This window comes from Coturnix japonica, chromosome 5, assembly GCF_054131305.1.
Source record: "Coturnix japonica strain WE chromosome 5, WE-NBRP24, whole genome shotgun sequence".
Classification (NCBI taxonomy): Eukaryota; Metazoa; Chordata; class Aves; order Galliformes; family Phasianidae; genus Coturnix; species Coturnix japonica.
Window position 1 is genome coordinate 49,543,282 of NC_140667.1, and position 143,522 is coordinate 49,686,803.

A 143,522-nucleotide genomic window follows, 5' to 3' on the forward strand; every position below is an offset into this window, starting at 1 on the left:
CATTGTCTCCGTGTGTAACTTTATACATAAATAAGAATTCTTTCTCCCTCACCCCACCCATGTATTTTTAATATTGTCTCTGGAAAGGCTTTGCTTAAACACTTTAAGGAAGTTTCTTCTCTTCCAAAGATTTTTTTTACTGCCTCTCCTCTTATTCAAGAACTTGGGTGGCCTCTTTTCTGATAAAAGGGTGTCAGCCCTGTGAGCGTTGGGGCTTCGGCTCTATCCCAAAGCATCTGTCCTGGCTTACGTCTGCACACGTAGTGAATGGAGCAGGTGCTCTAGAAAGACTCCAGGAGAAAATGTTATGCCAGCAATGTTCCTGTAGCAGTAACTGCAGTGAGCAGAGATGTAAAACTACCTTGGCAGCAAAATTCATGAGCATGTTTGATTCAGAGACAGCTGCATTTTGAAAACTGCAGCTTTAAGAAGGTTTTGGATCCTGGATAGCCCTGACGCTACCCCAGCAACCTCTGTGCTATCCATTATAATATGGCAGGAATGGATCACAGTGCTTCCCAGTTGTACTGACCTGTTCCTGATCAAAAATTCTGTGAGGAGGGAGAGTTTAGCAGATAGGATAGGTATGGGTCTGGAGCACATCATATACAGAGAGACTGGGGATATTAGTCTTGTACAGCCTTAAAACAAGAAGGCTGAGTGGTTTGTACCAGTGTCTTCAAGTACTGTATAGGAGAGTATTGGAAGACTAGCAACTCTTCCTAGTGCTCATGTAGCTCTTCATGAGTACATAATATAGCAGGCTGTACACTACAACTTTTATCAGGTTGAAAACCTGTGGCTTGTGTAGATCTGTAGACCAAATTTTCAGCTTTCCTGCAGCCCTATTAGCTCAGGAATTGATGGAAGTGTCTCACTATCACGTACAAATCCACCAGCATTGGTACTAGGTCCTTGGGCTCCTCATGCAAGGGTTAGGCCCTCAACAATTAATCAAAGATCACCAGGTTGCTGGGGAAAGAACAGAAAGAATTGTACATACAGAAGCCCATATTTCTACATATGGAAGTGATGAGTTTGCAGTGTTTCTGCTACTCTTCACCCTTGATAAAGCACTGACAAATGGTCTCATTTTTTAATTTCATTTCAGTATTTACACTCGATGGTGAATAACAGGGATACCAGCTAAGAGCACAGACTATGACCCACACAAACATCATTAATATATCTGCTTATGAAGTCTTCAATGGCAGACAGTATCTCCCTCATGGGTAGAAAGGTATCTTCTGACAAAACCAGTGCAAATCCTTTCCAACTAAGTGCCATCTATTTGATCTTCATCACTTTGGTTGGGGTTTGCTAGGTAGTATTTTTGTACTTGTGGTTCTACCTCTGCAGCCTTGTTCTACTCTCTGCTGAGCTCTTGGGTCATTGGAGCCTTGGTCAAGTACATCTCTGGAGCACAGTTGCAGCTGGGAACAGCCAAGTCTGAAAATCACTGAAACTGTCTTGTAAGCAACATGGAGGGTAATTAATGACCCCATTATAAAGACACAGATATTGAAACAATTTGAGATTTACTTTTGGCAGGCTTTTCTGTCAGAGTGGATCTGAAATAGCAGAGGGAATCTCGTGGGATCCGGATCTGTTTGCTGCACATGAGGTTTGCATTCATCAGCTCCTGAGGATCTGACCCACAAAGATGTGTGGCTTGGAGCTGACCACTTATTTACTCATCCTCCTCCAAAGGTATTAAAATTCTTGGCATCTCATGAGGAGCATGATCCTTAAACTACTCTTATCTCTTCTATGGGCAAAACTTGAGACACTGACCTACAAATGAGCACTTGTACAGACTTCTATTACCAGGCTGCAGGGATCTGCACCATGTTCGCATCACTGTTGGATCAGGTCTTAGGCTTGGTTTCTTTGGACAAGTGAATAATGGCAGACTATTCATTAATGTTTTCAAGAATACAGGAGGAAAAGGATGGTACTCATTTCAGTAGTTACATTCATGTCTTTACCAATCTGTACTTTAATGTCTGAATCCAGAAGACCCATTAAAGGAATGCAGATCTTTCAATCTTTTCCTTGTTGGTACTTTTGATCATGCTATGCCATTTGCACTGCACATTTGGTCCCAAACCATCTGCTATCACAAATAGTAATAATAATAATAGCAAAAATAAATAAATAAAGGGGAAAATGAAGCCTTATTTGTCCACATGAGGAAATGACACACATCCACTTCCTTTCTCAGGCACGGAAACAGACTGAGTTTGCTTGAGTCACAGCTGCTTGAAGATGATTACGAGCTCTGGGCTTGCTAAACTAGGACACAGGGAGATGCTGTCCCTTGTCAAAAATAGCGAGCAGAGCTGAATCAACCACCACTGTCAATTTGGCCCCAGGAAGATACACATCAGCCTGTCACTTCATTCTGCACGAGTCCATTTTCAAATAAATATACACAAAAGTCACTACAGCCATAGCAACAGCTTGTAAAACAAACTGCCCCTCGGCATCGTTTTTATAGGTTGATGTAAGCACATAAGTACTTAAATATGCATATTTACATATGTAATATAATTCTGTGTGTGTATGGGTGGATTTGTGTGTGAACAATCCTTAACATACAATGTTGATGTAAGGCACAGAGCTCTCTGGATATGCTCAGTGGCTCAAAGCATTGCCCACCAACTTGCAGATTAACATGTGGCAATTCAGCCACCAGCCTCGCAGCAGGTGAATCCAGAACTGTGATCTGCAGTGCTAGAGCTGACTGGGATGATGAGAAGCCCAGTGAATAGCAAAACTGGCTACAGGAGCCAAAAGGGCTGGAGGAAGGGATGCTGCTCTTCCAGCATCTTTTCATGAAATCACTTCAGCAAATTCAGAGCCCCAGTTTTCTCCTAAATAAACCCTAGGACTGTAGAAAAAAACTAGGGAAAAGAATCTTCCTTGTATTGGCCTTGCTAAATATCCCTCCTAGTGCATACACTAGGATTTACAACCGCTTAACCAAACAGATCACAGAGCTGATTAAAGTAAACCCATGGAATTCAAGTCTCATGAATTTCCACAGTTTAACCACAGCTGTTAGTTTTAACTTCTTGTCTTTTCTATTCCACTTCTGCAACATGACTACGGCAGCATCATATGGCTCTGAAGATTAGTGGGTTTTTTGAGCTGTTTCTGTTATTTGAAGACTACTTGTAATGGGAGGATTTCTGTGGACAGCGATGGAACAGCTCAAAAGGAGCATTAACATACTTCAAAGTGGTATTATGTAGCACTGACATCTAGAACAGCTTGGACATTTCACCTCGTGCCTCTTGCACGTCAAAAGATAAGAACACAATCTCCCTAAGGCAAAATACTGTTGTATTTCTTACTTAACATTATGTATATATGAAAAATGCCATCCCAAATCACTCAAATAAAGGAAGAATAAGCAGTAAGTGTTCATTAAACATATGTTTTCCTCAAGATGAGTATTTTGCAACTTTATATATACACTGTGAATCATTTAATGTGATTATTTAAGTTGCTGCACATACATCTACTCTTTTAGTGCTATGAATCCACTTAAGAAACATAGAATTCTGGATGCATTCATTCAAAAGTTCAGGCTGCAAGTCTGTCAAATGACCCAGCTCATTTTTATACTACGGAAAAACTGTTGTTCTTAATTGAAAAAAGCTGTTGGATCACTTGGAGCAACCAAAGCATGGCACAAATTTTATCACATCATATAACCATTTCATATATGAAATTAGGATAAACTGATAGCTAAGAAAAGAGAAGAATCTTTTAGTATGGGCTTCACTTAGCAACAAACATGTATGGGGTGAGCAGGGAGGTCTCAGCTGATGGGATTTTGTTCCTTAGAGAATGAAGGTCTCCTTCCTCATGGGAGAGATCTAAGAAATCTGGTGCTTTGCAGTGTGATGCACTGATGGCTGGAAATGCCTTGAATTGCAATTGCAGCAACCAGTTACACCTCTGAGCATCAGGAACATTGGGGTGCAGTCAGCAAAACTGTCACCAGAAAGCAGAGTTCTAAAATTCAGACTCCATATTTTATTGAAAACGTCTCTTCAGCTCCTGCAAAAAGCACAGAGATGGAAATGATGCTGCAGCCAATCTGCATCTCAGTACACACACCAGTTCTGCTAGATTTAATTGTTTCAAGATCTATCCGCGCTATAGATTAGACATTTGAAACTGGTAATTTGGTTTGGCTGGTTGAGTGTTGAAATAGTTGCAGTTACTGAAGCCAAATTAGCAAAGGCTTTGCAGATATTTATTTATTTATTGAGATGCAGCATAAGAAATGAGTAAAAATAGCAACAGAACTGAGATGGGACAGACAGCTCTTCCTGAGAGTGCTGTGAATTGCAGACTGCTGTCATGGCTGTCTGGGGGATGAGGTGTAAATCATGCATTTTATCCCTTGGCTGAACCATTGCTCCATGGGTAGCTGAGCATCGGAAGGAGAACAAGTAACAGGCAATCGTATTTTTTTCCTCCTGCTCATGAGTGAGAAAGGGAAGAACTTCAGCAGTGCCGCCCATAGTGTTGCAGCACAAGGGATACAGCGCATACCTGAGGTATGTAGCATCCTTGCACATGACTTGGTGGCATGACATAACTGGGGGCAGACTGCAGCCCTGTGCACAAGGGGTGATCAGCCAGTGGCCACAAGCTGTTTCCAAGCAGATGAAGCCCAGCTCCTCTCTAGGCTCATGGCTCATGTCTGGCATTAGCCAGATCCCAGCGTGGGGATAAGTCAGTGAGGCTGCCCAGCTACCACACCAAACCTTGGTCTGTCTATTAGTAGGAACACTGGGTCTGAAGATGATTTTCAACCTGTAGAATCCCTTCAGATGCTTTTGCCCATGTTACAGGTGCTGCTTTTCCACTTCTCTCTTGCCACTTCACTAACAGCCTTGTAAATAATCCTGAAATAAGATTTTCTAGCCCCATTAAAAAACTGCCTGAAAAACTGCAGCCTGAATAGGACCATGGCTTGGAAGAGTCCCTAGCAGCACCCACTGTCTTGGTGCACTGAGCTCAGTGTGCTGACCACATGCATTTACCATCTGGTGTCAGTGACTTCTGTAGTGACTCCATTTGGAACATTCTTCAGGAAGGTGCTTTGTGCTGTTACAATCCTTTGTAAACATGCTGCCAAATGCTCTCACAACCCTTATTTATTTAGTGGAGACTCCAGCAATAGGCAATAAATTTAGCTTTATATTTCTATGTTGAAAGACACTGTGTAGAAATACAAAATTAAAAAAGAACAAGATCTGAAATACTGAATTTCCCCCCACTGTATTCCTTCAGGCATTTCTTCATTTGGAGTATTTTTGCTTGCTGTGAATTTATTTAAATAGAGAAACCTTGGTTTCATTATTGCAAAGGAGGGAACTCAGGCTTTTTCCAGGTGGTGGCTGATGGCCCCATCTCACCTGTAGGGAGAATCACATCCTGCTGTGAGCAATCAGTTAAAATTGTGAGGCTTCAGAAGCTTTCAAGTCACTTTATTCGGCAAGTTCCTGCTCTTAAAGAGGATGTACAACACGAATATCTGGTGAGTAGAAAGCAGGTGGTGAATATCTGGGGGCTTGTCTGTGGTGAAGTATTTTATAAAAGTTAGTAGCTCAGTAAATGTGTTTTTAAGTAGAGTTTTAGTTAGCAAAATGACTTTTCCTGGCATGTTTGTATCCATATAACTCGTGTATTTCCCTGACCTGTTGATATCAATATAAATCATGTCTGTATGCAAGCTAGTAATAAATTAGTGCCCTTTTATAAACTATCCCAAAATGGAAAATCAATATCAAGTGTGGCCAGTCTTCTAAAACAACAGCTTTTTCAAAAGTGAATTATTGGTGTGTCTATGCATTCAAAGCTTACACTTTGCTGTATTATTAATTTACACCAACTGCAGGCTTTGATGTTGCTGGAATGTAACACTGGGCTTTTACTACAACTGTTTTCTTTAATGTAAAATGTCTGTGGAATAATTCTCACTGCTAATTGCAACCTTATGATGGTGCTCTGTAAAGCGCTGCTAACCTCATTCACAATAGCAAAGAAGCCTGGGACTGCTGCTAACGCATGCTAAGCCTTTTTAGTCTTCTTTTCTTTTTTTATTCTTTTAACCATAAATAGAGATTATCACAATCTTAAGTACTTGGGCATCTGGGGAGAGTTTGGACTTAGATCCAGACATTAAGTCCCAGGCCAGACCCAGCTGCAGCAGCAGAGGTTCTCTAATTCTCTGACTGAGTTGTTTTGCTCTTAGAATTGAGCCCTCAGCAGTGAAGCAAATAAACCATTAAACAAAACCCGTGCTGCCCTCTTGCAGCTTTGGCTGTGATAGCACTGGTAGCACAAGAGCAATACTCTCATACCTAATGGTTCACTTGAAGCTCGCTTGGGGCATGGAGACCCAGGGTCCTTGTAATCTCTTGCATCTTCTTCAGAGATGCTACTAATAGAATTCAGTATTCTTTCAAATGTTCCTTGCATTCAAGTTTTTTGAACTGTTTTTGTGCTAATGGTAATGTTTGATTTTACCTTATTTTTCTAGAGGTTTGTTAAGTGTCAAGTGCTGCAACTTAATGCTGAAGCACAGCACTGCTAATGGAGTACCTGACCTTTCAGCATCCCCACTGAACAGCACTAATGAAATTCTTGCAAACTAATTAATACGTGGGTAAGGCACCAGTCAGGTGTACCTTTAGCAGCTTAACTCTCAGCCAAGAGGATGAAGTCCTCCTGCCTGCCCTGCACTGACATCTCACTAACAATAATGGATTTGGGACCTAATCAGGCATTAAAACAGAGGATTAGTGAGCTGCAAACTGCAGGGATCACAACTCAATTTACAGTGCGTGCTGGGCACCAGTAGGAATTACAAGGCATGCTTTCAATAAATGAGTGTCTAAGATGTCTGATAAAACAATGTGGGCAGCAAAGCCTGTTGGATTTATGGAGATGCTCAATGATGATTTTAGATCATCAGCAGAAAAGAGACACAGGACAGTAGCTTAATATGAAATTCTAATAGAGCAAGGAGCAGTGAATGTTAAATGTGGGTACTACAACTGCCTGAAAGAAGGTTGCAATGAGTCGGTCTGTTTCCTCAGATCACAGGTGATAAGATGTGAGAAAATGGCCTGAAGTTTTCTCTGAGTTTTTGAGGAGGCTAAAGGAAGAAGAGCTGGTAGATGGATAGTAGGAAAAAAAATGAGATCTGATAAGAGAAATCAGGGGTTCTGCAGGTGAGATTGATAACAGAAGGGAAAGCAGCTTAGGACAGGGAAGGATTTCCATCTAGAAGTGTCAGTGGGTGATGGAGTGGTAGCAAAGAGTTGAAGACTGACAACCATTAAACCCAGGGCACATACATCTCTGCACATCTAGTGTCTTTGGGAGGTATATTGCTGTTCATCTTCCACACCTATAGTACCTTTCTACACTGACAGCCCAGCAGTGAAATGGCTTTTCTGTGGTCAGCACGTAAAGCAGGTGGTCCAATAGTGTGCTGAGGGGATGAATTATTTCCCTTGCTCAGGAGGAGTACCCGTATATTGCTGCACGCATGCAAGAGATAATAAGGGAGAGCTGCCACCTGCTGTTGAAAACATTGTGGTTGATCTTTTAGCCCGAATACAGTTAATTCAGCCATTCGTAGTGGTGAAGTTGTGAATAGTGAGGTTCTGCTTTACTTGCTGTATACATTGAAGTGTTTAAATATAAGCTTATAGACCGTGTTTGAAGCATTCAGCATACTGACAGTTTATATAGAGACTGTTGTCTTGTTTGATTTTTGAAGGAGTTATGGGGTTAATCCCAAGGGCTGTTGTATGTCAGACAAAATCATGAGCCTCATTCACCAAACACATCGCATGAATTTTAACACCAGTTCAGCTCAGTTGGGCTGAGTTGAGAGATACTAATCCAGATGGATTGAATGGAATCCACTTTGTAGGGCGGCCATGCTTCAGGTTTTAAAGTCTGCCCAAAGCACAACTGAGCAGTCTTTTTCAGGGTGATTTTTGTAGGTTTTTGGCTGCCTTTGCTGGAGAGCAGAGGCTGGGGTGGGTATGTCCAGCAGATGGTGCAGCTGGCCATATCCCAAAGCACTGCAGGTTTCTGGGACTTGGGGCAGCTTCTGATGCTCAACTGCTCTGCCACTGTGCTGCTCACATAACTAAAGGCAGCTTGAGCTTGGTAAGGCAGAGGCAGGTTTGCAAAACCCATGAGTCCCTTCCATGTGCAAAGTGTGGTACAAGGGGAGCATCACTGTATTCACACAGTCTGCCTGCTGCCTTCTGTTGTAAGGAGACAAAGGTGGATGTGTAAAGCTGTGCTAAACGATCTCAGCAGCTGGAAAAAACAAACAACAAAAACCTGAGCTTCCCTAAAAGCTTAAGAGATCTGGAAGCACTGAGGCCTGTAAAGCACAGACTCACTGCAGGGAAGGATAATGATGCTATCCTAACAAGTATCAGATGTTTTAGGTCTGAATCACAGCCTCGCTGAGATAGTCGGATTTCCACAGGCTGCCACGGGATGGCCACGGAGGGTAAGAAATGGCTCCAGAGCAGAAAGAGAAGAAAAAAATCTTTCAGAGACCTGCCAGTAAAGTTCTTCTGGCTTTGAATCTGGGCATGGCTCCCAAATTCAGCCTCTCACCCTCAGATAAAGCGCTACAGCCTGAAATGAGAGTCAGATGTGTGGGAGGGGAGCACGCATATCTGTGCCTGGGCTGAAAAACACATGCACTGTAATGCCTAGCAAATGCTTTTTATTTTGGGCCTCGCTCCAAAAAACCTTTTTTCCTTGCTTTTACAACCACCCTCTGTTGCTTAGGACTGCCCAGATTTTAAACCCAGCCCAGAGGACAGTGCCAACACCCTGAGGGGTTTTCTCTGTGCTCCTTCTCCTGCAGAAGCCTCCATTCAAAGCCAATGCTCTTCAAGATAAGTGCAAGAAGGGACGGTCCCCTCAGGCTGTGGCCACAGCCACCTGACCCACAGCTTAATCCATCACAACAGGCAGGTGGAGTCCTAACCACAGCAAAGTGAGGAGAGATGGGACACCCAAGCGCCTGGCAGGGCAAAACTGGAGGGGAGGGGATGGGAAGGGGGTAGATCCTGGCAGTCTGCAGTTGGCTTATTAATATCATTTTGTCATGGGCTTATATTCCTGTGTGAGGGTGGAGTTCTGTTTTGTTTGTGTTTTTCCCCAAAGTCAGAGTCTTGGAATTTGGTGATTATGTGGGCATTTTAGCTTGAAAACAAACACAAATCACCACCATCAACCTGTTATGTTCTTATTCTGCCAGCTTGGAGAAAGAAACTAGAAAACGTGAACACTTTTCTTCTTCACACCATGACTTTAAAATCTCATGGCTCTTTCTGGGAGGTGGGAGCTGACTCCTGGCTGCAGGACAGCTGGTTGTCCCAACCCAGGGTGACAAAGGGGGAGGCAATGGGAATGGCAGAGGACTAGGAAAACTGTGAGTTGAAGGAGAGAAGGACTTATTAACCCAGATGGCCCTGTTCCAAGCCCTGCCATGGGTTCCACCAGCTCAGGCTGCCCATGGCCCCATCCAACCCAGCCCTGGGTACTTTCAGGGCACCTGCAGCTCACTGGGCAGCTTCTGCCAGGACCTCAGTGCCCTTTAGGTGAAACATTTCTTCCTTATATTAAAGTAAAGAGGAATGGGCATTTCTCGGGGCAACTGAGCTTGGGATGGCTGCAGAGAGCTGAGGAAGAAGAGCTCAGAGAGGCCATGGAGGACAGCTTGGATGGGAAGGAGGAGGCTGGGCATGTCCCTGCCAACCAGCTCAGACCCTCGCATCACTCTGGACACCCATGGTTACATTGCCCCCCAGCCTGGCCCATTTGTATCTGGGGCTGCCTGCAGCAGGACTGGCCGTGCCCTCTGTCACTTGTGCCTTGTGTTGGGATAAACTTGGGAAAAAACTCTGTTATTTTTCTATCTGAGGGCTATCTAATATCTAATAGTGACTGCATCTCTTCAATGCAGCTTAGCAGCGTGAAGGGTGCTGGAGGAGATGTGATTTACCCAAAGCAATAAATGCAGCATTGTGTGCGTAACTCACAGATGTTAAATCAATCTTCTTAAATCAGCCTTAATTGCTTAAATAGTTGGAGTGCTGCTGCTTTTCACAGAACTGAGCTGTCGGTGCCTGCGGTGCCGCAGGTCACATTCGCCTCTTGGGTAATCTCAGGGACCTGAAAAGCCCACGCAGACAAAAAGAGCTCTGTGTGCAGCCAGCACCAGCTGGGTGTTAGAGCTACAGGGCTGGGTAGTGCCTAGGAGGTGTTCTTTGTGACTCCTGCACCCACTCCAGCACACCCTGAATATCCAACAGCTTCTGTTAAACGTTTCCTGAAATACTTGCTGCTACCGTAATGCTTTTTTCTTGTGATGTGGGCAAAACTATGGGAAATTGACTCCAAACTGCTGTGATTTTCTGTTGTGCGGAACTGGAATGTGCTTGTTTTAACTTGAGCATTCTTTCTGCTGCCTTATCAGCTCGCGGTGGTCAGTCCTACACAGCCCTTATCACAGAAGTATTTATTTGCCATTCTTTCCTTGCAGGCCAGCAGCTTATACAGGAGTGAGACCAAACAACACGCACGTGCCAGTGCTGCAGGAGAGGCTGAAGGACATCCTGCTGTGATTTAGGGGACACATAAGGGGTAAAGTGAAGAATTTTGTCATGTTTTAGAAACATTTAGTTTTCTAATGCAGCTGAACTTAACTGCTGGCTTTTGTTTTGTTTTGTTTCTCAGCACAGATTTCACCCAACGATGCCTTGAGTGGGGGTGGTTTTCCAAGCACGATGCAGAACCTGTTGCTGTCGGGAAGTCGCAGTAGCACAGATGCATCACGCCGGGTGTGTGTGACAGAGCTCGAGGTGGGCGGTATGTCTGGCTATGAGAATGGCTGGAACTTGAACGCAGGGACAAATAATGAAGGAATTACTCACCTCGAGTTAACAGAGCAGAGCCTCCCAGTACTGAACAACGACAGGCAGAGCTGTGAGGTGTCTGGTGAGAGCGGCTGTAGCTCAGCACCCAGTGCTTCCTGGGGGGAGTTTGAGGGCTTCAGGGAACCGCTGGGCAAATGGCAGAGACTCCATCCCAGTCCTGACTTTGTGCTGAAGTCAAAAAATGCTTCTGATGGGAGTACAGGCGTGAGCAGAGAACACTGCAGTGCTGCTGACGGTCACTTCTGTTCCGAGCCATCTCTACACAGTGCGATACAGGAGGCTTCCAGCTCTGTGGACGAGGTAAGTGCTCACAGTAAACCGAAGACCAGAAGTGTTTGTGTTGCTGCTTCCTGCATCTTAAGATTTGTGTCCAAATGTCTTCTCTATAGAGAATAACGCTGTACGGGGAGAGAAACTGTCAGGTTGCTTTTTAGTTAACTCCAGTGGAACAAAAAAAAATAACTTCTTTCCAGCGTTTTGATAAATCCTTCAGTTATCCTGCTGGAGAGCTTTAAAGAATGTAACGTGCTGCTTTTCTTCTGAACACCAGGAATGGGTTAGCACTTCAGAAACAATGGGCCCTGAAGCACGTGAGAGTTAAAACCAAAAATGAGCATAGGAAGCAAAGAGCTGAGAAGGCAGGTAACAAAAATAGAGTGGGCAGAAAGCCCGAGTTGCCTGCAAGCTTCTCGAAATAAACAGACATAAAACTGAGTTAGAAACTGACACAAACATTAGCTTCTGTTGTGTAATACGTTACCTGAATAACCCAGCAGTCTTTCTGGCGTTTTGGACTGATCATGGGTAGAAGTTAACATGATACAAGAAAATGAAAAGCAAGTAATTTAATACCATTCCTCCTCTCTCACAGGATGATGCATTCCCTTGTACAATGTTGGAAGTAAAATCTGAATGCTTACTGAGTTGTTTGTTCAGCATAAGGGTTCTACCGTGCTGAAATTGATGTGTTTTAATGTTTAGCAGGCACAGGGAGGCACACTAACAAAATGGCAAGACTTCATTCTTACTACTTTTATCAATTAAAATGTGAGAAAAAGGAGAGCAGTCGACTCAGGCTTTCACAGGGCTAATAGCACTTTCCAGCTCACAGCTTAAAGCCTGCGAGATCAGCTTTAACATGGAGGGAATAGAATTTTGTGGAGCCAGGCTTCCCTGTCCCTGTGGCTGGGAGCTTTGCCTTTTGCAGAGGCTTTACTTGGTAAAGCTCAGTGCTGAGCATGGGGTGAGCTGTCTAGCATTGGTAGAACTGAGATCACAACATACCTGGTGATGAGTTGCTGGTATGCATAAACAGAAGTTAAATTCTAAGGTTGGAATTTCAGACATGCAGTCTTAACGCTGAAAAAGCAGATTATGTGGTGACCGGGGCAGAAATATAACAGATTGTGTGGTTTCTGTCTTAGAAGTTGTACGTATTAACCTAATTGTAGCCTTTGCTTTAATTTTTGTGTGTGTTTATTAAAGTCAAAAGGAAATATCCAGCATGAGATGAAACTTTAGGCAGGATTAACATACTTAAAGTGTCTTTTTTCTTAGGGTAGGGAAGCAGCTGCAGTGCTGCTGGAGATTCCTTTGGGAGCAGAGCACACATGTAGTTTATCATTCGTTCCTGTGCTTGTTATATTGTTTGTTTGAGATCATAAACTCCTTGGGTTGGGGTGCAGCCCTGCTGTATGGTCAAGAAATGACAAGCAAGGCAGAGCTGTGCTTTCCTTTCTTTGTTCTGCAAGTGTTCTGCCATAGACTTCTGCTTTTCAAATGCTTTTATCCTCCGTACAGTTCAAGTTCACTAAAGCAATTTACACACCAGTTTAACGTATTGTGATATTTTTGGGTGAGATTTGGAGGGTTTTATCCAGGATTCTTTGAGTGTCTCTGCAGTCACCCATCAGGAAAGGCAGTTCAGTAAGGGCTGAATATCAGGGATGGCAGCGTGGGGCACACTGTGCTCCTGGGAGCATGCTCAGAAGCACAGAGCCCTCTGCCAGCACTGCTGGCTGTGCACGCACTCAGTACTTCCACTGTTCACTGCATTTGTCTGAGTTCATGATAAATGAACGTGGAAATATCTCAATTTATTTCACCTGAATTGCAATTAAATAAACCTGTCAGAGTACCCACATTTTTGTTTTTCAGAGCAGGTTGTTGATCGGTAGGCAGGGAAAACAAGCTGGCTGGGTTCATTCTCCAGTTACTTGTGCACTTCCTGCTCTTTGGATATCCCTGTTACTTCCACCTGTCCTGTTTGCATGAGTTTGGATCACTCATGGCCGTGTCCATCCTGCAAACCTCCCTATCACTGCTGGAAGAGGAACGAGTTTGTAAATCAGACCAAACTTCTTAATATAAGCTGGAAAAAGTTTGGTGCAAATGCAAGCATCCAGAAAGAAAGAAACCTCAGCTTCTATGTGGACTTGTGCAGTGCAAGTATTTATTGGTGACTGTTACACAAGTTATGTTACACTTGGTCGCATTAGGTGCAGTAGAAATACTGTTTGTTAGCAAAATAAGCTTTGAGTTGATGTGTGAGCATATATTGGTTTTGGCCTGGACTGACTTTCTTGAGCAGAAGTCTTGACTGCTTGCAGGCAAAGCAGTCCATAACGTAGCAGCTGTGAAGTTACAGTGGAAGGTTCATCAGAAACTCTTGGATTCTTGCTTTTCCTCCTCTAATGTTAAATACTCAAAGCACTGAACTATGGGCTCCCTGTGTCATTAATATTCATACAGATTTTACATACAGTTAACAATGCAGTCTGTGGAAATCAGTTCTGTTGTGAACTGTGGGGTTGCCCTGTGTAGCACATGGACTAAAACTCTCCTTTTTTTTCTAGGCAGACCACTGCTATGTGAGTATATTTCAGTTGGGCTTTCCAGAAGTCTTTGTATCACAGTCCAGTGAGAGCATAAGAAGCCTGGATCAAGTACTTGGTGTGAATAATGAAGATGCTGGGATTCCCGAACTTACAAATGATCAACTTTGGTAATGAGTTTAGTCAGGGAAAAAACAAGTTCCTCAGTAATGGAGCAATTACTTTGTTTATTTCATAATTTAAACATTTGTGGCACTGGCAACAAACTTAAGAACCTTTTTAATCAATGTGCTCCTTTAGTGTGTAGGCCTTAACAATTATGGGTTATGTTTTAGCCACGGGAAAGCAAGTTAGAGAATATATCAGAAGTACGAATTTCTGCTCAGTTTTTTCCTGTTGTCGGTGCTCCTTCTTATGACTCAGTTTCTGGAATGCCAGAGCAGCCAGCAGGCAGCCTGTTCTTCCTGTTTGCTTGTCCTTTCTTTACAACACATCTGACTCAGTTCTCCATCATCTGAAGCAGGAGTGCTGCTGCTCCTTCTGCTGACAACCCACGCCTTTTTTTCCCCTCCCCACTTCACCCAGGTGGTGTCCACTTTTTACATTAAACTATATTTGCTTCAGAAGCTGACTTCTTTCCTGGGGTTGTGTTAATGGCAATTAGTACCACTTAGCTTACCCTTAAGACAGCTGGTATGGTCTCTGTTTTGTAGCACATCTGTGTCCAGAACAGGAACCAGCAAGTTAAATAGTAGCAAGCTGCAGCAGTGAAGTATGACTGAGATGGAGGAGAAAGGTCTGAGGGACGGGTTATGCAAAGTAGAAAATTAATAGGGCTGAACTCTGTACCCACATGTTACAGAAGAGATAGATGAGTATGAACTGTGGGCATGTAACAAACTCTGACATCTGCTTCTAATGCACTTCTTCTCTGAGAAGCCTCAACATACAGTTATGTTGGCTGTTTCCATTAATTACCCTGCAGATTCATTAGTGCATTGGGTTGATGCTTTGAACAAGTGTGGAAACAGCTTTAAGATAGACTGAGTTTTAAAGCAAGGTAGGCTAATACACAACTGTACATACAGAAAGCATGACATATGTCTACAGGAAACTTGGCATTTTATCTAACCTTACCTTGTGTTTTCTTTCCTAGCATCGATTCTGGAAACATATGGAGAACTCTTAGAGACGTAGATAATACCCCCAGATTAAGACATCCCTGGAGTAAATCTCATTGCCAAGAAAACCTCCTGAGTGTTCTTGGAATAGACACAAATCGAACGGTAATTGAGCAAAGGTCTGCCAGTATGCCAGTGTCAGCCTTTGGTTGCAGGTTGGATTTTATGTAAGCTATACATGCAGACACACGAGGAATGAGATCTAAATGAGCCAGAAGTTTCTTTAAAGAGAGCCTTCTCAAATGATGGCCTCATGTTTTCTCATCATCGTGTGTCAGTAAGGTTGATATTGTGTAGGGATTACATTTTGATCATCTTCACACTGAGCTCTTAGTTATGTAGCACCCTGTTGCATTGGTATTTTCAGCTTCAGGTACGAAGGTAGAAATACCTTTCAGATGTGGGTGTAGTGAATGGTTTTCTTTCTTTCCTCAGACCATGAAAAAGATGTCAGTCTTTAATATCGCTCTGTTAAGTGAAAATTGGATTTGATTCGGTGAGGCTGCTAAAGAAATCACTGGGTGTTTTCATTGCATATGAACTGGAAGTGTGTTTCACTTCCCTTTTCCTCAAAAGATTCCATCTGTTTTCGCAAGACTTGAGAGGAATATGTTTTAAAATGAAACGAGAACAAACTATCAATATTGAAAATCTCAAATTTAAATCTCAACTTTAATCTCTTGTTTCAAGCAGATAAAGGCATGTGGGGGGGGGGGGGGGGGGGGGGAAGGGGAGTAGCGTAGTGTTCAACCTGGTCATTTAGATGGCATGAATCAGTTGTTTGTGCCTCTCGGAGTAGCTATTCCAGTTGATGATTTCATTGCCATGATGTGCTGCTGTGTGCAATTCTGAATTGCAGGAGCTGTCATTTAACAGGAGGAAATGGGAGACATTTCTCCAACACTGTAACTTCCCCTTCAGCCCTTTCCATGCCCACTGAGACACTTGCATTGTGTTGCTTTTAAACTATGCTGATTTCTCAGATGTTTTCTAGTTTTTACATTTTAAGTAAGTCATGATTTGGTTTGTGTGTCTGGGGCTCTTTTTGACAGAGAACTGTTTTGGTACCTGGGGAACATGAGAAAATACAGCTTTGGGAAGTAGAGTTTGGTGTTCATTGTTATTTGAGAGGAAAATTCTCTTTAGGTTAAGCTCAGATTGTCATTAGTAAAGCAAATGTAAATTTTGCTTACTTAGGATTTTGCAGAGAGCCAGGATGAGGTTACTGAGGAATCAAATGCTAAAGAAAATGAGGATTTCAGATATGATGGATTCAGTATTAATAACTGCAAAGCACTGATCCAGACCAAGGTAAGAACCGCTCTAAACATAAGTACTTGAGGGAAGCATACAGCATATTTCATATATTCATCTGTGCTGCAGTCAGCTGCTAGAGCATATGTGCTGGCTTAACAGCTTGGTCCTGATAGGACTGTATGTATGTATGGTTGTATTTTACCCATTGAAACCCGTTTGAGAGCTTTAGAGAATGTAAAACAAAACATTCCAAATGCAAAGCAATATAGTATAGAGGATGCTGAAATGTGAGGTTATTTGCTATGCAACCCGGTCTGCTGGTCAGACTGTTTACTGGATGGGAGGGAGCAACAATACCTAAGATACTGTCTGGGTTTATATCAGAAGATGACAGAAAACTAGTGTATTAAAGGACTGACATGATGAACACAGAGAGATGCCTGAGACTCACTCCTATGGTACATTGTAAGGGGGCACAAGAAGCACGGTTCAGTACTTAGGAGATGCCAAGTTGAAGGATTCAGAAAGGAAATCAAAGGAGACCTTTGAGTGTGTTCCCTCCTAATTCAGTTCTGCAGGGATGCGTGCTCGGAACTTTGTTAGATACAAAGGTAAAGTTTAGGAAAAGAAATGGTTCAAGGTGAGTTCAGGAGGAGTGAAAGTAGAAAGATGAATGATACAACATTAAGGCAAATAGACAAATTATTCTGGAGTGGCTTCTGAAGGGAAAGAACAAACCTTGCTGCTGTGGGTGTTTCTTTTTTTCCTTCGTGCTGATTTTATGAAGTCTGTCTTAAAACCAGACTGAAATATGCCAAGTGATTAAGTTAATGTAGCATAGAAAACATTAACTTGCTTTTAATTTTTCACTCAGCTTTCTGCATCGCCAGATTCCAGGCAGGATCAGCTTTTCACCCAGAACCTCTTTCTGAAAACCTCATCATCAAATGGGAACATGCGACATATAACGATCCCAAGGAAGAAGCACGTTTTCAGTACATCCAACCTAAACATGAGATTTTTCAGCAGCGATGTTTGTTGAGCCAAATGCACTTCTTGCTTTCCTTCTTTTTGAACTGAATGCATTTAATTGCTGGCTTAGAACTGGTGACTGCAGGTGTTGGTTAGGAAAGTGACTGTTACTGTATAGGAGGTACCCAAAGCCACATTGATAGAAGGAATTTATCCCATCTATTAGTGAAGTCAAAGAGTGTAATTCTGTCCTGTGAGGTTTTGCTGCTGATTCATCTTTCTTACAGTAAATCCAGCTGCAATCACACTTTGAAGACCTTTTGATAGGCTGCTCTTTGGAACTTTTCAGGCCTTAAAAAGCCTCTGATGAAAAGCCTGGTTTCCCTGCTAAAACCTGAACACAGCTCAAGTGTGTGGTGAAGTGACACCATCTCTTCTATTTGGTCCAATCTGAGTCAGCTGAGATCTGCTGCTTAGCACGATGAAATGAGCCTTCTGCAACCTGTGGCTTTCATTAGGGTTTAAGAAGGTAGAGCTGCTGTGTGTGAGAACCTGCTGTGATAATACAGGTAGAGTCAATGGCGTGATCAGAATCAGAATGTTTTGTCCTGGCATTGGTTTCTTACTGAAATAAAAAGCATCTCTATAGCTGATTGTGTCAGGATCTCTTGGATTAATTCAGCTACCAAACACATACCATACATAGTCCTGCTTGCCACAGCCTAACAGCAGGACTTGTACTGCACAGTGCTGCAAACCACAGCCCTAAACCTGTTAAAGCTTACTGTCCCTGTCATTCTCAATATGGGAACTTTGCACAACTTCTTTTAAAAAACAAAACGTTAACTCATTCAAGCTCATCCTAAAGAAAATGCTGAAGCACCGCAATGTGGAGCAAACTCTGATATTCCTGATATATAAATTGCCAGTTTGAGAATGGGATTCAATTCAATTCAGCATCAAGTCTGCAGAGTCCCGGCTGCCTCCATGAGAACTGAGACACAATCTATTTGGGGGATACTCACACAGAAAGGGAGACAGGCCTCTCCAAACTCGGCGGTAGATCATTTTCAGCTGTAGACCAGCTTTGCCTTCTATTCTTATCTTTGGAAACAAGGGGTGACGGGAAACCCTACGATGCGTTTTGCACAAATGCTCACTGTTCATTTCCTTTTGTCATTTCCTTGTTGCCTTCCTGGGCGTGAAGCCAAGCTCACTAACAATTGCCACTCACCAAGAGCTGAAATACACAATTGTCTGAAGGAGGAGCAGGTGTTTGCTGTGTGAAAACGGTACAGGGAGGAAAAGCTTCGCAACTTAGAGTATTTAAAGCTATGAATGTCATCGCCTCCAATCTTACTTCTGAGCTCATAACTGTGAGATACTCCAGCTTTGATGAACTGAACTTGTCGCTGTACTCTGTGTTTGTCGAAGGTAAATACCACAGAGCTCATGGTTTTGAGAAGATGGAAAACTAAAGCAAGGTGAGAGTTTTACACCGCAGAGCTGGACAGAAATGCATTTTTCTTCTGTTTGAAACTAGAGGGAAAATATATCCATAAAACTCGCAGAACTCATGCATAGGTTAACTGCTTGTGTGTACTTCCCTCTTGTGTGAGCTGGAAATTACCCTTGTTACATCTCCCTGTACACAGAATATTGATCCAAACAGAGCACTGAGTATTGCCTACACCTCCCCTGCCAGCCATGCTATACCAGCACTGCGCATCATGCTGAAGCCAGATCCTTCAGAGTGGCTAAAGCTGAGGTAAGCAAATAGAGAAACCTCACACTAAAGTCTCAGCATGATCCAATTCCTTCATCGCCTTAATATGCTGCACCTTCACGAAGGCAGCTTTGCTATTAGTGAGTTTCAGGACTCACCATGTGAGTGGGTCTATGCTGCTGCAGTGCCCTTGGAGCCCAAAAGGACATCTCTGGGAAGTCAGCTCTAGACTCACATTGTTCAGGCTGTGCTCAGCCTCCTCCAGGGCAACAGGCAGGAGAAGTGCCTCACATATCAGCTGCAGTCATCATTAAGATGAGGGATCCCCACTCTTCAGCAGTGAGCGGTTAACACTTGAAGTCATTGGTGCAGTCTGCAGTAGACACCTATGGAAAAAGGTCACATCTTTGAATGCAGAGGGATGACTGAAGAGTGAGTGGCAAGGTCGCTTGTTTAGAAAAGAAATACTGAAGGCTTTGAAATATAAATGGTTAAACTGCAAAACTGTGGCTTTTATTTCCAAACATACAATAAATAGGTCCACCACAACTAGCCTCTAACTTCATTTTACATGGAAGGATTTTAAAATTAGTTTGTGCATATTAAAAAAGAATAATAATAATAATAATAATAATCAAACTTCCCTTTGCACATAATTCCATACATAACCCAACTGCATTACATACCAGCTTACGGTCTTGGCACTGTGATGCAAGCAATCAATTAGAAACAGAGCTTTGTGGCAAGTGATCAAACAGAAATCACATCTTGTACTGCTGATGAAACGTAGCAACAATTTAATCTACGTCTGAAGTGTACAAAAATCTTGTAGCATGTAAATGCTGCAAAGCAAGCCTCCCTGTGGGGGCTGCAAGGTGAGCGGATTTATTAACTGTTAGCTATTTGCTACATGATATAATTTTCATACCAAAATACCTTTACTGCATAGTAACATTCCGTATTTTCAAATGCAAGAAGAAATTAAATGCAGTTCTTTTCGTTTTATTCCTCATCACTGAATTTAAAGACATTTCTAACCATAACTCTGCTTCATCACAGTGCAGAAGGCCCTTAATATTTCAAGGATTTATTCAGGCATATCTTTAATACAAAAGTAGAGGCTGAGGAAAAGCCAGAGTAGTCTATACACAATGCACAATCTGTGTACATTCTGAAGCTGTACCTCTTCAAGAACTACTTATACACTCTTCAAACAAATCCCTTTATCCAGCAATTCAAAATACTTTAGATCAGAAGTTTTATATTAGAATCAATACATTATATGCATATAAATACATTTATACCCTTCGGTTGCTGAACAACCCAGATGGCTGTGAGGATGTGACCTGAACTGGTTCTCCACTGGTCTGGGATACCAAACTGTATTGGCAGCTCACTGTTAACCCGAACAGTCACAGTAAGAAATGGAGATCTCTGCACAAGGTAGGTGTGCTACAGCATCAGTTAAGACTAAAAAACAGAAGGTGACATCACGGCCCCTTCAGCAGGGCCAGGGCTCCAACTTTTGAGATGCAACACACGGGCAGCGTTTTCTTTCTCTGCATGTGCCCCGTTCGTTTAGAGTCCCAGCAGAACAAAACCAAAACGAAACAAAAAAAATAAAACCAAAGCAAAGCTTTTACCACTACAAATTTTCTTATGAGACAGGTGCTGCAGCTTTCAAGAGCAAAGTAAAAGTTCTATCGTTAAAAAAAAACAACAACAAACAAAACTCCCCCCCCCCCCAAAAAAAAACCCACTAGTGTGCAAGTGTGTACTTCAGAAGACAATAGCAAGGATCAATACAGACCTCAGTTCAAGCTGAAACACGGTAGCCAAACTGCCTTACAGAAAAATAGCTGCAAATCTCATCTTCAGTTAACGAGTGCGCTTAGCGATACTTATATACACACCTGCCACACGCACACAAACCCCTTTCCCCCATCCTTCAGTACAATCTGCAGCATAAGAATCATTAGCAACCGCCAGAACGCTTTGGAAGCACACAGGCAGCCCCTGAGCTCCCACAGCACCGTGTCATCGTGAGCGTCTCAGGAGCATTCAGAACAGCACTGGTGCAGCGAGAAGCGTTCTCAGCTTTGTCTCTCAAAGGATACAGCGACGCTGACTCCTCGAGGATCCTCCAAAGGTGCTACGAGTTTTAAGTTTGAAGCGTTTTTTTCTACAATGCCAGGTATACGAACGTGGATCTCTTTTAAATAATATTGCACATAAAAAAATCATCTTAAACTTTGTAGTGAAAGCAAGGTTGGAGGACAGTGTTTCCCAAAAGAGATTAAAAAGCTACCTGTACATATTAAGTTTTAATTCAAAGAACGCCAAGATTATTCCAAATCTAAGCACATAATACTGACAGAAAAATGTTAAATTGCACAATCTACATATAAATTACATTTGCAAATACTTAAAAAAAAGTTTTTCAACATCGAATACCCTTGATTTCACCGGTCAGCCGGGTCACTGTCAGAGGATCAGCTTGATGAGTTAGAAGTACTTTCCCCCAGAAAAAAATACCCAATAGAAACAAAAGGATCTGCAGTCTTAGACGAAGCACTGGAAAGAGTTAAAGCATTTCAGCTCAGAGGTAGTGCTAAACACATCCAACTAGAAGTCCATTATATCTGAACTATGATGAAATAACGTAGTAAAATGTAGAAAGACTATAAAATTTACAAAAATAAATAGTTCTGAATGCTTTAGAAAATGCAAGAGACTTTGTTGACAAGTGTCTTGATCTGCTTTTCCGACCAAAAGAAAGCAAAGCGTTGTCTCATTTTTAAAATATACCCATCTCTAGTCATGTGTCTGCATCTGTTCAATCCAACTACGCAACTTGACGTACGCTGATGCGGCATAGACTCTGATATTAAAAATAAAGTGGAGGCTTTGTAAAAGATCATCTCATATGAAATTTGTTTTGCATGTAAATTCTTCTGACAAATTAAAAATTGCACGTAAAAAAGTTTATTGAAAGAGGCATGAAGGGTGATAAGGGTATGTGCCTATTGTTCCACATGTACCCTGGAGGGAAAAAAGATGATTGCACAGTTCTGATAAATAAATATTTCTTAAAACAACAACAAAAAAAAGGACTGCCACCTCCCAGGTTTATGAGTTTTGGAATTATTTCGGACACCTCACTACGGACAAGTTGTTTTTAAGCTGTGTTTTAAATAATTCTTTACAATGTTTCCAGTGGCTTTTATCCTGAAACCAAATGAAAGCGGCAGTCAAAAAGTATCTTTGGGTAAAACAAATATCAGGATCCAACCAGAATCTCCATGATGTGGTCCAACTCACTCAGATCTGTTCTACATATTTGAATGTTGTTTGCCGAAGAAGAATTACAAGTCGGAAAGGTCTTCAATGGTTCTTCTGTAGCAAGAGGTGTTGGTCTGGGCGACATCAGAGGGGGGCAACAGAAGTCTGAATCGTACATCGAAGTATCGATATCTTCAAAAATGTCATCTATTGCCAGATCCTTCAAGTAGCTGGTTGAATTGGAAATCTCAAAGGAACCAAACACGCATTCGGCTCCCTTCAAATCCGGTCTGTCGTCTTCTAGTTTTAGACTGGGATTTTCTGGAAACTTGGGCTGGTCGTCTCCAGTTGGAACCAGACAAGTAGGTGGGCTTATATCTTCTACAAAGTCCAAATCCTTCAGAATAGATGAAATAGCAGACGACATATCATCATCTGAAACTATCAGCAGGCTATTTTCAATCGGGTCCTCTGCAGACCTCAAGTCACAACAGTTAGACTCTTGCTGACTAATACCTGAAGGCAGCTGTAGGGAAATCCCAGATGACTCCAACCCTGTGTAATTGGGAGAACTAGGAGTAATGCCAGCGCAGACGGTAACTGCCTGCTGATTACTCTCCTGTCTCATTTCCTCTTGAATCTGCCGCACCGTGTTGGCTATGAGGACAGAGCGGTGCAAGTTCGGTTCCACCAGCATTTTGTAAGTCTGTAGCTTGGTGAGGCACATGTTAAGCACCAGCTGCCTCTTAACCGGATATGGCAGATTTCGACTGGAATCGAAGGCACTAGAGAGACCAGCCATGTTCTCCTCATAGTCACTCAGTTTGCGTTTTAGGCCTCTCCCCAACATGAACCTGAAAGAGAAGAAGTCTGAATTAACCTTGGGCAAAAAGGTCACCTCTGTAAGATCTCAACAGGCACCTTCAAAAGTCCACAGCAATGTAACAGTTGACTTAAAATTCTAATGCAGTACAACACTGACAGACAGTATCAAATCCTACATAAGATAATTTAATTCAGAAGATGCACCTTCCAACTGCATTGATTCAAAGGAGAAAACATTAGAAATACAGTAACTGCTGTCCAAAAAGCAGCCTAAGAACTTCTAAACTCCTGTTTTTAATTCCTGTTTTTAAGGTTTACTTTCAATTCTACTATGGTAATACAAACTTTAATAGGTTATCTGTGTTTTCTAACCTCGACCGTTAAAATTATACAGCATATGAGATTCATTAATGAAGTTGAAATTCTTACATCTGTCTGACATGAAATGTTGCTTAGCAGATTAACTAAGGGGTGAGAGGCAACTTGGCTGTCCCACAGCTCAAGGGATCGTTACCAGTGCTCATGGTTACTGGATCACAACCTGCTACCAACCTAGCGCTATGGATATCCAGCAGGAATCTTTCACATAGAATTTTAGCAGTACACCATGAGCAGTAAACACTTGTAAAATACCAATTACACACATCTTGATGTGCTCAAGGAACACTGGGACCTCACTCTGAAACAATTTTAAAAAACTAAGCAATTATACATTAGCAGCTCAGTGGCAGATTAAGGGCAGACTCTGAACATACAAAGATCCAGACACCGCACAGGGCCTCCCAGCTTCCTTTTCATGTGAGCACTGGGCACTGCCAGCAGCAGCTCAGCTGATGGCTGCAGCTGCCAGCTGCTAGACTTTTGGGGACAAGGAGATGGCAGCAGGATAAAGCCTCTTTTACTTCTGGGATTTCTCCAGATTTGCAGGAAGCACTGCAGGGCTCCATGGCTACGTTCATGTGCCTGGATGAGGCTGCTGGAGAACTCAGCTCCTCAGGAGGAACAGAAAGTGAGCAGGCAGCGTGTGCTTCTCAGTTAGAAACACACAAAAATACTGCCCCCAGCCCTGCACTCCGTCTGAAACAAACAGAGCCAGGCAGAACTGAGCACTCAGCTACAACAAAATCAGCACCAATCCATGTACAAAGTTCAAGTACCAAATATTAAAAGGGGATGTGCACGTACACATGATAGGCATCGCCTGTGCAACTATCAGCAATACTGCCTGCAACTGGTAACAACACACACAAACCAAGCAAAACTGCAAGTTAAACAGGCCCTTACAATCAAGCTGTTACTAGATAGACCAATGCATGACATACTGTGAAGAAACAGCATCTGCCTAATACTGAAAAATCACAAAGAAATCACTAACTCTCCATTTTAAATAGCAGTGAAGGCTGTGCAACCTAAGGCATGTCCACATAGCCTTCCTCTAAGGAACAAAAGCACACATCAAACCAGCTCTGTGTCTGCTAAGCACCGTCCTTCCCACACACCACATATTAGCTGTGTTGGGTTTTTTTCCCCCCACTTTCTACTCTACCTATTCACAAAGGAACAAACTACAGAGCACACGTGGAACAGCAATTCTGATGGTTCATACACTCAGAATACTTGGTTTTGCCACTTTACAGCTGTTAGTAATCTTAATCTCTAACATCTCAAACGTGCAAATTTTCTGTTTATTATTATTTTAACCTAGTCCTATGGATTTCATTAATTCTGCCTGATCAGTTTGATTTTTGCATAATTGCAAGGATGCGTCTCTGATGAATAAAAAGCAGAGTGGAAGCAGCACAGTGGATTTAGAAGTGACCAGTGGTGTGGTTGCTACAGGAGACATGAAATTTCTTGTCAAACATACTCAGCTGCTGACCTACAAAAGATACAAAGTCCCTTTGTTACCAGCTAATCCACATTTTATCAGGCCTTTTGCTTTACTTTTTAGCATAAGAATTTCCGACAGGGTCATATTCTTAACAAACTGCTCTGTCCTCACACGTGATTTGTCCTCTTGTAGCACTGTGTGTTTAAACACACACCTCCAAACCAAAAATCACAACCAAACACCCCTTCCTGATAGCACTGTCAGCCACTCTTAACGTTATGAAGTTCAGTGATTCAACTTTTAGAGTCTTTTGTTATGGTGGGAAAAAAACACAAAGGTTCAATAAGGAACGCAGTGTCTCAACAAACTGGCCGATGTTTTCTCATCTTCTCTCATTACAGCAATGCAAACAGAGCCACGGCCCATTTAGGGCAGAATACTCATTAATTGAAGTTATTTTGTGCAAAAGGAAACAAAGTGAATTCAATGTTTAGTAGTGCCAAACTCTCCATCTATGTCACCTATAGAAATTCTGCCCCCGACAGCACGCTCCTCATTTACTTCCAGTTCCACGGAGTCCATTTAATAGCAACTCCTCCCTGCTAAGATGAGCAGAAGCCTCCATGCCCTGTAATCCTACACTGTACCCGAGCTGGAAAAAAACTTGGGAGAGAAGAGGCACGTTATGGGTTGGCAGATCTGCAGAGAGCAGCGAACACATAGGCCTGCTCAGAGCTTGCAGTTACTCTGAAGAAACATTCCAGGCTACCAAGAAAAATTCACATTGCAACGTGTCACAGACAATGCAGGACTCGTGCCACCATTTCAGATGAAAAACACAGCTCCATCTGTCACGGGGTCTGAGAGTGCAGTGCAGCTGCCACTGACACATGGTTAGGAAGTACAGCTGGAAACAGCCACAAAGAACACAGCACGTGAAAACTCTCAATTACTTCTACGTAGGCAAACTACCACTATATTTCTTCTTCCCTCCCAAGACATTTTAAGAGCAAGGTGAGCAACACACAGAGTCTGGCTGGTAAGTCAAAACTGCACAAACACAAACTTGTCATGCAGAAAAGCAGCACTGCAGTTAGCTACACAAGAATTATTGTTACCACTGAACAGGCTTAAATGCCTAGATCGCCAATAGAGTGCTTGGCCTGCACCACGCAGGAGGTCCGAATTATTTCCCCATCACCAGTCCCTTCTGGCTTCTCTCCTGAGGTTATCATTAAATTCAAACCTGCTTAATTCTTCTCCTGCAGACAGTGTTATGTTTTTCAGCCTTAATCTGTCTTGGGTGATAAATGACTGTTTCTCGTGAGGGAATTATTAGATTTGAACAGATGTAAGCACCTCCTAAGTGAAAGCTGCCTGCCTAGTTTCCAGTAGGACAAATGCACTGCCTTGAATTCACATCAAAATTAGAGACTCCTCGCTATTTATAATGTCGGTAATTCTCTTTCAGAGTCTCCTCTGGATCATAACCATCCGAAACAGCAAACATAAAGCCAGCCTGAAATCTCTTTGGATAGCAGACTTCTGATAGTGACTGACTAAAGCTGACTGATAACCTGATTTCCTGCCCTCCTTCCACAGGCACATTCCATAAGCACGAATCCATCTGCAGGAAACACAAACGAAGACAAACACCCTGGCAGCCAATGGAAATCTCCCTGAACTATTCAATGTGTGCTGCTTACTGGTTCTAATGATACCTTTTCTCCTACCACATGTATGTTCGAGCACAGGCAACACAGCTTCATTAAGTTTTAATTAAGTGGTGGGTGGAGTCATGGCTAGTATTGCGTCTATCAGAAGCTGCAAAGGAAAAAGGTAATACTGAAGGTACAGTTAACAGCATAAATCCTTTCCCCCCATCTGGACTTAACACTGATCACTTCAACATGACTTACGTAACACAGTAAGCTGTCAACAGACTACACAGGGCAGCCTATCTGAGCTGCCAGAGATCCACACACAGCCACATCCTGGCTGCGACTGAAAATTAAGAGGAAGCAGGGGTGGGAGGATTAAATGCCTTAAAAGACTTGAGAGTAAGAAAGTAACCCAGATGAGAACACACTCTAAAACACACAAAGACGTATTTAAGTCCCCTCCTCCCCACCCTGCCCCGTTTTAGCCAAGATGAGTAACTGCAAGAGGTGGCTAAAAATGTACATATAGGGAGGAGTGCGGTCCTACCAGCTTACTCCCATACCTAAAGTCCTATGTAACAACCTCTTTACAGGAGTTAGCAATAGCCAGAACCGAGCTGCTCAAAGAAGTGAGAACTGAGGTCAACTTTCGGTCACGAAATCCTGATCTGTAACACCAAAGTCTTTCTGCTATGACTCCGGTAACCAGAACCAAGACGTGCCACTGTTTAGACTTAAAAACCAACCAGCCAACCAATGAAAATAGAACACCCCACACATGGATGCACCTAGCATCTTTTCCTGTATCCTGAAAATAAAAATAGGCTGAAAAGTATTTATTAATTAAGAATAGGAAAGAAGTGAGAGGAAGACTGAGCTAAGCCCAGAATTACTGTGTGCAATTCATAACCTTCCCACTGTCCCTTCACTATTTGTGGAAACGGAACAAATATCTACTGTACAGTAATATTTGAGAGACTGCAATTCTGTTTACAAAGCACTCAAGTGCAAGTTTTACCTCAGTTTAGAATTCAGATGGAGGCAACCTCCCATCTATTTATATTATGTCTAATTATGTCTGATACTAATTCCTACATTTGGAGGACATCTTCCTAAGTTCCCTACTCCCTTCACTGGGACTGATAAGAGCTTTGCTTTAGAAGCTACACCACACTGTCTAAGTTTCAGGGCACAATGTTTCATCTGGACAAGAAGACTCTCAACCCTCTTTTCTTACATGATCTTTTACTTCAATTAAGAGATACTGAATCTATTCACCTACTTAATACTGACGTATTATAGGGTTATAGCGATCTAGATGTAGATCCATTAATAACAAATGTAACAGCTTATTACCTATGTCAAATCTGCACGCCTAAATAATGCCTAAAGCACTTCACTTTAGACCATATACCCCAATATTATACTTTATTATTCAGTTTATCATTCTACCCCACAAAAATAACACCTACAGCTGATTATCAGAACACGGGATATGATCAGAAGGTATGACTGAAAAATATATAAGTAGATACCCTTAGAAAAGAGAGAGGAGTCCAGGCAGGAAGATTCCGGATTTTGCATAAAGTGTGGTCATCCAATGAGCCTCCAGCTATTCAGGGGTCCAGGCCATCCACAGAGGTAGGATGATGTGACTGAAAGAGAAAAACGTGAGAAATAAATATTAATTGCTATGATATTTTCAAACCAGAAATATTAAGCTCGCAAATCAATCCATGTACTCATCTATGACATGACAACAGAGCATTGATCCTCCAGGAGAGCACTGAAGGTGCTGGGCTTTGGGGTAAGAACATGCACTGCTAACTTCGGGTTACTGAACATTGCCTTCCTATTGCAATAATATCAGAAATCACACATCGGGAGAATTGTGAAGCATGTTTCAGAGTTAACCCCAGAATTAACCATAACAGGCAGGATGTCCCAGGACTGCATGCAACCAGCAGAGCATCATTCTCGTCACAACCCTGATAAAGCAGCATCTGCAGTTTGCCAACAGACCACACGGATTAAATCGTGGATTAGGCCAAAGACTGGAAACTCGGGGAGACACGAAAAGGCTGAAGTGCCAGTGATCTGAGGAGGAGGCTGGGACATGCTGAAGTATTTATGATCCGTGTTCTTGTGGTCTCAGCTCCACCTGGAGAGCCCAAGTTCCTTAGTTCTAAGAAGTAATGCCCTTATGAAGGCTGGCAGCCTACCCTCCACACTGTACTTAATGTGTTTGTTGTGTATGCACACATACGTACAGATGCCCACCTACAGTATTCCAACTACTTCACAAAGTTACCAAAAGATCCAAGAGATGATCATGGAGGACTGTATTTAAAGAACAACAGTTCAAACGCTACTCTCACTGCTTAAAATAATATGTAGTTAAAGCCAGTACTGTACTTAGCCAGATAGCAGTAAATGAACACATGTGATTTTAGACAGCAACCCCGAGCCTGATGCTACTAAAGAGCTCTTCCATTCACAGGTTCTTGGAACTGAAAAGGTGCAGTGAAACAGCAGAGAGGTGCTCGTGGCTGATCATTCTCCATGCAACCTCAGTAGTAAGTACAGCAATACTGCCCTCCTCCTTCTAGAAGCTGACTTCCTTATGAAGGAAGGTTTGGGCTGGAAGGGACCTTTAAGATCACTTAGTTCCACCTCCCTGCTATAGTCAAGGCCACCTCCCCCTAGAGCAGGTTGCTCACAGCCCCATCCAGCCTGGCCTTGAATGCTTCCAAGGACAGGGCATCGACAGCCTCTCTTGGCAACCTGTACCAGTGAATGAATCATGATTAGACCAACGTTATAAACAATTAAAAAATGAGACAAATAAGTCACGGTCTTTTTTCTTGTTTCGCTGTAAGAACAGCTTAAAAGGTCAACATGGTGATCTACTGCCGTGTACCTGCTAAGTCATGACGGGTGGGGGAAGTACCTTCACTGCCTGCATTTCCTACAAACCAAATACAAAAGGACAGAGTGCAAAACCTTCTCAGTATTAAACATCCCATTAAAAACAAGCTAACAAATATGCCCCAACGTTTAAAAGTTTCAGATTCAGGATAAGAAAGGCCCAGAGCTCCATCCACTGTATTTCACCGAATCACAGAATGACCCGGGTTGGAAGGGACCTCAAGGATCATGTAGTTCCAACCCCCCTGCCTGGCAGGGCCACCAAACATACACCTTTACTAGATCAGGTTGCCCAGGGCCCCGTCCAACCTGGTCTTGAACACCTCCAAGGACGGGGCATCCACAACCTCCCTGGGCAGCCTGTTCCAGGGCCTAACCACTCTCCTAGTGAAGAACTTCCCCCTATTTCAGCAAGTCCAACCATTTGCTGGAGCCAGAGTCCAAGGAGTTACCAAATTTAACTCTTTTTATTACACACACTGAAGAATTGCCTTTCACTGTTGAGGTTACAGCAGAAACAGAACCTGCAGAGGTTTCCCCTGCAGGATCTCACGGAGGGGCAGCATGAAGAGGGGAGGTTCCTCTGTTCCGATCTTACACCACACACAGCAGGATGAAGCAGCGGGTTTGGCTCCCGCACGGCCCGGTCCCCGCAGCGCCGCCACCATTTGGCCTTTGTGGCAGCCAGCAGGCGGGTGCCGCTCCGCTACTTCCTGCACCTCCCCCCGGCCGTAACCGGAGCCGCCCCCGTGCTCCCCGAGCAGCTCAAAGTTGCTCTCCTCCCCCTTCCTGCCGCCGCCGGACCCCGCTCTGCTAATTATAACTACGCGCCCAACTTCCAGCCCCAGGCCCGGCGGCAGCTCGCTCCGACCCCGCGTCCTCCCGTCTCCCCTCCGTATCTCGCCGTCTCCCCCCCTCCCGTCCCTCTCGCTCCCTTCAAGGGGCTCCGACCGATCGCTCCAACCTCCCCCCATCCCCCCGGCTCGGCCGTTCCGCCCCCTCTCGGCGCCTCCCTCAGCCCCTCGAGCCGCCGCCCGGCCCTGCCCGGCTCCTCACCTGGCAGTGGAGCTGCCCTCCCCGTTCCGTCGCCTCCTGCCTGCCGTGCCCTCCCGCTCCTGCCGGCCGGGCTGGGACTCCGACCGGGAGGAGGCGCCACCCCCGCCGGGCCCCGGCAGCCTCCGCTCCGCCCTTCCCTCCGCCCGCGGCACCCACAGCGGTGGCGGTGGGGCGGGCTGTGCGTGTGTGTGAGAGGAGGAGGGGGGCCGCTTTCCTATTGGCCAGCGGCCGTCATAACCTGCCCAGCAACCATTTTCTCATTGGCCCGTGAGCGGCACGCGGCTCGGCTGCACGCAGCGCTTAACGTGGGGAGCGCTGGGACCCGGCCCGAACCGCACCGTGCGCTGCCGGGCTCTGCACGGACACCGCGTCTCTTTCTCCTTTTATTGCTATTATTAAACCTAAATAAAGTGAAATAAAGTCGCTGACCACAGTTGCCCTATTGAAAGGAGGGCTTCTGCTCCCACGACTCCGTCGGCCCGGTGATAACGCTGCGTCAAACGCTGCTCGATACTACTTAGGTTTTCACTTCCATTTCTTTCTCCCTTTACAAACGAGAGCTGCTTTGGCCACGTTCACAACCCTGTTCTATTTGCTCTCCGTGAGCGTTTGCGTAACCGAGTGACAGCGGCACGTTGTTTGTGCAAGGCCGATTTCAACACCTGACTTTACACGTAGTGATGGGTCGGGGCCGTCATCAACCCCAGCAGGACCAAAAACCCCAAAGGCCCGGCCCACAGCAGGGCCAACCCCACAGGGACACGGGGCCACCCCCATTCACCATCTAACGCTGACAGCAGCCCCTATTTTCTCTAGGGACAGCGTGTCCTACAAGTCCTCCGTGCTCTCCCATTTTGCTTTAAACCCAGAGGCGAACAGAAGACTTAACACCATGAATTCTTTATGAGTCAAACGCGGCCTTTCAGTCTGACTCGTCTCCCATCACACAGCAGGACACAAGCAGCGTTGTGGCTTTCACGTTGAATTCTATAGGAGGCAGAATAACCACACCCCAAACCCGGCTCTCTATCTGCAAGGAGCGCTGGGCTCTGCTCCCCCCCTCTTACCTGGTTGGTAACAGCCCCAGAAGGCAGGAACTGATGCAGACTGCTTTCCTATGGATTTACGTCTGTGATTAATTGACTCTGCGTCTAATGCTTTAATTGAAGTTGGTCTTCTGCCTGGAAACTGAAAGATGTCTCTATCTTATCCCAGTTACTGGAGTCAGCACAATAGTTTTCTTCTGGTCTTTCACCTGCACGCTCCTCAAAAATCATTTCCTAATCACACCCAGCTACAAGACTTGGGTGCAATTAATTGGCTGATTGAAGAGGAACTGCAGAGGAATCATGGCGTGCCACGCTCCCATGGCAAAAGGGAGGGAGAAGAGTGCACAGAGCCTCGTGAGTTTCACCAGCTCTTTCTGTTGGTTACGCCTCTATGAGCTACTAATTAACCACACATTTAATGCCAGCCAAAAAGAGAGAGAGAGGAAAAAAAAAAGCCAAATGGTAGAAAGTTTTGCTTGAAAACACATCATTGAAAAACTGAAGTATTCTGTTTTGCCACAAAGAACAGCTACAGGTGCCTTCTCCCTTTCAAGCAAAGCAGAGGGGTGGTAGCAGACATTGCTGGGTACAAAAGCAAATCGTGCTCTTAAGTGCTGTTTTTTCTCCTGTGAGTATTAAACTGTTCTGGTGTTTATCAAACAATATCAGCCACTCTTCCTTAGCGTCTTGTTTTGGAAGCCTGCACAATCAGAGACTGAAAAGGGGCACATGAGAATTGCAACGCGCCGTTCCTTTGTTGTAACACTTAGTCCTGCAGTACTTACTTGCTGCTTCCCACGTGCTCCTAAGGGACTTCCAAGTACAGCCTGCATGTTCTTGCAATTTCTTTTTAATTCTGTTTTTGCAAGAAGTCCTGTAATCACCTGCATCTTCAATTATTCTTTCCTAAAAAGATGACAGCTGGAATTACTGCCTGTTTTCCCTGCAGTGGAAAGCTGCCCTTAGCTATATATTTTCCCGTTGACAAGTTGGTCGTGCATCAACATTTACCACAGTCATTTTTCAGGTCGTAAAGCACTCATTTTTAGCAGAATCTTAGTTAAGCAAAGGAATAATTGCGTTTAAAAAAAAGCTACAATTCAGACATAAAACATGACTTATTTTTCAGTGACTGTATAAAGAAGTCAGGTCACTACATGCAACTGAATTATCTCTTCCTTGATGACTTGAACTATTCAGTGATTTCAGCTCTTTGTGGAACTTTCTGGAGCTGGAATAAACCCTGCAAGGCCTTAGAATTGTATTTAAGTTGTATACTTCATCATTATGGAGTGTTTGAGATAAGTTAGTGTTTTGGTACTTCTAGTATTAATCATGTTTCCTCTACTGTAAAATCACACTCATTTAGGAATTGATGAGCAATCACAGTTTGTCACGATCAATCATGGTTTTTTTGCATAAGGGACTATACATCCCAGGCCTGAGACATAAGCAGACTTTCACTCTGAACACAACTCGCTTTTGAAAGTGTCAGCATAAGGCAGGATGCTTTCTTCACGCTGCCTTTTGACCAAGTTTGCTCTCTTACATGGGAACATTCATCAGCAGTCTTACGCTCACATCAATATCCTGAGACATGAGACATCCATAATGGACTGATAATTACAGTATAAAACTGTACTATCAAGCAGTTTACAGTAATGCTTTTTGAAATGCCTGCTAAACCAGTCTAGACCTGAGACTTCTAAAAATGACCAAAGGGCAGCCTCCAGCACAAGTGAGTGCAGGCTCCTGTCTGAATCCCTAACCTGCTAGAGGATGAAAGCCACAGGTGTTGCTGTACCTTTCAGACAATCTGGAATGGCACTTTTCATCCACATAAACGATCCCCTCATTTACCAGATTGGTCCTTTACGCAAACATGGCTACGTCCAGAGAGCTATGCCAAAACTGTTCCTAAATAAATTCAGAGCTGTGGAAGGGAAAGGCTTAAGAAATGAAAATAGCAAAGTGGCACACAAGCCATCTTAGCCTCAGTTCTCACATGTTTTGCCCAATGCCCTGACTCCAGAAGCTCCACATATCCCAGGTTTTCTTGAAGAAGAGGAGAAACAAAACTAGAGGCAAAGGGGGCAGATATTCAGGGTTACCTGAGAAGGAAGCAGATGTGTGTTAGCTAGAAAGTACTTTCTTCTATGCGAGTCTACAGAAGAGCTGTGTCATTTAGATGAACAACACAGACTGCCATGCAAGTTTTGTGACTTTTCCCTACAAAGACATAAAGGAAAGTGGCCGCAAGAAATAGTAGGAGAACCTTAGAGAAACCTTACCAGAGGTTCAATTAATTTCCATCTATATGCAGAAATTAAGAAAATTGCCTTCAGCAAATATCATATTCCTCATTTGTAATAAGAACTCACAAAAAAAAAAGAAAGCAATTTAAAGTTCACCAACTTAAGGGCACTCTATCATTCCTGCTTTCTCTCTTTATCAGGGAGGAATACAGAGCAAAATATTTTATTAACCTTTAAGTGAAGCGTATTTAACGATGACCTCTTCAGACTAACAAAGAAACGTCAATATGAGCACAGAAATAAAATGAGCTTTCCTATAAAAGAAGTGAAGCTACAGAATGAGCAGCAGTTAGTCTGAGACATACCAAAAAGCAGCAGGCTGACTGTACACTGACCTGCAAAGTCAGAGCAGCTCTACGCACACATCTGCAGAGTGACTGTGCAAGTTTCAGCAACGCAAATTCTTAGACCTGTTCCGCACTTGAGCCAAGATGTCAGACATGTAAGAGCACATAAGATTTGGCACAAGTCTTAAGGACATAATGAAGCAGAATATACATTTCTGTTTAAAGTACTTAACAATATAACCACACACTTACCTAATACCCTTCCTGTAAGCCAAGAAGTCCCTACAAATTACTCTTCACTGAGTATGGCCTCCCCAGTAAAGGAATGCAGCTGACTATGTATTTGCTGCGATCACACACGTGCCATGAACATTCACACTAACTCCCACCTCATACACAAGACTGAAGCATACTGAAAAGGGGAAAACATCTAAATATCTAAAGCATCAAGCACATTTTCTTGAGGATTTATCATTTGGGAAGTAATTTCTCATATTGTAACACTGACAAATAAACCAGACTGTTCTTTCCCTGGGAGATATGACAGTTTACGTCAACTTTTGTATCCTACTGGATTGTGATAATGTACTACACCTTTCAGTTATCAGTGATGTCTCTGTTGTTTAAGATGTCCAATAATACTTTGTGTTTCTTTGGTCCAGCTGTATCACACAGATTGAAACTGCCAAGGATCTATATAATACTTCATATTTGAAACAGCTGTTAATGAAGATTTAATTGAGGAAGCAATGTTTTACTACTACAGCAAGTAAAGATTGATATGAATTCCACTATCATATCTGAATAATTTAGCAAGTGATGTCATTTTTTTCCCCCCAAACCAGATGCTTTAGAATCACTTGTTGAAAACCTAAGCCCAGAAGTATATTTTTGTGGGGGTGACACCAGAATACCCTCAACACTCTCCTGCCATCACCAACTCTGCTTTGGGGACATCTGAGAATCTGAAAAAGACAGCACACACAGTAAGATGTATAAGAAAGCACAGGCTGCCAGGTATGGAAATACACTCTAAGTTCAGTGATTCAAATCTACAGAAAATGACTAAGTCAGTGGTGTACTTCTTCCTCTTGGCTAAAACATTCCAGAAACAAATCAATCAACCTTCTCCCCCTCGTGTACCTCACTGCTCAGTTAGGCCTCTTGCCACGTTTTATCTTTTGCAACAAAACCATACAGCGTATGTATTTTATGTATCCCTCCCCTCACTTCTTCCCTTCCCCCCCCCCCCCCAAAACACTGTCTCGTAACAATATGCTTAATTATATAGTCACATGAATGTGAGCATTTGAAGAAAAGAACACCATCCCGTGTTGTATTCTCTTTTGTTATTTAAAAAAAAAAAACAAACACAAAAAAAAGCAAGAGGAAAGTCATTTAGGAGTGGAGCACGCTAATTATGACAAGACATGGAGACATATCAGTTGAGATTTAAAGGCCGCTAGTAACACTTTTTGTAGTAATTAGTGCAAGATAGTTAACCCATATAAACAAATATTTGATGGTAGATTTCAGTGACAGACAATTCACTTGATGACATTTACATATAAATACACATAAATAAAATCCTAAGTAATTTAGGTTTGTAGTTAAGAAAAAATACGGTCTGAAATGAATTGAATGTAATTGTCTCTAGTTGGATCAGAGCTCTTCCTCAAACGACAACCAAGTATATGGGGTATAAAAAGCATAACAGTACAATTCTCAATTTAGTAAAGTACTACTCTATAAAACAGAACCATGAAAACAGCTCTTACATTTTAATGTAAAGTATAAAATTGTATATTTACATTTACATACACTTTACTGAACTACGTCGGGTAGCTCACAGTAAAAAAACATCCCTTTTTGAAAACCTTTCAAAAAATACATCAACTGCAGATAGGATCCAAAGTTGCTAAGTTAGCAGCTGACACAGCATCTGTAGTAAAAATATATTTTAGGAAAATACCTGGAAAAATCTAAACACCAATAAACACTTTGAAACTATCTTTAAAGTAAAAAAAAATGTAGCAAAATTGAGAAGCTAGCTAGAATAATGGGAACTATTGCATACTGCTCTTTAAGAGCCATGTAGCGACTTAGAAGCAGCAAATATTATAGGAGTTATGTGGTGTAGCAAAGTGGAAACTGGAGGAAAATGGGGAGCCAGTTATCCAGCTTCTCACTGTGTTTGTTACAGAAGGATAAGAAGAAAGAAGGATGAGAGAATCCCTCTCGCTAAGCATATCCTCTGCCAAAGGCTAGAACAAATTGGTAGAAGTAACCCAAATTTGAAAGCCTTGGACCACATACTTGAAAACATTTACCGTATGTACTTACAGTTCAGTGGACAAGAGATTGGATCATTACACTACAAGTTGCAGGTTAACTTCAGGAGTTAACACTATTTTGCAATATGAAGTGCTTTTTTTTTAATATATATATATCTATATAATATATAGATATTTGTAAAATACATGTGCAGATTTGATAGAGCAAACTGTGGAAATAGCTTTCTTGAGTCTTTTTTCCATTAACAGATCTTTATCTCCTACACAAGGAGTTTCAGGATTCAACAAGGATTTCTACAATATGATCAAGCTCGTTAAGATCAGATTTACAATTAGAGCTAGAAGTTGTAGTTGTTGGAGAAGGAAATGGTTCTAGCCCATCACAGTGTCCCATTTTTGTGTTGCTCATCATGCCCGTTAACATAGTATCAAGATCATAGTAAGAATTGTCAACTTCTGAAAACAGGTCTTCAACTGTATTAGGACTTTTGTTCTCCAGAGTCTCAAATATTTGATCTAACGACTTTTGAAAATTTCCTTTATTTTCTTGTGAATTCTCCATTTCCCACACATTACTTTGCAGGTTTCTCAGAGCTTGCACCGAAGAGGCTGTTGACATAGTTTCTGAACTATCTTGTGCCTGGTCACCCTCAAAGTCTTTACTGAAAGTACTGTAACCTGGAACATGCTTCCCTTCAGCTTGCTCCCTAGATGAGCGACAGAGGATATCTGTTGAAACAAGACGATCCACTGATGCCTGGCCTGTATTCTGCATATTTATCATCTGCCAAGTCCCATCTTGGGTCATTTCCTCTTGGATCTGGCGTACCGTGTTGGCAATAAGTACTGAACGACAAAGGTTGGGTTCGACCAGCATGTGGCACAGCTGAAGTTTAACCAAGGACATATCTAAAAGCGACTGTCGCTGAAGATTATATGAAGGAATAGCCTTAATACCAGCCAGAGTTCCTTCAATATCTTCTTCGCCATCAAAACACTTCCTTTTCAGTCCTCGCATAAACATTGTGTCCTGTTTAAAAAAAAAAAAAGTTAAAAAAATATTGTACAACACGAGCAGCTCAACAGACAGAAAATCAAAAGTCTAAAAAAAAGTAAAACAGAAAAACTAAACAGCAAAATCTTTGAAGATAAAAACATCGGAATTATCATACCAGGTTATAGAATGGCCATTGTGGTACAACAAGGGTCAGGAACACATGGACAGGGTCCCAAAGGCGACACTCAGGAACCAGGAGTGAGCAGGTCCATGAGTCATGGCTTCGCAGAGAGGCAGCTGAGAGAGGCAGGGGCTCCCAGCTCCTTGTTCCCACTAAATGCCAGACTTGATGGAAGTCAGGAGCCGCTGCTTCGCACAGAAGCGACCATCTCAACAGTTGTATTTCACCTACTGGAGAGGCAGTTTCTCCTCGCTTCTCCTGAGTTTCTACTGGCATGTTTAACCTCTAATTTTGGAAATAAAAATACAACCTGGCACACCATCTTTTACACATATATGACCCCAGCAGAAAACCAAGATGCCTAATGTAGGAACAGAACAAAACAAAAAAAAAAACGAAGAAAAAAAAGATATCTCACAGACAGGTTAAGTTACTGTGATCACTTGGGGTGTAACACAGATTCAGTTCATATAACTCAAGCAGTCCTTCACGTGCCCTTAAGTGAGTAAATGAACAGCACAATTGCAAATATGAATTGTGTAATTCCAATCAGGACAGAGCCATCTTCTGTATGGGCTTCTGCACTTCTTTCCCAGAAGACCATTAAAAACTAAAATTCTTGTATTCCTCCTTTATATTCACTAGCTAAAATGACTGGAGCGCATGCAGGCTTCTGATTATTTCCATCTAAAAAAATCACCTCCAGAATTAACTAAGGTATGAATTTCAAGCAGTAGTTTCCAGATTGTCATCTGAATTGCATTGGTTTTTAAAGCAGTGCTCCACGCAAGTGAAGCACTATAGCTGACCACTTCAAATACAAAGTAACTGTTTGTAAAGGCAACTGATGTCACTTAGTCTTAGAAAATAGAATGCAAAAGAAAACTGGCACCTAATCTCCACGTTTATACACCTTTATTACGTCCCTTTGAAGTCTTCTGCCCTCAGAGTTCTTTGCTAATATTCTGGGAATGTTATACAGTGATTCAAGTAGAATGACATTTTTCAGCTCAAAGCTGATAAGACCGAACTGCTATTGCTGCAGTGTGTTTTATTCTGCTTCTCTTGGTAAACCCTAATCTCTGCCTTGCTTTTGGTAGCAATGGAATAGTTCACATGTTTTCAGAGTGATCTCTTTCAGCTTTTTCAGCATTAGTAAAAATTCACCCAAGTGAGACTACATTGCTCCTTTATCGTACATTACACTCTTATCTACTCTCAAAACATGAGGCCAGCACAGCAGCAACAGAAACATTTGGTCTACCTCTGTACAACACTTCTCACGTTGCTGCCTGTATCTACAAATTAATGTTCCATTGAATTTGCTCTCTTAAAGATTTCCTTCCATTGAAGGCTGAGAACTCTTTAAAAGTGACAATACACACAGAATACAGTATAGAACACATGAATTTTGTCTTCAGGTCGTGCTTAATAGACTTCTAAAAAGCTATCCGTGGATGATCAGTATATTAAATGCTTTTGAAGTTTCATTCTAAAGTTTTCTCCTGTAACTCAACATATTTGTATTATTTCTGACATAAAAAAGAAACCACAACCTAAGTTCCTACTTAATAGTTCCTTTTCCAGACCTTTAGGCATGAAAACTTTGTATCCGGTTATATCCTGTATCATTTTTTATGTAATGTTGTATTTACAATGTTTACACAAACACACCCTACGTGCAACAACCTCTAGGAAACACCTTTTGTGCCTAATGATAATAGAGGGTTGATTATGTCAGACTTTAAATGTTGCATGCAGAGCTTCAAATTTCTGTTTATTTCAACTTCTTTTCTTGTAAAAGAATAATAAAACAGCAATTCAACGTTAACATGATTTTGAACCATCTACTGTTTGACAAATAGCTTCTAAGACACACAAGTGGAATAAGAGAATGGAGCACAAAACTTGAAATCATCAGTACATCACACATGCAAGTTGGTAGAAAACCAACAAAAAACCCCAAAAGAAATTATTTTTAAGCATTTCACAGAACTCACTGGATTTTTCAATCACTTTTCCCATTGTAATACTTACTCCTAATAGTTTTTCTTACAGTTCTTCATCGCCTTGTTTCTTAATCTGCTCAAAATACAAGAAGGTTTCTGTTTCGTGTAAGGAGAAAAAGCTACATACCAGTAATTGTGCTTGATGTAGTCCTTCCTCTTCTCCCATGCTACTGAGCAAGAGTCCATACAGTTACAGTTAGGGCAGCACCTACCGAGGACCAGGAAGGAAGATCGTCAGGCAAGGATAGGAGATGCACAGCAAAACCATTTCCCATTTCAGAAACATACACACTTCTACTTTTTCAATTGCTTCAGCATCTCTATCCTCACAGCACTCACTAAGGTGATTTGCCGAACAATACACACAGAATCTGTGACAGGAGAAGGAAACTGCCAATTTAAGTCCAAGTCCTGGGCTATTACGCTGACCTTTGGACCAGCCCTCCCCTTATCCCTGTGCTTTTGTCATTAAAGAGCAAACAAAATCTTTAGCCACCATCTGAAAAGCAGAAATGTGTATAGCAAGGCATACTGAAAGCAAGCTGATCACACAAGTGCACAGTTTTCACCTTTGTTGTACAGAACCATACACCTCCACAGCATCTACAGGAAAAGAATTTGCATGTACGAGTAGAAAACTGAAAGAGCAAAGGTGGATTTTCCTTTAGCAGCAGCACAGAAACCTTATGACTAAGATTTTCTTTGCAAGATGTCAAAAATGAAAGTAATGACAGTAATGAAATGGTTTTAGGTAGGAAGGCTGAGTTTTCAAAACACATTCGAGGCAAAACAAGATCGAATATACCGAACACAGCTATCAAATACAGGCAGAATTCCTTTAACAACTAAAGCAAAAAGAAAGCTGTTTCAATGGACTCCAAAGACCTTATAGGAAAAAACACGAATACAATCCTGCTCCTGTTCCAGACGTGTCTGACTGTACGAATCAGTTCAGTGTCTGCAACTGAAGTTGACCTAGAAAATAAGTTAACTGGATATATATGTACATCTTTGCTTTCTGTTGTGGCTGCTAATTAAAAATGTTGAAAAAGCAGTTGGTTTTGAAATTGGGGAGAGGGGAAGAGATAGCTGACAATGGCAGAAAGCCATCTGTTTTTCTCCAGGGGCTGCATATTAAAATAAGGCATTAAAAAAGCCACCTTAAACACTCTCAAGCCTAAATCTTTTGATACAACCCCAAAATATTACAACTAAACCACTGTCACGTCCTGAAAACTATATCTCAACCAACTCTTCCTCTTACAGACTGAGCTAACAGCAGCGCTCCAGAGAGAATGGTGAGGCACCTGAACCACAGCTCCAGTGACATCACAGCACACAGGCAGTGCTCCTCATTTCCATCAATCACCTCACAATGCTATAGAAGTTCTGTTGCTCCCTGGGTATATTCTCAGCCCATTCTGTAAACAAAACGCAGGCTCTTACAGTAACTATTTGAATCTTTGAATCTGAATTTGCTGACAATAGTAGGACACGGGGAAATGGTTTTAAGTTAAAAGAGGGAAGATTTAGGTTGGATGTTAGGGGGAAGTTCTTCACTAGGAGAGTGGTTAGGCCCTGGAACAGGCTGCCCAGGGAGGTTGTGGATGCCCTGTCCTTGGAGGTGTTCAAGGCCAGGTTGGACGGGGCCCTGGGTAACCTGATCTAGTAAAGGTGTATGTTTGGTGGCCCTGCCAGGCAGGGGGGTTGGAACTACATGATCCTTGAGGTCCCTTCCAACCCGGGTCATTCTGTGATTCTGTTCCCTGTCCAATGAGTGCCTCACAACCAAAGTTCTTAATGATTATTTTAACCTTAATAGCCACAACCAAATTCAATTAAAACCTTGCAAATAAATAACCACCCCCTGCCTTTTCTGCACCATCTCCAACAAGTACTCATCTCAAGAGAACCCTAACCTTCAAATCGTATTAATTAAAATGCTAAGTGTGCCTCTCTATTGATTTACATATTAATGTACTCAAAAAGGTATCAGCTGTTACATAAAACCTCCTGGTACATGCCTGCAGGATTGCTGCTGCTCTGGATGCAAGGTGTTCCAAGTCCCCCCCTACTTTCAGGCAGGATCTGCCCCTGTTCAAGAGGCAATATGTGTCCTGGCTGTATCTTATCATCTCCATTCTGCTGGCTGCTACCTCGCAAGCCCAAAGTTACTGTGCCAAAACCTTAAGTGTTGTTTGAAACAGCTGTAGGAAAGAAGTTGTCAAGGAGACAATGGCTATTTGCGGGATAACTAAGTATGAAAAAAAAAAGGGGGGGGGGGAGCTGCGTGGCTTTTTGTCTGTTGGAATAGCAGGGCAGGAAGCACAGTGCTATGTCACTGACCAAAAATGCTGCTTTTGAGTTTGTGACAAACTCCCAGCCTGCTTTACAAATAAGGTGCTTGAAACCTGATCCAATTCTTGCTGGAGCATCAGCTTACACATTCCAGGAGCACAGTCTGATGGAGGTAGTAACACGCCGCAAAAGACGGTACCGGCTGCTTCAGAACAAGGCATTTTCTAACAGTTGAGCTAACTCTAAGAAAGAGATTCTAGCACTGTTCGTCTTTAGGAGGAAGTAGACATAAGATGCATAAATCTAAAGAGAAGCTGGAAAGGCAGCGACTCCCTTAAGGGCACGTATATGTGCCCTTTTCCAGGGTGGGCTCTCCCAAGGTCGGGAACACCCCGACGGGCTCGAGACAAAGACAGGAGAGAAGCGCTGGGGCTGGGTCCCCCCAGGGCAGCACGCAAGGAACCGAGCCAGGACAGCGCGAACAGCGAAGGCGGCGGAGCGGGGGGAGGCGGCGGTGGAGGCGGGCATGGGGCGGGGAGCGAGCCCGGGCGCACGCAGGCTGGGGAGGGAGCGCGGCGGGGGCCGAGGCGGGGCCGAGCATCGGGGGCAGCCGGGGGAGGGCGGCGTAGGAAGGGAAGGGGCCGAGGAGGCGGCCCCGACGGGGAAGGGCCCTGAGGGGCTCTCACCGCTTCCCGAGGAGCCGCGTGCGAGCCGGACCAACGGGCGGCCGTTCCTCGGCGTCCCGCGCTCCCGGCGAACCGCCCGCCGCCATTTTGGATCCGCTCCCTCCTCCGCGGGCTCCGCAGACCCCGGCCCCCCCCCCGCCCTCCCCGCGCAAAGCCCCGTTGGGACAAACAGCGGGCGGTGCCGCAGCCCACATCCCGCCCGGCCGTCCCCACTCACCGCTCCACTGCCGCTGCCGTCACCTCCCGGCACACGAGCCCCGCTCCCGCCTCGGCGCTCGCTCCGCGCTTGAGGGAAGGGGCGTAGCCAACCGTATAGCCCGGCCCCGCCCCCCTCGCCCGCCATCTTATTGTCAGGGCCCACAAAGGATCTCGCCCCCCGGGCTGTGCCGTTGGATGGCGCAAACGCCGCTCGCCTTTACGATTGGATGCGCCGTCACCGCGGCTCCCGGCCGCTCCCGCCCCTCAGTCTCGGCGCTGGGGAGGCTGCACGGTTGCCATAGAGCCGGGCCCTTCCCCTCGGCCGTGACAGGCTGGGAGGCGGGGGCCGAGGCGGAGCCCCCGTTTCAAACAGCAGCCAAAGCCCCGCGGTGTGGCTGGGCTGTGGGCCACGGGCTCCGGCGGGAGCAGGTTGAGACCTGGCTCGGCAGCAGCCCGCCCCCAGGCCGTGCCGCCCCCGCTGGGCCGGGCTGCTCCGCTCTCGTTTTGCTCCACTCCGCGCCGCTTCCCTCAGGGCCGAGAGTCCCCGACGCCTCCCGCCCCCTCAGCCCGCAGGGTGCCGGGCCCCGTGACTCCATTAGCAAGGCTTGTGGCATTTCCTGTCTGAGCCCCGCAGGCTGCTTCCCTCGGTGTCCCAGCAGCTCCAACCTTCGACTTGAGCGAACGGCCCAACGCTTTGGACGCCTCGCTCTTGGCTTTGGTGCTGCGGGACATCTGTAAGCGCTTAGCTGCTTTCCCGGCCCTGTGAGAAGCCGGGAGGGGGGAATGAGCTCGTCCCGGTTCCAGCTGCTCGGGAAGGTTGGGCACCGGGAGGCTCTGCGGGCCCGGGGAGAGAAGAGAAATAGAGAGAAAGAGGAGACTGGGCAGCAGGAGGGAGCAGAAAGTGGGTCTGGGAGTGAGGGCTGTGAAACAGTAGAGAGCTGCAACTTGGTAGGATAAAATAATGCTTACACAAGCAAGGTCACTCTTGGGATGAGAGGATAATGAGAGGGTATCAACTTTTATCAACCCCAGTAAATTCTCCAGCGAAACAAAGGAAGAACCAATGCAATAAGAGGATAGCTGATAGATTATAAGCTCTACGTTGTTTGTAAAGGAGAACTCTGGAAAGGTTCTCAGTGCTTTCTTTGTAAAGCTGAGAAAGCTGATGTGTGCTTAGTCAAGATATGAGAAGGTTTGATTACTCTCAGGAGAGAACAACTCTCGAATCTCACTTGTATGAAACATAAATTGACAAGTCAAAAGGGAAATATCCGGCCAAACTGATGCAAAACAATACAGACCAAAGTATTTACTAGAAAGCAGACGATCTCTGATAGTACCAAGATAGTATTACAAAGAAAATAATTGAATTGTAACCACAGTATGACACTGCAGGGATCTGCTTGCTGATGTAATGACTACCATGTATGACAGGAGAAAATGATGCAAACCAGCTCAGCACATCTCGTAGGAAGATGGAGAAGGACCGGCAGCCGGCAGAAACTTCAGAGTGGTAGAACTGAGGAGATTTAGAAGCCTTGGCAGCCCTGTGAAAGTGTAATCTCATGGTTTAACCACAGTGGGCTTCGCCATGGCCTCAACGATACAGATCCATCCTTAGCATGCTGCCCTGACCCCCATTGCTCGGCTTGGCACACAGATGCAGGACAGACCCGGCTTCAGTCCTCATGAGCCACACGTGCACACGGGCTGTGCCCATGCCACCGCTCAGCGGCTGCTGGAGCCGTGCTGGCAGCCGGCCCTGGCTGTTCCCAGTCCTCTGCTTCAGCAGACAGCCAACTCTCCCAGGGCCTCCTTCCCTGGCACTGCCTGGTGCCGGCTGCGTGAGCTGCGTGTAGTGCTGCTTTGCAGGCAGCCGCTGACCCTCCCAGCCCCCTTCCCGTGCTGGGCTGCGCTTGATGCCTCTGGAGCTTTGCTGCTCCTTTCGCAGAGCCCCTGCTGGGCTGGCCAGACTTTCACACATCGGCAGTGACGGGAAAGCTGCTGTAGAATTGGACAGTGTTTATAAAACCACAGGAATTAATAGGAACTCGACGGCTGAGTGCAGGGCTGAAACTGTGCTTTTAAAGACAAAAAAGAAAAGTGATTTCCAGTTTATTTGTGCTGCTTTGAGCTTTGCAAAGGATCTCAGACCGTGATACTTCCACGTTGCGAATGATTATTAAAAATGTGCTTTTAAAATAGTTTTAAAGGGTCAGCGCTGTTACTACTTATGGAGGTGAACCTGCCTTAGTGGGGGTGGGTTGGACTAAATGATCTCTAGAGGTCCCTTCTGACCCTTGTGATTCTGTAACAAGAGGCAAATCCATGCAGAGTGAAGTTCCTCACTTCTGTTGGGTCACTGAGCTGCTATGATTTCCAGCCTACAGGAAGGTCTCTCCAAGAAAGTGTTTCATCTGCACTGACGAGCACTGTCTCTGGGTGTTTGTATGGGACTTACTTCCGCGTTTCTCAACCAGTGGGTTGCAAGCCTGCAGATAAAGAGGTTAGGAAAGTCAGACAGGCGGTTGCTTAAGCTTTGAAGCAAATAGTTTGAGAGAGATAGGAGTGAGTCCTGTCTCAGGCCCAAAACTGTGACGACAATGAAGCATTTTCCACTACGCCCTGCTGTGTGGCTGCAGCGTTTTCTGCCTTTCCTTCTAGGGCCCTGAGGGCCAGAAAGCTGGGTGAGGAGAGCAGGAAAATGTGCGCTTGCACTGCCGGTGCTGGGAGCCAAGCAGACATGAGTCAGCCTTGAGCTGGAAGCTGTGCAGCTGTCGTCAGTGCGGTGCTGCTGCTGAGCCCTGTCGGGAGGCAAGGTGTGCTCATCCAGCTCCGTGCTGCACCAGCGTGACCCTGTGCGGTAGGAGAAGAGTTTGGGCTGTGGTTCAGAACTGGGACGGAGCTTGCCTGCCTCTGCCTGCCAAAGACAACATGGACGTGCTCTGAGTCTGTGTTGTTTCTCTCATAATAAATGCTTGATTAAAGCTTGTAAGTTATGCGTGTCTTTCTTTAATTTGGCTCAGGAGCAGGGCAGGAGGCTTGTTTGTAATGTATCGTTTCCTTTAAGCCTAACCTGGCAAATTCTGCCTACCTTTGAAATAAGCAGCATTGCAAAACAGTCCCGAGTGCTTCTGCAGATGAGCGCATTCCTGCAGCAGAGCTCAGCCTAAAACTCTAGGAGCAGATGGAAGAAAGGCTAAGGAAAGTAATTAAATGTGGCTGTTCCCTAAGAAGTAAGCCTGTTGTAGCTGCTCAGCTGAGCCCTGTAAGCCAGATACAGGCTACAGCCTCACTTTGTACTGTCTGCAGTCACAGCACTGCGAATTTTGTAGCATCATAGAATCATTTGAATTGGAAGGAAACTTTAAGGGCAGTCTGATCCAACTCCGCTGCAATAACAGGGACCCCTACAGCTCCATCAGGTGTTCAGAACCCTGTCCAACCTGACCTTGGATGTCTAAAGTGTCTGTTTCCTTCTTTCTTATAGACTTTCTTTAGATACTGAAAGGCTGAGAAGATCGAAGAGGAAGTGTTTTCATGTTACTGGTGTGTGTTAATGTGTGAGCACCCAGTGTCTGTGGCACAAACATGGAGTTTGGAGTGAGTGAGTGAGGAGGAAGAGGAGAATATATCTGAACTGTGCATTGATGGGCTAAATGTAGCTTGATGTTGGGTGATAGTGACACTGGCATCAAGCGTTAGTGGTTTGGAAAATGAGCATAGCAGTCAGAGCACTCATCGCATCAACTATTACATGCACAAGCCAATAGGTACTTGACCAGGGCAGTGTTTGTCTGGCTGTGTTGGCTCAGCTGTTGAGCAACTGAGGAGTTATAGCAGACAGGTGATGGGAGGGAGGGTGTGTGGCTGTCAGTGTGAGCTGTGGCAAAGCAAGTCCATTCCTAGGCTGAAATTTGTCTGTCTCAGGCCACCAACCTCAGGCTTTAGGTTCTGATCTGTCTACAAGAAGTCCAGGAGGATTAGGGATGACATGAGCCAAGAAACAAGCAGAGAATGAGATAAGAAGAACTTTTGGAGGCTCTGTTGGGATAGAACAAGGGAAAATGTTTTCAAAGAGGGGAGATTTAGACTGGATAAAAGGAAAAGGTTTTTATTACTGTAAGGATGCTGAGGCACTGGGCTGGGTTGTTCATAGAGGTAGTGGATGCCTTGTCCCTGGAGATGCTCAAAGTCAGGCTGGATGGGGCTCTGAGCACCTGATGGAGCTGTAGGTGTCCCTGTTCATTGAGGAGGAGCCAGATAAGATGGCCTTTAAAGGTCCCTTCCAATTCAAATGATTCTGTGATTCTATGATCCAACTAAGAAACCCTATGTGCTAAAACCGCCACCACCACCATTATCAGCTAATAGCAATCTGGAACTGATAACAAATTATTAAGAGGAGTTATTAATATGTTCTGACTGCAGGGAATAAAAAGCAGGGGAAACAGGGAAGGGAAAACTTAGGCTTGTACTAGTCTGCAGACTCCTTTAACCTGCTTTCCTAACATGGTCGTGTTGGGGTTAAGAACCCTTGACAGAAAACTGTAGAGGTTAGTAGCCATCAGTTTCCTCTGCTGGTCAGAAAGACCAGAAAGATAGAGTGCCTTCATATGACATTATTTGTTGGTTTTCCTCAGCCACCAGGATGTCACCAAATAAAAATAAAAGAAGTGTCTTCATCAAGATTTACATCTGTCAGCTGCTTCAGAGGAAGTGATTTCAGCAGTGGGTGTATGCAAAACTACACAAGCTGAAGGAACTACAAACTGAGATGCTCAGCTGTAAAACACAAGTCATGTATATTGTATGCTGGCAGGCGGGGGACAGCAGTAATACGTGGCTTCATGTTGGCGATAGGATGCTTGTGGTAGGAACAAAACACAGATGATAAAAGTTTTGTTAAGGCTTAAGTGATACCTATCAAGGTAGCACTACTGTGATAGAAACCTTTATGGCAAAGCTCAGCGCTTTGTATCAAACAGCAGAAGTCTCCAGGTTATGCGGTAGCAGTGAGCAAAAATGGATTTTAAAGTGCTGAATGTTATTTGGGCTTTTCTTTTAAGGCTTCTGAGCCCCCTTCTGGATTGTCATGGCAGTTCTGCTCCATGTTTGTGAGGGGCAAGATGGTTTTGTTGTTGCAAACAACGAATAGGTGTTCTCTCATAACTGGGGCAGCACACCTATTTGCTTTGTGACGGGGATTTCATTTTAAACATACGTTTTGGACATTTGAATTACATGTTGTCTGGTGCTGCCTAAAATATATTCCATATCTAAGCATAAATACCATGGAATATGACAGTTGCTATAGTAACTAAGCATCTACTATTAAAAAGCACCCCAAGCTCATAACCTTGTCACTACACAAGGTATTCCTGTCTTTGCAGCGGGCTAAGTACCATATTTTCTTCTTGGAGTTAGTCTGCTACTGATGATGTGTTTGCGCTGTGCATATGAAGGTCTTTTCTTCTTCACTAGCTCTACCTTCCTTTGAAAACTGCAGCTACTGTAGGAACAAAATAGCCTGAAGCGGTTGCAAGCTGAAGAAGTTAATGAATAATTCCTTCTTCAGATATCCTTGAACATACGTTCGAGTACATCTTTCAGATCCTTCAGGTCAGATTTGAGGCGTGCACCTTTGCTGCTGTGCATCTTTTGATATGGCTGTGTTATTCTCATGGAATCAGCCTTTTGGGAGGCGTTGTGCTCTTTTGAGAATTCTCATCCCTGAAAATTACAGTGACAACAGGAAACCAATTTCTGCAGTACTGGCAAAGCGGAGAGTTATAATTGAAGAGCATGGACAGAACTAACAGAACTTTTCAGCTCATTGAGCTCAGGTTGCCTTGTAGTTTTGAGGCATTTGGCATAGTTCTGCTAGATGGGACCCCAGTTGTAACCATTGACAGCACTTGTTGTATTGCATTTTTCAGAACAGAAATGTGTTTTTCCTCTGGCCCATCACTACTAAGGAGAGTAGAATTCTAGAGGTGAGGGAGCTGGGGATAAGCTGGTACAGAAGTAGTGCTTTATTTGCAAGTTAAATTGACCCTTCTCTGACTGGGAGGGTAACTGAAGGCTGTGATGACATGTTGGAGTACTCAGATTGCTTCCCATTTTTGCTTTATAGTCTGGTGAATTGATAGGTTAAACTGTAAAACATACCGTATCCACAAATTATTGCTGATGTTGATTTGATGGTGGCTTATCTGAATTACAGTCTATGAGAAAAACTACATTTTAAACTAAGTTTGAAGATAACAGTTATAATTTAGAAAGGGTGTCCAAAGATGAACATAAAATGCACATGAACTCATGAAGCAGGGCATGGAAAGTCATATTTAAGGTGTAATTGCTTAGCTTTGTTTTTACTTTCTTTCTTTCCTAAGGGAATGCTTGTGAATGCCTGTCTGACTTATCTGGTTAAAGGGTTAACCCAATTAGAGGCATGAGCATGAACACAGATAAGAGGCTGTGAGCAAGTCTCTTTCTCTGCTCTGGGTCCTGTGCCTTGATGGGAATGACAGCCCTGACTTCTGTAGCAATAAAGGAACGTTAAACCCACATCTCCTGCTGCTCTATCAGTAGCCAGTGACAGCCCAGCAATCATTTCAAAATGTCTTAGGTTAACAGAGTAATACATGTTTAATTGGCCTGACTTAATGTGACTAACAAACAGCACCGAGTGCCAGTTGACATGCAATAGAGGCACAGAAGCTGTGCGGAGCAGTGCAGGGTGATGTAGAGCACTGTGTGTAGGCAGAGAGACAGAGGAACTGCTGAGGCTTTGCTCACTGCATGCTGGATGTGCAGGCACTGCAGCAGCCGGCTCAGCTGAGTGCTGTGTTTCCCTTCCTCCCCTGCATCCTCTCCATGGGCAGATCCTGGCAATCCCCATCACCCTCTGTTTTTTCTTGTTTGACACATGGAAATTGTCTCTGCTTTTCTTTGCACGATATTTCTTGTTTTCTTGTATATTCCTTGTTACACTTCTGTTTTCTGCTTCTCCTTTTTCTTTCTGTACACAGCCGCCATTTGAATATGGATATTCGTTTCTGCCATGGCTGGCTAAGCACCACGACCCAATCTACTTCAGTCTCAACAACCCATGATTACGGGCTGGCAACTTAGAGCCAATTTTCTTTTTTCTTTTCATCTTTCACTCTGAAGTCCACGACGGCCAGCAGGGCAAATAGGTGAGAGTGTGGTGCCCTCTGGTGCCTGCATTGAGCTGCTGGAGAAACAGCAGCTGGTGAGTGGAAAGGATGTGGGTTTGAATTTCAAAATGCAACAAACCTGGCCAGAATAATAAAAACCGGAAATATAGAAAAGAGAATTAAATCTCGGTGTCGTTTCTGAAATCAAAAGCTCCTGCTGCATGGTTCGTAGCAGAGCAGTGGACTCACGATGTGGAGCTGACTGATGAGTCGACTGCTGGAGTATGTTGGGTATAAAAGCTTTTCTCCATGTCAGCCAGTTTGACCCATGATGATGAAACAATGACAGGTCAGGATTATACATTAACGGGGTTCTATGTTAGAATGGATACATCCAAGCTATATTTCTCCATCAAACATACTTCCTCCAAATCCAGGTGGTTTAGAATTGGTATGAAATGGAAACCCAGGCCAGCAAAAACCCTTCAGATTTGCATTCAATTCACGGCAGGAAGGCTGATTTCATACATTTGCTTTAATTTTGTGTTTAGTTTTAATGGGTTTTGGTATCTCCAGAGAAAACTTTTCTTGGATTTTTCTTGTCTTAGAATTTGACTAAGAGGTTCTAGGATCTGAAACTGAAAGGTTAGAAAACAAAGAGACAAAGATTTAATACACGAATATTTCTGGTTGGAAGAGTCAGTGACTTGTCCCGAATGAAGCAAGCAGGGCCCACAGCTCTCCTTAGAGCAGGTGGTGCTGTAAGATCACACATCTTCAATGTTGCTTTTCTGGAGCAATGAAGTTAACCTGCTGTCCCTTCCTACCCCATGGATCTTCTCCATTATTACATTATAACCTTTCAGTATCTACATTCAGTGTACAGAGAAAGTTCACCCATCCCTCTCTTTTTTCTTTGCTTCTGACGGTAACTTTAGGCTCATTCTTGGCTTAGATCTTCTGCCTTTTGTCAAGGGGCCATTCCCACAGTAAGTCAAGAAAGCAAGTACTAAGTCATATCCCTGAGATTCTTTTTCATCTAAAACATATTTTCCTTCCTTTTTGCACACAGCAATGTGCATTCAGTCTGAGTTCAGCTTGAGAAGTGTGTTTCTTATCTTTGGGACACAACTACTACTGCAAGTAATGAAGTTAAGTGCGTCATTCCATCAAGAGCCAGATATGGAAGGTGAAACAGCAAGCGCTATTAGCATTACCGATGGAGCTTAGTAACCATGTCACTAGCAGGGGGGTAAAGTTAAATAGAAGTCACTAGCAGGGGGGTAAAGTTAAATGGAAGTCCTCTTTTTTTTAATTCTTCTTCTTCTTTTTTTTTTTCTTTTTTCTTTTTTCTTTTTTCCTTCCCCGAAGCTTATGAATAAACAGAAGCAATTGCAGAGCTTCAAAGCTGTCTCTGAAAGTGCTGACTCAGTAGAATTTGTGTTTCAGTTGCTTATAATCACCTCCACGCAGCTCACTGCCCCTCTGCAGTAAGCACTGACTATGCATACGGCACGCACCTGATCACTCTTTCTAGTGTCTGGTGCAAGGGGCTGTGTTTTAAGCAGGCAGACAATACTCAAGGGAAGAAGCGTTCCATTTTACAGAAGGAGAACTGTGATTCAGACTGAAGAATTTGTAAGCAACAGTTTTGAATACTTATGTATTTGCATACTCGTTCAGAACATCTGTGACTTCAGGTTTACAAGGCTTTTCAGGACTCCGTGTATCATACAGCATCCTCTTCCCACACTGTCTCTTCTCTTTAATGCTTCACCTCCCTCAAGAAAGCATTTCAAGACAGACCTTTGAACATGCAGGGGATGCTTTGTGCTCAAGGGTTGTAACGTACGTGCCCCGCTACAGACTGAGGCTGCCAAACAGGATGGATTGTCTGATGCTGTACTGAGAAGGCATATTCTGCGGTTGCTCGTGCAGACAATATACATATGATATTCTGTGAAACTCTTACCACATTGCTTATTGCCCCTCCTCAACCGACTTTCTATCTACCTACAAGGCTGGTTTTTTTTCCCCCTTTTCTTTTGTGTTTATTTTTTTCTGCTTGATTATCTCTGAGCATTTCTTACAGGGCAGAGTAAGAGGGTGAGACCCCAGAAACTACCAGTGATCTGAAACACAGAGATGAGACGTGAGTTTAGAGTCGTTTCTAACTACTGGCTCTTGAGAACAACAACTAACAGCAGTTACCGGGACATCAGCATTAGCCTAATTTGGGATAACAGATTTCCCTTTGTTATTCACATTCCTTTCACTTGAGAACTGCCTGTCAGGAGGCCTCTCTGCACCCCTGGTGCAAACAGAATACAAGAAGCGCCCTCTCCTGTGCAATGCTTAATGGTGCAGGGAATGAGAAGGAGCTCGGCGGGATGTAAAGCACCGCAAAACGGAGTAAAAGAGATGGAGAGGTCAGGTATGTTTGGTACCCTCACCTCTAGATGCTACTTGCAGAAGAGATGCTGCTGCCCATATGCTTCCCCTGCACACCAAAGAGGTTCCAAACATGACTGCATTTCTCTGATATGATCCCCCATCCTTATTTGTTCCATGAAAATAAGGCAGACAGGCAACTTTGCCTTATTTTTTCTCTATAGAGGCCGTTTCCTAAAAGACCTTCCCCACAGCATGGCCTGTAGGAAGGCAATACAGTCTTGATGAGAAAATATAAGATTGTGAATAGCTTTGAAACCCTGGTTCTGAGTTAGGTTTCATCACTTGCCCCCAAACAGAACTTTGACATTGGGTTGTATGTGATAGCAGGAACTGAATGAGAGCAGCTGCAAGGCTACCAGCTGCAGATTAAACTTGGTCATACTTAGAGTCTGATTTTATTCATGTCTGTGTTTGCCTGTTTTACAGAGGAAGAATAGCTGTACTTGTGAAGCAAAATTTAATACTGAGCATACCGAATATTTCTTAGAGGGGAATGGAGAATTCTAAGTGAGTTTTTGCCAGCAAAGATGTGATGCAGTACTTGTAATTTGCAATGAAGAATTAATGAATAAACAAAAAGATATATAATCTGCAAAGACTAGTTTGTCCAGCTCTAGTTGATATCCAGAAGTTATTCACTTTATGCTTCACATCCATGCTTAAAATATTCAGCAATCTACTTATATCCCAAGTACATTAGGAATGTCTGAGAGATGTAGAAATAAAATGATCTTTTATTATCTTGGATGATAGCAGTAGGAGGTGAGGGAATGGCATGGAGGGGAGAGTCGGGGGTGGGGGGGCTTAGGAAAGGGCTGTGCCCCGGAGGGCAGTGGGCCTGGCCCTGAGCTGCCCTGCCAGAGTCAGGGAGCATTGGGACACCTAACCCTAATCTACACAATCAGTTGGCCTTTCAGATCTGTTCTGACCTAAGTAATTTCCTTTGCTAGGTCTCCAGCAAGTATCCTAGTGTTGAGATCCTTCCATTTTTACATGATATACTGTGTAACAAAACAGTGAGCTTCAGTTTATGGCATGAAAGCACTCAGTGTATCTGATGGGCTGCTCTGACAATGTAGAAATAGCATTTCTTGGTGTCTTCACCTGGCTCCCATAATACCTTCAGTATTCTGCCACAGGATAAGTTAGATTGGAAAGGTTCTCTGGGGACTGTGTAGGTCATCTTCAAAGTCAGATCGGGTTGCAAAAGGGTTTATTTCAGAGTGTATCGGAACAACGATGCTCCAAAGACTCTCATTAAGAGAAGACGCACAGTGATACAGTAATTTGGAAAGGCAAGTGAATTAGACAAGGCAAAAGGATTACTGATGTTGTGTCAGACCCTGCTAATCCCCATCCCCCGCATCGATGGCGCTGGACTCCAAATTATTTGATTTAAATACGCTTGCTTTTTTTTCACATGAAAAGCATCAGAGAGATTTCTAAAGTCATCAGGTTGAATATCCCATTTGCGACCATTTCAATCAATTCAGAAGTCTGAAGTCTGTCTCTTAGGTTTCTTCCAAAGTCACCTTTATCGTTCACCGAAGTCTTACATGTAGACTATGGAAATCCTGAGGTTGGGGCAGTTTGCTTACGTGTCTTCAGAGATTAATCAGCAACCCCCTGGGCTGACCGGGGCTGTTCTGAGCAACGCCTGCTGCTGATTTTCTTAGTAATGGGAAGTTTGATTTTCAGCAAAGTCACAGACATTCAGCGCTCACCTTTTTACCTCAGAGCGTCTGAGCTCTGAGATGCACGTGAAAACAGAAAACGGCCATTTGTTAATTAACATCACAACATGGTTGCACATTTTTCCAGGAGACGGTCCTTTATTACATTCAGTATCGTGCAAACTCCTTTTGAAAAGACAAACATTTCACAGGAAGATGTCGGAGGGCTCATTAAATAACACAAAAATTAGATGCATCATAAATACATTAGCTTGAGGATATGCCATTTGGGTGCAGTGCTTCTTCCCAAAAGTGGGTAAGAACAAAGTATAACATACAGAAATACCTAACACAATTTAAGAATACTAACAAATACTTAATGCCAATTTAAAACTATTACTGAAATACAACACTGCAGATAAAGCAGAATGGCACTATGGAACGCTTTAGAAACTCGTACTGAAATAAACTTTTGTGATGTTTGATTTTGGTCGCATAAAAAATACGAAGAAGGTTTTTTAGATAAATCTTGCCAGGTGGTAGAGTTTATTTCATAATTTCTAGTTTGAAGGCACAGGATATTGCCATCAGTAGTTTATTCAGAACAAAAAATGGAGGCAGAAACAAGGAAATCTGCCATGCACAGTCTCAGTGTATGCTGTCAGTGTGTCCAAAGGAATTACCATCAATGAGGAGAAGGGACTGTGTTCTTCATGCTGCCACCCTTCCTTGTCAGAAAGGCTTCTTTGCCAATAAGTCTATACTCTCCTATAGATCCTGTTCACTAAAATCCAGATCGATACAGTGAGGGAAGCATTATTGTAGTCAGAAATGAAACATGAGTTCAACAGATACTTGGAGATGGCATAAAAACAGTCCCTGATTCCACCTGAAAATGTTTATCTTTTCTAAACATTTCACCCCGTTCCAGAGTTAACAACGAAACAAGGAAAATCTACCAACTGTAAAATATCAAGCAGTAGAAGGGCACAACTTCTGTTTATACACGTTTCCAGGACACTGTTTTGCTCTTTACTCAGTATGTACAAGGTAGATTAAACTACATATTGCAGCATTAGGAACATTTTCAAGGCTCTTGAAAGACTTCCTCATTTTTTATATTTTCCACTGGTTAACCACAAACTGTAACAACAGGATACATGCATGAGAATCTGAACATGTACCTGGTGATTTCAACCAGAAGAATGGGCCTCACATTCATCTCCCAGCTTGGGTGTTTCTTTTTGTTCAACTCAGAAGAAGTAAATGATTCTCAGTTTGTAAGAGTCCAAAAAATAAGCTTTTAAGACTTTAGTTTGGGTCAAAGTCAGTTTCACAGTCTGTTCCACATGTTTTTCACAAAGCAAGGCCTTCACTGGTGGTACTGATGGGCAAACCTCATTGAAGGATAGAAACAGAAATAAGAAGTAACGTTCCCATAATGTTCTCAAGGAGTTGCTGGCCCATGTACTGTAAAAAAAAAACAACCAACCAACCCTTCCTTTGGACATCAGCACATAAATATTTGTGTGCTGCACTGTGCAGTCTGAAGATTGCACTGAGGAGTTCTTTGCTGCCAGCAGCCAGCTGCAGTTGCAAACTGCTAGCTACCACCTTCTGGGTCTTGGCTATTATGACTGCATATGGTCTCCTGCACATGTGATGAACTTGATGTCTCTCTGTTTTCTTCCCTTAATACTCCTTCCTGTGATTCTTTTTGCCTTTTCAATTTGCTGCTGTCAGTCTTATGATTAATGGATGAGTTGAGCCTGGATGAGTTTGATTTCCACCTTCTCAGACTTCTATAGAAATCTTTCCTGACGTTTTCACTAGTCAGCACGTAGATGATAGGATCGGCAATGCCATTTGCAGTTGATAAACACAAAAACCCTGTAAAAACTGAATATATGCTTTTTTCAAATGAACACGAGCAATCCTGATGAAACATAAAGTATATGGCTCTTATTAAGAGTACCACGTGGTAGGGAGCAAAGCACATCAGGAAAATGACAATGATGGCAATTGCCAGATACTTCACTTTGGCTTTTTGGTGACAAGTCACACTGTCACTTGTTTTTGTTCTTTGGAAAATCTTGTAGTTGGTGAAGATGAGAATTGTGAAAGGTATGACAAACCCAAACAGGAATCTGGCAAAGCTGAAAGAAGCCAGTGTTTTGTCAAGGGGTAAGGTCTCAAAGCAGTTCTTGTTATGTAAACTAGTCATTTTAAATATTGGACTGTGGATTACTGCAACCACAGCAACAAGAAAACATACTATTATGATTGCCTTTTTGCGTCCTCTTCTCCCTCTTGATTCCAGAGCATACACCAGTGCCACATAACGATCCATAGAAATACAGCATAAAAGCAGAATGCTGATGTATATGTTGCAGAAAAATATGAATCCTGTCAATCTGCAAACCTGTTCACCCATAGTCCACTGGTGATCCTGTTGCACGTAGATAATCCAGATAGGCAAGGTACTTAAATACATCAGATCACACAATGATAAACTGAAAATGTAGATGGCAATTGCATTATTCCTTCGGATTTGTGCAAGTGTGAGCAGGGATGTTAAGCAATTTGCTGGAAGACCAATGGCAAAAACAATGCTGTAAACAGCAATTAGAAGTATCTTGCTGTCTTTGTAGGGAATATCCAGGCAAATAGTGATATTATCCCTTTCAATTGAGTTACAGGATGCATTATCTCCCATGATTTTTTCCCAGCTGTTGTTTTCTGTGAATCAGAAGACAAGATGGAAAGTTAGTATTTGCATCAATTCAAAGTGTGTCAGTAAAGGCAGTAATCCCATAGATGCGAGGACATGGTGGGGGAACAAGTGGGATCCTTGTCTTAAACCACTGAAGACAGGGGAGTTTACCAAGACCTGCTGGTGTTCTCTAGTATCCCCAGAGCCAGATTTCAGTTAGTTCCAGGAAAAAGGACCTTTATTCACAAGGAACTGATTGACTATAGCATGCCTATCCACTAAAGTGAGGTAGTGGGGACCAATCCTACACCAGGCTGCCTAATAAATACAACAGAGCTGCTGAGCAATTACTAAAATCACTTTACAAAGGAAATTAAGAGCATTAATGTTCTATTTATTTATTTATTCCCAAACTCAGTAGTAAAAAAAAAGCAAATACAGAGATTTCAGTGATGGGACTGTAGAAGAACTTACCATTTCTGATGGACATCTGAAGTGGGTGGAGGCAGTTTTGTGTCAAAGACTACCCAGCATACAGGAAACAGAGTCTGGCCACTGGTGTGAACTCGCATATAATTCACACCTTTCTCCTCTTGATGAATATCTGCAGATGAAGAACACAAACTTGTAGTGCTCTATAACGTTCACCGTTGTAATTCAGCGGAACTGCCTACCACGCCTGTTCTCTGGGAAAGAGAAAGCAGGAAATAACGGTAGTTAAAGGAAGTAAACAAGAGAAGAATATATGCACTTTTAAGAAATGGAGGCCAAGAAAATTACTGTTCCTTGGTTAATGTAGAGCTAGGAGAACCATTTCTTGCAAATTCACGTGATGATATCCACACAAAAATGTCCTATCTATTGAACGTGGAGTATGCCATAATGGTACTGAGTTGTCTTAAAATTATACTTCATTGTATTTATGACTTGAAAGTTTCCACTGCATAATATACTTCATAAAAAGAGATCTTGCCTGGGCTATCCTTTGGACATTCACTAACCTACTCCAATCTAGTATGTCTCAAGAGGAGATGTGTTGATAGGAGTCCCATCAACCTGTGTTCATACAGGGAAGAAGGTACCTTTTGTCAGCCTGTGAACATTTATTTGTTGTTTGCTTGGTCCAATCTCAAGCAGACCGAGGGGAAGCAGTCTGCTCGCAGGCAGTGAGGGCCTAGATTGTTTCATGCATCTCTGGCAGGGTGGACAAGCCGATGGGGCCTTTCTCCTCCCTGGGACTGCATAAGCAGCTCTACTCTGAATGCCTAACAGAATGCCTACTGTTCAAGTCTGAGGGGCATTCAGGTTCCCTGATTTAGTTTAGTCACTGTAGGATGAATACAGTATAAGAAAACCAACACAGGGTGCAGTAGGCTGTGCAGTCCTCACAGCTGTTTAGTGCTAGCCACATCTGTAAGCACCAGCACAGATTCTCCTGGTCCATGACAAGACGTGCTCATTTACTACAAGTACTCAAACACAGTCAGAACCCACTCAATGACAGCAGCTTCTAGCTGAAGACTCATCTCCAATCCTGGCAAGTAGGCAGATGGGGCAGAGGCAGCGGTACCTGCCACTCCCAGTACTGGTGGCAGAGAAAACTGTTTCTTGGGCTGACACATGGAATAGGGATTCCATATATAGACTAACTGAGACAGCACTGCTGGTGTGGAAGAAGAATACCAGAGCGTGCGACCATGCTCTGTGACTACCTTCCACTTCCTCCTATAGCAAACCACTTTCTGACATGTTGATGAAGTTAGCAAGTCGTTGCCTCACTAGTTGGGCCAAAGTATCCTGTTGCTGCCAAGTGATGGATTGCCATGTCTCTCCTTGTCTGAGAGCTGGGTCATCTGGTACCCGATGGATATGTTCAGGTCTTCTCAGGGAGGATTTGATACCCTCAGGAAGGCCTGTGGGTGCTGCTGGGGGCAGGAAGAAGCACGAAGCCTGGTCCTAGCACCTCCCTTTTGCATCAGCCAGGAGGTGATGGGCGGCAAGACTCTGCCTCCAGCCCACAGATCCTTCCTGTGTCTGGCACCTGCAAGTAAGCCTCAGAAAGGAATTCCGTGTGACTTTTTTAAGTCGCCTGCATCAGGTGTGCTTTTTCATTCTTGGTTTGTCAGCATACGGGGTTGAGGAGATCAACACTCTCAACAGCCAGCTGCCGGCCACCAGGTCTTGACAAAGAGCACAGATCTATGCTTACAGAGAAAAAGCATGTGCTTGGTGCTTCTGGCCAAGGCATGGGCTGTCAGTGCTGGAGCCTGGATTCTTCCCAGAAGCAGTGCTTCCTACTGCAGCCCCAGGCCAAGATGCAGGAGGGGAAGGCAATCATTTGCTCCCCTCCCTCCCTTCCTCCTGTCTCTCAGCCCCACATGGAGCAGCCTTCCAGCCGTGACTGAGGCATCCAGCTCAGTCCTGAGTCTAGCACTGCTGCTCAGCTCTCTAGGCCTGGGGAGGTGCTTCCTTCTCCAACTAAAGATCAGAAAGCAGCACTTGGCAGGCAGTTAATGGATATTCTCCCTGTAATGTTGACTCTTATCTGCCCGTAGCTTTCAGCTGTGCCGATCCTGTCCAAGTTAGTCCTCACCTTTCTGCAATAGCAGTGATTCTGCTAGGGCTCACCATCCACCAAAATATGTTACACTGAATAGTGGTTATGTTTTGCTTCAACAGCTCAACATATATTTAGCAGCACACTAGGGCTTCTCGCTCTCAGAGACTCACTGGGCAAGACTCAAACCGCAGTCAGCGCATTTATGTTTCTCACCTTCCTTTAACATTTGTAAAACATCTCATCTTCCTGGTTTGTTGAAAGAACAGAGGTGACATCTCTGACTTGCAAACTGTCTGAGCAGAAATCACAGTAAAATAGGATAACATGCTACAGAAGACTTGCTATGCTGCTGCCCTGTGTTTCCCGTCTTTCTTGGATGTCTGCTCTTGGCTTAGGTTACAGGATATATATAGGTTATACGTATGCTATAGCAGGTAGATCTCTGGTAGAGTTTCACACCTGCTAAACAAATGGATCATTACATTTCTTACTCCTAAAATGTAGTGTCTACCTGCTCCAATGTACTGAGATCTTATGAAGAGAAAATCCTCCTGGCTGGCAGCCCAGGTTTACCAGAGGGAATGGAAAGGGAAGGTTCTCAGGCCTTCCTAAACAGGGTCATATTTGAGTTCAAACACCGGACTGATGAAATTCAGTTTAGGAATCAGATCTCCTGTCTTGTGGGCAGGGATGACAGCACTGTTGTGCAGGAGATGGAAGCCTGTGTGGTGGTGATCTGTCCTCTTCCCTGCGGAGCATATGGGAGCATTAAACTCTCCTACAGAGATGCCCCATACAGATCATGGGAGATGAAGCCGTGAATCTGGGATGCCGTGAGGATGTGGTTTCACATCACAGCCATACTAGAATAACACTTTGGCTCTCATTGTTTTATTCTCTGCCTTGTCTCTGACCAGTACATCGCCTGACCCTGCAGTGAACGCGTGCATAGCGGTAAGTCAGCAGAAAATGTGTCCCCTTTCTTATCTGGGTCAACTGTCCACTGGTTTACCTTTCTGAATTGGTTGACCAAGGTCACAGCAGCAGCAAGGCTGGCGTGAGAGAATTGGTAGTTGCAAGTGGCCAGGAGCAGAGCAGACAGAGCCAGAGGAGGTGTGCAGAGAGCAGCTTAATCTGGATGTGAGCTGCACCCTCTGCCAACCACCAGAGATGCACCTGGGCTCCTCAGCTGTCTTATTGCTTTAGCAGATTTAAAGACCCTCACTGGAATCTGGCCTTGTATGAAACACAAAAGGATCCTGGGAGGTGTGGAGACTTGGCCAACTTCAATGAATGCTGCTGCTGCACATCCAGGATAGTTTTGTCAGCATGTGATCTTCCCTCTAGAGTCTGAACTGTTTTTACTAACACTGAGGTGCAAAGAGGGAAGTGAAAACAAGGGAGAAAGCAAAAGCCTTTGTTTTGCAGTTGTCTGATGTCTATTAGCTATTCATGTAAAACTGTTTTGATTACCAACAGAGAAGTTGGAGTGATAAAAGTAACAACTATTAGGAAAAGAGAAAATTTCAGATAGAAGAGGAGGAAGTAGAAAAAAGCACACCAGCTGAGTAAAGCATTGGCTGAAAGGCTCTGGATTAGTTCACTTTAGGTGCATTAGGACAGAAGGGAAAGAAAGAGACAGTGAAATCTGTAGCGAGTACAGGTACCACAGCTGAGCATGATATTTACCTGTTTTTCCTTTATTAATCATTTTCTAATCATCCTTCTATGTCAAGGATTATTGTCAGAGCTGAGAATTTTGAAAGGTTTATGTGGACATTAAGAACAAGGTAATATCTCTGTTAACTAATGCTGGTTAAAATAAGATGTAGAGCATTTGTAGACAACTGCCACTGCAAATAGCCTCAGAGAGGAAGCAGCAGGACCTTGGGATTAGATATACAGCCTTGGTATATAAATTCATGCTGCAGATACAAGCAGTCTTGAAAAAAAACCAGAAGATATCTGTAAGAGAGATGTTCATTATTTGCTGTATAAAAGGAGCAACTGTTTCTGGTGAGAGGAAGGTGTTTGATTTACCTCATGGTACACCATTCTTAGATGTGAACTCTCAGCAACTACATGCTTTATATATGTGTGTGGAGGCGTTTGCAGATACTCACATATCTACTTCCTTACATGTACTGTTTTGCCAAAATAAGCTGTTGTGGGGACAACAAAGTGAAACAGTCACATAATTCAGGTGGATGAAGGACCTGGGTTGGAATTGTGATCCTTCTATAAACAGGGAATCCTGGGCTTGTATTACACTGACTGGCAATTAGACCATAGATGAAAAAACAATGCCAGGCAGATAGACGTGAATGAAAGCTTCAGTGACAGGTTTTAAAACCACTTCATTCAAGGCAGAATGTAAAACTATGTGCACTTCATGCGAGGTGATGGGCAACTGGGTCAACAGGGGAAGCTGAAAAATAGACCTTTGGTTCCCCCATACCAGTCTAGTTTTCTTCCCAGTCTTAAGATTCTGAGGTCATGAGTCATGATTTTATAACCAGTGACTGAGAAAAGTCCTCCTTGAGAGCAACTGAGAATGGCTATTGCAGGGCAGATTTACTCTATGACACCTACCAGATTGTCTAGAAAATGTACTACAGCTGGAGAAATTGATTCAGCCTGGAGAGCCATCAGAACCCATAGAAATGCTGTTATAAATCTGAAGCTAAACTACCAAGCCAGTCAGATCAAAAGGTTGAAGGAAGGTTCAAGACTGTGGAGTAGATGTAGTGAAAGTGAACAACTGGGAACAACCCCAAGACTGCAAGTTTTGTGCTTCTGATTCACACCTTCTTCTTCCCCTGACAAGAAACTAGCAGACATTTGTGCATGCTGTCTCCAGCTCTAACTCATAGCCTTGGTAATGGAGGCTACTCAAATAAGGCTTCCCTTACTTGAGTGGCTCATGTAAAAATTGAACAGGTAACACTTCCTTGCTACTTCATGCTGAAATGATCAAGTCTTGGAAGAGCAATCTTTGCTCTCTCCTCCTAGCTCTTCAATGACCTCTTCTTTGCTTACATACTGGGCCTCTTTCCCATTTCTTGGGCGGGTACTCAAGAGATGATGCAAGAATGATGACAAGTATCCCTCTGCACTGCCACTTTCTTATCTTAGGATTTCAGTACTTATGGACATCTTCCTCCTTCTTCAGAGCCTCAGTTATCTAGGCCTGCATGCAGAATACTGCTGCCAAACTTCCAACACCTCCATTGCCATACCTATGGCTTGTGGTAGGCTGTAGCTGGCACCCATCTTGTGTGCTGTTGGCCTCTCACCACTGAACTCTGGCCAGGATCTGTCCTCCATTGGGTCTGTTTTTCTTTATTTATGATCTGTGCATTGCTATGGTTTGTTCTCACCTTTCACCAGCTTGCTTTTGCTTTCCACACTTCTGTCCCAAGTCAATCAGTGATTTGCAATCCACTGCTGACCCAGGAGATCTGCAGCTGGTAACTTGTACCTCCTTTGTCATTCAAGCTCCCAGGGAAGCCAGAGGATGCTGACTGGCCACTGCCACCAGGCAGGAATACATGCAGAGAATATTTATCCATAACCAAAGACATCCCCTGCTCAAACTCATAAGTGCACAGGCCTCTCCCCTTCCTGCACTGACATCTCTGTTGTCACAGACTTTTCTTGCACCCCAAAAATATGTCTGTCCCTTTCATCCTTCTGAAATTCTCCAGCCTGAGCATAGCATGGTAGTGCTGAAAAGCTTGAGTAGGTAGCATGACTGATCTCTGCCAGTAGTAGGAGGACACATAGACAGTGTTCAGCTTACAACCTCGTGATGCTGTGGGTAACTTAGTGGTCTTGGAACTGCTGTGATGTAGGAACTGCACTGGTGCTGGTAGAAGAGTCTAAAGAGAAAAACTAGAGCAAAAAGATGCCCAGAATAATTTTGTGCCCTATCAGATTTGGGCTCACTGACAAATGGCTTATCTCTGAGAATTCTAGCTAGTTTCTGCTCAGAAGTTTTTTACTTTGGCTGAAGTGACTGTGTCTCAGCAGGTAGAATTTGCAAAGCTTCATGAAAACCACTGTGCTTTCTATTCTTGAAACAATGCTATTTTTAACAGAAAACTTAAAAATGGTACTCAGAGCTCAGACACCAGTATTTCTTCCTTTTCCATTCGCCCTGAAACTCGTTTTCTTTGTTCCTCCTTGTTCTATGGTTCACTCTCAACTAATTGGAGAACTACTGATTTCCTTTTTCTTTTTTTTGCCAAATGGGTCATCTCCTGTAGAGCATGGTCATGTACCGGTGGCAGGGTTTTCCCCTTAAGACTTTAGTTATACCACCAAAACTGCCATGCTCAAAAATTCCTCACTGCATCTATGTGCATCTCTGGCGTGTTTGTGAGCTTGTTCTTCTTTCTGCTCAGTCTCCTATTGTGTTTTGTCCACATCCTCAGCTGCCACCTCTTCCAGCCCTTTGTACACCTCGTTAATGGCTAAACCCTTGAGCATCTCATCTAAAGGCAGGGACCCTTAGACTTCACACTGAAATGCATGTGAAAATGCCAGCTATTAAATATTCTAAACATTCCCCACAGTGTCCTTTTCTAAGGGTAGGGAAACCGTGCATTTTTTCCAACAAATCATGTTCTGATTTTCCCACTTCTCTTCATCCTCTTCACTCCAATAAGACCCTTCTTCCCTATGCAATAATATAATCCACTTTACTTTCCACGTATGAGACTCAATACCAAACCCTCTGTGTTTATGGATTTCAGGTCCACACTGTGATATTTGGTTCCTGGAGAATATTTTTGTAATATGCTCTGCTCCACCAAAAGCACCAACAAGGGCCGAACCTCAGATGTGTCCGATAGCATGTATCTGCACTGAATAACCCTGCTATAAAAATAGCCTTATTTCATGAAGATGGGTAAGATTCTGACAAACCTGGTATGCTTAACAGAAGCCATCTGTAAAGATGATGGAGATTCTGCCAAAACGATGGGATCCTTGACTACTTCCTCCTCCAATGCTTTGATATCTTTCCAGCACAGGAGACATTGTTAAGAAAAATAGTGTCCCTCACGAACACCATCCCCAAAGTTGATTTAAAGCAGTGATTTTTCACATAGTGAGACACACTCATGGAGGAGGCAGTAATGTGTGACAGAGGGTGTGGAGGTGGCCTATCTGCTAAACCCAACCACAGGAACCCTAGAGACAGGGGAAATGTGGAGATATTCAGATGCTTTTGGATAGGCCACCAAGCCTGCACAGGGAAGGAAAAGGGCTTAAGTCAGATGGAAATGGAACAACATGTATTAGTTTCAGTACATAACTGCTCATTGCTTTAGCTAACTACACTCCATAACGCACTGCAAATACAAGGAGTATCAAGAGAAAGCAAAGAAAACTGGAGTCTGCCCGAGCTCAGGCTGCAGTCATGAACATCAGGCACAGAAATCTGTCCTCATGTTGCTGCAGCTGTTGCTCTGGCCATGCTGCTGCACTCATACAACTGCTAACATGATCCCCACAACTCATGGCTGAGTTTTGCCATGGCAGCCAGAGAGAACTGAAACACTGCCCTTGACAGCAATGCTACCTGTATGCTTGTGGTAAAGCTCCAAATTCAGCATCCTCCTATGAGATACGGAAAATGCAGAACCTGAAAGAGTCATCTGCAGTTTCAGGCAGAAAGCTCTACAGAGGTTTGTACTCTATTCATAATCTATTTGTTTAAATGCAGTGTCATTTGCACAGACTATGGGAAAGTTTTCAGCAGAAAGCAAGCACTGCCTATTAGCTGTGAAAGAGCAGAATAAGACTCTTTTTTTCTTAATATGAAGTTACTGGAAGCTGAGGAACTGTTTGTATGGATATGGTGTCTGGTTTTAATAGAGTCACAAGAAAAACAGATTAAACTAAAGTCCATATGCACACTGGTCTTTGGCAGTGTATCAAGCTTTACATCAAAATTTCCATGGGAAAGATGTGTATTTCTAAAATATCCATAACCTGTGGTGTTTTCTCTTGCAACACAGAGGAAAAGAACACCTGGGGAAAGTTAACAGAGATGAAAAGCAACCAAGAAAACCCTATGAGAAACTAAATCTGGGAAACAAAGTTCAGTTTGAGTTAGTCAATAAGACAGCCTGGCTCCGGTAGGATGCTTCCCTTTGCTAATTGCAATTGGCAAAGGTAAGATCCACTCTGACTTCAGAATGTCTCAGAGCAAAACTAGGTTCCCTTCAAGTCTGAGAGGGAGGAGATTAATTCTGCATCTATACCAATGTGGTGCCAACTGTTACCAACCTGTGACTTAATCACAAGGTTTGTAGTCTCATTAATGCTGTAGCTTCACTAAATGCAATGGCAGAGCAGCTTTCATTTCAAAGCAAGAGAACAACACTGGGCCTGACCTCAGCTTTTTTAATGCTTCTGAAAAACAAGGCAAATCTCAAAATATTTATTGGAAAAAAAATGATCTCAACTTAGTCTGGATATTTCTGTGTGCCAATGACAGCAGAACTGTGTGAACAGGAGACGGAGAAAAGAAAGGAAGTTTGTATACCCGATCAGTCACTACAGATTGGGAGATAAACATGATAAAATTCACATCTTGCTTTTCCATCTGAGACACAATGAGAGGAAAGGCTGGGTGTGAATTCTCCTCATGGTCTACCAGAAGAAGCCCAGCAATGACAGTGGTGCCACTGGCATTTCTAAAGTAATTCAGAGTTTATGCCTCGTGCACTGCAGTCAGATCTCAGCAGCCTGGATCCTACCACAATATTTCAGTCTCACTTATCCCTTATTTCTGATTGAAACTAATTCTTTTCGTATGACAGGACCTTGTTTTGTTTAGGAAAGGAAATATGTAAAGATAACAAGCAGCAAAGACTCCATTAACTGCAGTGAACTCTAACACAGATCCAACAGCACTTTACATCTATCATATCTCAATCATATGGAGTTTTAAGTCTGTGAAACATCAACAAAGTCTACATCTATGAAACACAAATGCACAGCATGGAGAAGCAGCAACAAAGCAAAGAAAGCAAAACTGCTGAGCAGAAGTCTCATTTCAGCGCCAGCAATCACTTACTTCTTTTCTGTCCCCTGGCTTTCACAGAGAAGATGATAAGGCGCTCTGACTCGTGCTGTGTTCACAGGCTGCTCTGTAGAGACTTCAGGAAGTTGCCTATGATACCACGTAGTCATAAGAGTCACGGGCTTAAAGTAAGTGCACTGCTGACGACTTCATCAGGGTGCAAGTGTAACTTGTAGTTGGGTGCATGGTTGTAGACAGGAGAGTGAGTGGAATCCCCTAGCCTTTAGAGTCTTGGTACTGTCATTACTTGAGGTCTTTGTAAAGAGGCATCTACAGTAATTGCATATCCTGAAAGACAAGAGATAGAAGAAACTGTTTACTACTTACTGTAAGTAGAGGAGACTCAGAAAGGGGAAAATACAAATGGTCAGGACAGAAAAATGTGACATTGGTGGGAAGTTGGAGGAATAAAGAGCATGATGCTTGTGGGTCTGTGTGTCAGCACAGCCCCCGGACTGAGTGCTGTGACATTTCTACTGAGCAGAGCACACAGATTACGGGAGTTTCTACAACACTGCTGTAAATTCAGAGGCTTCAAAAAGTCCTCTGGAGCAGTCTGTTCTCGTGGATGTCCTCTGTATTGCCTTCAGACATTAAACGGCGCCCACACACAGTGCTGCCCTTCCAATGTGGGGTCCTGCATGCACAAGTTCCGCTTTGCATGGCTGCTGCATTTTACCAGCTAGCAGCTCAGTAACCACAGCAGCATTTCAGCATATAGTCGATGAGAGGGGCACTGCTTCCTGCCCTGCTGTGACGAATGAGGCAGCACAGCCTTCTTTTGAGGTATTTGGGCTGTTGCTCTTTGTCTCCAGCCTCCATTTAATCTATTCTTCTTGTTATATCAGGTAACCTAGGGCTCTGCTGGGAACGTGTGGCTGTGGCATGAAGAGCTGGCTGATGAAGGAAGCAGAGACTGACTCATGCAATCAGGAGAGAAGCTATGAGAAAAGACAGCCTTAACTAAGGAAGTAATTTCTTGCAAATTCAGTCATTTTTGTGGTTGTGAGAAAATGTAGGTTTAGCTCTTGTAACTGCTAGGCTGCATTTGTGAACAGAAGCATCATCTCTTGGACTCCTGTCCTTGGTGTACACCCAACATGCTATGGACACTATAGGGCTGGGCTCTCAGACTCTGACAGAAGAACAGGATAACTGCAGTAGGCTCTCATTCCTTGTATGCATGGTGGAAATAATACCTATCCTGGGTGTTATGCATACATTCAGCTGTATACATATGAAAAAGGTTAGGTATTTAGTCAGATGAGAAGCCCAGCAGAAGAGGGTGGTGATATGAGGAAAAAGCTATTTTGTTTCCAGTGATGCTAGAATGGGTTATCATAGTATCATAGTATCATATCATAATTACTGGGTGATATGAAGACGGGTGCTATGTTGAACCGCATGTAAGGTGTCTTCATATCATCTTCCTATTGGTGTACTGAGGCTATCCAAAGAATTAAGGGGAAAAGACTCCAGCTTTGTGTTAGCTCACCTGCTGCATAGCACAGAACCTTCTTGAGAATTTTGCAGTACAGCATCAGAGAAAATGATTGTGAACAACACCTAATGTACCTAACAAAGAACCTCAGCAGCTCCTGGCCTAAACCCAGTTTAGATGTGACAGTGACTGTGATGCCAGTCTCTGTTCTCCTAAGCACATGCCCTGCAGAGAACACAGAAACCCTCCTGTAGTGCTGTTGGAAATGAAACATAGAAGTGTCAGCTGCTAAGATTTATAATGCACTGATATTTTTTTCTAAGCGTGATGTGTTCTGCACTGTCATAAGGTGGGATGACATTGATGAATTGCTTTTATTTTGTCAGTCTGCATAAATGCCTGCATCCCACACCTGTGCTTTAAAGCTCTACTGATTTTGACTCACCTACTTTTGTAAATGGTAAAAATCTGCCCTTACTCAGCCTGCACTGATGCAGCCATGCACTGCGTTCCTGGGGCTGGAAATCTGTAAGTCATGTGCTGGATCATGGGATGCATTACTACCTTACAGTAGGTAGTACAGTAGGTACTGCAGCCTCACAAGGAGACACCACTGCAGCATAGCAGGTGGGGACTGCAGCCCAAACTGCTGAGCTGCCGCATGATGTTGGTGCTGCTGTTCTGTTTCTCCTTGGAAGGCATCCATGAAAGAGCCAAATGATGAACCTGCTGTATGTCAGCACCCCTTGAGGGAATGGTTTATGAGGAGGCTGGACTTCTTCATGTGGCTACCCAAAGCTCCTCTGTGGTCCTTTTGTATATGTCTACTATGTCTTAGATTACAGAAACATTGCGTCAACCACAAAATCAGTATCATCAAACTTGTCTTCTGGTTTGAAAACTCCAGGGAGGTGAACAGCCCAAGGACAGGCAGAAGGGCTCTGGGATCAGCCACTCAAGGACCTCAGCTGTACATCCCACTGGTTTCTCCCTCCTGCTGTTGATTTGCAGCAAGGCTTAGCAAATTATAGACACTTGATCACCTCCTCCTTGTGTGGTCAGGGAGCCTCTCTGCAGGCTATCTATGGCAATAGAATCATAGAGTCACCAAGGTTGGAAAAGACCTAAAAGATCATCCAGTCCAACCATTCACCTATTACCAATAGCTCCCACTAAACCATGTCCCTCAACACAATAGAATCATAGAAACATGATGGGGGCAAAGACCCCATCAGACCACCCCAGAGGGCTGCTCTATGTACTCTGAGGGTGAGTGGCTTTAGGAAGATTGTGCCCTGTCAGGGTAAATTTCTCCTGAACCAACCTGCACATACAGGCTCCCTTGGCACAACTGTGCTGGGACTTCACTGCTGAGGGGCACCTTGGAGAAATGCCACAGGCAGGAAAGCAGGAAATGTTTCACAGGGCAGAGATAACACTGAAAATAGTAACCTGCAATTGGTTTGATTTACCAATTAGCATGGGCAGGAGCTGCGATGTGTTACAGGAAAGGAAGTGGGATGGAGGAGGAGTGGGAGGAAAAGGGCATGGGGACAACAGATCTGTGGATTTTATTGGGCACAGGGCTTTGCATCCTGGGTTTCTCCTGAGCATAACACATTGTGGACCTCTCTGATCACATATGAATGCTGAGGATGCAAGCGCTTTGTTTAAAAGGAAATGTTCTTACTTACTTACCTAGGAGGACAATTTGTGTCATCTTAGTGTTCCATTACACTAGAAACTCCCTTGTGAATCTATATGGTTGAAAACACCAGCTCTTATCTGAAGCAAACAATTCCCTGACCTGAAAACCTAAACTTCAACACTTCCATGTAGTGGAGAAGTGGTTGCAGAGCAGGCATGTGAGGCAGAGTTGTTCCCCTTGTGCTCTATTTCTCAGATTTTCTCAACAGCTCTTTTTGGAAGAAGACCTCAGAGGTCTCTGTGACTTTCCTGCAAGGCAGTCCCTCCACTAACGTCAGCCTTAGGAGACAACAGGGGACGTATCTCTGCCAGCAGCACGTAGCTCCATAAGAACACCATGGGGAACCTGCCATGGGAGAAACCCTCGCATGTGCAGAGTCCATACAGGGAGCTGACATCAATGAACAGATACATATGAAACATGGATGTGGCTGAGGAGGGCTCAGCCACCCCAGAAACCTGGTGTATGCAAGAAGAAAAAGTCACAGCACAGTGTCTTGAATAACAGGATCATAGAATTGTTTGAGTTGGAAGGGACCCTTAAAGGCCATCATGTCCAGCTCCTTTGCAATGAACAGGGACACCCACAGCTCCATCAGGTGCTCAGAGCCCCGTCCAGCCTGACCTTGAGGGATGTTGTGAGATGGGAGAGGCCTTTTCCAACTGCTGCTGCTGCTCTGACACAAGCAACTCACTGCTCTGAAGAAAGAAAAGAGCCTGACTAAGCCAGAAAAGTCCCAGATACTGTCAGAAATAACAAGTATGGACTCCCTTGAGTTTTCTAGGTATGCATACACACTGAGGGAAAAAATCCAAGCTTTTCCCCTCCTCTCCAAACAGTTCTTCAGTTCCTTTTACTCCATCATAAAGACAGAACAGAAAAAATTCACTGGAAATCACCCTTAAAAATGCTGACTTTTGAACTTTGGTACATTTTTTTTCCCCCAGAATAAATAATTCTTCTCATAGATTCCAGTTCCACTTATGTTTGTGTTCAGCAGTTTCCATTCCCTTAAACAATGAATTTACAGCCTTATTTTCCTAATGTGATTTCCACAGCCTCCTTGGTTCTGGGATCTTATTTCTTTGAAATAAGCGACCGTATTGTGTGGAAAGAGTCTTTAACATTGCAAGGCATCCATTCCATCACCTTTTCTCCTAAGGTTCTACCAGCTTCAGTCACTTTGCAAATAAAGAATTATTGGAACGATAAATGGTGTAACTTCACATTGTGCTGGGATGGTACAGGTGTATTTTAATACACGGTGCTGGAAATGGGAAATAAATCTGGCTGCCCTGCAACCTGCAATGCACAGAAGCGACATCTGAGTTTGCTTTCTTAGAGTGAGCTTGCAAAGTGGAAGTAAAGCTCTGTGCACTCCAGGCACAGGATGTTTTTGCATTCAACTTCTGTGCAGCCTCAACATGTGGAGAAATGCAAATATCTGATATTTTTCCACCAGCTTTGGTACAGTATGTGGCCAGAAAATGAGAAGGAAGCAGATACAACTCAGTGCTGAACTGATCTTGTGGGCTATTTTCATTGATCTCATCTCTGCACCAGCTGCTGTAACTACTTCCCTTGAAGATAATTTGAGAAGAAGTGGCAAAAACCCACTGTATGAAACCCAGTTTATTATTATATATTAAAAATATATATAGAGAGAGATACCTACATTTAAAGAGCATGCAGGGAGCTCACATAATTCTGCAGGAATCAGTAGCAGGTGCTGCCAATGTTGCTCAGACCCCAGCAAACAGAGTTTCTTGTAAGGGAAAGGCAGCTTGCACTCCAGCTGCAGAAATGGATCAAAATAACTCATATCTGGCTTCCGAGTGCCAGATACCAAAGAAAACACGAATAAAAGCATACCCACAAAATCTGATTTCTTTTTGCTGCAAAGGCCCTCTCACGCCTCCTCACCTCAAGTCTCAGTCACAGAACTGTAGGGGATGGAAGGTACCTCTGGGGATCACCCAGTCCAACCCCCATTAAATCCAGTTCCCTACAGTAGGCTGCACAGGAAAGTGTCCAGGTGTGTTCTGAATATCTCCAGAGAAGGAGATTCCATGACCTTATTCCAGCGCTCTGTTACCCACAGAGTAAGGAATTTCTTTCTCATGTTCATACAGAACTTCCCATGCTCCAGTTTGTGCCTGTTGCCCCTTGTCCAGTTCCTAGGCATCACCAATAAAGCCTGACCCCATCCACCCGGCTTCTGTCCCTTTGATATTTATAAGCAATGATAAGAAGTTTTCAGGTGCCCTGAAGAAATCTGACTTCGCATCACTGCAGCCAGGAAGTGCCCTTCCTCAGAACTTCTTTAAAGACCAAAGAAACCAGCAGACACAGCAGAAGCTTCAGCCACCAGACTCCTATTTCCCATCTTGTGTGACTTCTGTTGTCAGCCTTTCACTTTGTGCACATTTTTGGTCTCAGCCCATTGCCTGCATAGATCTGATGCTCCTTGCTATGGGCTCTGTGCAAAACTAACATTAAGGGGCACCAGGATGCTGCAGGCTTCAATTTGACACAGCACCTAAACAACTGCCTGTGGGCACAGCTCCAGGAGGAAGGGTCATCTGACATCAGCCTGTCTTGGTCCAAAGGAGAAAGTTTAGCTCTTTAAAAGATAAACAGCAGGACAATTTTCTGCCATTTCAGGGAGAAGAATTGGCCCAAGCAAGGGTCTGACAAATGACAGAGATGGCATAAAGTTTGTGGCAGCAATTTACTCTTCCAGCTCAGCTGCCTACAGCTTAGTTCAGGCTGAATCAATTGCTTAAAATGCTTTGTGACTCGAGGTCTTAGGCAATGCAATTAGATCTGCGCCACTTTAGCAAGTAGACCTCTGTTAGAATAGAGTGGGATCCCTAGTGGCTGCTCCTTTCTGCACCTGGTAATGCAGTTTCAATAAATCTGAATCACAGAATCAGAATCAACAAATCTGCTTTCTTGATCTGCTGCTTGATGCAATGGCAGCCTGGCAGTCTAATCCATTATTTCAGAGTGAAGAGAAGCAACAACTATTGTTGCTAAGAAACATATCGAGCTCAATCACAAAATCACTTGAAAGGCAGCATACATTATGAGATGAATTACTTCTTAATCCAGTAAGTAATTGATGATAGTCTAAAATGAAAAATCAGATTCAATCTGACGTTGGCCTTTTTCGGTAACCACCAGTTTACAAATAGTCCCTACATCCAAAAGACTATTCCATGTCTGGTGTTAAATTTCAGTTCACTTTATTTTGGCGTCTCTGAGAGGAGTTTGTTTATCGTAAAACTGCAGGGAATTTCCAGATGGAAAGGAGGAGTCAGTACTTACAAAGCTGGACTCTGAGCTTTTCAGCTTAGCCTTGTTTCTTTTTTTCTGAGAAGAAAAAAAAAAAAGCAAAACAACAGTTCCCTTCTATGGGTGCTTTTCATCTGGCTGCGTAGGTGGTGTTTTCATGTAATAGTCTGATGGAGATTAAAGGAAGTGAGAGTGCTACATCTTTTATGCAGCAGGGGGAATCCCAGCTCCTTAAAAAGCGTGTGCAACTAGACATGAGTAGCACCATTACAGGGTTCAAAAGAAAAACCAGCCCAAACAACCTCCTCCCCAAACCTTCCCTTGAGCTCCAGCAGGCATAAAACTGGGGCAGGTTCTTGACTGGGGATGTTGATGCTGGCTTTGGAGTGTGGTCTCAGGGCCTCACAAGCTGCTTGCTTCGCTCTGTTGCTCTTTGTTGAGTTCAAAGATATCCTGCTGGGTTGAAGCATTTCTTGCAAAGAGCTGCATGGCATCACTTTGGAGGCACAAAGAATGGAGACCACCAGACCATGGTGTATTTGGCCACTTCCCATGGTGTTTTGTCCCAGTTATCAAAGACTGTCCCTGAGAAGTGCCTCCTTTATTCTAGCGTCAGTGGAATGTATCTGGACTCCACAGAAGAGTCTGACTCCACATCATTCATATGTAAGGAGCACACCTGTCTCGTACCAAAGGAACAAACTTATTTCAGCCTTCTCACCTAAAGTAAAGAAGTTTTTAGTTCCTGGTATTTTCTTCACAAGTGAACTCAATGTATCACTCTTAGAATGCTTTCTCAGTAGAAACACAGACAGCGAACATGGACCCACTTTCTGCTGAACCCACATCTAAACCACATAATTTCCCTAGAAATCACAATTTTCAGGGGGTTGGACTCGATGATCTCTACAGGTCCCTTCCAACCCCTACAGTTTTGTGACTCTTTTCAGCATCTGAGATTCAGCAAATGAGAAACCTTCAGCTGAGCTCCCATTGTCACCTTTTTCTTCAGCATGTACCTGTACCACCGCTGTAGTTCTAGTCCCCCCATCCAGTGGGGAGTATCCATTTGTGCCGTTTGGTTCCTAGGAGGCTTTGGGTTGTTCTGGAAAAGGACTGGTGAAGGGACAGAGGGGCGTAAGAAGGTGAGGTTTGTTCCTCTCTCATCCAAAGCAGGGCCAAGTGTATGGAAAACTCATCTATGATTCAGAATGAAAGTGGCTGGGGGAACTGACATGGTGAGAGGGGAACTCGGTGCTCAGAAGGAAGTCCCAGACCCTGATGCTGGGGCTATTTTTATTCCCTAGCTGTGCCAGATCTATCAGAGAACCAGTCCTGTTTGCCCTGGCCTTTGAGCTGCAGGTAGCTCATGGATTCCCTTAACCAGATTGTTCTGAAGGATGCACACAAGAACCTCGGAGTTACCAAATAGTTCTAATTTCACTGACTCATTTCTTCCATTCAATTACTTCTATTTAATATTGATTGGCCCATTTCTCCCTTCCACATGTGACAGACTGTTTTTCTGTTTCATATTGATTCCTTCACTTCATTGCTGAACTAGGATGTGATTTTTAGCATGGTCTATGTGCACTGTTGACTTGGAAATCCCAACTGTTTGACCATGCAATAAACTCTTCATCAAAGGATTCAACTTGCATTCTTATTTTTCTGCCCACATTTTTTTTCTGTTAGTGAATCTGGATAATAACTTCCCTTGAGTTGGAGAACTTCTTAAACTTGAGTGATTAGAGAACTCAGTGCAGAACAGTCAGGTCACAGTCATGGCAGCTGATATCTGGAGAGCATCAGACTTTCCATCCAGCAGCTAAGGCCATGGTAATGAATGATCTCACCAGGGACTTTGTACCTGCTCTGTATTGGCTGCATGCATCTTTGGTACACCTCCCACTCTGAAGATCCCTGTGCACGTAGAAGTTTTATTTCCACAAACTGGACAATAATTTAATGAATAATGGGTTTCACGAATAACTCTTTTTGGTCTTCTCCCCTTGTCTGACATCTGTAGCAGATTGTTCTCTAGATATTCTTCCTCTTCTACTCAGCTTCTTATAAACCTGACTTAGCAGCAACTCACAAGCTGATAGCGATGATATAGAAAACCACAACCCACTCTGCCTTTCCTTAACAACAATTTTATTACTAAAATTGGGAAAGTCACTTCACCACCTCTCAGAGGCATTAATTGCATCAAATGCCTTCACAAGTAATAGATCTTCCTGTTTGTCTCATTATATCAACTTTCTAGTATTGATATAAATGACTGAAAGTTCTCATTTTTGTCCTCACTTGGTCCTGTTGAGTCGCTGTCTGCATGCAAAGTTGTGTCACATTCTCAGTCACTGTCTCTAGTGCAGTTCTGTATTTGCTCTGCTGAGAACAGGCAGGTATGCGACAGCCATTTGTTCTTCTATTCCTGATGTAACTGTTCTTCTTAAAGAATAAAAGACAAGCAGAACAACACCAGACTGCCTCGTACCTGATGTGCTGGCTACCTTCTGCTTATTCCCAAGTCATTCGCTTTGCCTTCATGGTACCAAACACGCACATAAAATCACAACCTCTTTTTTTGTGTTCACGCTATTGTTTCATATCAGGTCCAGGTGGGTGAGAAGAAGACCTGAATGCTCATGAGAAAATAGATTGTTTTAGGAATTTACGGGATCAATTTTGCTGATCTGTAGGCATTCACAAGAATATCTACAAGTGAGACTGACTCTAATCTGCTTGTGAGTCACATCACTGTTACAGTAATAAAAAATTAAATGTCAGCTATAATATCTGGGTCAAGGGAGGGTGCTTCTGAGACAAGCTGTGGTTTTGAGAATGCCTTACAAGGAGGTGAGAGGAAAGGGAGGGCACAGCACTAACAGTGATTGAACATGGAATTGAGAAAAGGAGAAATACAATAAGCCACCAAGCCTCCCACTGTACGAGCTGTGGTGGCCACCAGCATAGCCCTGGCTGCCAAATCCTGGCTCTCAGTTTGTAACAAGATGGTCAAAAGTAGTCAGGACTTGACCAGATTGAGAGACTGACCTTTCTGTTGGTTGCAGAGGACAGTACAGGATGGAATAATGTAAAACTTGTGAATGCAGACATCACCTGCATGAAGGCAAAAGGCTACACAGGCAGGTGGCTGCTGCAATCCCACAGCTCACAATGTGGACACTGTGTTGGGTATTGTGATGACAACTGGATGGAGCCACCTGGAAGCAGTCAGAACTTGAAGGCAGAAATTTAATTTCTGCATCTCTTCTAAGAAGTCAGGATAAGACTTGAAGGTATTACGATCACACAAGGTGCAAAAAAGACAAGACTGGATGAGTGGAGGGAGGCAAAGGGACTTCTTTAGTGGTGGCATTTTGGGCAGGCAGTCCAAAAAGAGATGAGGAATACATGTTAGTAAAGGTTGGTGGAGATAAAGGTGTAGATAGAAGATTTTACTGTGAGAATAACACGAAGAGTTCCAGAGAAGTTTGGATATGAAGACTCCACAACCTGGGGAGTTCAGCATCATGGAGTTACATGTCCACAGACAAAACCCTTCACACAAACTGCTTCTGTGTGTGCCAGTTCCCTCAGTGGGAAGGGCTAAGTTCAATCTATGGATCCCATGCTTTGGGGCTGGATTTAGTACTAAACAGGACCTCTGCAAGACAAAGGTTTGGAACAGGTTGCCGAGAGAAGTGGTAGATGCCCTGTCCCTGGAGATACCCAAGGTCAGGCTGGACAGGGCTCTGAGCAGCTGATGGAGCTGTGGGAGTCCCTGCTCATTGCAGGGGGTTGGACTGGATGGCCTGTAAAAGCCCATCCCAACCCAAACAATTCTGTGATTATATGATCCATTTAAACAAAGTCTACCTACTTTTCTCAACAGTGAAGATCACTGTGTAGACAGCTCCCAAAAGAAACACAAAACTCAGTGCACCCACTCTTGTTTGAATCCTCCACACCCTGAAGCGAGGAAGGAGAGCATTACTGATGGCCAAGAGGTCTGCATGGACTTTCCCTCCACCACTTGGCTTGGTGGTATCCTGTGGCCTTCCCAATGACTCAGAAAATTTCCCGTGTTGAAAGTCCAGTCTTTGCAGACCTCAAATTAGAATTGCACAGGGAGGGTTTCAAAATGAAAATGAAGCTTTCTAGCTTCTCTCTGTCTGACTGGGAAATAGAGTAAGTCACCAGGAAAGCATGTGTCAGAGGGGAACCCATCACCTGTCTGTCTCTGCCCTTCTTTCCCCAGGCAGAGCCCCTTACTTGCTGGAGAGCCTGTACCAGTCTGGCTTGCCAGGGTCATCAGGCCACCAGGTCCAAAAAGGGCACACAGCCCTGTTTGTGACAGAAAAAGCAATTGTTACTTCTTAACTTGGAACTGGTGGATAAACACAGCAGCCCTTCTTTGGGCAGGTGCCTGTGCTCTCCTTGGTTTCCATAGGATTCCATAGGATAGTGCTGCTCTGCTACACAGGGGGGCTCGAATCCTGGGGGTTGGACTCGATGATCTCTAAGGTCCCTTCCAACCTGCACGAGACTAAGAGACTATGAGACTATGAGACTATGAGACTATGGGACTATGAGACTATGAGATAGTTTCTGCAGGATGCCCCAGGTAAGGAGGTCTCACACTGGGCCAGAAGCAGCTCAACAGAGCTCCCTGCTGTTGATAGCAAGCTGCTTTTAATTTTCTACTTGTCTATTTAATAAAGAGACCCTGGAGCTGTGGTGAAGAGCCCATGCATGCTCTGTGTGCGAGCACCGAGGCAGTGCTCATTTACATTTCGCCCACGTTGTACTCGATAAACATCTCCAAATGCTTGTTACTTGTGCAGAGCTATTCTTGTTCCTGCATGGCTGAAGGGAGCTCGTGCCCCCTCATGCAGAGGACTCAGAGGTGGCACAGAAAGGCCGTCACAGCCTACTGATCTGATGGGAACCTTTCAAAGCGCGCACACTCAGAGCTGCTGCTGCCTTTTTCTTTCTTTTTTTCTTTAAGTTATTATTTTTAGGCCATTCTTTGTAAAACTATTTGAGTTACTCAAGGGTAGAGAAAATTATCAAAGAGTTTGAAAGAGGCAAATTCAGACATGTCTGGGCTTTGCAGGCTGCGCCTCAAACCTCTATTCGTATAGAAGGAATTTGGTTGCTTCCATGTTGGAAAAAAAACAATGTGACTAAGATATAGTGTGTCTGAATAATAAAGAAACCCAGTTTGTGCCCCACTGAGTGCTAAAAGCAAGACTCAGCTCACAATAAGTGGCTTTGAAGTATCTTGTACTTCAGGGATCAATCAGATCATTTATCACCTAGCTGATAGATGGCTTCTGCTATGAATGTCTCAAACCAAAGGCATTTAGGAATGTCCCAAGCTGACCTTACATGATGATCCTGCAGTCAGAATGTCATCCTGAAGATAAGTCCTTAGACAAACCTCCTGCTATGCCACATCCAGAAGAAACCATCTCTGTAGGACAGGAGGAAACGTGTCCCACCCACCATTGGCCAAGGGAGTGGGGAAATGAGAACACACAGGAGATGATGCTTTAGGTTCTGCAGAGCACACAGTCCCTGCTGAGCACTTTCATAGCATTGTTTGGGTTCTATTGCCACTACAGGAATAACAAGGAATTCCTCTATGAAACGGGCTATGAAAGGCAGTGCACCATTTGTTTTTTAGCATCTAACCTGTCTTGCCAGTTGAAACAACAGAAGCATGAGGATTCAATCTTTGCCCCTTCTCCATTCCCCAGAGTTATGGATGCCCTTGGATTTCTGGTCTTGGGAACTGCCCAGGTCTGGGAAGGAAGATGTCTGAGACAGGCATCACTTGTGAGTATTAAACCATGAGCAGTGTGACACAGAGAAAGGTGTCACGTATCTCCATAGTCATCATCTGAGCTAATGAGAAGAAAAAGCAGCAAGCACTGACAGCACTCAGACTTTGAAGCCATTGGCTGTACCAGTGTGGGTTGGTAGGGACTGCATCTCAAAGACTGGAAACTGATTCCCTGGCCCACAGACAAGCTTAACATCACCATCATGCATAATCTTCCTAAGATTTGCCCTAGGAATTTCAATACAGAGCTGGTGGGTGCCGTCATCTCACTTAAGATTTTATAGAGAATTTGTTTTTCCCTACTCAACCAATATATTTTCCCCAAGCCCACAGCACTGCCAACACAAAATAAAGAATCCTGCATCCTAAAAGCAAACCAGCTTTTCAGGGTGCTTCCTGAGTACAAAATCTCTCAGCAGTGATATTTAAGAGACTGTGGCTCTGCTACTTTGCAGCGTCATGAAAATTTCATGCTCACTTGGCAAGGAAGTTGGTGAGTCAGGCAAATGAGCTCTTATGCTGTCTCCCTGACCTGGATATCAGCATGCATGGCTTCAGATTACTGCTGTGGGTGTTCAGCTCAGAGAGACAGAGAACAAAGTGCTTTTAGACCTCTAGCATCTGAGGAGACTAAGCTTGAGATGTGTGACTGCACCCCTAAGGACTTTTGCTAATTCCATCCCTGGCATCCCTAAAATTTACCACTTTTAAATCTGAATTCTTGTCTTCCAAATACAAAGTTTCAAGTCAAGCACAGAGCATCCATTCAACAGTCACTGTTTTGCTCCGGCAGGGCCTTGCTGCTATTTCCCAGTCAGCAGCCCTCTCCCACAGCTATACGATCATTTCTACTTCTCTGCTGTGTTGCTGCCAGCCCAGGGATGCTCAGCCTTCCACTAGAGGCCCCATTCCACCTCTCGCCAGACGATGTCATGCTAAGCCTACAGATGCCCCACAGCCCAGGCCTCAAGCACTGCAGAGCAGGCTGCCTTTTGCTTATTGCACTCCTGGTTTGTCAGACTCTCCTTTTTATACAGATCAGGCAATACAGAAGATACCATTAAGGCTTTAAAGTTTAATGAGCTCTAATAAAATATCTTCCTGCAATATGCAACCTAAGCAAAGGCTGTGCTGCAGGAAAGCTGTACTCCTGGTAGTATGCACATACACTGACATCTTTGTGTTAATTCTATATTCCCAATCATTTGGATGGCATTTCTACAGCTTAGTGGTATGTTCTTATTGTGGAATTAGTCGGTAAATGTAGGTAGGTATCTAACTGCTGCTTTGAGACTAACTCTACACAAGGGCACCTGCTCCACTTGGCTGAAGTGTCTGCATTTCTGACATGCTCCTATAGGCAAAGCAGCACAAATATTGGCTTGGATGGGTTGATCTTGCCTAAATCTGTGTGATGACTTCATTGCCCATGTAAACAAATGGGAAGCCTGGCATCACTTCTGATTTGCCTAAGATTTCATCATCCAAATTTATAGGACCCATGAAAGTCTACACGTGGCTGGGTCCCATAAGCATTTTCAAACTCATCAGTAATTTACACCAAATACAGATGACACTGGTTTCTGCCTTCTCTCAGCTTGGAAAACTAGTCTGAATATCCATTTGACGACTGGATTAGATTATCTCAGTGGTCTTTTCCAACCCTAATGATTCTATGATTCCCATGTCCTGGAAAAATGAGCGCACATCCAACTGATACATTGCCTGGAGTTTGGTCTCAAAGTCTCCTGCGGAAACTGTACTATGTTGTATAAATAGTTAAACATTCACTTGACCAGGGAGAAAATGTGGAAGATGGACTCTCCAGCCCCACAGCCAGGACACCCATGTGTGTGATGTGGGAAAGCCTGCTTATAGGGTCCTGCTCCAGTGAACAGCTAACTAGCAGCACAAACTGGACCTGCTCCAACAGGAGAGGCTGAGAGTCTCCTTTTCAGCTCCACGCAGAGCCTGCTTGTTTGGACATGACCCTGAAAGAGGGGAGAGAGGACACCAAGAGCCACCTTCAAAGTCTGCAAGTACCTTAACTGCTGATACAAGAGCTGAGATGTCTATGGGGATAAAACTAGAACTACCTCAGATGAAGCCTGAAACATGAGCTGGCTCAGGAGGGTCCATCCAGTCCCATGTCTGCCTCCAACCTTGGCCTCTCGGATGATTCTTTTTGTAGTCTTAGATTGAGTCTGACCTATTTTACCAAAGGACGGGGAAAAAAAGCCCCTGAATAGTTAACTTCCACGCTCTGTCAAAGAATCTCTTAATTCCCCACTCTATTGCACCAATTTAGAAGTGGAGGCCAGGGGTAGAAAGAGAATAAGTACCTTTTATTAGTGCCTCCAGTATATTTAGACAGAAAGGAAAGCATCCAGACCTTGGCTGGTCTGAAATAGAAATCTAAAAGGCTAAGCTTGGGAGCTGCTATTTCAGACTTGAAAAAAAGTGGGAGTCTCTGAATTTGTCTAGTTCAGAGCTATTGAAATGTATTTCTATGTAAACCTTTCCCAAGAAGTATCTTCAGATCACCTCAGCTATAGTGAGATCCAACTGATGCAAGAGGAGCTGCACAGATGGTAAAACACTAATGGAGAGAAAGCCAAAGTTTTGATGGAGGCTCCTCACTAGGAATGTTTTTAAGGATCTTTAGACATGTCTGCAGATCCCCTGTCTTCATGTCAGGCTCTGTGCTTAACACATTAAAAGGCAGAACGACTTAGCTTTGGAAGCCCTAGAGATTTCAGGAAGAAGTTGTTTGACCTCCTTGTGTCTCAATCCATCCAGAAAACGAGAGCAAAAAATAAACAGCGCCTCATTAAAAAAGAAATAGATAGTGTGACTGACCTGAGCTTGCCTTGGTAAATAAATTACAAAGCCATAAAACTGCTTGAGGAGCTGCTTTGTTCATCTGAAACAACACCCACTCAAGACACTCTCTCTAAACACATCATCCTGGGGGTGACACAGAGTAATCACAAAGGAGCTGTTATCATTGTCTACCTGTCAAGCACCCATACATTCTCCCTGGGCTCAAATCTGAGCTAAGAAGAATGTACAAACCAGTGACAAGAGGTCCTGATAAACACCAAAAGAGAAAGATTTATCCAGTTGCACTTGCCACATGAGAGTGGCCTCCTTCTCCGGACCCAAGGGGCTCACAATGACTATTCTGATACTGCTACCAGTGCTGCTTACTGGGATGACCCTCGTTTCCTTACCTAGCAAGAGTAAAATACAAAACAGGCAGGAGCTGCTGGGTGAGGTGTCAGAGGGATGATCTGGGACCCTGAAGGTTAAAACAACTGGGCAAGCAAACAATTCTGGTGCTGGCATGTGTTGATTTAGAAATGGTGATGACAAAGAGGCTCTGAGAAGAAGGCAGTGCCTCGCTTCCTGCACCAAGTCAGAGCATGGAAAGGAAAAGTCCCTTGCCTGCAAAAGCAAAATATGCCTCTAGAAAGGTATTTGTAGGGGAGTCCAGGGAAAGTTAAAAGTCTCTCTAGTGTTTATGAGTAATATCCTGTCTCCTGAGAAAAATGGGAAAGCCTTTCCCTGGATTCCCACAAAGCCAAGATTTCATCAGAGGTCTTTGCAGTAGATTTGCTACACATGCTTAATTATTTTGTCCCTACTCAGTTCTGTGGGATGTCACGTAAGGGACCTGCCTGGCACTGGCATCATTCTATAGAGGATAACAGATGGTGATATGTACCAATATAACAGGATTCCAAGCAGGGAAAAGCTCTACACATCACATGGCCAGATGCAGCATGATTCCCTACCACCACACTGCTTCAGAAGCAGATTGAATGCACAAGATCCAGTCAGACCCAGAAAATGCTCTGCCCCCATCCCCATCCTGCATAGAACTGAAACCCTCACCGTGCCAATCCCCTCACCCCTTCAAAGCCTCTCTTTGAGAGCACAACCCACCATAGGTCAGATGAAAGCCTTAGTATGGCCTAGATATGAGCTGCATTAACAAGTGTCACCATGCCATGTCCTGTGGATAGGTTAGGGTGGAAGCAGAGTTTCCTCCTGAATGTAAAGAGAAACCTTCTCAACAGACCAAAGTCTCTTTGAAGAGAAAATGCAGATTTGCTTTTGAGTAGTTGCAGAGTCGGTGCTTAACAAACATGGTTAAGAAGGGTAGAGTTTCTTGGCATGGCCTTTCTATGCTGCCTTTAAATTCTTGTTTAATTAAAAAGAAGGAAAAACCCCCAAACCACAACAAGCACCACTTTTTATTGCTCCCCTAATGCTTAATGAAGTCCTAAGGACTAGGGAACTGTAGAGACAAGACTCCTGAGCATGGCACAGCAAAGCTTATGGGCTGCATCCAGCCCACTGCTGGTACTGAGCAAAGACAACCACAGCACACGGCTGCAAGCAATTCAGGTCACTTATTCTTCAATGGCTGCAAGGCTTTTATAGAGTCAGTGGAGAAAAACAACTGTGGCACTTACACTAGGCACCCAAATGCTCCTGTTTTTTGAGCAGGAGGTGTGATTTTATGGGTCATGTCAGCTCTTCTCCCTCCTGATCCATCGAGAGCTCCACTGCCATCAGACACTGTGAGATGAGGACAGAGTTTTGCTTTCATTTTAAGATAGCTCAGCAAAGCGGTATCCCCACTAAGCAGAATTGTTCAAGGGGAATCACACTTGATATTTAATCTTACTATTTAGTATTGCATAACAGGGTTTGTCTTGTGGAGGAGATTTGTTGAGAGAAGTGCAGTAAGAAAAGCACAGCACACCAGAGAGAGAGGATTGCTTCCATAAATAAATATCCTACTCCTTCCAGCTCAGAGGAAGGCACTGGTTGCTCAGGATGAGCTGCAGTGTGATGTGATGATGTGCTGGCCTCCTGTCCCTGCAGCCCTTCTGAGGCCAGACCCAACAGGGTTTCTTGATGCTATCAGTGGCAGCATACCTGCAAATGCCTTGGGGCTACAGACTTCATTGACCAAGCCACCCTTGGAGCTACCCCGACTATTCTGAGCAATCTGGATGACTATGGGCAGATTTCCTCAGGCTTATACATGCTCAGCTGTGTTTACCTGATGGGACATCGCAGAGAGCAAGAGGCTATTCTCTGTAAGTGGGAGCTCAGCACTGGCTGTGACTTGGGAACATTGCATCCAGTTAAGCTCTGCACACTTCAGTACTGTAGTTAATGCAGTTAAAGTCAATGGGCTGTGTTAATTTACCTCAGCTGAAGCGCTCAGTGCCTGCATTTCACATGGCTTTCCAGGGCTTCCTTTAAACTCCATTAATTCTAACATTTAATTGCAAACAAACCGACTGATGGATCAGTTAAAGAAAAATCAACTGTGAAGGGTCAAGGATTTAACCCGTCCTATCTCTATTACTCCCACACAGATCTCCCAGACCAGCTATCTGCATATGTTTAAATCTAATTTGAGTTGTTCATCACACAGAACTAGGTAAGCTTTTTTTAATATAATGAGAGATGTAACTTCAGGGCGCTATTAAATTCTAATTAAAAATCAGTCGAAGGCACCCTTCTCTTAGTGTTTGCGCCTGCAGCAACACTTCCACTGTGGTATCAAAAGCTCAGTTCATTACTTCTTAATTAATTTTGCCTTGAGAAGCTCTAAAGTTCTCAGAGGACCTGTAGGATTTCCAGAGCGTTGCCTACATAGCATTGGCTTGTAGGCAGCAACCACAGCCAAATGACATTGAGATCAGGAATTCTAACCTATGTAATCCAATTTGATACAACGGCTGCAGCCTTTGGGAAGCTGAAAGACCCTTGAAGCCCACAGCACAGAGGATATCCTGCCTGGAGCTCCTGATCTGGTAGGGATTTTCCCATCTCCCTGTTCACAATGTGCGTATTTTGCAGTTGAAATGGTTGATGTTATGGGTTACTTGGCTTTTTATTTGGTGAAGAAGATCCTGAATAAGAAACCAGACTTGTTTCTGACCACCAAAAAAAAAAACCACCTTATTTTCAAACCACTGAGCTGGCCAAGGTTTCTTTTGCTCTGCTGGACTCTGTGTAGCTCCTGAAGATGTGCACGTTCATGTTCAAGATAAGAATCCTACAGTCGTGATCACCCATCACAAATGATTCATTTCTTCACTTGACCAGGTTGCAGATACACGTGTGTGATGGTGATGAGCCAGGGGCAGACCAGTGCCCTGGAACAAAAAGAGGAAAAGAGGGGAAAGGGATGGAGGAGAATAATCTACCCAGCCTCTCAGGGGAATAATTCTTACTAAACTAGAGCTTTTCACCTGAATGAGTTCTGCAATGAACAGAGCATTAAGGGCCCCCGGCTGGCATGAGCATCCATGCTCAACACAAAGTCCACAAGATGGGTTTGATGAGAGTGCATGAACTTGCTCATGTCCTTCTGAGTTGAGGCTACAGTCACTTTCCAAGCCAGGAGAGGCTTGAGTTGTGTAAACCTTTATTAGAAGCTGTTTTATTGTGCCTGGGATCCCACAGCCCCTAGTAGCAGGTTTGCTGGAGCAGAGCATGAAGAGCCCATAAGTCATACAGTAAATAAATGTGAGCAGGCACTGTAGGAGGGGATGGTGCTTTACTCTTGTTAAGTATAAATAAGCTGACTTACTGCTTTATGCCTTCCTGGATTGACTGTTTCCCCTCTGCACTCAGTGCTCATGAAAGGAGAAATGTCTGCTCAGAGAGTCTTGGAAGGTATTTGCCAGAATGCTGGGTGTGAGGTGAGCAAGGCTGCTGGCCAGTTTTAGCAGGAATCCCCTATATGTTGGAACCTACTTCTCTTTTCCTATTGAGAAAATCTGTCTGCAGAACTCTAGTTGCAGACCACAAGAGCTCCTGGCAGGGAAAGCAAGTCACTTGTGAAGGACTTCCTATGGGAAATGCTTACATCCAGTGAGCTTTAACATATTGGAAAATGTACAAAAAGGAAAAAAAAAATCCTACATTAGACAGAAGATGGCCCAGATAAGATAAGCAATCTCATCAGGCTCTGAAAGTCTAAGTGCTTACACCACCACACACCGAGTCTCCTTCCAGCCCACACCTCCTGACTTATATCTGGGCAGAACTATCAAGAAGCCTGAGCAGCGTGGTGGTCCTTCCCCATCCATCACACCCCCATTCCCTCCTCTATCATCCCAGCAACACCTCTGGCATTTGGCATCAGACAGAGCGTGGCCCTCGAGTACGTGCCTCTGACCACCATGCCTTGAAGCCTTTTCAAAGCCATGCACTTCTGTGCTCCGGGTCTGCCAGGAGTGAGTTTCCAAGGAATTCATTTGTCATTACTTGCAAAATAAATGGAGGCTGATAAGAATCTACATTCTGTTTCCATAAAAACCCTATAGGTGCTGGATCTGGTGTCTAAATAGTTTCTCACAAGAACACACAAGTCACTCATTCTTCTCCATAAAAGCCGGAAAGCACTGCCTGGATCAGCTGTTGTAGTTAATGGTTGGGAGGGAGGCCTTTGCGCTCTCATTATCAGCAGTCACCATGAAATGTTGGACAGGGAGGGCTCAGCAACACAGCAGGAAAAGGGGTTTCATATCTGGAAATAATCTTGCAGAAGTCTCTCCTAAGGCTGAAATTCTTGGCAGGAGCCTTTCATCCATATCCCCTGGGACAGCAAGGCAGCGGGCTCTTGTCCTTTAGTAAAACTTGGCAGCTTTCACGTTTTAGAAATCTCAAATCTTTTAAGAAATCCCAATGGAAAGTACTGTACCAATATGAAATGAAACAAATCTAGCTTTTTTTTTCCTTTTTAAATGTTGAACATAAACCAACATATTCCACAAGGGACATTTGGCACAGGTCTCGCTTACACCTCCTGAGAGATCAGATCTTCAGGCGCTCAGTAGTTGCTGAAGCCACTGTGATTTACTTGATCACTTAAACACTTCATATTTCTCCAAATCAAGCCTACTTCAAGGGCTGAGGTATAGGGGCATGTAACCCACAGTCAGATCTTCTGAAGAACTTGATCTAAATCACAACACTGAAAACCTCACCTGTGCAATTTAGCCCAGCTCTTGGATGGAGCTTCTAACGGCATCCACATCCCTACCTCCAAACCTGGGTTTCACAGGGCAAAGCAGGCATAAGCTAGAGCTCATTAGCTCCAGTTGCCTTTTAGTTTTCTATTATTATCTATATTTTTTCCATTATAAAAGCATCAGACACAGGGAGGGCTGGATGGGGAGACTTTCATGCTTCAAACAGGGCTTCACAAAAGGGCTTAAAACAAAACCCACAGAACATCCAAGATAACACTGTCATCTGTAATATTAGTAACGTGCCTAAAATGAAAAGCATACTTATTGTGAAGCCCTCTTGTTGCTGTTTTGTTTGCTCCTTGTTAAGAGTTAATAAACAAAACTGTTTGGGTTAATTTTGTCATGTGTACTACAAGTTGCTAAGTAACGTGGCTCCGCTCTGCCTGAAGTCTGTGTAGCGAGACAACCGAGAGAGGCATTAAAGTGCTATAAAATAAATGGGATGGATCACGTTAGAGTGAACCAGCCCCTGCCTTGGCATGTGGAGTGTGGTTTTTGTTTTCCTTTTCTTTATCTGGGGTTGAGGAAAAACTGAAGATACAGAGTCCACCTGGTGCTCAAAAAGCAAAGGAGAGGTTGTGCTTTTGGCAGGAAAGAGGCTGGGCAGGGCTACCCTGGTGATGCCTTCAGGTTGGACCCAGTTTCAGGAGCAGGTCTTGGAGAAGAGAATGGCTGTATTAAGTGGTGATAAAGCAAGGTGCTCAGAGCAGAAAGCTGTCTGCCTTTGAGGGATGGGGGAAAGGCAGCGATTTTATCACTGCTTTCAGACAAATGGACTCCTCTTCAAACCGGTGCCTAAAACTGTCATATGAATGTAAATTGAGAATTATTTTCTGCAGACAAGTACAAAAAGAGGTACTGTGTGTAAGGTCTAATTTCATACTGAAAGCAACGAGTAGAGAATGAGACACTTTTAACAGCAATAGAGATGAAGCATGTTGCCAGGCTGGGAATTACTGGGGAACGTGCTGAAAAGTTTTATCAGATCTGCTTTGTTCTAGTTTGCAAGCATTGTTTGGCTTCTGAAGAAGCCCTAATTTGGATATGAGGGATTTCAGGCTTTCAAAGGGGTGTTCTCAGCAGCACAGTCAGTCTGTGCTTCAGCCTCCTCCAGGGACAGGCTGTTTTTGAAGAGGGCTTTTGTATCTGGTGTAAGGATTACATCCATGTTGCATAGGACCATTTCTGTTACAGACTAGAGGTACAGTTTGAATAAAGCAAATAGTCATAGGAGAATTTTACGTCTGTCCTTCATATTGTGAGCCACAACTTCCAAGGTATGTCAGCTTCAGGAACGCTTGCTTTGGTGTGAAGAATAATGGTTTCAGGACACAGCTTTTCAAATGTGAAACGTCCTCCTGAATTTAATGGCTACAAATAGTGGCAATGATGCTGCAAATCAAGGAGGCCTTAGGGGAGGGAGGAGAAAAATGAAATCTCTGAACACTGATCAGCCAGTGGCAGATGTTGGAGAAAACATGAACAGTACAAGCCTCAAACTTTCAGAGCTTCCCAGATTTCTCAAAGCAAAACTGCTACTTGGCAATGGGAAGAAAAAAAGACAAATACACACAAAAAAAACCAACTCCCCAGCTGTCTGGTCTTGGTGAAGCATGGGCTGGATTTAGCACTCAATTGATCTCTTCCAGAACATACCTAAAGCCAGCAGCCAGCCATCGTCCAAGTGCCTGCAGACAAGCCAAGAGTGCTCCCATCACTGTCTGGGGTCATGGTTAGAAGCACCAGGCTGGCAATTCTCAAGATCCTACCAAGAATGTCCTGAAGGGTAGGCAGAGCTCATTTATGGCTTCTTCAATCAACAGGAGGGCAGGGTGCATTTCATATAGCTTACGTGTAGAACATATATAGATCGTGCATACACAGCCTATTTTCTTTTGCCTGCAGTGCCTGACATAGCACTGTCTGACAATGAGTCATGCAGATTTAAACAGTTCACAGTGTGCCGCAGATTTAAACGTGTAAGTGCCATTTCCTATTGTCCACAGTCCAAGGAGTTGGTGGAACATCATGTTAAAATAATAGGGCTGCTATTAATAAAGCCATCAGAGTCTGTAGTTAGCGCTGCTACATGACAAAACACATCAGAGAGGCAGAGGTTCCCATCTGCTGATATAGCATTGAACAAAAAACTGAACCCAGCCCGCTAAAATGCTTTTCAGTTTCACTGGAGGCCCAGTAGAAATTCTGAAACAAATAAGAGCAGAACAATACTGAATCACTTCTTACAAATGCTGCTCTGTGCATTTGTGCTGATGAAAGGCAGTTTAACTCACTGGTACCATTTCAGCTGATCACCTTATTTGTATTAAGCTGTACCAAATGAACACCTTCACTAGAGAGGGTGTGGAGAACTTCTTCAAACCTCAGGAAGGAGATGGGGGACACCTATTTTGAAAAGGAGTATCTCACAAAAGCAGCAATCCCAGCAGGTTGAGACAGTGTCAGAGCATGGACAGCAGACCTGCTATCTCTCAACAGAAGCTGAAGGGGTGAGTGACAAAATGCAGCACAGCTGAAGGGTCATTTGAACCTCATTAGTCAACCAAAGGCATCAGGTAGATTATAGATAGTTCATATTCCACATTGTAGAAGTCTACTATAATTAATTATATCTGACTGGAAAGGATACTTGGTGCCACAGATTGTGTTTGCAAACGTGAGCTTCATCTAAGGAAATGCAGAAGTTGCCTGATGAGCATTTCTTCTCCAGGGAACACAGTCTTATCCCTAGCATTGACTTTCTTTCATGTGCAAGCCCACTTTCCATCCAAACTCTGCTTTTTGGTCATAGACTCATAATACTGTATAATCATTAAGCTTGGAAAAGACCACTATGTTCATCTTGTCCAACCATCAAACCATCACTAACCACATCCCTCAATACCCTCTTCTCCAGAATGCTGACTCAGGGATACTAACATCAAACCTTTGAAACTAACATTTCCTGATTGGTTCTTTCCCTACCCATCTATGTCAGAAAAAGCCAGCAGCCTCTATACCCCTCTAATTATATGCTTACTAAGAAATATAGCTGTAATGCTATAACGTAATGGAAAGCACAGCAATGACAGCATAGTAGCAAAGCCTTAGGCTGCAGCAAGTGAGGATATGCTTAAATGCAGCAGCTGTGAACATAAAAGTAACAAAAAAAACCCCCAAAACTACTTACCTTAGTAAGGTTTCAAATACATAAAGATCTCCAACAAGGTACCCTTGCCTTCACTGCCAACCCTTATATGAGGTCTGGGAAGGGGTGGATCCTGGCTCCATCCCTTCTGGTCACTCTGGTGCACTGCATGCACCTGGTCCCCTGGGTGGACCCTCCCTTCCCACCAAGTGCTCAATCACTGGTCCAAGCCATCACTTTGCATTTCTGCTACAGTAGGAAACCTGCAGTCATTGTTGGTCTGACTGTCTGCTCTGTCCTCATCTTGCCATCCTATTCCAGGTGGTCATAGAATCATAGAATGTCTTAGGTTGGAAGGGACCTTAAATCCCACCTGCCTCCAACACTCTGCCATGGCCCCCACCAGATCAGGATACCTGCTGCTGTGCTGCAGAGGGATTACATAGGAACAAGCCCATTTAATTAGGGATGGAACAATATAGTATGTAGCATGTAGGCCTCTCAAGGGCCCTTCTGAGCCCAACTGAATTTCAGTTCATTGACAGAGAAGCTTCTGAGAAAACAAGAGAGAACTGAATGGGGCTGTACTCTGCCACATGGCAGATAGGTTGATATGGCAACAAAGGTTCTAAAAATGATGAAACGCAAATGATATTCCAGCTATATAAATAGCTGTGTCAAGTTGTTATGGAAACTGTCAAGTAAACTGGGTTAAGAAGGGCTACTTTCTCTGCTCTCTCTAGCCAAGGCTCTCTGAAATAGTTCATACCAATACTCTACAAGAACAAGAACCTATGAAAACCAATGATGCACTGATCAGAGAGGCCCTAAACATGAGGTGGGACCACACTCTGTCTGCTTAGGAGACCAGGACTCAAGGTCAGGCTGGACAGGGCTCTGAGCACCTGATGGAGGTGTTGCAGTTCATTGCAGGGGAGTCGGTCTAGATGGCCTTTAAAGATCTCTTCCAACCTGAACGATCCTACAATTCTATGACTTCACAAGAAGTGCCGTACTTGCTCCATTGCCTACAGCACACTGATGGAAGCTGTAACATGGTCTCATATGAATCCCCTTCTCGGGGCATGGTGCACTGGGGAGGCACTGTCACCATTCAAGGCATGCTTAGGTAGATTTTATTTTTCTGAAGATGCACAGCAAACAATGGGTGAATGCCAGGTGGAGTGGCAGTCGCAGGTGTGAAGCTCTTAGGGCAGACAGGTGGAAGAAGTTTCTATCATGTAATTCTACCAGCTTTGAAACCAATGTGCCAGCTGTGGGTTCAAGAGGGAATCAGGTGCCTTTGATGGGAATATGAAAAAACAGAAATCAAAGCAAAAATGTTGAATTGCGCCTTAGGCATAAATCTTTTGTCTTAAAGATATTCCAAGAGCAGATAGACCCAAAACACTGAAAACTTCTTGGAATTATCCTTCTGTTTTTCAGCAGTGAGATTACTTTGACATCCTGTTTTCAACCCAGCGCCTTTTGTGAAGTGCACAAAGGCACCACTTAAATTAACCTCTTCTTGTGAGATGCCCACTGTGTTGTATTGTCAGATGGGAGATTCTGAGATAATGCACTTGTTTTTGATTAGGAATTTTCCAGCAATGAAATGCAACTTGATCTCTTTGAAAGATACCAGGCAGGTAATTTAACCACTCACCCTATTAATACTGTCCTGTTATTGTCACCGCGCCTGTCTTAGAACATAATTCAGGCAATGTAACTGTTGATGGTATGCACATCCTTCTTATCTTTGTTTCCACCAATGCATTTATCTGGCACCTATCCCTCTCAACATGATCTGGATTGGAGTCAGAGGGAATGAGGCTGTCGAAAGATTTTCCTTTCATATTTCTGAAGATACCATAGCAAAGAGAATTTTAACAGGCTATTACTGTGCTGAGATACAGTGAGCATTCAATCCTTATAAAAAGCTCTCTGTCATATATTTGATTCACCTTTCCTGGGCTCAGTGAACAGGATGTTAAAACAAGGTGATCTTTTTTCTTTGGAGATGTATGGAAAAATATATGTGTGTATATATATATATATATACATATATAAAATTCACAAATCTGTAGGAAAAAAAGTAAAAACACAGTGAGTTGGTTTAGTGCCAGCATCACAAAAGGGCAGTAAAAAGGATGGGAAAAGTTCCCCTTTCTCTCTGGGAGTAAATTTTTGCCTTTATTCCTTCAGTGAAGAAAAATGGCTGTTTGCTTTGCGAAAGAATGGTGTGTGTGCACAATGGGGAAAGGCTGCGACCCAAGGGTCAAACGGTAACAACTGAGCTCTGCAAATCATTTTTGAAGGCTGAATGAGTTGCAGTGTGCTCGTGCTGGGCTGCAGCTCCTGTGGAGGATCTGACTCTACAGCAGGACAGGAGGACGGTGCTGCTGTGGGTGGGTTGTCAGGCAAAGGGCTCCTCCTGCTCCTTGGTGCTTCCCTGAAAGGAAGTTGTAATAAGCTGGGGTTGGCCTTTTCTTCCAGGTAACAGTGATAGGATGAGAGGTGATGGCCTGAAGTTGCACCAGGGGAGGTGCAGGTTGGATATTAGGAAACATCTCTTCTCAGAAGGAGTGGTGATGCACTGGCATGGGCTGCCCAGGGGAGTGGAGGAGTCACCATTCCTGGAGGCATCCAAGAACTGTGGGCACCGAGGAACATGCTCAGTGGGCATGGTAGGTAGGGATGGTTTGAGGTTGGACTGGATAATCTAAGTCATCTTTTCCAACTTTACTGACTGTGATTCCATGATACTGTCAATGTCATGCTCCATCATCATGTAGCAGTCAGGGGCAAGGATGACACTGGTGTGGTGCAGATGAAGAGTGCCAGCATGGTGGTCAGTTCTTCTGCATGCCAGTTCTCCATCTGCCATTGCAGTCATTGAGTCCTCATGTGATGGGCTGTTTCTCCTTGCAGTGTGTTTCTGGTAGAGATTTCTGAGGCCAGTGCTGTATAAATTAGGAGTAAGTAATAAAGAGAAAAGCAATAAGGGAGAAGATCAGGTGCTGCATAGATGGGCAGCAGTAAAAAAGACCTGAGATAGATTAGTAATGCAAATATTTCTGCTGAGGGGTAAATGCTTCAGAAGGAAGGAGTAGAAGATAAAACAGTAAATGAATCAAGCACACAGCTGGGAGAAAGCAAGGCTCCTGGTGAATGGCTCCCAGCCAAGAGAATGTGCAGGTAAAGAAAGGAAAGGAGCTGTGCAAGGTGTTTTGAGGTGGCTTTTGTGAGATAAAATTAGTGACCTAAGGAAACCCAGAGAGGAAATGTCATTCTTTGCATTGCCTGCCCTCCTCAGGTTGCTACAGCCCTGACAGGGAGTAGGGGGATTAACTGCACCATGTCTGGGATGCTTACAGTCATCCCAGCATGGATTCCAGAGGCAGGTTGCTGTCTCCTGTGTCCGTAAGGAACTGACAGACAAGATCTGAATAGTCTTATGCCCCTCAGATGTGATGAACTAGGACTGACTGCATGGTTTTAAACAGGGGGAATGCTCTCAGAAGTAAGCTGTTCTCACTGCTGGAAGTACCTGTAGGATAGTGTCCAAATGATGGGCTCTCAGAAGCTCTGTATACCAAGGTTACAAGTTTCTGTTCTGAAGGAGTCTCACAGTCCTGGACTCCATCAGCACTGGAAGGCTTATCATTTGTGACGCATCTCCAAATGGAGACAAATTAAGTGCAAAGCATTGAGTTGAACCAAACAGTCCCACTTTCCCTGTCATTTTCTCAGATGATTTTAAGGGAGACTTCAGTGGAAGGTGCACTTGGTGACAAATCCTTAGAAATCACTTAGTTACAAAGCAACTCCAGTGGAAAAGTGACAAACAAAACTCCCTCTGCATCTCAAGGCACTTTGCGGTGATTTTCCAGTCCTTCTCCAATTGCTTCACCACGCGTGGGCTGAGCAGTGATTGGAAGCTCGTACATTTCAATGCCAAGTTTTAGCAAGATCTTTCTCAATGTCTACTCCACCTTTGTTTCCTCTTTTCTTTGTGGTTTGGGTCCACCCAGACTCAGAAGCCAAAGAAAAGTGGATGGAGTGATTTACTAGACTTTGCACTTAACAGCTTCAAACATTTTTCATTCATTCCAGGCCTCCTTGGAAGGTATTCATAACATTTTTGCTACTTTTTTTCCCCCACAGACTTGCATGTATATACATTACACCAGATTTCCACTATCAGATAGGGTAATAACCAGCATTAAAGGAGTGTGCTTGTTCACGTCTTCTATGCGACAGGTAAGTAGCCCTCAGCTCTGCTCCCTTCAGCCCTGCAGCTGCTCACAGTGCCCATGGCAGCACCTCTCTTCCCCAAGCCTTGTCATTTCTTCATGTCACGTTCTTCCTGATACCATTGTTTCTCCTTGAGGTGCACATCCCAGCTTTCCGCTGCTTTTATTCCCACTCAGTGCATCTCAGTTTAGATTTTCACTTCTGAACCGGAGCTGTTATCAGGTATGTTCTCAAGCATACTTTGTGGTCCTCACGGGGAATGTGGTCTGAGTTCCCATAAGGCTAGAGAAAGTTGGCCTTAGAGAACAGATCCACAATGGCTGCTGTTTTCTTGCCTGGTGGGAGCTAAAAATTCCTTGTAAAATCCTCCCGTGAGATACAGCACCTTTCAAGATTCTCCTCCCCTTTTTTCTTCTTCCCAACAGTGGAAATGCTTTACATACTTTGCAGATGTGTAAGGCTGTTACGTAAAACATCACATGAAGGCAAGGACTCTCGCAAATAATAAAACTGCAGGCTAGTTGAAACCAGCCCCCTTATTTCATTTTCCTTAACAAAATGTAAATCTACACCCACACAAACTATGCACGCTCGGAGCAAAACAGTATTCCACATTCTGCAGCAGGGAGGGAGCCATCCTCCTGGAGGGGCAGCTGCCTGGCCACGCTCCTTCTCCACTGGGCTTGTGCTTGGTTTCCATATGAAATCTGATCAATGTGTTCATTGATCCAGGTGCTGGTGGAGATGTTGAGGTGAGGGAGAGGGCTGCTGGTTCATAACCAGTGGGGCAATTTTCCTGGAGCATCTGCCCGCCCCTGTGGGTTTAGCAGGATATGAGCTGGAAAGCACTCAGCCTGTTTTCCTTCAGGCACTCTTCCACATGTCCAGGCAAACTTCCCGCTGGATGTACTGCTGCTGGTGTGGGCATGAGTACATGGAATAAGAAAGGGACCCCTGTCCAGCTGATTTGCAGGCTGCCCATTTAACAGCATGGACCTTGTGCCCTCTTCTCTCCTGGTTCTCAGTGGAGGCAGAATCAGAACCATTTGAGTTGGAAAAGACCCTTAAAAGTCAACTAGTTCAACTGCTCTGCAATGAATGGGGATGCCTACAACTCAATCAAGTTCTCAGAGCCCCATCCAGCCTCACCTTGGGTGTCTCCAAGGATGGGAGTTGTCCGTCCACTGTCACACCAGCTTGCTTTCTCGCTGCCCCTGGCTCTGGTTTGACTATGGAATAATGATAATGACTCTACTACCTCTGTAACATCCAAAACAAGAAAGGATCTGGCAGCGCAGGAGGAATACATCAATGGGCACCTCCAGGTGACTGCAAAAGAAATAACCAAGTCATGGGGCAACCTGCAGCATGAGATATTTTTTAGTATGATATCCTAAGAAACATGACTGGCTTCAGCCAAATTAATTGCATATTATTCAATTAAAAATAAGAAGTATTGAAACAAAACCTTATTTAATCTATTTCTGTCATCAACCTATGTAATCTCCAGTATAACGAATCTGAGGGTCTGTCTTCACATGAATAAAGAATTTTTCCTCAGGCCACCTACTCCCGTCATCACCAGGGGATGGGGAAATCTCAGATCCATTAACAAAGGAGAAGTCCAAAGATGCGGATGGAACAGGACAATTCCCTCTTGCTATTAAAGTGCTTTAACAGGAAAGGGCACATTTGGGCTTGCTGAGGGATGAAATACCCCATTTTCTAAGAGCAGTGGCTTCCTTCTTTTATATATTTATACAAAAATGTTTCCTCTCCTCTTCCCAGAGGTGTTTTATGTGCAGTTGTTTCATCATTTGCTGCTAAGGAACTGGAACATGGACAAAGAATTCCTTCCTCCAAGCACCAATGCCTTAACATGCTTTGCCTGCCCAGAATGTGGACTATCCTGCAGCAGAGACTTGTTGGGCCAAAAGAGTGATCCTAAGTCCTTCAGGATGCTGAAATGGAGCTGCAGCACTGACAGAGTCCCTGACAACCACAGCCTTTGCGGGGATCCGTGCTCTCTCCTCCCTTCCTTAGCCTTATATAATGTTACTGCTCAGCTGCAGCTCATGTGACGCCGCGTCCTTTGTGCGACTGTAAGGCTTTTGCACATCAGCCAAAATGCAACGCTAAACCTATCAGGATAATAAGCGTCCGGCTGTTAGCATGTGGTTTCCAAAAGGGAGGTTGTGTAATATTTCATTTGTTGCTGAGAGAGCCAGGGGTTAGGGGAAGGCTCTGCCATAGAGGGCGGTGGGCATGGAATGGGCTGCCCAGGGCAGTGGGCACGGCCCTGAGCTGCTGGAGCTATGGCTTGGCACCTAGTTTTGTCTCCTGGTTTTCCCAGTGGGAAATGTACATTGCCAGTAAGCCAGCATGACATATCAAATTCTGCTCCCTGAATGCAGCATATTAAAATGCAATTTTTACCTCCCAAATTATATTGAATTATACAGTCGGTAGCAATTTTGACAGTAGCATTGAAGCGAACACATTTCATATGCTAAGTAAAACAGGATTTTTTATTATTATAATTATTTTTTGCTAATTTGCTGGAAAAACGTTAGAGTATACCCAGGACATAAATGCTTCTGGGAGTGAAAAGAACCTCAGCAGCAGGTATGGAGTCTGTGATCTTTGGATGCTGGTGATAATCACACACACTTGTCTGGATGAGGTGACATGCAGCAGTGCTCAGAGGGCACTGAAGCCCCATGTCCCCTCTGTCCATTCTCAACAGAGGAGCACAGAGGCTCCCAGTCTGTGGCCCATCTGCAGCTCTAAATTCATTTTGGCTTGTGTCAAGCCAGTGATGCACGATAAGAGATAATTAGCGATTAAATTGCAACCTTTTATCTTGGAAAATGACGGTTACTTCCTTGTTGGCTACCTACAATGGGTGTTCAGGACAAGGCGAACAAATGTATTTGCTTTGATCCCCAACAAAGCTCTGCAGAAGCAGCTTCCCTGTCCTGCGGCAGCTCCGGCTCTGCAGCCCCCAGGATGCTCCCAGTGGAAGATTTGCAGATGGATGTGAACCCGACTATCTGCTCGATCGGGGCTGTGCAGCAGCAGAGGGCAGCAGCTCAACACGATGCTTCCTCCACCACAGGCAACTACTTTTCATCTCCCGTCAGCTTTTCCTACTGCTTTTTGCAGACTCCAGGTAACTACGTGTGCTATCAGTGTCAAATTACGCCATTTTAAAGTAATCCAAATGTCCTCTGTGGGGAAGGAGGAGTGCTTGCCTGTACCCCAGCCCCTTGGTAGGCATCTACAGGTGGTGGGGTGAATGCAGGTGACGCTGCAGTGGGTGGCTTGGTGCTTCCCCATCAGCTCAGAAGGTGGCACCTGGGGCTTAGGGCACTGAGTGGGATGTGTAGGGTGCATTGAGCACCCTGGGAACCAAGTGGGTTGCTGGGCTCTTCTTTGTGATGAGTTTGGACCTCACAGGATAGGTCTGCATAATGCAAAGTAGGCTTTCAGCAAAACCTATATGCTGGCCATAGGACCTCAGTCAGTGCTGGCTTCTGCAGCGACCTGGGTGTCAGTCTTTGGAAACAAAGCCAGTTCCTGTGCTATTCAAGTTTCTGACCTAGCACAGAGCACCCAGACTTTGCCTCAGCAGAGTTAGAAAAAACACTCACAATCTTCTTTCTTGTGGATACTACAGTGACCTTAATGCCAAAGGCACTTCAGACAGAGCCTCACCTAGAAAAACAGGCAGAGGCACAAAAATATGATTCCCTCTATCAGTATAAAAAGCCTCTTCAGAGGTTTCAGAAACCCCAGCAAAGAGAAGGGAAATAAATCATGGAAACCTCTAACGAACCCCACCCTGAACATACCAGCGTGCCAATAAAGCCAAGGCACATGCAGCAACATGGCAGGCGGGCGCTCACCGCCACATTTTACACAATCCAGTGCAGGTATGCGAATTATTGCCTAGTGCCCTCCTTCCTCTCTGAGACATTCACAGAGCTGCACGAACATGTTGAGGGAGCTGCGGGTTATATCTTTACCTGCTTTGGCAAGCTCTGCTCAGCCATGTGCTGGGTGAAAGCTTTGCCCCATAGCAGGTCCTGAGAGCTGCAGCCCTGGGTTGTGCACGCTGGCACGTGGACTTGTTTCTCAATGCAGCTCTGCAAAGCTGCAGCTCTCCTCGAGACAAGGGGGAATGTCTTTAAACTAAAAGAGGGGAAGATATGGGTTAGATGTTAGGAAGAAATTTTTCACTCAGAGGGTGGTGAGGCTGCCTAGAGAGCTGTGGGTGCCCCATCCCTGGAGGTGCCCAAGGCCAGGCTGGATGGGGACCTGAGCTGGTGGGGGGCAACCAGCCCACGGCACGGGGTTGGATCTCAATGACCTTTAAGGTCCCTTTCAACCCAAACTGCTCTGTGATTCTATCGTTCTATGGAGAGCTTAGAAACATCTTCACTTTGGTGCCCTTTGGTGCTCTGCAGTTCAGACACTTGCATCCAGATTTTCCATCTTCGGCCACTTGTACCATGTACAGAAATGCAGCATTTATTTTTAACCTAAAGGGAGTCACCCAGGATAGGGTTTCACATTGGGATCTCAGAGCATTCAGGCTGGATCAGATTTTTTAAAATGTTAGCACATTATAAATCAATACATTCCCAGTCTGCTTTCCTCACCTCTACTAAAAGAGAAGATCCAGCCATTGCCATGAAGTTCCAGAGAGAGTTTAAATACCATCAGGATTTGTTAAAACATGGCTTTTGCAATGTCTGAAAGACAAGATGTAAATGGGTTCCCATCAGCCTGATTGTCTTAAGGAGGTCCTTTCCACTGCCTGGTCTGTAAACACGGACGGGTACATCCTTGTGCACTTGTGTATAAAGACCACTAAACTGGCATGGACAAGACTTAGCTCCAAACACTGAACTCTCAACCTAATGAAATCAATAGAAAGTTTTAGGGTGATCCCAAGCTATTTCTTCCTTTGCAGGAGAACATCATTACTCCCCTCTGTCTCAGAGGACTATTGAAGTTAAGTGACATGACAGAGGGAATGCAGCAACTCGATGGCAGGGGCTCCAGTTCCTGTCTGTCACACTGGAAGTGCTGATGTGCACAGAAATGACTCTCAACAGGCTGCTGCTGAAAGCCAAAGAGTATTTCAGTACCTGATGTGGCAAGCTGAGAGAAGCAGGGCCATATCCCAGCCCAGTGTCAGGAAGGGCTGTGCTCTATGTCTGACTTTTGTGCCACTGGTAATAACAGAGAAAGTTCTCATCAGTTCAGTAGGTGAAGGAGACACTCAAGTAGCACCACAGTAACAGTAAAGATCATTAGTAGAATTCTGATATTCTCCTCACAGCCCTTTGACTGTGTCAGAGCCAACTCCTAAGGACTACATCTGCCTGTGGCACAGGCTGCACAAAGCAATCTGGGTTGCCAGTGCTGCAGTGATGGCTCCAAGAACGGTCTTGGGAGAGAAAACCAGCAGACCCAGCTGCCACCAGCGCTTATCAGAGCTGGAGAAGGTACCGATCGTAAGGATTTAAAGAGGAGGATTTGGAATTAACCGTCTGTTAATAATCCCCAGGCATTACCTGTTGCTTGCTCTGTAGATGGCAGCACAAGGAAGCCAACCAACTTGGTGAAGGCCGGGCAAGGGGAGTGCACGGATCTGTCATTAACAGGGTCAGCCGAGGGAGTTATTTCACCTGGGACTTGAACCACTTTCAATTTTTAACAGCAATGGGTTAGGAAAACAAGAAAGAAGCCACAGCTGCAAACAAGTAGTAAAATTAACTTGCAAAGCAAGCAAGGTCCCATGTCACGCAGAGATAGCTTTGAGCTCACAAAACCCCCGATGGTTACCACATAACTTCAGATCAAGAAAGCCACCTGAATGGGTTTGCTAAGAGTCTGCTTTCTTTTGGGCACAAACCTGACCTTTAAGCTGTGTTTGAATAGCAAATAGGGACTTGTTGTCTCAATCCCCAAATGTGTCTGCAAAAAAAAAAGAAAAAGGCTGGCGTGGCAAAATTTATCAAAACACAACATGTTCAGAAGAGCTTGGAATTTCCATTTGAAAAATGTGGGTAGCTAATAGTCCCCAATCACCTCCACCTTGTATCTACCCTGCAATCTTTTGTTTGCATTGTGATAAAGCTCGGCTTTGCAATTTAAAAGCAAAATATGCCCTCCTGAAGGGCTTTGTTTCCCCTTCCATGGGGCGTGTTGGAGAGGGAGCCTGCAGGGACCTTCATCTGGTGAACTCCCAGGGCTGCTATTTCTGAGCATCGATTTCCTACTTGGGATGTAGATCTTGACCTCCGTGCCCCAAGCCGACTGGTTTGCATAAACAAAACAGCATCGCAAAGAAATCAAAGCCGGATGTACCTACAGCAAATAAATCTCTTCCTCCCTGACAAACACAGAATGAATTGACCTCTTGCACGTCATGTCTGCTCGTCTGACCAAAACTGTCAGTCACAACCTTCCCTTTGGAAGACATGGATGAGACAAGAGATGAAAGGGACATAAATGGCATCAGTAAAATGAAAGCAAAGAATGATAGGATTTCCTTTAGCATCTCCATTACTCGATTCCCACAAGTTTTCCAATCAATGCTGGTCAGATCCCAGCCAATGTCTGTGTGCATTTGATTCATCTGAAGTGAAGGAACAAACACCGCCTGTCTCTCTCACTCTGTGACCCAGCCCCATTTTTACATTCGTTTTCCTGGAAGCAGTCCAGCAAACAAGTTCTCCAGCAAGAACATATGGGTCGGAGTGAATTTTAAAGCAAACATCTGTGATCTCTGCAAACAGGAAATCCACCACACTTCTGGGCTGGAAACGTTTCTATCTGAAAACTGGGTTCTCTCTGTGTATGGACCATGAGATCCTTGGAAGACACCCTGTACTCCCCACACCCAATGAAACCCTTGTAGTTCTCCTCACATTTCAGATGGTGAATCCTAGAAGCACAACATGAGGAGACATACCACAAATTACGACAGGAATTACTGCATTGTGAGTCATGGGAAATTAATCTGTGAGTGCTGGACATTGCTCCTGGACAATTTGGCTATGTCTGGGCTATGGGGGATGCGAGCACCAAGCCTCCTCTCTGGCCTCACAGATGGGATTCTCCCTATGGACAATGGGGTCATGTGCCTTCATCCCCATTCAGAGGAGCACTCTCATGAGTCCCACGCTGACTCTGTGAGCAGCAATGCAGCTGCATTCATTCCATGGACTATTTAGCACAAGTTATTTGCTCAGATGTGCAATGAGACACTCTACAAAAGGTTGCAGACAGTTCCCTTCCAGTGGGATTTTCAGCCTCAGTCACACGGAGACATGTTCTCTGGTCTACACCAGCTGACCTATTGGGCCTGCATGTATTTATGGTACCTAAACTCTGGTCCAGTAACCTCAGTAAGCTGTGTATACAAAGATTGATCATAAAGCAGGTAGGGAGACTGAAAGGCCAATAGACAGGGGAACCCATATTGAGAGGCATGTGTGAGTCATGAAATGGAAGTGTGGTGGACACACCATGGGACTAACCACCCCTCGTCAAAGCTTCCTTCCAGCCTCCCCTGGGAATGGGGAAACTGAGGCAGTGGTTGTTACCACAGGGGAGTATGGTGGTATGGTCCTGCTTGGGTCCCTTCCCCACCCCTTTGGTTCTGGGCTGAGGCATGAGATGCAGAGATGTGGGACCAGGCTCCTGGGCGTATGCTGAGCTCAGTTCTCATGTCTGGGCTGACCGATTACACTGGTGTAAATCCAGGCTAATTTGGGCAGTTTGTGTGGGAATGTTGCCTGGAATGCACATCTGTATCATTTTTTAATATTTTTTTAAGTCCTGTCAGATTCCAGCCTTGTAAAGAAATGGCATGTCAGGCAGGAAAGCTTTGTCCAAAACAGAGAGGGGCAGCCATTCTGAGAGATGCTGAATTATCTCTGTTTTTCAGAGAGGAGGCAGGGGCCCTTTTCTCAGAGCCCAGAAGTTAAGCTGGGAACCCCTGGTTGAAGATGCTCAGCTCACATCTGGAATCACCCAGATGGGTGCCTCTGGATGTGCCTTTCTGTGTTGAAAGGACTGTGGTTTAAATTAGGAGACAACATGACAAGTTAATTCCTGGTCATTCCATTTATCTACACAACATGTCTGTGGGAAGTGCTGTTAGTCCATAAAGAACCCCAAAAGCACTTGGACAAAAATCAGAAGGAGGTGAGGATCAAGGCTGTGTGACTTTCCCAAGGGTGGCACAGGTGAGGACTTGGCTCTGGGCAGCCTGGAGGTCCCTGCAGATGCCAGACGCCAGGGACAGCAGGCTGGCATGCAGGCTGGCTGCTCACCCTGTATCTGAGGATGCAGCTCAGTCGTATCATATCAGGCCAGGCTAGAAATCACATTTTCTTGCTGAGTTCCCAAGATAAAGCTGCATATAATATCTCAGTAATTTTCCATCCATCCATTCAGTCTCATACACTCAGCATTTACTATCAACTTTACTGTCTCTTCCAATGCAAACAGCCCCAAAGCGCAGCCCTTATCTCCACCTCCTTATCTCCAGGCTTCCAGGCTGGGGGAGCCCTCTGGAAAAAGTGAGATTTTTCTCAAAGAGCAACATGATTGCAGGCAGTTCACTGCAGATAGTCCCTACTACTTCTTTCTCTTGTAATGGGGAGGCAGACATGCACATTGGGATCCCATTATTTGAGTGCAATACCTACACAGCTGGGAAAAAAGCATGTTGGAAGTGTGGAAGATTCACATGACTCCAGCCAGCAGAAACTAGGGAGAAAATGTGTCATTCTCTGTGTTGGTCAATGTTTATTCTGAGCAGGACTTTCTGATAGGGCTTTTTGCTGATCAGATGCTGCCTTCCTGACTGTGCTATGCACTCCAACAGCCAGGATACAAGAGAATACCTTGCATTTTTTTCCATATAGAATTAGACACCAGAGGACAGAGGGCTAGGAAACATTGCTAGAAGATGTGTGGAAGAAGAGCAGAATGGCCAGCCCCTCTGGCCATGGCTGTGGCAATGAAGGCTTGTGGAAGATGCAAGGCGCTGCTCAGAAGAGGCTCTCTGGGCATGATGCTCACAGCACAGAGCCTGCACAGCTCTACGTGCTGGAGATTGTATCAAACACTCTATCTACTGAGTTCAGTTTCTTTTAAAAGTCATCACAGCTATTTGAAGAAGCTGAAAGAAGCCTTGACTTGAAAAAGGAAGCGTGGATTGAAATCCTAAATGCCTTCAATGCACTAAGTCCACATGTGAAGCATGATTTGAACTGAGATATGTGTTGCCTAACTCAGATGCTTGTAGGGACAGTTACATTAACCTCTTTGGCACCAAACAGAAGATCACATCCCACCAATGCCAGTGTTAAACAACAAAACACACGCCAGTAGAAACATTAACACGCAACTGGCATGATCTCTGTTTTCAATCCAGGCTGTGCCAAGATACTCTTTTCTTACACAGATTTGATCCAGCTCAGCTTAGCAAAAATAAATAAATATTTCAATTCCCCAAGTCTGAATCCTGGCTCTTGGCATACTGCAGACTGGCAGGCACACTTCTCTAAGCAGGACATGTCTTGTCCATTGGAAAAGCTTAAAAACCAACACCTCAGGGTGCATTACTGCAGGAGCTTTTCATCACAAGGGAGCAATTTCCTGAAGCACGCAGAGAAAAGGGTGCAGGAAGGCACGGAGCTTTTCTTCAGTTGTTCTCTGGTGGAGGAGTCTCCAGCAGAATCCAGATCACTTGCTCACAGGCTAAACTTGTGTTGCATCCCTCTTGTTCTTATGGGCATGCAACAGCACTGAGGTCAAGGGAAGTGAGCCACTTGGTACCCTGCTGGGAAGGATGCTTTGACCAGCTCTTTTCTGGGAAAGAACCATAGAACAGAATCATAGAATTACAGAATGGTTGGGTTGGAAGGGGCCTCAAAGCCCATCCAGTCCCAAACCGACCCCTGCTGTGGGCTGGTTGCCTCTGCCAGGTCAGACTGCCCAGGGCTTCATCCAACCTGGCCTTGAGCATCTCCAGGGATGGGACATCCACAAAGGCCACAGTTCAACAGAACTTAAAGAACATCCCCACGGTCTGCAGAGTGGCAGGACCTCAAGAATCAGATCCTGTGGAAGCAGAGCTGCCACAATACGATGCCGAGAGGTGCTATATAAATATGTCGTTTCCAGTGATTCACTCTTCCCACAGATTCTTGTCTGTGCCACGTTTCTATTAGTGTTATAAGCAATTTGTGGGTGAGACGGTGTTTTACCAAGGCCAGTATCTGTGATTCAACACTTTCTTCCATCCTGGCAGTTGTAGAGCTTGTGGAAGAGACTCTGGGGTATGAGACACATTTCACAGTTCCTCCGTATGCTGGATGGTGCTGAATTCTCACTTTCCTGACCCAAACCTTTTTGCTTATTTGTACATAAGATGCTCCAGCAAAGCTCAGGTGATGCACATACGGATATTCCCCAGATCTTGCCCTGCAGGAGCAGGAACCAGGTGAATGCATGTTTGAAAACTCTTCTCTACATATCATGCCCCTTCCCTTCCCTCCCTACCCACTTTTTTTTGAGGTGGAAATGTCCCCACGACTTGTCCCTCACTCCCAAAGCGGAACTATTGATATTGCCTGAAATGAAGCTGTTGCTCTGAACAAGTATGGACAGATAGAGGTTGTCATAGCAACAGAAGTTATGTGTGAAAACCCTGGGAACTGTTCCTCCTCCCCCATCCATTCAGGCTCCTATTCAGATTTCTTTCCTTTTTGTTCTTCTTTTTTTTCCCCCAAGGTGCTTTAATTCCTGGGGCTGAGCACCAGGGGAGGTTCATTGAGAACAGCCCATCAGGTCACAACAGCACGCCACCAGTGACTGGGTCCACTTCACGTTTGTGGAGCACTGTGTTGGAAAAATGTGTCCTGCTGGGTCCAGGGAAGATCTTAATAAGGCAAAATGAAAGAGAGTAGATAGTGGGAGGGTGGCTTCCTGCATGTAGGACCTCAAGGGCATAATCCAGATTTGCTTCTGATCAAATCTGCACTGAACTATTTACTTTTCGAGGTGCTAAGTCAACAGATGTGCATCAAAACAAAACCATTTGACATCAAGCTGCTAATGGTTAGAACCACACAAAATAATGCGGGTTATTAACCCCATAATAAGGAGCTCATTAAAATGTGAATTACCAATTAGGTTACCAAGCAGTCGCATTAGGAGAAGCACAAGCAACAGAAAAACCACTGACAAATTGCCAACTGCTATACGTAACTCCTGGTGAAGACCAATGCGTAACACCTGGTGAAGACCAATGGCCAGGGAGGAGGTCCCAGCTGGTGCAAACAGGCAGAATCGCCAACGGCTGCAACACAGCCCAACTGTCTTAACCTGGGGAAGGGCTGAGTTCAAACATCTCATGTACTCATCCTGACCTTGAGGAGGAGCATGTTATGCAGGAGGTGCTGGGAGGTTCATTGATATTGGGTGCTGCAGAAACCATTGCTGTTGTTCACGTTGTGAGACATTTAGTTTCACTTGGGTATCAATGCTCCCCTTGGTCAAAAGGGTATTTTAAATGCTCTGTGAACACTATGCTTGGCCCTAAACTTAGCAAAAGCTCTCCATGCAGTTGGCTCTGGCCAGAGGGATACTGAATGGGATGGCTAACTGCAGTGTGACCTTGCATGCTGGCATCCTTAGTAAGCTTTGGAGAAGAGTTCTGCTGTTCAGTCCTATGTTTTGCATTTTACTATTTCATACATCTCAGGGGTTTTAACTTATTCTCTTCAGGTACTATCAATTTTATGTCATTGGAGGGAGCTGGCATCCTCCCAGATCTTGCTTTGCTTTGTATATATGTATAAAAATATATTTTCTCCAACATACTCAAAATGGCACGCACAGAGGAGACATTTAAGCTTTATTTTTCCCTGCTTAAAAGTGGCAGAGAAACATGCTCATGTTGAGATCACCACTTCCCAAATGGCTTCCTTCTTGTTTTTCCCACTCACGCCTCAGTCGGTGTCAGATATCTAAAGAGAATGTTAAAGCAGCGAGCGCCTGGCAGGCAAGCTGAGTGTGTATAAAGACTGAGACAGAAACGTGAATCAGTCACTCTGTTTCCATCAAACATTTAGCTCAGGAATCCCAAACTTTTTTGGGGAAGAAGAAGATGTCTAGAAGAAAGAGTATAAGAAGTGATGCCCTCTTTCATCTCCCTAATACCTATATCCTTATTCTAAAGGCTGTAGTTGGCCACCCGAGCAGCAAGCACTTCTCCAGGTGGGGAGAAGGAAGAAGGAAAATGGGGAAGATTCCCCAGAGAAAGCTGGATGGTGCCTGGGTGCATGAGGAGGGGGCTTGGAGGACAACAGATGCGATAAACCCCTTTTCTTTGCACAGTTGAAGCATCTCAGTCTCACAACAGGGAACCCTCTACCCCAGGACATTCATTGCAGTCAACCAAAATGACTGACATTCCTGGAGGAGAACCAGGGTGGGAGAGGACACACTAAGGTTTGGTAGCTGCCCCATCCCAAGTGTTCCTAGTCCCTGACAAACCCCTACGATGTCCTGTGTGCAACATCAGGATAAGACGAGATCACATGAGGGATCATCAATGACTGGTGTCGTCAGTCAATTACAAAGCTTGGCTGATGCAGTAATTTACATGAGGATAGGAGAACACTCTGTGCATACTTCTTTTTGATATAGTAAGACTGGCACTTCAGGGGAAGGAATTAAGTGAGCTTATCAGTAATAACCTCACACAATCCAAGGTGAACATTTGGAAGTCATTTAATAGACAGCTTCTTTGAGCAGGCAGCAAATCAGGATCATCTCATTCAACAAAATCACAAAGAAGAGCAAAAGCATTAAATCAGTCAACTCATGTATTTACAGTGAATAATTTAAACAGCAGCACTGTCGAGGCCAGAACGATTTGTTTCAACGCTTTGAATTTAGCTCTGTTTTCAGAACCACATAAAAATGGTAAATTATGTTCTTCTGTTCCACTGGTCTGAATGAAATTTAGTCTCTCCCACCGTGACTTTGCAAAGGATATTTGCCTCAAAGATTGAGTGGGAACAGGTCCTGTTCTCTTTCATCCTCCTCAAGATGCTAACTTTTATCTGTCTGTTTTAAAGAGGACAGAAACTGAGATAAAACAGGCAACTTTACTAGCATTGTTCAGGAATGAATTAAAAAGATGTGAAGTATATCTTAAACTAGAACTGTGCTGCAATCTCAGCTGTTATAGGCTGACGTATTTCCAGTGGTATAATGGACCTATGCCAATTTGCATCAGCTGACTACAGCAGAAGATATTAAAACCAATTGGGAAAACTCATCTGATATTTAAAAGCAGCAGATGGGAGCAGCAGAGACTCTGGAAAGATGCTTGCATATTCTACTATAACATGGAAAGAAGTGTATTAATGTGTATTCATCTGAATCTGTATTCTGTGGAATGTAATTACAATTTAAATCTCATACATATCCCTTCATGTTTTAACATTCATTGTCATGGCTTCTGTGACACACGAGTGTCCCTCATGTCCTTCTATTTCTTTGAAGAAGCTGCAGTAATGAGAGCTTGACTGTAAAGACCAGAGTAATCTGCAAATGCAGTGTAAAATCGTGAACTTTGTTACAAGGTTGAGCTTGTTATTGCTGTTTCGAAGGAGGAAAAAGTCAGTCTCAGTGAAAAACTTGGAGCATAATGTTAAAAAGTATTTTGTCAATGGAAGTACAGCTGAAGAAGCTCAAAATTTGGCACGGCTTCCCAGCCTGGCTGAACACCTCATGCTTTATCAATATACCCAACAATTCTACTCAGTGAGCTCATCACAGAACTGATCCAAACCCTATGGGCCTCAGAGTACTCTGTCTTAGGTCACCCATGACTGCTAAGAACAGAAGCAGGAAGCAACACGTATCAGGTCTAAGTGAAAGTGGCACATCAACATTGCCAAGAACTCCCGATTTTGAGTCACTGCAACCTTCTTTTCCATCCCATTTATAATAAATGTAGGCTGGTACAGTTAAGCAAGCACTGAAATCACAAAGTTTTAAGTTTCCCGTCTCCTCCATCTTGCAGAAAGCAATGGGGAAGAATTACTCTCAGAAATATCTGCCACTTAGACTCTGCAGAAGGCTGACTACAAGGATATGGAAGGTACTTTAGGCTTCTGTGTATGGACTTGCAAGCTATTTATGGCCCTACGGGGATGGCCTGGATGGAAGGACTTAGATCCTTATCAGGCCAGTTCCTTGTAAGTGTATGGACACCAGAACAGCTGATAGATACCCTGAACTTGATGGGTGTGAGAGCAGTTATGTGTGAACCCCTCTGCTCCTCGGCAGAGTTCATTCTTTATCAGATTTTCACATTGTGAAAAGCTCTTCAACAAGAAGGGTTAATTTCCCATAAGCACAATTGCTCTGCAGAGTTGTCTCTTCAATGGCCATGGAACTGAAAATAGAATAAAATGATTTTCAGGCATCTGATATTGTATGAGATGAGTTCCGGCCTGGATGTGGCCCTAAGTATCCTCAGATGCTTTGGAGAACAACTCAAAGAAAGCCAGCAAGGCAGCAGAGCCTGCCATCCGCACTGACTCAGTCCCATGGCATAAGAACATTGTATTCTTAGCCTCAGATGAGAAAAAAAAATCTCAAACAGCAAACCATATGCATTATGTACAACAAAATGACTGTTTTATACCATTATGTTTTTATTTCCTCAGGAAAACTTGGACAATTAAAGGCAGGAAGGAAGATCATAAATTTGAAAGATGACAAGGGGATAACTGCTCACCTGAATAGGAAGTTGTAAATAGTCTACCACTGACTCTGGGCTCTTCAGTTCAAGAAGGACAGGGAACTTCTAGTGGGAGTCCAGAGGAGGGCTGCAGAGATGATTGAGCCCTGGAGCATCTCCCTTATGACGAAAGGCTGAGAACCTTGGGGCTGTTCAGCCTGGAGAAGAGAAGACTGAGAGGGGAGTATCTGCAGGGCAGGAGTCAAATGCATAGGGCCAGGTTCTTCTCATTGGTGCCCAGTGACAGGACAAAGGGCAATGGGTACAAACTAGAACACAGGAAGATCCATATGAGTGCATGGAACTTCTTTACTGCAAGGGTTACAAAGCATAGGCTGCCCAGAGAGGTGGTGGAGTCCCCTTCTCTGCAGATACTCAAAACCTTCCTGGATGTTTTCCTGTGCAATCTACTGTTGGGAGCTGCTTTAGCAGGGGGTTGGGCTGGGGGATATCCAGAGGTCCTTTATAACACTAACAATTAAGTGACTCCATGATTCTGTGACTCACCACAATTAGGAAAATGGCAGACCTTACACTTGCTTTTAAAACATGGAACAGATATTGAGCTATGGATGAAAATGGACTTTTATTGCCATTAATACCCAAACTGATCAAGTACCTACATTAGTTTTACATATACATGTTACTCATTCATGGCATTAACATACAGTGAATAACAGCTGGTTCTGGGAGCCATTCCATGAAGATGAACAATTGGTCTTCAGCCTTCCAACCACAATAAACTCTCCATCACGAGACCTGTCCCCCTTGTAAATCATTCATTCTCTAACTCCTTGCCCACGCATACATATATATGCCTCTATAAATCACAGAGACAGTCCCATGTAATAACTAGTTGGTCATGCTGTATAACACATGTTCTCTGTAGTAATCTTGCTCTGTACAAGAGAGTATGATGGGACAGATGTCAAGTTGAAATTAAAATGAATAACAATAGTGTGTATTTTACAAGAGTCCTCAATCAAGTTTAGATGTCCCACTATGCTGGGATTCTGCATCTTTACACTGTCTTCTCTCCAGCTCTTCACATTTATTTATTTATTTATTGTGGATAAAATAGAAGAGTGAAGGAAAGTGATATGATACTTATTTCCTTATAGAGAACTGGTGGGCATAAGAGTAGGAAGTTTAAGTACCTTCGGCTCAGGACTTCAAGGCTAGAACAGGGAACTGACCTTAGATTACATGTCCCACCATTGCTGCCACAAGCTTCCACTTCCTCTCATTTAATAAAACTGAACTGCAGTGAGATTTGAAGATTAGACAACATAACATTTCCTTTGAAAATATAATATTCATTTTTGGTTCTTGATTACCAGTCCCAAATCCAACAATTGTTCACATATCTGTTTATTCCCTTCACGATTGTTTCTCTGAAACAATGCTTATGTAAGACCACATTGTCCAGTCAGATTAGCAATCCTGGAGCCTTGGGATGCCCCTTAAAAGCTGTTTTCAACTGCTCACAGTTGCTATGCATGCATGGCCTTTCCTTATTAACCATGCTCAAAATGCAACTGACTCACAGCCAGTGTTTGAGCAAGATGGTGCCTTTCTGTGGCTTCTGTGCAGTAAAAACATACTCCTGAATCTGGTACAGTAACCAGAGATGAGCAGATCCCAAATATTTTGATAGACACAGCCCTATAAAACATCAAGTTAGAAACCTGGCAGCCCACAGACACCCATAACTTCAGCGGCTGCTTCAACCTGAAGCTAAGCAGCAACCCATGAGTCAAGTGGTGGGAGTGAATTTCTCATTCCCTTCCTTCAGAACTTCTGTAAGTGTTGCCACAGCCGCTGTTACGGGCACTCAAGTGATTCTGTATGATTATAATGTGCTGTCACCCTCCTAGATATGTAGGTGGATTTCATATTGCTTAGATTACATGTAGTGAAAGCCTTTCTACCCAGAAAAATTGCCAGGAATTCCTCAGTCTGCTGTGAGTAATGCAGCCTGAGCAGAGAGGTGAAGAGCTGCTACTTCTGATCAAGATCAGATAAGAGTAAGGTGTGCCCCTGCTGGGTGCAAATCCAAGAGCAGAGGGCCTCCTGCAGACAAGTCCTGCCATAGGCTTCTGAAAGCCCCACATAGATACAGGCTCAGAGATGATGGATGCTGAAGTGAAGAAGAATGTGGCAGGTTGAAGAGTTGGACCGTGCCCTTTTCAGGGTTTCTGGATCAAAACCTGCATTATGAATCCCAACCAAAAGTTGATGGGCAGTCAACACAGAAAAATGGAGACAGTGGTGGAATGTATGGCCCATCTATTTTGTAAAGTGACCAGTGAAATTCCCAATGCATTGGTCTCATCTTTTCCCAGAGAGGATGTTGCCGTCCACAAAGGAAGCAGAGACTCTGAGAGATGGTGGACAAAGCTCAGGTTCAAATGTAGGATTAATCTTCTGTCTGTGTTGAGAGTCTGGTTGAGGTTGTGATCATATTGGAGTCCAGCATTTGAGGTATGGAAGCAGAGGGTAGCTTTTTTTTCAGTTCCTACATTTGAAAGCAAGGTACTGCCACAGGGGTATCTAGAAGAGGGTGAGATTTGTTTGCCCTTTGCCCCATTTTGATTAGTCTCCACGAAAGAAGACAGAATATTTCTCTGGACAGTGGAGACTCTTTTGAGCCAGTTCTACTACCTGTTTTGACATCAGATCACCGCTCTCCTTCCCAGTTTGAGTGTGGCCCTGTGTGAGTGTAGTTGCACCACTGCTAACTGATGAGTCTTGGTTCTCCCTCCTACTCAGCAGCATTCTTCCATGGGAAGGTTTGTCTCTATATCAGACCATACCTTGCTGCCTCCTTTTTTTTTCAGGCTATGTGTGTATCTAATTCCTTTGATCTTTGTAGTAAATAGGTCATTGTTTCCACCCTTGTCTATACCAGCTAATCTATAACATCACCTGTTTGCCTGTACTCTTTCTAGTAGGCCCTGCCCCAACTGGTATTCTATTAGCACTTCAAAAGTGGATGGATCTATTTTTTTTTTTAATGAATTGCCAGTTGTAGTTTTCCATGAACGTTTGCATCTAGAGGCCTCTCCTGAATTACTGCTCTCCATAGCATCTGCCTTACTGTTTTGACCTTTCCTCAATAACAGTTGCTGTCCTATGGTTGTTTCTGCTCTCATCTCATGCTATTCCCGCTATGTCCCTATCTTCATTTATTAAAATCCCTTTAGGATGATGCTTCTAATAAATGATTTGCAATTCACACTCCAGCCGGGTGTTATCTTTGAATTTGATTGGCATATTTTTCTACCCCTTCCTCAGTGCTACTGCAGATGAATATAATGTCCAACACAGCAGGAGTCCCCGAGGAGCACTGGGAATATTTACAAGCATACACAACTTTCTATTGCAGGGGCAGATTTTTATCTCTTTTGCTACTGTTCTCTGTATCTACCCTTTATCATTCTTGTTCTGCTTTCAGCCCAGTCCAACCACTGTTGAAGTCAACTGTGTTTGCACGGGATCCTTTAGGGATGGATCTGGATCTACAGGAACTGTATGTCTGAAGAAATTAAACAAAATAACCTTTTGAAATCAAGGAACTGTCATCAGGAGAGGTCTCTGTACAAGCAGTTGTCAACAAGTTAAAGGGCAAATTTACTGAATGACTTAAGGGAATGCAGCTCCCTGCTCTTCCCACCATGTGCTGAACTATGGTGAATACTCCAGCCCCCACCATGTAGCTTCTTACACTTCACTCCCCTCACCCAACACGCACACCCTGTGGTTTTCCTCCTCCCATCAGCAATGTGGGTATAATCCGGCTGTATCACTCAGATGCAACTGCTTTCCTTAGGGTGATCTACCTTTGTGTGCAGTACCTCCCTGTTTCATTCTTCCTGCAGAACATCTACTAATAATTTCTGACTATTGGAGACTGAGTTTCCCCTGTAAATGATGCAAAGTTAATTGATCCGCAGTTCCCTTTTAGGAAGAGAAGTATAATGTTTTCCCTCTACCAGTCATCAGTGGCTTCCTTGGTTCTTCAGGAGCAGCTGAATATAATGGATAATGGGCCTAAGAGTTTTTCAGCTAATTCCTATAATACCCTTGGGTATGTACCATCTGGCCCTGTGTGCTGATTTGAATGCACTCCTCTCTTAATATTTATCGTTGTTTCTTTAATGATTTTGGTATCTGAGTTCTCAGCCTCTTGTCTTTCATTTGATTGTTCATTACACACACTCATTTCAGTGGAAAACTGATACAGGTGATGAACGTTTCAGCCAAATCCTGCTCACTGTATTTGTGGCAGAAATGAAATCACTTTTAAAACTCCCATTTCATGAAGAAGCATGGACTCTCCCAAGCCTGAGCTGCAGCTGTTCCCTTATACTCTACTTTAGGAAGGCTGTGCCTGCAGAACATTTTCTGCTCCCTGAAAGGTCCCATGAAAGACAGTTTTCTCTATGACCCTACATACAAGCCTCAGGTACTCTTAATACTGGTAGGGAATTTTCCCTTATTCTAATACATCCTATTTTTTCTCTAAGTGTATTTATCTGACCTTGCCTGCATCTTTCAGATACTTGTAGACTCATGTCTGTTATTTTCTTATCTCTTCTCCAGCTTATATCTAAGCATAACTTAATCTTCATAAATCAAACCCACACCAAGTGATCCGATCATGTCGCTACTCTTCTTTGAGGTCTCTGATTTTACAGTGTTTGGCAATGGGATGCCAAGAAATTAGCAGCAACCTTCCATCTGCATCTAAGCCAGGTTGATTTGTGCAGTGCCCACTGAGAATGGCACGAGCTTTTTTGCAAGTCAAGTAGGCTGCCAAAAAGTTACATGTAAATTGTCCCCCTATATCACCCCTGAGCTTTCCATATATGGCTGCTTCTGAGTATCCTTTGGGGTTATTTTTTCCTGAATGTCAGTAGCCTATATTATTTCAGTTTTATTATGCTATTTCCTGGCCACATTGCTAATCACTGTAGGCGCCACAGGGTAATTTCTCTGTTCAATAACATTAAAAACTCCTCCCAACTTAGCTTCATCACCGTCTTACTTAACTGTGTACTTCCCCTGCTTGCTTGTTTGTGAATTGCTTTCACTTTTTTTTTTTTTTTTCCCTCAGTCTGTTCTTCCTCTTCCTCTATGCTCTTCTTGGAACATTTTTCCTTTAAAATGGCATCCATAGGATTCCACCTCCCAACCCCCAACCCCCCCCCCTTTTTTTTTTCCTAGAGAAACACATCCTTTCTTCTACTTCAAAACAACTTCTGGTGATGATGCGTTGTCCCCACATGCTGAAAGATGCAGTAAGAGGTAAGTAAAATCCCTTAGCTGAAACAGAAAGCAGGCAGCACATCTACTGTGCACACTTCTAGACTGGTTTCATTTTGTGCTGGATGGGAATCGTCCCCAGTATAATCCACAGAAGTCCTGGCAAATGGGAATGATCCTAAGCCCTTTGCGTGACACTGCCAAGGGTACCCTAGGGAACCTCAAATGGACTTCAGGCCTCTTGAGAGGCTGCTCGTGTAGCACACAAGTCCAGTAATTGCCTTCTGTTCACCCTGACTCCTAAAATTGCCATGCTATGGACTCCAATATTCATCTCCCTTGGCTCCTTCTTCAAGGTCATGTTGGGGTATGGATTAGCCCATGCCTGCTGAGATGCTACAGGAGAGGCAGAGCATGAAGGGACACTGGATAACTGCCCTGAGCTTTCAGGCTCCAGGAGAGAACTGACCACTCATTTTTTCTCCAGAAAAATTAAAGATTTTCAGAGACAAACAACACAGGAGTACATTAAAACCTCTGCTTACAGGAGAACATGGAGATTTCCATGGCATTGTACACCACTGCAGGAGGAGGGATTAGCAGCATTACAGGACAGATTTACAAACCCTGGAGAGAATAAGTATCGAACGGAAATCTTTGGCAATCCTGTTCCCTTCCTCTTCTGGGTCACACCCTGACTTCTGGTAACACTTAGAACAAACCACTATGTCTTGCTTTTTTTAGTGTATTCTCCACTTTGCCCTGAACCCAAATGAAACATCAAAGCTCTGGCTCTAGCACTTGCAAGTAAAAATAGCTCTCAAGCCAAAATGTGTAAGGCCCTCAAATGATATCTCTGAAATAATTCATCCTAAGCCCATTGAGAGGGGGAATGGTGTTGTTTGTTAAAGGAATGCGCGTTGTGCTGATAGCGGGCAGCACTGACATGAACTGCAAAGCGAAAGGAAGGTGAGAAAAGGGGCAGGAAGAACGCATTGCACTGCATTGTGAAAGAGGAGTAAAATATACTTAAGATAAAAGCCAGTTTCAGGCTGCCTGTATTTTCTCTTCCATTCTGATCCTCCTCTTTCCTTCTTAGAAATTCAGATTTGAAAGTATCTTTCTTGATACTTGAGTGTACCATACATCTTGGTACGCCTGAGTTTCATGAGAACATGGCTTTCTCTCCCAGTGTAGTGCTGTGATTTTTTTACCATGCAAGATTCATTTATTCCCTGTGACTATGAAAGCATCAATCACAACCCTTTTAGTGTGCCTGTATCAGCATATTGTATATAAATTTCTCTTTCCGTCTTCTAGAAAATAGGTAAATGCTGCTTTGCAGTCATTATTCCTTAGTGTGTTTTTGTCTGCAGCTCCCCACTGATCTCCCGAAACATGGACAGAGGCAGCTCAAGCCACTGCAAGGGCACTGCCAGATGGGAATGTTGGAAGAGATCAGTGTAATTTCAGTCTTCCTAAGATCTCATGTATTTCATCAAATCATTCCCAAATGCAAACTTTCACGTTAGTTTTCCTCAAATACCATCTATGGGCACCACAGACCCATCACAACAGGCAATTTAAGAAATCTCTCAAATTGTGAAGGAGGCTTTCTATCAGAGGATGGCACTCACAAGAGGCTGGAAAGTATATTTGTTTTTAAGCACAGGCCCACATCCTTCAAAGTCCCCTATATAGATAAAACTACTGATGTGAGCATATCCTCACCAGCGAAGAACATGAATGTGGTCATATGTAGCAGACGCAGCTTTTAATCCAAAGTCTACAGTCATAGAATCATCGTTGGAAAAGACCTCTAAAATCATCTTGTCCAACCATACACTTACCACCAGTATTACCCTGGCCTTGTTAGCTGAGCCCAGAGAACAGAGGAATGGGTAAAAATGGCCAAATATAAAGGGACAAATGCTCAAGGGAGTGAAAAAACAGACTTGTTCCTTGCTGCCCTCAAAGCTTCTGTATTAACACAAGAATTCACTGCATTTACTTAAGCAGGATGAAGAAGGTAAAAAGAGCTTGTTGGTGTTGGATGCTGAGGCAGTGCTTAAGACATCCCTGACTCACAGCTCACATGCTAGGACTCGTCTTGCAAGTTCAGTCTGTGTTCAGATAGGATCAGGTACTGTCTCTGGGCTGGATTGCAAAAGAAGCAGAGTCTTGCCAAATATGCACTGCCCACAGCACCGTCCAAACCCGTCAGATGATATTTCTTCTAATTTTACTAATGTATGCTTGGCCCCGATTCCGTGCTACCTGAGGCTACAGCCGTAACAAAAACATGGCACACATGTCGTGGGTGGGAGCATGCAGCTGGTGGGAGTTGAGGCACGTGAAAACGAACAACACAACCCTTTCTTAATTGCAGCACAGAAATTAAGAAATAATATTCTTCTGACTCCCTGCCTTCTCCCTTTCTCTGTGGCACAGCCTTACCCACAGTTCCTGGAACTCTGCAGTGACTCTCCACCATCACACAGACCCAGAGCCACTTATTATGGGCCACACTATTCTCTGATGGGTTTTCCCACTTACCTCACAAAGATCATCAGCATGGGTTAAAGAAACCCAAGGAAAGTGCACTGCAGATAGCACAAGTATTTCCAGTTTAAAAATGTACATTCATCACACAGAGCACAATCTATTCTTGTTGGGTTTCAACAGCAGTGCTTTGATAACTGGTGGCTTTTCTGCTGGCTGATGTTTAACAACTCCACCTGCTGATGCCCCCTCTGCAAGTAAAGATGGTGCAAGAAATAGAAAATCATCACTTCCTTCTTCCACTTCTCCTTCTGACTGATTTCCCACAGTTGGTATCTGTTAATGACCACCTTTCTTCACTGGTCTGTGCTGTGGTTTGTCTCGGTATCTTAAAAGCATTGCCCAAGCAACGTGCTGTCATATCTGAAAGTTTCTTTTCCTCACTCTCTCCAGAGGAACCTCCGCCCCTCTCCAGGCAGAACACACAATATACTAAGGCTTGAAATTTATGGCTCCTGATTTAAAAGCCAGGACATCTACTGGTCTCCAGGGAAGGGAAATGACCCTTGGCTTTTTTTGCAGTCACTCCTTTTTGGAGAGGGAAGTGCTAATAAGAGCTCACTTGAAGCACAACAGCTTAGGACAAATGAAGGCCAAAAAGCAGGAGTGTAATTGATGTGAGTGGGGATGCAGCGAAGCCAAGAAGAACACGTGAGAAGTTTCCCTTGTGAGCAGTGCTCTGCAAGTGATAGAAATCAGCAGTCGTGCTCATGTCTGAGGCTGGAGCTACCGAACACCCAGAGCCACATTTGGGGGCTGCTTTTTCCTCTAAAGCAGCATTGGAAGAACTCAAAAAATCCACACGGACACCAGTGGGAGTTAGGGGTGGAGAGGGAGCGCATTGCACACCCCATAAACATGTGAGTGCTGCAGCCATCCAAGAACAGCGTTGGGACTTGGTCACACTCACCCAGGATGCTGAGGGGAAACCCAAGGTGGGATTTCAAAGCATGACATCCCTGGACACGTACTCATCCTGCCCCATCCCCCTGCAGATATCGATGTTCCCCCTCTCCTGGAGGGCTCAGATTCATCTCCCAGCAGTCACCTGTTATTAAGGTGAAATGGATCCATACGCTGAAACAAAATGCCACTCATGCTGGGCTGGTGCCATCAGTGGCCCAAAGCTATGCATCCTAATAGTGATGGTCCATCCTGTACCAGGGGGGCACCATGCACACAGAACCATGCACACCAATAGCACAACACTGCTGGAATTCAGAAGGAGACTTTCAGTTGACTTACCCGGCTTGGTGGGCTTCTGATTTCACACAAGTGTTGGGTCCGGTGACTTTGTTAGGCAAAGAATCTCAGCCCTCTTAAGACAGTGAGGTCTCAGATAAAAGAAGATTGGGATGGACCAATCCTGCTGTTGTCTGATGTCCATAAGTGGCAGAGAAGGGCTTGGTGAGCTGTGCCTTGGTGACACCAGTAGTCATCCTGCAACCTGTTGCTGCAGAGGCAGGCAAAGAGAGCCCATCTTCATGCTCTCTGAACAGAGACAAAAGCAGTTTTGGACCTCAACCCCAGAAATTGCTTTGAACCTTGGCTGGTGAGGGTCAAGAGGCACAAGGGGATGTGACAAAACTTCTTTGTACAACTGTTGCACCATTCTTCTTGTTGCACTTCCACTTATTTTATTGCTCAAGCATGGCCCACAGCTCTCTGGCCAGGATTTGTCAGTTATATTGAAATTCAGAGTGATAGTGTGTAAAATCATAGAATCATAGGATATCTCATGTTGGAAGCAACCCATAAGTCCAACTCCTGGCACTATGCAGGACGACCTGAAAATCTTCATTTAACTGTTAATATTGTGTCCATACAATGCCCAAAGTGAGACAAGCAATTTCTTAATGAAAAATGTGATGCACATAAAAAATAGTGCACACCCTTTGAATGCTATCAATAATAACTTGTAAGAAAATCATTTATCAGTTAATAAATCTAGGAGTCCTGGGCAACCAAGTCTTTTGTGTTCCTCATTTATACATCCTTTTCTTGCTATGATATGCTATAAGGCTTCAGAAGGGGATTTGCTCTCGTGTATGTAAACACACACTCCCACCAGATCTTTCTGAGACAATGATGCCTTCATGCAGTGTCTTGTCTTACAAGTGAGAGAACAGCATCATTCTCCCCAGGAAGCACTTCACCTTTTCTGATGGAGATCACAGAATCATAGAATCACAGTATGATTAAGGCTCAATAGACAACTAAGATCACCAAGTCCAACCATCAGCCCATGCCTGTGACCTCTTTAGACCATGTCGCTCAGTGTCACATCTACCCTCTTCTTGAAAGCTCCAGGGATGATGGAGCCTCCCTGGACATCCCTGGATGTTTTCCCTTGGCCCTCCACTGCTGGCAAAGACCCATAAATGCATTCCAAGGGGCATCCACCATGAAGGGACAGACTGTTCAAAATGAGATAGAGCTTCTGAAACAAAATTTTTCTGTCCCTACACCCAAATTTGGTGAGCACACTCAAGAGCATCCTGCAGCTTGGCTGCCCATGCTGGATCTCCATCCTGGGGAAATGACACCTGAGAACTTCCAGTAAATGCTGCTTTTGGGAACTACCAGCTGAATCACCCAGCAGTCTGCAGGCAGCCACATGCTTCCTGCTGTTTGTTGCAGAAGGAACCAATCTGTGCGCATGTGAGGTGCATAGGCAGGGCCAACCAGGGGGTACCAGCCAGATAGAAGAGTATTTTCATGATCATTTCAATCTGAGGGTCTTCTGCTGTCATACTCTGAAATGGAAACAACCTGAGTCCTCTGGGGAAGGTGGTAAATGAACCAAAAACATTCACTTAGAATGCATCTTTGGGAGAATTCCTTCCTGACCCCTCTAGGAGACATGAGGTTGTATTACTGCCATATTCTTCTGACAGAATAACTGCAGTGATGCCCAACACTGAGGACCATGGCAACTGGCCTTTTTATGCATAACGTCCAGGCAAAGGAAGAACAGCCCTTGGATTCAGAGAACAGCACACCCACCACACCATGCAGCTCTCAGCCAAGTGGAATCATTCACCTGCAGCAATTAAGTCACTTCTCAACCTGCTGCCTGAGAAGCAAAAGGCATCGTCATCCTCTCACCCTGATCCTCTCTGCACAGAGCTCATTTTTCAGCAGCAGCCTTACTCCACTGATCCTCCCTTACACAACTCACTGTCTATATCCTTTCACAGCCCTGGCACAATCATACCCACAGCAGATGCACAATTGCTTTTCTGATTGCACATCACTTTCCATTCCTCTGGGAAAGAATTGGACTTTCCTGGTCACGATGCTGCATGGAGAGCAGTCATCCATCCCACAGGCAGACCCGGTATTTGCTTGGGAAGGAGAGCTTGCAGCTGTGCCAGGCTTTCCAGATAGCCTTTGTCAGAGCACTTTCATATTAAGCAAACAAAAGTGCAAGGAGCAGGCTGTACATCCCTACACTTCGTTAACCAAATTCTTCTGCACATGTTCCCCAGTAAAATTTCCAAACGAGGTCAAGGCATTTAACTCATTATCATCACAGAGTTCCTCCAGACTGAAGGCTGTCCAGACAGATGTCAAACTCTATATTTAAGTAGTATGGATCACCAAAACCGACTGCTGCAGCACAGCTGCTTTGGATGGGAACACAGCAGCTCTCCCAAGCCAGGAGTTACACAACCACTGCTCAGGAAGAATGAAATCCACAGAATTCTTCTCCATTTGAAACTGCAGCAGAAAATTAAGTATATGAAAATGGTGCTTGGCAAATAACATTCAAACTCCAACATCTGGGATTATGGTAGCTGAAGGGATCACAAGCCACCAGGAAATTAAAGTAACTTTCTATCTGGGAGGAGGGACACCAGCAGTGCTGTGGCCCTACCAGCACTGAGTTAGTGCTAGGCTAACCCAGGCTGACAGCACGTCCTGCAACATCTGGGTTGTCTTTGGACCTCTCTGCCAAGTTGCAGCTTGTTCCAAGCCTGCTGAGTTCATGAGACCTGAAAACATGCGGCTGGCTACAAGCAAGCAGCATCAAAGGTGAGAAGCTCAATCTCTGCTTGCCTGCAGTCACATGGGCATCTGCACAGATCAAGGTGCTGCAGCCTGCATGCAGGCTGGCAAGTTAGCAGTCCATTACACTAGCTGGCACTGGGCAGGGTGAGTCACAGTGGAGACTATGTGCCTCCATCAGTTGTAAGAGAGCACAGCCTGCCCTCTTTGCAGCCCCTGGCCAAGCTGGAGGCATTACCTCCAGATGAGTGCTCCCCATCTCTCATGCAAGCTGCCCTCCAAGTGGGATGCTTAAACTTGCAGTGCCCTTTGCAACCCGCAGAGCACCAGCAGAGCAACCATGTGTTTGAAAATCAGACTGTTCCTACAGCTGCTGTGGGTCCACGGGCACAAGGACACGAGTGTTGAAGCCCCCGCTGGGACCCCATGGCTGAGGGGCCATGGCAGCTGTGTGGCGGTGTCTGTGCTGGCAGTGACCCGCATTCATTACAGGTGTTTCCTCAATGGCGTGGCTGCTGGGGCTGAGCTGAATTTTTGGAGAAGAAAGCAAAGCCTTGGGTTAGTGTTGTTGTGCACGTGGAGGGTGTGCCGCGGAGCCAGAGTGTCTGGGACAGCCTCGGTCAGAGGAAGCCGCTGCGGCCACTTGCAGAGGAGGAAGTCTGCGTCCCAAGGATGGAGGCAGGGAAAGCAATGAGCTTTTGCGGGGGGAGCTGGAGAAGGGGGAGTCCAGCCTGGATGTGTCAGAGGAGACATGGCTGGGGGAGGTGGGGAAATGCTGCTGAATGGAGCCAGGAAGCAGGGACTGAGACCAGCGAGTGAACAAGGAGAGATGGTGAGACCAGGGACCAAGAGCCATCATGCAGTGCTGCCATAGGGCCCAGGCTGAGATACATGTGAACTGGGAGGCATCCTGAAGCAGCCAAGGTGAATAAAAACAGAATGTTGCCTTTGGGTATCTGTAGGAAGCACATAATCCATCATACATTGCACACCCATAGCTTCATTTCACTGTCATTTTTGTTTTGCTTAGTTGAAACCCCTAAGCTTTAGAGGTGTGCTATGTTGTAGCCAGGCAGCAGGGCTCCCAAAAAGAGGGTCAGAGAGTGGTATATTCCAGCTATGGGTTTAACTTAGTTATGCCAAACCAGACCCTGGTGCTTCCTGCCCAGCCCAGCTCAGGACTAAAACTCGTGACTATTGTTAGATGCTAACACCTGTACTCCTTTGAATATACCCTAGAGATGTCCCAAGGAAAGACTGAGCAAACTCCTTACCCAAGGACAGAGAAACTTTTAGCAACAACCTACAGCAAAGCTGGCAGAAGCCAAGGGCCTTGCTTTTCATCTGTGGCATCCCCTCATTTACATTGACACTCACTGCCACCGAGGGCCCTATGTATTTCATGCCTTGAGTAGTGGGAGATATCTTGTTCCCAAGGCTTAGGAACAAGAGGACAGATCTGCAGAAGCTTCGAATTTGGCTTGAACTGGCGAGAGATCAGCAAAGAAATGTGTTATGTTCAGATGAGCATCTTGTTGTGGTTCATGAATTTCGGGCTGCAGACTGAGCTCCTTGTATTGTACCCAGAGGTCTGAAAGCAAGTAGTTCCCAGAACCACCACAGAGGCAGAGCCAAGCTGCCCAGGCCTTTGTGTCTTATGCCTGGAGACTGAGGAACCCAATAAAACATGAGGTGTGGCTGTGGCTGGGCCATCACAACATCTTCTGTAGGCACGCTTTGTGCCTGCTGTGGTTGAGGTCATTTTGCAATTCTTCCCTGCAAGCTAATGAGGTTTCTTTCTCCTTGGTGTGGAAACAAACATTCACAAAGCTCCTACAAGTGCAGGGTACCTGAGAGACCCCTTCTGCCAAATGTTTGTTGCAAGTGGCCAAAATTATTAAAGGTTTATCTGGAGGGAGAATACATACTGTGTTTTTCCTATGAGTTTCTGTAATACCTTCTCTGTATGCTGGCATTCTGTGGGGGGAGATTCACGCAGATTCACTGAATCACTGAATGGCCCAGGTTGGAAAGGATCTCAAGGATCATGAATTTTCAACCCCCCTTGTTTTCTGCATACGTATGTGCTCTGCAACATATATTCCCTCAGTCAGAAAGAGCAAAGTCTGCCACTAGAACTTCTCATTCAGGATCAAATGTTTGTCACAGAAAGAAATATTGGCAAATATATACATACATATATACACATGTACATATACATATGTATGCACAAAGATATACATACACACAGAGATATATATACATTTTCTCACTGGCAGAGCCTTCTGTTAGTGCTGAGTGCAGGTGTTTGCCTGCTAAAAATAGTCTTTGCATGATGTTCAAGCAACAGTTCTTATCAGCCCTGCCTGCCTGTGGCTGCAACCCCCAAGAAGTACCAAATCTTTATGATCTGCCTGATCAGAGGGAAACTGAGGCAGAATTAAGAAAACTTGATCTGGCCAGTTTGGTTTTAGGCACATTTCTCCCACTTTTCCATCTGACATCAGCTTTCTATGAAGCACAGAGGGAAAATCTCAGTGAAAATTTGGTAAAGGATGAGGAATGCATTGATTGCAGAGATCCAAAGGGAAAATAAAGGTGTGTCTTGTGTTTCATCTTTAAGCAAGAGATAAGAAGGTGGCCATGCAAGATCTCAAACAGAGACACCACTATCAAAACCTGAACCATGTTTTCTCTTTCCGCAACCTTTGTTCATGGAATCTGCAAGGTCTGGAAATCAGAGCAGTGCTGAATATATACGAGGGGAGGATGTTTGTATCAGTAGAGTCAGTGCATGGGACTAACAGTGAACTACATACAGGTGCTGGGAATCTACTGATTTAAAGATATTATCAGAATTTGGGAGGGTGTAAGAGAGAATAGTAGAAACAAACAGCAAGCTGACCAAAGAGCTTGTTCTGTTTCCCTCAAGGAAGACCAAGTGGTCACTTGGTGAGGAAACACACTCCCAGCATAAAAGTGCATTCATGTATAATATGAAACACTGAAGTGTGCAGAGGTTTGGACAAAAGACAGACTGAACTGCAGGGGGATGGAAAGCAACCAGCTCATCCATATCTGACCCCACTGCTACAAGCTTGGTTTGGCCTTCACCACCATTACCAGTTGTGCTTTGCCCGTGAGAGTGCTTAACGACTGAAACAAACTGGCAAAAGTATTGGTAGCATTTGCCTCTTTGGTCTGGCTGGAAGCTTTGCTGAAGCCTCAACGTAAGTTAGAGCTCAGTTGAGGAGGTCACTGGATGAAATACCATGACCTGTAACATGCAGAAGGTCAGCCTAGGTGACCTAATTGTCCCCTTTGGCCTTAGGCTCTATGAATACTCCAGCAGGACCAACTGCCTTAATCCCTTAGCAAAGAGATGAGGGGATACTTATCTTCTCTCGTAAGACTTTCCATCTCCATTACGGTGCACACTCTTAAGCATCTCACGTTCACCCATATGGTCAAGCACATACTTTGCATTTGTCTTCTGCTCCAGTGTTAATGATCCTACCAGATGCACTCGCATATGACTGCAGGAAATTCACCCAGCATGTGCAGTCATTTCGGAATAGTGCATCATGTAAGAGATACCAGCTTTTGCAGGGTGAGCAGGGGGAGCTTACACTGAATCATTCCAGCAAATTTCAGAGAATGAAAGACAAAAAGGTCTTCCTTCTGGCAAAGTTTTCTGCCACCTATACAAGTGTCTATTCGAACAAAGGATTTTCCCCCTCCTCAGATGTCCTCAGACACTGAATTTGTAATATCTGATAACACACATTTCCATAGCAACAAACAGCGATGACCCAAACATAGGATTATGTGACTTCACTCAGAGTCGAGCAGAATATTAACAAGGATACTGATAGCTAATACTTTCCACTTCTGTGGCACCTCCCTGCAGAGGATTTCAAAGAGCTTCATGCACATCAGTCCCAATTTGCAGATGGAGAGATGAAGAAGAGAAGAAGAAAAATCTATTCAGAGATCAAGGAAAGTGGCTGGGCACAGAGTGCTCAAAAGAAAGGAATGAGAGAAATGGCCAAGTCCAGGTCTTCTGTACTGTAAGCATCACACTAAGCTGATAAGGTTCTGCTCTTCCCCATCCATGACAGCTGTTCCCCCTGGGATAACATCTCCACCTGGCTTTTTCCTATCTTCTCTCCATATTCTCTCATTCTGAACAAATATAGAGGGTCCTTCAGGGTAATTTGGTATTTGTAGGCCCAAGTGCTCTCTGCTAGCATGCATAGAGCCTGCATTGCCCCTCCCTAACTACCCAAAGGCTGCTGAACCCATTGAGACTAGGCCCAAAGTCATGGAGATTTTATTCATTCTAAGTGATTTATGTTAGGCGATATGAAAGCAGAGCCCATTTACAAAGACAAGGTGCCTGGCCTGAAATACATGAAATGCAAATCCAGGAGATTAAAACTCAGTGAAGAGATGGTAAGCAAGCAACTAGGTGAGCAAGCACCATGAAATGCTCTGCTGGAGTCAAGGGAGAGGGGAGAAACCCCAGTGTCTGCATTTACATGTGTCAACTTGGGAAACAACATATAGCTCACTGACAGCAAGTTGAAAAGACTGCTGCATCTTCAGAAACTCAAGGAGTCTTTTAATTTCAAAAGGAATTTAATGCAAATGATAAAAGGAAACATATCCCTATCTCTCCTCCCTCAGATAATTGGGTGTAAATACCAGCTCCTTTTCATGCATCAAACCTTTTATCTGTAATTAGCATTGGCTTCATCCAGAGCCGTTGGTATCCCATGTAAGGAGAGTTCTGATGGTGTAATAAAACGCCATGTGATTATTTATATATTGTTGTAATACATGTCAGAACACTTTCCAGAGATTTGTCTGGTTTTAGAAATGAAGCTCTGGAAGGCTCCTCTAAACTGAAGCCCAAGAACAGGTCCTTTTGCATGTCTCAAAGAGCCGTTTGGATGTGGTGCTCAGGGATATGATTTAGCAGAGGGTTGTTAGAGTAAGGGTACTATGGTTAGGCTGTGGATGGACTTGATGATCTTCAAGGTCTTTTCCAACCTGGGTAATTCTATGATTCTATGATTCTCTGCAGAGCTGTAACATGGTGGTTGCCTGATCCCTGCGTTAGAAGAAATGAGGAATTTATTCAGTGGAGTATTTAGTCACGTTCTTACTTCCAAGTATTGTAGAAAGTATCTTTATAAACCAGAAGCCAACCAAATGCTCAAAACACTCTGAAATTACTTGTTAATTCTGGATTGCTGGGCATTTCAGAATACCAGTAAATGTTTCAAAAATTGGATAAAATTAAACATTTCTTTCAACCCCAATAATCCATTTTACATGAGATTTCTCTCACAGGAAAGCAAAAGAATGATCTGGGGGGATCCACTCTGCAACTAATGAATGGCTTCTTATGTTAGCAGTGCTGAGCCTGATAGAATGGGAACACCTAGAGATGTATCATGTATTACTTGAGCACTGGAGAAAACCGTCTGCATCTCCTCATCAGAAATAAACTTCCCGTTACCTTTTCTCTTTTCTTCTTCCCATTTGAGATTATAATGATTAATAATAATATTTTAAATCTTAGGTTACTCTCAGGGCCTTTCAGGGGAAACTAATAATATTCTGTGACAAAAGACCTGACTAGGAATAGGGTGGAATTTCTGAGCAGCAGGCCTCACTAGGGATTTGAGGCAATCCCATATCCAGTTGCTATCCCAGTTCAGAGAACGCTGTCTGTGTGCAACAAAAAAAGGTGCAGCGTAAAGCAGCCAAGTGTTAAAGTTATAAGCAAGCTCATAAATTAACATCTACTATGAAAGGAAATACATGTACATCGCTGTGCACAGTTATTGCACATCCCTACTGGAGAACAGCTGCAAAATCCCTGGGCAGCTACTGGAGCCACAGTCCACACTACTGAACTCAAAGGGATTTTAGCTACAGCTTATGCACCCCTTAAGACTTCAACTGGACTTTGGGGAAACCAAACAACCAAGCAACCAACCAGCACTGCCACCAACAAAATAACAAACAACAACAGAAAAACAGCCTTATCTTGGACTTCATGCATGTGACTTATGCAATCAGCACATCAAAAGGGAATATGTTTCATGGCTCATTCTAAAGAAGAGGCATTTGCTCTTTGCAGAAGGTGTCACATCTTGACAGAATTCACAGAACATTCTGATGACGACAGAGAGCAAATTTCTGCTTATTCCCATGGCTGGGACAAAGTGGACACACAGAGCAGTGGCCAACAGAGATCAGATCACACTCATACCTGGACACTAAGATGTCAGCAAACCTTCAAGTGAATTCGGGGTACAGAAACATCTTGTGCAGCAAGTTTCCTACTGCCCACTGCACTCTTCCTATTAACATTAACTTTAAAAAAAGAAAAGAAAAAGAAATAAGAAACATACAGTGGTTTCGTATCAGTCAATGAACAATAATAGAAAAAAACAGGAGGGAAAAAGAGCATCTTCCAAACAAATTAAACCCAGCAGTTGGAAGCCAGTGTCCAAGGGATGGAAGTCAATATCCAAGAGATGAAAGACAAAAGCAAGCTGTGATACAGCCTAGTCTGAAGTCTGAAGGAATCATCATGCCCTGAACTGGATGCAAAATCCTTGTGAAACCCCCTACCATGAGTGGTTCTGCTACAAACATGGGACCTGTCCAGATTCTCCAGCATTTCTTGGTGTCCTATGATAAATTCAGATACATGGACCAAAGAAGTCTTCTTGTTTTCTAGAATGAAGTTGGCCACATCCCCTCAGACTTCGCTCAGAGTGTTAGGAACCTCTTGGCAGCAGGGCTCATTGCTTCCTTCAAATAAAAACAGGATACAATGGGCTAAATTGTGCCTTGAATTTGGTGGATGGGATGATTCAGAGACTGGGATTCTTCAAGGGGGGGAAATGAAGCTGGGCCATTTGCCTGCCAGGAGAAGGAAGTTCTCTGCAATAAGGAAGCTGATGCAATTAGCCCTTGCTGTGAGGGAGATTGGGTATTCTGCACTTGGCACGGCAGTGGCAGACAGACATTTCTCAGAGTCATCAATGACGTTTATCCAGCTACGCTGGTGAAGAAACTCTACTGGGGAAGTGAGTATGATGCTTCCTGCAGGCAAATATATATAGACCAGTGCTTCATGCTGTGTCTAGATCTGCACATACATCACCAGGTCAGGGTGGATGTTACACACAGACATGCAAGAGTTGTAATACAATGGGTCTGTGTGACCAAAGGAGGGATCAGATCCTCTGATGCTTCCTTCCCCACACTGTCACAGCAGCATTATGCATACATACTACTTCTTCCCTCTCCTACAGAGCACAGCCACTTCCACCTTTAGGCAGTGTCCCCCAAGGGCTCAGCTTTATCTTGGCTGCTGTGCACCAGGCTTCGTTTCCACAGCTTGCATTGGGTAGTATGATTCCTGTTCTTCATTCCCCTGGACAGAACATGTTTGTTTTCTGCTTAGTTAAAACTTCTGGCATATTCCACCTATCTTCATCATTATCATCTGCCTCTCCACAGTTCCACATTTGAATGAACTATTTGAATGCACAACTCGTTTGCACAAAAACTCCATCCAACCCTAAGACAAGCCAGCAGGAGGCTAGGTGTGTTTTTCTTTCTGAAGTTATTTCTGTCAAATCCTGCTGGGAGTACGGCCCAAGGGAAGGCTCAGACATGGGCTGAGCTGTGACATCGCTATTGCTCAGTGGGAGGCTTGTCCCCAAGGTAACTCACACTGGATACGTTTGTTTGCCATAAAAGTAAACACTGCTATAGTAACCTGCCCTGTGCAGGATGGCCCATGCCAGAAAATCTAATCATTTGCTGCATTCACATAAGTAACTGCAGGGCAGATGCACCCGAGATGCCTTTAAATGACTCAGTTTGGAGCAGCACATTGCTCTGTACAAGCTATTTTTCAAAGCTCATCCCACCATCTCTACCTCCTTCTCTGTACTTTGGGCCAAATAGCCTCAGCTGCTCTTCTGCAGCTCCTCATCTGGATGGTTTCTCTCTCCTTTACTTTTCCCTACTTTGTGCATGCAAAAAGTATCACTTCACCCCATAAATAAAATGTCAGTAGTTTTCCTCTGTGATTTTTTTTTTCTTTTAATCTGTGATTATCTGTGATTTTCCTCACATCAGGCAGAGTAAACAAATGTATTCAGCCCTATTTGCGCGAGAAGACTTACGTACCAATCAATGCCGCAGGAAATCATGTTCATACCTGCACAGAAGTTGCTCAAGAACAGTACGTCCTTGTGAAACTATTGCCTGTCCCCTCCCTCTCTCCCCCCACCTCACGATGGCCAAGGCCTGGGAGAGCTGAAGCTGTTTGGCCACAGGGCTGGAACAGCATGAGTGCCACATGCCTGGATGCCGCAGATCTGTTTGTTTAGTGGCTCTTTGCCCTCTTCTCATTCCTTTTCCTTCCAATTGTTCTTTGCCTCCTCTCACATTTTCTCGGTCCCAGATTGCAATGAGACACACGTGCACACTCCTCTGGGAAGCCCTGGTGAGCAGAATGTGTCCCTTTGGTGAAGGCAGGAACAACAAGAGGGACAGGGAGTAGTGCTGAGTAGAAGGAGCCAGAAGCAAGGAGAGAAGCAGGAAATTGCTGGAGACACAGCTTCTGCCTTTGGTGAGAACCACCAGTGTCCTTGGGCTCCTTTAGCATGGTGCAAGCAGACAGGCTAGGTCCAGGGCTCTGCCTGTAGTGGAGGATTAAGGGCAGCACAGACCTTTTTTATCACAGTCCTTCCTTTCCTGAAGTCTCTTGAATTGTCCTCTTTCAAAGCGCACACTACCATCACTGCACCTGGGTCATGACATACAGTGCTTGAAAAGTGCCCAAAAGGCAGAGATGGACCCTACAGTGCTGCAAACAAATACAGGACAAGTGCTTTAACCACTCACTCTAAAGTATGGATTTGTGCATCCTTTGTACAAAAATGGGAAGGAAACAATGGTTTTTGGAAGGGGAGGGTTGTTAGTTTTGGCAAAGAGTATGAAGTCTCCTCTCCTGTCCCCTGCCCTCCGTTTCTGCCTTGTTTGTCTGCTTGTCTATTGTGATCAGACATCATGCAGGGGTTTGTAGAAAGGGCTGGAGAAAACACCGAGTGCAATACAAAATTCTGTCCAAGCCATGTGTGTCTTTGTATACTGAACTACAACAGCCTGGAGGAGGACCACAGCTGGATCCAGTTTAAGAGCTCAGAATGTCACTGACCACTAACAATGGCTGGAAAGAGCCGAAGACAGCTGTGACTGCCTAAAATTGGAGAAATGTTACTTCTCTCTCTCATTCTCTTTATTAGGAAAGTCAGCAGCTTCACTGATTTTTAACACACTCCTAATCAGGTTGGCCTCTCCTCTCGTGTAACTAGCAATAGGACTAGAGGGAATGGCTTCAAGCCATGTCAGGGGAGGTTCAGGTTGGACATTAGGAAATAACTACTTCTCTGAAAGAGAGGTCAGGCAGTGGAATGGGCTGCCCAGGGAGGTGGTGGAGTCACCAACCCTGGAGGTGTTCAAGGAATGTTTGGACGTTGTGTTGAGGGACACGGTTTAGTGGGAGCTATTGGTGATGGGTGGATGGTTGGACTGGATGATCTTGTAGGTCTTTTCCAACCCTGGTGATTCTGTGATTCTGTGAAGAGCTGGATGGAGCCAAGCTGTATTGTCAATGTGGCCAGCAGGTCCCATTATGCAACCATGGCAAGAGACACTTCACCTAAGTGAGGCAGGTGATCAAACACTAAAGAGTAAATTGAAAATGAAAGGAATCCTTTCATTATTGTTTACAAGAGAGCATTAACGATAATCACTTCCTCTGTTCCTTTCATGACAGTGAAGAAACATAGAGGCCAATGTGAGTGGGAGGATGTTACCTTCACCAGGACAACCGGTGGGACAGCATGACCTGACATGGACTTACCTTCACTTACAGAGTACAAGTGTTAGCTTGTCTGTCACATCCCCTGGCAAGTCCCCGCAATGGTACATCGCCTTTTTCCAATAAAGAGGAAAGTTGTACCTGACTTGTAAGGAGAACTTGTCCACAAGGATCTGCTGGTTATTCGGTATGTCTCTTACTGTCATAGAAGTAGTATTGAAAATAAATGTCTACCATTTACTGTTTAAATTTTGGGCTTGGCAAATAAATTTCAATGGAAGTCAGATTAATTGGTTCTATTAGAATCTGAAAGAGTTGTGAAATCCAGTAGAAAAGTTACTGGCAGTTTTGAAAGGATCTATTCTACCTTTATTTTTGAGAGTGAATTGCTTCATTCATTGCATTGTTCACCATAGAACAGCTTTTCATTTTGATATTCTGTTACAACAGGGATCACACTGTAAGGAAATCTTCATGTCATACTCTGGAAAATGGAAACACTGAAAAATCAAAATTAATCAGATCAATAGAATGAATTTAAATCAAGCAACTATAGCTCATCTTTCTTTGTTTGCTTGTTCCAAAATTATCCCTCACTGTAGTTTGAAAATTTGAGTTTTCAACCCCACTGAGAACAAAGGAAAACCCTGGAATACTTTCTGAGACATAACATCAGCATAACATCAGCATTAGGTAGGACCTTCTAAGATTTCTTTTGCTGACTCGGCTTCATTACCTGGAGGCACAGTGTTACTGTAACAGATATGGAGTACCCATTATTAGTGCATACAAATCTATACTGGGGAACTCTGCCAACGCAGCCATTCCAGCAGAGCCTCTGCAGGAGTAGCTTGCCCTGTGCCTATGCAGCCAGGTCCTGGTTAGCTTCATATCTCTACGCTGTCACAAAAACATGCATCAATCTAAAATTAAACTTGTGCTTTGGAGTTTACTTGGCTCGTGAAATTTGGTACTGTCCATTTTCATTCTATTCAGTTTTTACACACATGTCTATATATGAGCATTTGCTATATGCATACACATACAACATCACAGACTGAACACAGGCCTTTTCTAATATTTTCAAGGTGGTTTTCAGGCCCAACAGTTGAGGTTTATTCTGTCTAAAGTACTAAGCCGATAAATATTGCCGTTTCAAAAATAAACTTCCTCAAAATTGTCTTTTCTGCTCTGAAAGATCGTCTTGTTCTTTGGGTGATTTATGAAATCAATCTGTAACTACCTGCGTATTGTTCAGAGTGTTCAGCAAACAAGACATGAGTGTTTGAAATACTTCAAGGCAGAAAGACGTACAAAACATTTTAAAAGTCTCTTCTAGCACAGACACTTGAAACTCCGTGTCTTCTTTCCGATTAATGCATCTTATGGTCTCATTACCTCTGCATATGAGCATAAAAAAGCATTGACAGACACAAGGCATTTGAGGTGCAGATACCGAAAGCAATTTGAGCACTTCCTCCACTGTTGTAAGTGATGGGCCAAGCTTGTTACATGTTTACTTGATGCCCAGCCAAAATATCTGCCAGATCTTTCTTGATTTCCCTCACTAAGGCTGACAATGTGGGGACTCCATCCAGTTAAAACGTGTGATTAGTATTCAGAAATTGATGCCCCACAACTGTGGAAACCACCATTTGGTGACAGTGTTGGGCCAACTCCAGTTAAACCTTGGGGGTTCCCATGGATCTGTGCCCAAGGAAAGCACCCAGACAGCATTTCTGTTTCAAGGAGCTGGGGCTGGAAACTCTCCAAAGAGAAGAGCAGAAGAAATCAGCAGTAAAAATCATGAGGCTTGAGAGTATCGTGGGAGTCCTGAAGGCAACAATCTGAGTGGGGATAGGCAAAAGTGTAAACGTATTCTCCTGCAAGACCTGCCAAGCAGGGAGATAGTGAGCCAGATCAGGAGAAGGAAGAGAGTGAGAAGAAAAAGGAAGAGCTGGTAACCAGGAGAGGAAATCTCACACAAGAGTTGAATATGGATCATGAAGCTGAGCGCTGAGGCCAAGCTGTGGGTTGAGGCCAGGAAGGAAAATGGATATGCAGGAAGGTGGTGGTAGACTCAACAAGTTGAGAATGCAGCAGCCCAGGGAGCTGTGATTGATGGGTGACATGGGGATGTTGTATTTCAACAAGGAATCCCCTTGGTCACCTTGAAAATAGGGGATGGAGAAGGAATGATGCAATGGTCTCGTGTAAAAAGTCTTACACAAAATAGGCATAAAGCAGTGAAAAGAAATAAAAATCCACATTTGCTCACAAGGACAGTACACAACTAGCAGCCCTCTGTTGAGGACAAAGAGGCTTTGGGACCATGCTCCCCCCACACTTGCTGTGCACAATACTGCTGTGCCCATGGCATGGGATTCCCGTAAGCAGCAGGAAGCACCTCAGGAGCAAGTTGCAGCAGAAGTAAAGTATTTGCTGTGAGCCAGTGCCAGCATCCTGCCGTGTATGTCCTGTGCACACCCTGTGCATGCCTGCCATTCCCCTGCCACTCCTGATTGAAGCAGTTCTCACTGCTGTGTTGTCCTGCTGGGCATCACAAAAGTTCTTGGGGAGACAAAGGGTGGGCGCCTGAGTGGGGACATGGAAAATCCTCCTGGATAAATTAGTGCCATCTAATCCATGGACTGACTTGAAGAGGTTCTACACAACCAAGTAATGGCGCTCCTTCTGCTTTGTGTTTTTCCATGCACAATCTGACTGCTTTCTACAGTCTGATTTCCTTATGATCCCCACATCTGCAGGCTTAGAATCAAGGGAAAATTTTAGGCTGGGAGGCATCTCTGGAGACCACTCAGTCCAACACAGCGTAGGTCCATTCAGATCAGCTTGCTCAGAGACTTTTCCAGTCCAATCTTGAATACCTCCAAGGACTGGAAATCCCACAGGCTCTTTGGGCAACGTGTTCTGTATGATCACCCTCATAGTAAAAATATTTTGTTTTATATCTAACTGGAATTTCCCATGTTCCAACTTGAGACATCAGAGGTCACATACCTGCTTGCTCCATTTGTTTATGAGTTTGACTAATCCTCATTGGCCATGCTGACACTCTCTGCCTGCACAACCTTCTAAAACAGCAACCTCCTCCCACTGCCAGCTGTGCAGGCAAGGTCCTGCCTCACAGGTTAATGCTGGTGGTCTAGGACAAGGACAGCCTTGGGGAGTGGTGGCAGGGAAATGGGCAAAACATATTCTCTCTGTATACACTTTCATGCTCCATTAAAACCCATTTTTCCATAATAACTTATTTTCCAGTTCGGGGCCCCAGGACTAACTGTTCTACAAGCATTTGATTTGCCTGAAGAATACTGTAAAGCTTATTAATTTCACTAGCGACTGATTTCCATAAATTTGTTCAGCCAGCACTACAATAGCTCTTTCTGGCCAAGACTTAATAAGCTGAACACCTAGTATTATATATCTCACATGTATATATATTATATATCTACCTGCACACGTACATGCACACGCATTCATCATTGTGATACATCCTTTCATGTCAGGTATGTGAATTATTTTGTTTATAAGAAACAGAGTTCCCTCCCCGTGCCAGGATTGAGAAGACCTGTGTTCCTGGCTCTCTCTGGGATCCCATGTGATTCGACCAAGTCGTTTCATGTCTCTGTGCCTGCACCTCCTGTCCAGGAGGCAGGAGCAGCAGCAGAAGCAGCATGGCTTGCTTTCGTTGGAGCCCAGAGATGCCAAGTGGGAAGCAGGAGGATGTGTCACTGTTAGCAGAACAATGGCAGTTCTGACATTTGTAACGCCATGGTGATGTCAATATCCAACACAGTAGGGCTTTGTTAGAGATCTTGATTAATTGGTGATTAATATCACTGTCATTTCCTGCAAGCTTAGAATAACCTGTTCTCTGTTCGTATCTTAAGAGAAGGGAAAAAGTAAGGGGAAAAAGTCATAGTTGAATGTGCTGGTGGATGCACTTCAATCGTATCTGTAAACAAAGACAGGAGGCTCGTTTATGAAAAAACAGGGGTTCCCAAACTGCTCTTATTCCTGTGACATTTACGCTGCTCAGGTTCGTGTACTTCACACTCCACTCCGGTGACCCTCCCTGGTTCTCAAGTGGTGCTTGTGTAAAGTGTCAAAGCGGCCAAGCTCAGGGATGACAGTGACACACCGCAGCTATTTTCATCTTCCTCTTGTGAACATACTGTGCCCCTCAGCCTGGCGAAATCCTCCCCTGGACCACAGAGCACATGGGAGATCTATACTGTGTCACGATATCTGTCGCTGATTATTTCAACAAGAACATCTTTTTGAAGGACATATGGCTTATAGTAGAAAAACAAATTATTAAACATGATGGTTGCACTGCTTCTGTTTCTCTGGAACATCTGAAGCTAGCTTTATCATCAAAGCTAACACGTCTCATAATTACACCCAAGCCGCTGGCCATGGTACATCTCCAGCACCTCTTCTGCCCTCATTGTGTGGCCCAGACAGAGGAATTTTGCCCTCAAATTCTTGTTGTGCACACATATAACACATATTTTCTTATTTAACAAAGCCTCGTTGTGTACCATTGCTCTGCAATGAATCTGATCTCTAGGATTTAACTACAAAGGCCCATTTAGACACAACATAGACCCCAAAGGACAAATTCTACACTTTCATCAAGGCAAAACACTGAAACTATTTAATTACAACAAAATATGGGCAAGGACGCTAGCAACATTTCTTCAGAAGAGGTCCAGACAGATAGACACATTCATCTCAATCAAAGAGCTAAGAAAAAAATCCAGACCAGTATCCACAATAATCAAATGGAAGAAAGAGCTGGGGGGCAAATTTCCTTCATACCTAAGGTCTGTATGTTAAGTTGTATGTGAAGATGTATGTTTCTAAGAGGACACTTAAGCAAAGATAAGCAGTTAAGTATTCACAGCTTTGCTTGTGTCAATGTTATCAGTAGACATTCTTTTTTCCATAACACTTGGAGTGATTTTTTAATGTACAGATAATGCATTCCCTAAATGGAGCCTACGTACATGCACTGTGAGTGACTATACCACTAATAATGAAATTTTGTGCGCTTAAATAAACAGGTCATCCTTTGCAGGACTGTTCTTTCTGCTTTTGTTTTATGAAGCCTCTTCAAACACGTTAAATGGAGCAGTTCAGCAATAGCGATCTCCACCACATTTACATTAGACTGCCCTGGCTGCTGGGTAGGGGACAGCTCTCTTTTGGTAGCAGGGAAGCAAGTTTTCTGCCAAAACACTTGCAGTTCTTAAAAAGGGCAGGGATGGGTTCTGTAAAGGGGAAAAAAAAAAGAATAAATAAATAAATAAATTTTAAACTAATTTTGTGTCCCTATTAAAATAACCAGATCTTTCTGGGTTCTCCAGGCCAGCAAGGTCCTCAGGGAGGGAAATTCTCATGTCCTCGTTGCTCATGGTTTTCTTCATGAGGACTCGCTGTCAGATATGGCCAAAGTTAAACACTGTTTTCACTCCTACTCCATTATTTTTCCATCTTCCTCCTTGGCAAAGTCTCCATCTCTCCAGCCTTAGAGCTCTACTTACGTTTCCTTTCCCATTTTACTTAAGATTCTAACTGTTCTGCTTTTCTGGGGGTAAATTCATCCTTCAAGCCTATATCTGCCTCAGGGAAGCACAGCAAATTCCCCATATCAATTTAAAATGTATTGCCACCTCCTCCCTGACACCCATCTGGCCTCCTCCATTCAAAGGTGATATAGGGCTAGTTTGGGGCAGAGGGAGAAAGCAAGGAGAGGACAGAAACAGCACTCATGGGGTTTGATGGCAGTGGAACTAGGGTTTATTGAGACATAAGGGGTTGACTGCACCATGGCCAGGAAGTGGGGAACGCCATGTTTCTGGGCTCTGGATGCAGCTCTGCACACTTGTTAGTGCATGGCTGCATCAGGGTGCACAGCTTGTAACAGGCATGGTCTGACAGTCTTCGCCTTTAGCATGCACCTCCTGTTCCAAGTATGAAATCTCATTTACAGGGGATTTGAGCTACTCTTCACCCATCTCAGCAGTGTCTCCTATGTGCATCCAAGCATTGGTTCAAATTCTGCTTTTTTTCTCTGATGCTATCTGAACACTTCTTGCAAAATGGAGCTAAGCAAATACATATAAAATAATGTTAGATATTCTCCTGAATAAACCTACAATAGATTATTTTTTAAGATTTAATTGTATCTCTTCTAGCATCTCAAGACTCAAGCGTGATCTGCAGCAAGCCCTTGATGAATACTGAGAGGGATGCTCGGTAGTCCAAAATGTAGAAGAAAAGAAATACATTCTGCAATGATAGGAAATTGAGAAGTGGGAGAAATGATGGCACTTATCACTGTCCCTTGGAGAGATTATGGAGTAAGGTGCAGACTGCAGGATGCATAGGCACCAAGCAATCATCCAGCCTTCTAAAATAAGCATGGGGTAGACAGGCTTGTGCAAAATCCACAAATAAGGCAGAGCAAATGGAAAGTCGTTACCCTGGGGTAGCATGTCAGGCTGCGGAACCTGAGTTTGAGGGGTTATTCTCTAGGGGTAGAAATTTGTAGATATTGCCAAATACTAATTTTAAAATAGACTGTTTTACAGTGCTTAGGAAAAGTAAGAAATCTTATTCTCAGCCTTAAGCAGTGCAGCAAATTCAGTCCAATGGAGTTAAACTGGCAATGCTTGCAATCCAGGATTTATATGTCAGTGCTTTATCAGATTTCCAGAGACATATAATGTCTCTTTCTGCTGCCAGCAAAACCAGATGCTGAAGTATCTTTGTGTGTTTGTTTAGCACAAGGCTGTTAATGCCTGGGAGTAGCATACACCGGGGTGTGGCCTCCATGTCTTGCACACAGAAATCAGTGCTCAGAGACCAGAATTAAAACAGAGCAAAGCAGGAGCTCAGCAGGCTGACCTTGGAGCCAGCAGGGTGGGAATAGAGCTAGTGAAAACCTAGATGCGACAGCAAGGGCAGGGATCATTTCTGCCCCTGGAAATTCAAAAGTGATTGATATTAATTGCAGCTCCAGCCTTGCTGAGGGCTGAAGCTGGGGTTAGGGTCATGCTATATCACTGTAAAGGTGAGAACAAGAGGGTCTTTGCTCCAGAGAAGGCCCAAGTGCAGCTGTCTCATTAAAGGCAATTCTGGAAAAACCAAAGCTTCATTGTGAAGAAAATGCCCATGTCCAATTAGTCAACATTCATAACCAACCTGAAGTCAAGTTGAAATCAAAAATTCCCATTCTGCCTCTGAAGAAGCAGCAGCAACCCTTGATAAGTGGGAAAGGAGGGAGAGTGCGTTCCATCCACATGGTTCCTTGGCAAGCCCCAGCAGCGTTTGATTAACCAGGAGCAAGATTTATGTGCTATAAAGTGCTCTGGGGAAGTTGCTGATGCCAAAACTCTGCACCTGGGTTTTGAAAGCATCTCTAAAGGGATGAGAATACACAGGAAAAGAAATCCCCCCTAAAACCAAAAAATGACTACTGCTTTTTGGCAGGAGGATGGAAGAGTGCAGTTTTACCTAGGAGGGAGATTTGCAAAAATAACAAATGTCCCACAGAAAATGGTTGTGAGTTAGTATTTCATGACTGCAACCCTGGGGAGATGTGACCCTTCACTCCTGATTGGTTTGGATTCTTCCAAACAAGGAAGATTAAAGAAATATCCCATTAAATCATTTCAAGATTGTTATTGTGTTTTCTTTTTTTTCTTTCCTTTTTTGAATCTTAAATTATTCTGCTCAGTATAATCCCATGGAAACTTGCTTCAGGAGACAAAGGAGCTCAGTGTCTCTTAATAGTTCTCGGAGTCACATTCTTGTGCGACATCTGCCTCTAATATGATTACTTGAAAATGAGCACACCAGCGGGACTAACAACGTAACCAGGAATGTTATCAGCCTCTCAGCAGACTTGGAAATTAATTTTCACCACGTATTGTTTGAAATTGTATTGTGCTGAGCGTTGAAATTGGCCTGTGTTACAAATAATTATGCTGCACTGATGAGGTTTTCAGTCCCTTCTAGAAGCCATCAGCAGCCTTCAAAATCTGGGCGTTGTGCATCCTTTGTCTGGAAAGCATACAGTCTGCACAACGTCTGCTCTAACCAAAAGGAAGCTATTCAAGGGGATGTGTTAGCACCATTTCAAGGGTGGTGAGGCCCTGGCACTGCTGCCTGGAGAGCTGTGGGTGCCCTATCCCTGGAGGTGCCCAAGGTCAGGCTGGATGGGCCCTGGGCAGCCTGAGCTGGTGGGGGTAAGCAGCCCATGATAGGGGTTGGGGCTGGGTGGGCTTTAAGGTCCATTCTAGCCTAAGCCTTTCTATGATTCTAGGCATTCCTACCCTACTTTTACTTCAGAAATGTGCTGCTCTCAGCCACCAATTAATGCCACATTTGGTCAAAATCCCCATTCAATATGATTTATGTTTCATGAGTTCCACTGCCCACACTCAGCTGTGCGCTGGAAGAGCTGTGGTGACATCAGACCATAGATGAGTGGGATGGAAAAGATGTCTATACTTCAGTGAATGGTAGAGAACCGCAGAATGAAAAGAGTTTTGATGAGAAAAGCTGAGACAACCTGGATACCCTGGCTCACCTCATCTTCTATCACTAAGACCAAGACTTGAACAGCTCCTGTTATTCAACTCTGACAAAGTCAGCAGAGAATATGACTGAAGGTCTGAAACCCCTGCAGTGCTTCCCTAGTTTCTGGGCGCCCAGGCTCCTGGGGACTCAATGTTCATGTGAACAATGAATACAGAAATTCTTCAAATGCCAGGCACTTCCTGGTACTTGCATGTACTGGATGACTTGTACTCGTTGCTCCCTGTGCAGACCTCCCTGCTTGATGATGCTTATGCCTGTGGCAATGTTGGCAGCCATCTCCAGCCTATTATCTGAAGGCTTCACGGTCATCTCACCCGCCATCTGCAAGATTAACCCAGAAATGTGGGTCACCAGTGAATCTACTGAGGTGCTGTAGGTAAACCTCAGGACCATTCTGACAGATAATTCCATCTTATTTTGAATGCAAAATAGGTAAATGTACGTGCAGAAAGACTATTTATATTCATCTCTAATCAGCTGCTAAGTGAGAGTGATCTAGTCCCAACACTATCCCAATGGACAGTGAGGGGTTAAATATGCTATGATATGGAAGATCTGGAAAAGTGAGGGGTTAAATATGCTATGATATGGAAGATCTGGAAAAGAGATGTTTCTGGTGGTGAGTTGGTGAAGCCCAAAAGTTTGCCAGTAACGCAGTCTGATACTCCTGTCAGCATTGGCCTTTTATAGATCTGTATCTACATCCATACACTTCCTTACAAATACATATATAAATTAATCTTCTAATTGGTCTGTAAATTAGAAGTTGTATCTACCTAAAAATAAGGCAGTGTAGTGCAGGGATTTTATCTAGAAACTTATTTCTAGAATGCTAACATTTAATCTAAGTTCCTTTCTTGTATTTCTTAAAGTGTATCTTCCACTCGAGGCACATTGTAGTGGTACTGCTGATTGCAATGGAGCTCCAACAGCACAGATCAGCTGAGGATCCAACCCATACAAAACAATATGAACATCAACCCCTCTCTTTTTTCTTGTATCTGCATGAATGCTGGTGTGATTCCTCCCTCTGAGAAGTGGCAAAGCCATCTTCCTGGGCACCAGCTGGTGTGATATAAGTATGGCTGCACTGCGTGCTCCCTTGACGATACTGCATGAAACTTTCATAAGACCATGTTTGAATTGTGTTGGAGTATTTGATTTCTTGAAACTCAAATCAGACCTCTGTGCATGCAGAATATGGAGGCTATAAATGCCTGTAGCGTTTTATACACTATTCTTAGTAGCAAATATCATGTGCTAACTTTATTGGAATTGGTACACGCACCTAAAGAAAACAAATGAACTGCTGCTGAATTAATTTGCAGCTCATCCAGAAACTTTTTTGCACTTTGTCTGGAAAGCTTCCAGGCAATGGAGCAGCTGGCATGCAAAAAGTGGGTGGCTTCCTAGAAAAGGGGGTTGGTGGTTTTTTTTCTTCTTCATAATTTGTTTACAAAAATATCTACCTATGGTCAGATTTAGCTCTGCCAACCCGCCTGGAGTAACCCATTTTAAAGGGAACGTGTTGAGTCAGACCCATCTTCGTCTGTCACTGGTGGATGAGCCTCCAAAGAGAAGCAGGACTTTACTCTCAGTACAACCCATTAGGGTCTGATACATTCCTGGAGGAGACTACTTCTCTCCTCTTTGCCACAGACAGGACCTAAGCAACTCCTTTATCTAAGCACTTACAGTGGTCCCTGGGAGAGCAGGAAGGGAGCATTGCCCATGGCTGAAGGCCAAGTTGGACTCAGTGTGTCCCTTTCCAGTGGGTTAGCAAGTTACAAGCATCTACTGTGCTTGGGGTCATTTCTGAGATAAATGGGTAGAGTGTGCCTGATGATAGTGAGACAAACACATGAAGACATGAGAGAAACAAGAAAAAGGTTTTCTAAAACACTCCTTCCCAAAAACACAGCTGTTCCTGCTATACAGGTTTGTTTCCTTCCTCTAGCCCAGGCCAGGCCCCCCACCATGCATGTTGCCCCTGAGCCCTTCTTCTTCCATGGCCTTGAGCTGCTGCTGCTCTGGTGCTATAACAACACTGCTAATAAGGATAATGACTGTAAGAGTAAGCACTGTAAGAGTATATCTGTTCCTTTCCCTGGTGATGTAACTTCTCTTGATATGGAGATACCACTCAAAACCCTTTAGCTATACTTTTTATTACACTTCACTTTCTTTCATCTTTCTTTCTTTTTTTCTTTAAAAACACTTCTGATTCTTGTATAAAACATATAGACAAGTTTGTACAAGCCATTAAAATTTTGGAGTCAGAAACTAGTTTCCTATCAGTGACATTTCTTTTGAGGAAGTTAGGAAACCCAATGGGAAATAAACTGTTCTTACATTTCAAACAACAACAACAAAAAGTTTGAAGTCATTTCCTAGAAAAGAAAACAATTAAAAACCAAATCATGACAGTAAGTACAATGTAAATCCTTCATCAGCAATAAAAATCAATCAAAAATATCTAGAAAACCCCGGGAGGCTAAACAGAGCTGTGCAGGGACGAAGATGACACATGAAGGAAGGTACACTTGCCATGCGTCATCTTCTCACAGTACACATACAAGTAAGATACCTCACAGTATCACAACCAAGTGTTTATGTGACGTGCAACTCTATATGAATGAATATATATGAATATGGTTGGTGCCAGCAGGAAGCACTCCAGACTGCATGGGCAGGCTGAGGGTATAGACATGACCCCCAACCATGGAAGGGGCTGTAGAGGTGGGCTGCGCCTGGGCCTGCTGTTTCCCTGTTGGGCAGAGCCTCACCAGACCACGGAGGCTGAAGGAGAAACCCCCTAGACTACAGCAAAGCAGCCCTGTGTTCAACCCCCACATCCCTTTGGAAGGGGGACAGTGAACAGCTTTGAACAATGCTGGGCTGGTTCACAAGACTCAATGTTTCATTTGTTCCTCCACCAGCAGGAGTCAGGCCTAGGGATGTTGGTGTGTGCCTGGTCCCTTCCTGGCACCCAGAAAGCCCATCCTTGCCAGTGCCAAGAGCAAATACCAGAGGCATGAATCCTGCCCTAACATCTCCATGTTTGCAGAGCTTAATTAAAATGATAAAACAGCTGCAAGGCCAGGCAGGCCCACTGGCATGCGGCTGGAAGCAGCGGCGGGGCCACGGGCTCAGCTGATCAGTGGGTTCACTGCTTATGGTGATCCTGTGCGAAGCAGAGGGGGCTTCAACTGGCACTCAGGTGCCCAGGAAGCCCAGATCCTGGGTAAACAACTATGGCACGTTTCTCTTCATGTTTGCTAAGGCACGCATACGCCTCCTAAGGAGATCCACTGAGATCTGCATGAGGGACTCCACTGATCATTTCTTTTCACCCAAGGGGTGGCCAGTAGTTGATGCTGCAGGTTCAGGCCTTTATTGTGGAGGCACTTGAGACAGGAGTTGCCTTCCAAGGAAAACATGAAGTGGCGAGGCCCCTCCTTGCCCAGCCTGAGGCAAGTTAATTTGTTCAAGCAGAGGAATTCAGAAGAGTGAGATTCAGGTCTTTTGCTCCTGCACTGTTTTTCCTCCACCTCACAACAGATAGCCACCTCCAGCTGGCTTGGTCTTTGAGGGATTCAATCCATCTCTCCTTGGTTTAGAAAACACTCAAGATCCACTGCTTGCTTTCAACTGAACCCACCTGCTAACTACACAGAGGTCCTACCTAATGCCTCCTATCTCTGGGAGAGATCCAATTTCCATCCATGGCCTCCTGAGTCAGGAGCAGCTCCTCTGGAGTTTGATGGCTCTCTTAAATTCCCAACTGGCCGCATGCACAAATACTTATTCATCTTGTGTCTGGACCCTTTGCTGTGGCCTAAAACTTGTCTATCTTTCTAACATCTAGACAATTATTTTAATGTCAGAACGACCATTAAAGCCTAAGACAATTTTTTCCCCCTGCTTTCTGAAGCTCAATGGCTATTGGA

The 143,522-nt window shown here is 44.1% G+C and overlaps 5 protein-coding genes across 18 annotated transcripts; 2 read left to right on the plus strand and 3 right to left on the minus strand.

Moving 5' to 3' along the window:
* The first annotated feature begins 10,624 nt into the window (after positions 1 to 10,624).
* On the plus strand, positions 10,625 to 17,904 carry CLBA1 (clathrin binding box of aftiphilin containing 1). Of its 5 annotated transcripts, none has more exons than XR_014946159.1 (6): positions 10,625 to 10,719; positions 10,813 to 11,312; positions 13,868 to 13,882; positions 15,003 to 15,132; positions 16,225 to 16,338; positions 17,159 to 17,904. XR_014946159.1 is itself a non-coding variant. In XM_085547797.1 (6 exons), the coding sequence occupies exons 2-5, from the start codon at positions 10,863 to 10,865 to the stop codon at positions 16,325 to 16,327; spliced, it is 846 nt and encodes a 281-aa protein (XP_085403923.1). In that variant the 5' UTR covers positions 10,625 to 10,719; positions 10,813 to 10,862; the 3' UTR covers positions 16,328 to 16,338; positions 17,159 to 17,904. The 5 variants fall into 5 exon arrangements, 3 of the variants coding, with proteins under 3 accessions (XP_085403923.1, XP_015721059.2, XP_015721062.2); XM_085547797.1 differs by having other exon boundaries at positions 13,868 to 14,016; positions 15,003 to 15,146; XM_015865573.3 differs by having other exon boundaries at positions 13,868 to 14,016.
* Positions 17,905 to 19,466: 1,562 nt separating this feature from the next.
* LOC107315323 (SERTA domain-containing protein 2-like) lies at positions 19,467 to 31,953 on the minus strand. 2 transcript variants are annotated; one of them, XM_015865579.3, is made up of 3 exons: positions 31,633 to 31,953; positions 28,117 to 28,236; positions 19,467 to 23,118 (listed from the first exon to the last, which is right to left on the minus strand). In XM_015865579.3, exon 3 carries the CDS (start codon positions 23,112 to 23,114, stop codon positions 22,263 to 22,265), a length of 852 nt encoding a protein of 283 aa, XP_015721065.2. In that variant the 5' UTR covers positions 23,115 to 23,118; positions 28,117 to 28,236; positions 31,633 to 31,953; the 3' UTR covers positions 19,467 to 22,262. The 2 variants fall into 2 exon arrangements, with proteins under 2 accessions (XP_015721065.2, XP_015721064.2); XM_015865578.3 differs by lacking the exon at positions 31,633 to 31,953 and adding an exon at positions 30,566 to 30,763.
* A 3,592-nt stretch (positions 31,954 to 35,545) lies between these two features.
* CDCA4 (cell division cycle associated 4) lies at positions 35,546 to 43,000 on the minus strand. 8 transcript variants are annotated; one of them, XM_085547796.1, is made up of 4 exons: positions 42,899 to 43,000; positions 39,825 to 39,905; positions 37,683 to 37,918; positions 35,546 to 37,540 (listed from the first exon to the last, which is right to left on the minus strand). In XM_085547796.1, exon 4 carries the CDS (start codon positions 37,532 to 37,534, stop codon positions 36,785 to 36,787), a length of 750 nt encoding a protein of 249 aa, XP_085403922.1. In that variant the 5' UTR covers positions 37,535 to 37,540; positions 37,683 to 37,918; positions 39,825 to 39,905; positions 42,899 to 43,000; the 3' UTR covers positions 35,546 to 36,784. The 8 variants fall into 8 exon arrangements, with proteins under 8 accessions (XP_085403922.1, XP_015721049.2, XP_032300708.2 ...); XM_015865563.3 differs by having other exon boundaries at positions 37,683 to 37,973; XM_032444817.2 differs by having other exon boundaries at positions 37,683 to 38,049.
* A 74-nt stretch (positions 43,001 to 43,074) lies between these two features.
* Positions 43,075 to 45,878, plus strand: LOC116653515 (uncharacterized). Its single transcript, XM_032445093.2, has 2 exons — positions 43,075 to 43,613; positions 45,544 to 45,878. Exons 1-2 carry the CDS (start codon positions 43,075 to 43,077, stop codon positions 45,635 to 45,637), a joined length of 633 nt encoding a protein of 210 aa, XP_032300984.2. The 3' UTR covers positions 45,638 to 45,878.
* Positions 45,879 to 53,692: 7,814 nt separating this feature from the next.
* GPR132 (G protein-coupled receptor 132) lies at positions 53,693 to 118,522 on the minus strand. 2 transcript variants are annotated; one of them, XM_015865701.3, is made up of 4 exons: positions 118,245 to 118,522; positions 66,533 to 66,826; positions 57,357 to 57,486; positions 53,693 to 56,908 (listed from the first exon to the last, which is right to left on the minus strand). In XM_015865701.3, exons 3-4 carry the CDS (start codon positions 57,370 to 57,372, stop codon positions 55,773 to 55,775), a joined length of 1,152 nt encoding a protein of 383 aa, XP_015721187.1. In that variant the 5' UTR covers positions 57,373 to 57,486; positions 66,533 to 66,826; positions 118,245 to 118,522; the 3' UTR covers positions 53,693 to 55,772. The 2 variants fall into 2 exon arrangements, with proteins under 2 accessions (XP_015721187.1, XP_032300936.1); XM_032445045.2 differs by having other exon boundaries at positions 57,357 to 57,568.
* Positions 118,523 to 143,522: the final 25,000 nt, after the last annotated feature.

Excerpts from the sequence above, each read along its gene's own strand:
- CLBA1 (XM_015865573.3), top strand. The coding sequence starts at position 10,863 with ATGCAGAACCTGTTGCTGTCGGGAAGTCGCAGTAGCACAGATGCATCA. Across the intron at positions 11,313-13,867 it reads CTTCCAGCTCTGTGGACGAG|GCAGACCACTGCTATGTGAG; the intron begins GTAAGTGCTCAC and ends TTTTTTTTCTAG. Across the intron at positions 16,339-17,158 it reads AAGCACTGATCCAGACCAAG|CTTTCTGCATCGCCAGATTC; the intron begins GTAAGAACCGCT and ends TTTTTCACTCAG.
- LOC107315323 (XM_015865579.3), bottom strand. The coding sequence starts at position 23,114 with ATGTTGGGGAGAGGCCTAAAACGCAAACTGAGTGACTATGAGGAGAAC.
- CDCA4 (XM_015865563.3), bottom strand. The coding sequence starts at position 39,863 with ATGGGAGAAGAGGAAGGACTACATCAAGCACAATTACTG. Across the intron at positions 37,974-39,824 it reads TACATCAAGCACAATTACTG|AGGTTAAACATGCCAGTAGA; the intron begins GTATGTAGCTTT and ends TTCCAAAATTAG. Across the intron at positions 37,541-37,682 it reads AATGGCCATTCTATAACCTG|GACACAATGTTTATGCGAGG; the intron begins GTATGATAATTC and ends TTTTTTAAACAG.
- LOC116653515 (XM_032445093.2), top strand. The coding sequence starts at position 43,075 with ATGGCGCAAACGCCGCTCGCCTTTACGATTGGATGCGCCGTCACCGCG. Across the intron at positions 43,614-45,543 it reads TTTGGTGCTGCGGGACATCT|GGCCCTGAGGGCCAGAAAGC; the intron begins GTAAGCGCTTAG and ends CTTTCCTTCTAG.